Source organism: Ochotona princeps, chromosome 2, assembly GCF_030435755.1.
Source record: "Ochotona princeps isolate mOchPri1 chromosome 2, mOchPri1.hap1, whole genome shotgun sequence".
NCBI lineage: Eukaryota > Metazoa > Chordata > Mammalia > Lagomorpha > Ochotonidae > Ochotona > Ochotona princeps.
In genome coordinates this window covers 129,785,696-129,929,382 of record NC_080833.1, presented here as the reverse complement: position 1 = coordinate 129,929,382, position 143,687 = coordinate 129,785,696, and the positions used below count along the sequence as shown (strand labels likewise).

The following is a 143,687-nucleotide window of genomic DNA, read 5'->3' as shown; positions in this document are numbered from 1 at the left end:
AAAAAGACAGTGATCTTTCCATTGACTCACTCCCCAATGGACAAGATGACCAGTCCTAGACTAAGATGAGTCCTGGAGCCTGCAGCTTCTTCCAGGTCTTCCAAGTGGCTAATCAGATTCCAGGCACTTGGATGATCTCCCACTGCTTTTCCCAGGAGTTTAACTGAGAGCTGGGTTGGAAGTGGAACAGCTGACTCCATATGGGATGCTGGTGTTGTAGTTGGCAGCTTTACATATTATACCACAATGCTGGCCTTTGCTTTTGCTTTTGTACTGATGGCAACGTTTTTCTTGCCTTTATTTCTCATATGCTGATTCCTGACAAGTGTTTTACATATGGGAAATATTCTTTTGTTACAAATTGTGGATGAACTCTGATGGTGTATGAGGTATTTGTAGGGTAGAAGGCTTGGAGTCTAACATTTCCTTCCTGTGCACTTCTTTCTTTTGTGATTTTCTAGGACATGATTTGACTCTCTTTTCTTCATATGGTGTTAGTTAATATACCTGTGTGATCACCTTGCCAAGTAGCAGCCACCACTGGCTGGGCACTGATAAGGCAAATAAAATCATAAAGTCAAGTGTCATTGTGGGATTCGGAATGGGAAAGTGTCATTGAAATTTTAAGAACTTTCATTTGGAACAATTACTAGAAAGCTGTATAGAATATAAATATGTATTATATCATTTTTCCATATATAGGTGTAGACAAATTTGCTCTGATTGAAAGCTGTTTGCCTTCTACTGATGTTAGTGTTAACAGCAAGAAGTGTTCCAATGGAAGTCCTTACCTGGAGTCCTATGCAGCTCATTGTAGAAATAGAGAAATACTTTATACCACTCCATTCTTTCTCAGTAGCATATATTTTAGTAACAATATCATATTTTTCTATGATATTTTGTAATTTGAACAATAGTAACGATAGTTGTCGAAAAATAAGTTACCACTTGACAGTCACTTCATTGTTGTTATTATGTAATTTTCATTGGAAAATCAAATTTACAGAGAGCAGAGACAGAACGAAACCTCTTATATCACCTGGCTCACACTACAAGTAGCCCCAACAGCTAGAAGTTAGCCAATCTGTATCAGGAGCAACAAATTTCTTCTAAGTCTCCCAAGTGAGTGCTGGGTCCCAAAGTAATTTGCCATCCTTCTCTGCTTTCCCAGGACACAAGCAGGTGCTGGAATAAAAATATAGCAGTCAGGATATGAATCAGCACCCATATGGGATCCTAACACATGCAAGTTGAGGACTTTTAGCCACTATGCTATGGTGCCATGTTCAGCAACATTTGTAAATAAGTAGTAGTTGTTTTTATTAACCTAATGATATCTTGAGTTTCATCACTGCCAGTTATTGAATTGTTGATACTGCTTCCAGGAAACTTTCCTGGCACTTGTGAAGCACCACTCTTGCCCATAGAAACCTATTTCCTTTGTTTCTCTTGGCATTGTGTCTGCTTCCTGCTTTGACATTACTTAGCATAGTAAGAATCACTAAGGAAACTGGGAACAAGCAAGAAAATCTCATCACTCCCTCTGCCCACCTTCTCTTCTTGCAGGTATAGCCCTGCAGCCCCCTTCATGCTTCCAAGGCTGGAGAACACACACACACCTTCAGTAAGTTGTTTGTTTACTTCTCACCTTGTTTTACATTTCATTTTAGGAACTTTATGATGGTTTTTAAACTAAAATAACTACGTTATTGGTATTGTCAGAGCTGATTGAAACTTTCCCTTGAGGTTTTTAATAGCATAGCCAAGACATGATTACTATTACGTGATTCGTATGGAAACTAAGAATTTGCCAAGTTTGAACTTGTGTTTATTGATCATCATATATTGTTAAAGACTGACATGCAGAAAGAAAAGAAAAGGAGAGAGACAGAGACAGATATGTCTGCTATCTGCTGATTGATTCTCCCAGTGGTCACAGTGGTCAGGGCTGGATCATGTTACAGAAGAAACAGGAGGTCCATCTGAGTGTCCCAGATGAGTCTCCCACCCAAGTGCTTGAGTCATCTGCCACTGCCTCCAATTCATATGGACTTAGAACCGGATTGGAAATGACATAGATGGTAGCTTAGGCTGCTATGCCACAATGCCATGTCCTACTGAAGGGTGGCTTTGCTATTGCAAGGGCTTAGTTTTTTGGGCTTTTGTTTTTTTTGAAAGATTAATTAATTTGAAAGCTAGGTGTACTAAGAAAGAGGGAGAGAGAAAGAGGGAGAGAGAGAGAAGGAGAGAGAGAGAGAGAGATGAAGAGACATCTCTCATGTGCTGGTTTGCTTCTCAAATAACCAGATTGAGCAGAGATGAGCAAGTCTGAAGCCATGAACCAGGAATATTGTCCAGGTCTGCAAGTTGATTACAGGAACCAAGTGCTTGAGCCATCCTCCACTTCATTTACAGGCCTGTTGTCAGGGAGTTTGGTCAGAAGTGGAGCATCCAGGATATGAACGAATGTCCATGTGGCATGCCAGTGTCCTTATTTGCTAAACCATAAGGTTGGGTCCCTGTTGCATTCTCTTCGATTTTTATTTCAAATGCAAGGTTTCAGGAAAAGGAGAGAGAGAGAGCTTTTCCATATGTAATTTTATTCTCCACTTGGCAGCAATGGCAAGAGCTAAACCTTTCCAAATCAGGAGCCTTTTTTAGATCTGCCACAAGGGTGCAGGTGCCCAAGGCCTTGAGCCATCCTTAATGCTCTCCCAGGGTAAAAGCAGGAGACTGAATTGAAAGTGGAACACACAGGACATGGACTGTACCCATAAGGGAAGCTCAGCCCATCAGGCCACAGTTCAATCCACAGATACTGACAGCTTTCAAAGGAAGCAGGGACAGACCATGAAAACACTGACATGCTCCCTGCGTCTTCCAGGGGATACTCTGTACTGGGCTGCAGTTTGTGAAATGGTTAACACCACAGGCAATCCTTGAGTACCATTTGTAATACTAGTTTCATCAGTTTCCACTTAACTCAAACCTAATTTCCATTTCTCTTTGTGAGCATTTTTGAATAAAGGACACTGCAATGAACATGAAATGTTGTCACATTGTGGTTGCCATTTCCATTCACCTAATGATGAATCATGCTGAGAAATATCGCTTTAATTCCTTGTCCATTTTGGAATCTGTTTTTATTGCATTTGAGTCCTGTGGGTTTTCCTGCCAACTGGCCCCAAAACCACTGAAGGGGTGAAGCATCAGTGTTCTCCAGCTGCAAGAACCAGTGGGGACAGTTTGAAGGCATGTTCATTTATTGTAAAGCAAGCACAGCTTTTATGGACAAGGAAAGGAGAAGGCCGAAGGACAATCTGTGGAAGTGGACCTCTGAACCAGTTCATCAGATGCCCAAGGATCCCAGAACTCATACGAGAGTGCTAGCAGGAAGTAAACTTGTTGTATAGGCCTGTGGCTGCCTTGCTGGCCAAGCATGGCTGGGAATGAGCAGCACCTCCCTGTGCCTCCTTTATCATTAGTTTGTAGCTGATCTTATCCCCTTCTGCAGTTGATTGGTTTGATTGTTAGAATCTGTTCCTGGAAACCATGTTTACGCCTTTGCTGCTAAGGTGATTATTTTATTTTCCTGTTGGCTATCCTTAGAGGGGCTTTCTTTGGTTGCCTAGGTAATCTGTTATGTTGAGTTCAATAAATTGTGCATTGCTTCTCTTGCCTTGCATCCCCTGTGTCCCGATCTTTCTCAGTGTGGTTGTCATACCTCTTGTCCTTGTCTCCTCAGAGGGATCATCCACACAGTCCCTGACAGGCCTCCCACCCAACAATGACACTGTAATTGAGTAGAAGTCATGTTTATCCCTTTAGACCCTCCAGTCATGTCACAGGTCACCTTCTGCACACATGGGTGGAAGCCTTGCCTCAGGCCATGGGCAGATAGGCTGTTAGTCATGTCCACCAGGCAGTATTTAATTTGACAATCATACTTACATTGTAGTATAAAAGTATTACTTAATTTGCAACTGATACATAAATGAAATTAAGTTGAGATTGTCCTGTAACTCTACTAGCCAGTGACATTTAGCATGTTTTTCAATGTGACAATTCTGTTTAATGTTGGGAAAGCAATTACTGAAAGCAGCCCACTCTGAATGTGCTATAATGTGTGAATTGGAGTGAAATCTTTGTAAGTACAAATCAGCTCATAACTACATTCTTAAGTTACAATTTGATAAACTTACTTTCTAATTGATTTTGATTGGAAAGTCAGATTTACACAGAGAAGGAGAGATGGAAAGATCTTTCATCTACTGGTTCACTTCTCACGTGTGCACAGTGGCCAGAGCAGCCAGAGTTGAATTTCAGTTATGGCAGGAGCCTGGAATGTCTTCCAGGTTTTCCAGGCAGCTGCTGGGTTCCAAGGCATGAAGCCCCCCTCTACTGCTTTCCCAGGAATCTGGGAGGGAAGTGAGCAGCCAGGATACAAACCAGTGCCCATAAGTAATCCTGGTGAATGTAAGGCAAAGACTTTAGCTACTGCTCTACTGTGCCAGGCCATAAATTCATTCATTTATTTATTTATTTAGAATTGTATTTTGAATATTTGATTTTCATGATACACTTTGGTATTGACTGGGATTCCCACCCCGACAGTTTTTTCTCTGTATGTTATGATAATATAGTCCTTCATAAAGAGTCATGATTCCATCAGTGTGTTATTTAAGTGTGCCCCATCTTTGCTCCTACAGACAATGTCCATCCAGCATCCCATTTTCTATACATTTCTGACATCTTCATTGGGATTGCATCTCTGATTTGGCTGCAGATGCATATGGCATTGTATGCCCTCATCTGGATATGGTAGTTTCTACTACTCCATCACTGTATATTCCCATCAATGGGAAGCCATGAAATAAGGTCAACAACCAACATGAACTGGAACAACAACAAAATTACAGCACTGTCAAACAACGTGCCACTGAGTAACCAATGCATGGGGGACAACAAGAAAACCTAAGACTCTTTGGTGAAGTGATGCCACTCTGTAATCCATGAGCCAGTAATGGTTTGACAAGAGAAAGGAAAGCATTTAGAAGAAATGAAACTGAAATCAAAACACATGAGATGAGCATATGGTTTTTATTTTCATAGTGTTTATGTGATGTATCACATTTATTGATTTGCAAATGTTGACCCATCCCTGCCTGCCTAAGGTGATTTCCACCTGGGCCGGGTGAATGATCTGCCTGATGTACTGTTGGATCCTGTTGGCTAGCATTTTCTTGAGAATCTTTGCATCTATGTTCACCAAGGATAGTGATTTTATGTTGTTTCTCTATCTGGCTTTGGTATTAAGGTGATACTAGCTTCATAGAAAGAGTTTGGAAGGATTGCCTCTCTTTCTGTAGTTTGAAAAAGCTTGTGTAGGATTGGAGTAAGTTCCTCTTGAGATGTTCGGTAGAATTGAGCAGTAAAGCCATTTGGCCCAGGACTTTTCTTGGTTGGGAGGGCTTTAATCACACGTTCAATATCACTGCTTGTTATTGGTCTATTTAGATTGTTAATTGCTTCCTGATGCACTTTTGGTGGATTGTACGTGTCCAAATAACTCTCCATCTCTTCTAACTCTTCTGATTTTTTGTTGCTTGCAATAGTTCCTAATAATTCTCCCTGTGTCCCAGGTGTGTGTGGTCACATTTTCTTTCTCACCTCTGATGCTATTGATGGGTATCTTCTCCCTTGCGTTTTTAATTATTTGGGCTGGTGCAGAGTCTAGTTTGTTTTCACAGAGAACCAGTTCCTTGATTCATTGATATTATGTGCAGTTGTCTGTTTGTATTTGTTTATTTCCTCCCTTATTTTGATTGTTTCTTTTTTTGGTCTAATCTTGCGATTGCTTTTGTTGTTGCTTTTCTGTTTCTTCAACTGCAAGCTTAGTTCATTTACTTGGTGGTTTTCTAGTTTCTTAACATAAGCACTAATTGACATGAACTTTCCTTTTAAATAAGGCTTGAATGTGTCCCATACATTTTGATATGTTGTATCATCCCCTTCATTTATTTGCAACAATTTTTAATTTCCCCCTTGATTTCTTCTCTAATCCATTACTCATTTAGTAACATGTTATTCAGTCTCCATGTGTTTGTAAGTCTTTGTTGGTGTTTTGACTTCTTGGTCGCTAGCTTCACTCCACGATGATCTGAGAAGATGCATGGTATGGTTTCTATTTTAGCTTTCAATTACTAATGCTTGTTTTGTGGCCTATTTATAACATGGCCAATTCTGGAGATGGTTCCATGTACTGATGAAAAAAAGTGCATTCTCTGTTTTTAGAATGAAATTATGAAGTAATTCCATTTTCTCTAGAGTTTGGGTTAGTTTCGTGTTTCTTTGTCATTTTCTTTGATCTGTTGGTTGATGTTAATGGTTTATTGTGGTCCCTTGCAATGATTGTATTGGAATCTGTTTCTGCCTGTAGACCTGTTAATATTTGTTTCACATAGCTAGATGCTTTGGCATTTGGCATAGATACATTAATTTTGGTGATCTCTTTTTGCTGAATGGATTCTTGAGTCATTTTGTGGTGTCATTCTTCATCTCTGTAAATGCTTTCACATCAATGTCTATATTATCTGATATAAGAATGGCTACACCTACACATTTTTCCTTACCATTCACTTGGAATATCTTTTTCTATCCTTTCACTTTCAGTTTCTTCTGATCTTTGCTGATGAGATGTGTTTCTTGTAAGCAGGAGATAGCAGGGTTTTATTTTTTGATCCAGTCCTCTAATCTGTGGTGTTTGAGGAGTTTAATCCGTTTACGTTCAGTGTTGTGGATAGGTGGCAGTTTGGTCCTGTCATTTTAGCAATGGGTTGTTCTTTGCTTTAGGTTCAGTAAGACTTTTAGTGGGATGTTCTACATGTTTGCTTTGGTTTTTGTAGTTGCTATTTGCTTTTTCTTTCATGAGAACATCTTAAAGTATCATTTATTCGTCAGGTTTATAAGAGGCAAATCTTGGAGTTTTTTCTTTCTTACAGAGAAATTTTATTTCGTTTTGAAAGACAAAGAAGATCTTTGCAGGATAAATTATTCTGGGCCAACAGTTTTCAATTTTGATATGTCACTGCATTCTCTTCTGGCCTGTAGTGTTTCCTCTAAGAGGACAGCTGTGACTTTTATTGGGCTTCCTCTGTATGTCAGTCAAGTTTTTTTCACATGTGCATTTAAGGATTTTTCCTTTTGTTCAATGAAGAAAGCTTGATTGTCATGTTTTGTGTTGAATTTTGCTTTTGACCAATTCTGTGGGGAGTTCTGTGGCCCTCCTGTATATAGTTTTGTAATTCTGTCTCCAGATTGGAGAAGTTACGTGTATCATTTTATTGAATACACTTTTCATTTCAGCTTCTGTTTCTGTACCTTCTGAAACTCCCATCATTCTTATGTTGGGCCTTTTAATTGTATCTTTTAATCTTGGATACTTTATAGCTTGCCCCAGCTCTGCTTCTAGCTTTTCTTTCTTTATTTGTTTGTTTCTTTATGGTAACAGGAAATATCTTACAATTCTGAAATTCTTTCTTCTGCTTCATTCATAGTATTTTTGGGACTCTCCACTGTACTTTTAATAGGCTGCACAGTATTCTTAATTTCGGATATATCATCTTAGATTTGATTAATTGCTGCTATTTGCTGTGTAACATGTTGCTTAAGCTCCTTGAGCTCTTGTTGGTGCTAAAAATTTTTGTTCAGAAGCTTTGAAATGGGTTTTCTGAATTCTGTGTCTCCATTTTGTCAGTATCTTCCTCCGTTAACTCTGAGGGTGGTTGAGGATTTGTTTCTGCCCTGGATTGTCTTCAGTACCATTCTTAGGGCCTCTGTCTCTTCTTTTACTTATTGTCATTGCCATTCTGGTTCACAGATTCTTCTTCTTAGTGCAGATTTCTAAGATGTATAACCTATAGGTCTACAAGTTGATTTTTATGTTCAATCAATGCCATGGATTACGAAATTGCCACTTGTCCTGAATGACTGTTTTTTTTGGCAGTTCTGATAGTGTGTATGCATGGTGGCCATTAATAATTTCACGTGGAATTCTTCTTGGTGGTGATAGAACACGAAAACAGTGCTGTTTTGTTAGAAAAGCCATGGAGAGAGTTAGACTACTCTGCGTAGTGGAGAAAGATAGTGTGGTTCAGCCTCTGCTTAATGTTGCCTGGGTTGTTGTGTTTCCAGGCCTGTCTTCCCCTGGAACCAATGGGTGTTGCAGTCCAGCCTGATGCTGCCCAGCACAGGCTCGGCCATCACTCTTGCTTCACTCACGTCAGTCCCTGTTGCTGGCATGATGACAGGGAGCATTCTGATTGGCTGCATCTCTAAGACCTCACAGGACTGTGTGGCCCTATAAGCTGTCCAATCAGCAGCTGCCTGGTCATAGCACCCCAGAATCCTGTAGGCTCAGCATTCTAGAAGAGCCATGGTGACAGGCAGTCTCCTCTGCGGGGTGGAGAAAGATGGTGAGTGGCTCAAGATCTGCTTTCTTTGTTCCTTCTCACCACAGGTCCTAGCAGAGAGGACGTGTAGACTCCATGGAAGCCAGCAGAGCATGAGTGTATGTGGTTGGGTTTCCCTTGAGTGTGAGTTTGGAAATCCGCTGAAAATGTAGTGAAGCCTAGGGCCTTTTCAACACTGGTACTATGAAAGCATTTCCATTTTCCGTCAATGAGAATCCTTGTGTCTTTTCAAGGAGCCAATCTAATCCTAGTTCTCCATGAGAGGTAGTGTGTGGAAAAGCATTTGGATTGTAGAAGAGCCAAGTCAAGCTGATTTCCACAGGCAGACATTACATGACATTTACTGACATGGCTCTCAGTGAATTTTCCCTAGTGCAGTCCAGTATCATGTAACTGGTTCAGCATAGTGTAAAAGAGATCACTTCGGGGAGATGGTTGGGATCAATACCATGGTTGGCTACAGGGTTGGAATCAGGGTTATAATGCTATCTAGGCATCTGGTTGCCGTGATGTCAAAGCCTAGATTTCAGGTTAGGGCGAGGTTGAGTGTTAAGGTTCAATTGAGGCTTCTGATTTGGGTTACTAGTAGGAATAGAATTAGGATTATGCTGAGGTGGAATTAAGGTGAGGGCTAGCTGTCTAATGCTAAAGGTCAAGTCTAGTAGTGAGGTTACTGTTAGGTTTTGAGATTTGAGTTCTGGTTATCCCAATAGTTAGGGTTAGGGTTAGGATTAGGGTTAAGGTTCAACTTACAAATAAGATTAGCTCCAGACTTAGGTTTTGTATGTGGCATGAAGTAGGATTTGTGTGAGGATTAGTATTAGGTAAAGAATAGTGTTTGGATTCATGCCAGATAGAGAGTTTGAGGTCCATTTCCGGTTCAGGCTTGGTGTGAGTTAGTGCTAGTTTTAGGGTTATTGTTAGGACTGTGGAAAGCACCGTGTGGAATCAGAATACAGTTAGGGTTCCACTTGAGGTTAGGATGAAAGCTGTGGCTACATTGAGGATGAAGAGGTTGTTTTGTGTGAATTTGAGTATTATGGTGAGGTTCTATTCAGTGTCCGAATGATTGTGCTTAGAGCTAGAGTTCATGTTAGGGTATGGGCTAATGCTAGTGCTACAGTTCTTCTAGAATTAAGGTGAGGTCCAAATCTAGTGTTAGGTCCAAATCTTGTGGTGAAGGTTTTGGCTACAGTTGGATTTAGTTAGGTTTAGTGTACTAATGAGGGTGATGATTCAAATTAGCATTGCGGTTTAAGTTTAGAAATGTTGGTGGGATTGGGTTCAGTGTTAGGGCTAGGTTTAGTATGACAGTGACGGCTCCAGGTGTGTCAGGGTTGGAGTTGGTGTTGGGCCTAGGGATTTGGTTGTGTTTAGGGCTAGGATCACTTTTAGGACTGGGGCTAGCGCAAGAGCTAAAGCTAGTATCAGCATGAGGGTTAGGATGATGGCAAGGGTTGGAGATCATCCTGTCTGGCTTTGGGTGTGCTCTAGGTTGTAATTAGTATTTGTGCTAGGCTTTGAAATAGGGGTTGGGTAAGTGCTGTATATCTTACTTTCCAATAAAACGTCATAATTCTTAAAAACAAAAGAGTTATGGCTACTGTAGCTTGAATTTATGACTAGGGTCAACGTCAGGTTTAGGATTAGGCTTATAGCCTGTGTGCTGATTACAGCTATGAAAAGTCAAGAGACTGAGTCAGCGTTACAGCCAGAGTTAGTCTCAACTCTTCCTGTAAAAGTAACCCTAATTCTAATCTTACACCTAGCGCTACTCTCATCGACCTCTGCTTTGACTTAACCCTGTCCCAAATACTAACCTTAATCCTTGTCCATCTCTACTACTGCTCACCCTAACCATAGTCCTATGCCAATCATAATCCCAAGATTTTTAAAACAATCTAACTGAAATATGAACGTTCAGGCTCAACATAATGCCAAGCAGAGTCATAGCTCCAAGTGTCACACCAGACCCAAACACAACACTAAAGATTCCCTTCATCCTGAACCAGCCGAGTTCCTGAAACAAATCTTCCCTGAGGCCAGCCCTTTCTGTAACTCTAAGCCAAGCCCTCGACTTTACCTGATCATACCCCTAGACCAAATGATGACCCGATTTCTACTACTACTACTAAGTGCATCCCTAGCTCAAACACAAATCAAACTCCTAAAGCTAACCAAAACTCCTTTTGGCTTTGTTTAATTCTATTTTTGACAATCTTGATATTGTTCATTAGAGTGAAAAGGTCCAAGGGCTACAGGACAGTGGGTAAGGCTATTATTTCCACATTCTCTTCTTTGACTGTATGTGGGGGTAAATGGGGAGGGAGATAAAGGGAGAAGTCGCACCCAGTCTCCCCTTGGCAATCATTTAACCCTGCTCTTTCTCAGATACTTAAAAGTTTTTATTTATAGACTTGTGGATGTCCCAGTGCCGTGGCCTAAGAGATTAAGTCCTCACTGTGGGCACACCGGTACCCTATATGTTCACCAGTTCTAATCCTAGCAGCTCTACTTCCCATCCTACTCCCTGCTTGTAGCCTGGGAAATCATTCAAGGACTGAGCAAAACCTTAGGACCCTGCATCTGTTTGGGAGTCCTGGAGGAAGTTCCTCGCTCCTGGCTTCAGATTGCCGCAGCACTGGCTATTGCAGTCACTTAGGGAATGACTCATTGAATGTAAGATCTTCGTCTCTGCCTCTCCTCATCTCTATATATGTGACTTTGCCATGAAAAAAAATCTTAAAAAAAAAAAAGAAAAGACTAGTGGAAAAATTCAAAGTCACCTAGTATATGTAGTAAATAGTAAGGACGTTAAAATGAAGCAGGCCTGGAATTGATTATGTAGGCTAATGGACTTCTTCCTTGCTGAAACTCACACAGCTGGAATGTGTTTGTAATCCAACAAATAAATCCACTTGGGATGCCCACATCTCATTGAAGTGCCTCCTCATGTTGCAGGTTTCTGCATTTCCCACCCTGTTTCCTGCTAATGTGCATCCTTGGAGAGTGTAAATGATGACTCCTGTACATTTATCCCTGTCAGCCCTGTGATGGACCCAAATGGAGTTCTGAGCTTCTGGCTTTGACTTGGCTGTTACAGGAATTTGGAGAGTGAACCAATAGGTGGAAGAATCCTCTCTTTCTGTCCTGAAATATAATGAAAGTAAGTCAATCTTTTTAATTTTTAAAAAATAAATGCTCCAAGTGTAAGACTTCAAAAATATTTTTTTGTGAGACTCCCAGGTTAGTGAAAGGAGTTTTATTTAACTTCTAGTTGAGAGCCACATCCTGCCATGGACAAGAAGCACATTGAACAAAATAAGTGTGGAGTTTTTATAGAAAGTATCTGGAAAAATCAAAATCTACATGACATTGGGCAAAGACATGATTAGGGGCTTTTGGTGACACAAAGCAGAAAGCAGATACTAGAAATTTACAATGCATAGGCTTGAAATCCTGATCCTACTTCAATGTGGACAGTAGTAAAACAGCATGCCTTAAAGGAAGCAGGACCTTTTTCTCATAACAGGGTGCATATGTCTCTTTGGAGATTCCAGATTTCTAGGAGTCCAGTCACCTTTACAATTAACACTTTCATCCAAGAAATAGAAGTCTCTATGTTCTCATTCCATATTGGGTTTGGTAGTTTTATTTTTTTTATATTGTTGAAAATCTTCACATAGTTAATTACAATATAAAGGTTCAGGGCCTTAGGGAAGTGGGTAAGACTTTTATGTCCATATTGTTTCCTTCATGTATCTGAGGCAAAGGGGGATATTGAGGGAGAAGCCCCACCCAGTTTCCCACATGCCCAAAGTCCCGGATGTGGCGCCTGCTCTGAGATACTTGCTCTCAAGTGGTTTCAATAGTTCTCCAGTTATGGATCACTGCCAATCTCACCACCCCCAGCTCGATGAGGTCTTTGAAGAATCCACTGATTGTCATCCGATGCTTACTAGAACATACAAGAATCTGATCTGGGAATACCTCAGAGTTTCTTTGGAGATCTCCCCAATCAAACTGCTGGACTCAGAACTCTAGCCAAGAAAAGACTGAGGACAGAACAAATCAATCAACAACCTCAGCTACATGTTGGGCAGCGAAATACTGGGCAAATGAAGACTCTATTTTGCACTGTGACAATCAGTGGTAGTTTTATTTTCAGAAGTATTTAGCTATTGTAGTCAGACACAGATTGAGGACATAATAAGCTAGTTTTCATCTAAATATATTCTAATATGATGCAATATATACACACACATATGCATACGTATGCACATATTAAGGATCTATTTTTTCTCTTTCTTTAAAGATTTATTTTTATTACAAAGTCAGATATACAGAGAGGAGAAAAGACAGAGGGGACGATCTTCTATCTGATTATTTACTCCCCAAGTGAGCTGCCACGGGCCGCTGCGCTGATCCGAAGTCAGGAACCAGGAACCTCTTCCAGAACTCCCATGTGGGTGCAGGGTCCCAATGCATTGGGCCATCCTTGACTGCTTTCCCAGACCACAAGCAGGGAGCTGGATGGGAAGTGGAGCTGCTGGGACTAGAACCAGCGCCCATATGGGATGCTGGTGCCTTCAAGGCGAGGACTTTAGCCGCTAGGCCATGTTGCCGGGCCCAATTGTTTGAGCTCTTGTATGTGCTTCTCGTTGTTGATCAGAAGCTTTAAAATGATTTTTCTCAATTCTGTGTCTCCCCTATTTTCTCAATGTCTTCCTCAGTTAACTCGGAGGTTGGCATAGGGTTTTGCTCCTTTGCAGGGAGTTCAGTAATATTTATTGTGCCTTTGTCTCTTCTTTTGCTCTTGGACACTGTACTTCTAGTTATCAGATTCTTCTGCTTGGGACAGGTTTCTAAGCTGTATCACCCAAAGTCTACAGTTCGATTTTACTTGTTTCTGTTGGAACATAGCTCTTTGCTTATAGCCAATTGTGCCACTCCCTCCAGCTGGTTCCAGGTCTGGGTTCCTATCTTAGATTACCACCATGATCTCTGTAACCCCAGCTCCTGGCTCCCCACTCTCCACCGCCTGTGATATCGTGCTGAGGCTGCACCGTTATCTGTACAATCTACTCCCACTTTCAGTTGGAGCAGGTCCCAGGATTAGGGAGACACCAGGTATCCTATACAGGTAGGTTGTTGGTGGCGCTGATCTTGCCAGACCTGTTGGATATTAGGTCTGGGTGCCACATGGACTTATTTGGACCCATATGATGCCATAGACGGTATTATTTTCCTGTGGGACCAGGGCAGTCTACTGAACTCGATGTGTTCTCGTGAGCTCAGCACATGCGCAGCTCATTGTTGTCCTTGCAGTTAAAGCGTTTGCCACAGTGTGCAAAATGGTACCTGACATGCCCCTACTAGAGTTCTTGATCTGCTGGCCATCAAGTCTGAGGGCTACCCAGACGTGTTTTAGGTGGAACCTGTGGAATGCTGCGTTGCTGCAATTATCTGAGTCAAAAAAGAGTTCACTCCCAGCTCAGTTTATGCTCAGTCCTTCCCCTTTGCCTCCTTAGGCAAAATGGTGCCCAGTTCAGCTCTAGGAGGCTGACTGGGCTGGAAAATCCACCCTGTTCTCGCACTGCCCATCTGGGATCTGCTGCTCTGTCTCTGCTCCTGCTCAAATCAAACAGACCAGCAAGATGGACAGTTCTTAGTATGGGCTCACCTCCCTAGCTCCGAGTCAAAGTTCTTTCCCACCTGGTTGTTGGTGGAGTTCCAGCTGCTGGTGGAGTTCAGATCACAGTTTACTGAATGTGGCTGGAGTATCAGTCACTGCAACACCACACCGTTGTGTCTGCTGCTTTCCTGTGTCTAGGTACCAACCTGCTGCTGTGCTGTCCTCTCCTATTTCCTGGAATGTGTCCTCTCTGCTTCACCCTGATGAAGTGTTTCTCCATCCGTTTAAACATGTCCTTACCCAATTCTGCCATCTTGATTCTCTCCCTGACCCAGCTTTCTGCGAGTGGCCTGGGAAAGCAGCAGAGGATGGCTCAAGGACTTGGCCCCTGTTGCCCACATTGAAAATGTAGAAGAAGCTCCTTGCTTGAGCCTGGTCCAACTGCAGCCATTTCTGGCATTTGTGAAGTGAACTGGACGGTGGAAGATCTCTCCATCGCTGCCTCTCAGTAATGTCCTCCTGACTGGCTCACCCACCACTGTAGTTGGTGACCTCCCCAGGCTGGGCCCTGGGCCGGCCAGGACTGCCATCTTCATGGAACATCCGGGCTGACTGGCACAGCCTGTTCACCTTTCAGTTGCTACCTCTTTGCATCTTCACATCACTTTAATTTTCAACGTTTTTTAATTTTTTAATTTTTTTATTGGAAAGTTAGCTTTAAAGAGAGGAGGAGTTCCATCTGATGATTCACTCCCGAGTGGCCACAATGGCCAGACCTGAGACAATCTGAAGCCAGGAGCTAGGCGCTTCTCCCGGGTCTCCCGTGCAGGTGCAGGGTCCCAAGGCTTTGGGCCATCCTCAACTGCTTTCCCAGGCCACAGGCAGGGAGCTGGATGGGAAGCAGGTTGGCTGGGGCATGAACCAGTGCCCATATGGGATCCCAGTGTGTGCAAGGTGAGGACTTCAGCCGCTAGGCTACTGTGCCGGGCCCTCACATCTCTCTTCATTATTTTTTTGCGTCTATTTGGAAGGTGGACTGACAGAGGGAGGAGAATACCTTCTGTGTTCAGATTCACTCCCACATGCCAGAGCTGACCCAAGACAGGGAGCTCTTCCATCTGCTGGTTAAACCCCACAAATGGCTGCAGCTGCTACAGCTGAGCTGCTCCTAAGCCAGAAGCCAGGCGTTTCTTCCAGGTCTCCCACGTGTGTGCAGGGGCCAAGCACTTGGGCCATTCTCCACCACCTTCCCAGGCCAGCAGCATGGAGATGGGTCTGCAGTGGGGCAGCCAGGACTCCCACCAGTGTCCATATGGGATGCCCATGTGTAGGCAGAGGGTTAGCTTGTTGCATTACTGACCCCTGCACCTTCCTTTTGAAAGAAGCAACCAAAATGCCCAGCAATAGAAGACTGGATAAGGAAGCTATGGTTCATCTACTCTATGGAATACTACTCAGCTATTAAAAAATATGAAATGCAGTTTTTTGTGTACAAATGGGCCCGACTGGAATCCATCATGCTAAGAAAAATGAGCCAATCCCAAAATGTTAAATACCACGTTTGCCTTAATTTGAGATGAAAAGATGACAACCTGAAAGATAGTATCTGTATATTGTAATATTATTGCAATCTCTAACAACCTGTATCCAATACAATAAGATAATGCGATATAATCTATAAACCAACAATTAATGTCAGAATACTTAAGATCTACATCGAAAAACTGTAAAACCTACTATACCCTCAATATGCTATGTTAATCCGTAATGGGGGGGAGTGCAGGGAAGCCTTTCAGGACCATAAAAAGAGTGAGGAAAAAGTACAATATAGCCTATCATGATCAAATCTGGTAATTCATAGACAACAGATTCAAAGCGGCACTAAACAATAGTAAAACTACTATACCATTGCATGAGGGGGGAATCGGGTGTGATCCTGACAACCTCTTTTCAGGAAGTCATGTGCGTGGAGCAGGGGGGCACTCCAGGGTGGAGCAGGTGGCAAGGAGAAAGCCTGGATCCCAACCATGAAGACTCCCAGACCTTCACCACAAACTATTAATACGAGCAACAAAGACTATATCTCAACTGCCAAGGAGGCCACAGGGAATTGGATGCCCTCGGAGGCCGAGTACTCTGAGGTCACCCACCCCCAACCGGAGCTTCCAAAGGGGATGGAAGAAGTCCAAACACTACCGTGCAGAAACCAACGTCATCGGAAAGACAACCAGAAGCCCTGAGCGGTCTGCAGAAACAGAAGAACAATAAACGTCCTTCGGGACCAGGGAGGAGAGCTTTCTCTGGTCCGAGCCTGGCTCCACCTCTGGACCCCCACCCTCCCTTGCAATGAATATCAAGATCGCTCCGAAAACCCCTCATAGCAAACAAACAATCATACAAACTAAAAAAACCTAAAATAAATAGACAAACAACAAAAAGTAGAGCTTGGAATCTGACAGGAAAGAGCTGGCATGTATTTGCTCATGCCTCGCTGGGTGGGACACGAAGATTAGTCACTCTTCACCGTGGTGTTGGGAACTTTCCTGCACACCCCCTCCAAAAAAAAAAAATGTTCTGCACCTTAATTGTTGACAAATGTCTTGTTAGAGTTACAAGCCAGTCTAGATTATCCTAAAATCTGCCAAGATCAGTAAAATTATACTTCAACACAACAAATGGCTAAATACTAAAATGAAATAGACACAAGACAGCTGAATGGTATCTTATAGCCATTTTAAGGTATATAGCAGCGGTCCTGTATACAAATTAAAATTGAAATGTCAATCAGCAAATCATAGGTTGTGGTTAAGAACTTGTTTTTTGTTTTTTTTTAACATACTGGTTATGCAAAACCATGTCAATTCCATAATGTTACAAATTGCTGTTAATGTTATATTGGGACTCTTAATTGACTGGGATGATAGTCTACCAGCTCTAACTTTGGACCAGAAATGGTCTCCCCAAGAAACTGTTCAACCCATCTGGACAATAAGTAGCTGGACTCTATGTTTGGTATATGTTTGCAAGGAAAGAATCTTGATTGAATTTGAACTGTAATACTGCACCAAGGTGGAGGAATCCACCAGGGAGGAGGGGCGTGGGGAGGGGTGGAGGGATTCCCAGAGCCTATGAAACTGTCACATAATGCATAATAATTAATAAAAAAAAGAAAAGAAAAGTGTGCTTTTGTAGGTAGCACATTGTTACATCTTGCCTTTTTTCCCCCTAAGTCAGTCTGGCAGTTCTGCTTGTTGATTCAGCTTTTTCGGCCACTCATTTGCACTGTGCTGAGGGAGAGGTTGGGCTCCAGTGTGCTGCTTCCGATTTGTCCCTGTGGGGTTGTCAGTGGGAACCTGGCTGTGGGATGTGGTGGCTGTGGGGTTGCTGGTGTGCTGCTGCAGTGTGTCCCAGCTCAGCAGGAGCTGCTTTCCTGAATCCCACTTGTTTCTTTGATTTCCACGTGCAGAGTGCACAGAGCAGTCCACGGTTCTGTTTTAATTTTTTCTTTTTAATACAAAGTCAGATATACAGAGAGGAGAGACAGAGAGGAAGATCGTCCATCTGATGATTCACTCCCCAAGTGAGCCCAACAGCTGGTGCTGTGCCAATCCGAAGCCAAGAACCTGGAACCTCCTCCGGACCTCCCACGTGGGTGCAGGGTCCCAAAGCGTTGGGCCGTCCTCAACTGCTCTCCCAGGCCATAAGCAGGGAGCTGGATGGGAAGTGGAGTTGCCAGGATTAGAATCGGCGCCTTATGGGATCCCGGGACGTTCAAGGCAAGGACTTTATCCACTATACCATGCCACTGGGCCCCCACGGTTCTATTTTAAATGACCACTTGTGTGATTTTTTTATGCTGGAGTAAATTCCTGTTGTTGGCCGAAATCCCAGACATGTGCTGGTTCAAGTCCCAGCTGTTCCACATTTGATCCAGCTCCCTGCTTATTGTCTGGGAGAGCAGCAGAACACGGCCCAGGTCTGGCCATTGTGGCCATTCAGGGAGAGAATCAACAGGTGATTCTCTATATCTATCTCTGTATCTAGTTGTGTGTCTTCTCTGTAACTCTGCCTTTCCACTTTTATTTGAAAAATTCTAGAAAAATGAGGTGACAGGGGCAGTCCAGCAGCTGGTGGGCTGGCTGTGTGCACTGTGGCCCCTGGCCATGAAGAGCACAAGGGTGGAGGTCAAGGAGTCTGGTGGGGGATCATGGTGGGTGTTTGTCACCCTTGGGTCCTGTGGGCTGGGCTGGCTCTGGCTGTCGTGTGTGGCACAGGACAGAGCCCCGAGGCAGAGCGGGCACCAGGGTACTCTGCGCACATGTCCCACTTGGCGTCTCACTGCTGTTGCTTTTTTTTTTTTTAAGATTTATTTGTTTTATTACTGTCAGATATACAGAGAGGAGGAAAGAGAGGAACATCTTCCGTCCGATGAATCACTCCCCAAGTGAGCCACAACTGGCTGGTGCCCGCCCATCTGAAGCTGGGAACCAGGAACCTCTTCTGGGTCACCCACACAGGCGCAGGGTCCCAAAGCTAGGGACGTCCTCTACTGCTTTCCCAGGCCACAAGCAGAGAGCTGGATGGGAAGTGGGGCTGCTGGGATTAGAACCGGCGTCCATATGGGATCCAGGCGCACTCAAGGCTAGGACATTAGCTGCTAGGCCATGCCGCCAGGACCGAGCTCTGTTTTTTTCATAAATGTTTATTTTATTTTTATTGAAAATTCAGAGAAGAGGACAGCTAGAGAGGAAGCTCAACTCTCCATTAACTCACAGTTTTGTGCTCCCCAGGTCTGTTCTGGCCGAAGTGGAAGACGGCATGCTGGGGTCACGTAGGTGACGTCCTCACGTTGGCGCCGGGGTCACACCTACGCAGGGGTCACGCAGGCATCTGGGTCACTCTCGTGGACCAGTCAGCACCAGGACTTCAAGCCGAGCAGTCGCACGGAAGCAGAGGTGAGTTGAGGCTGTGGTCGTCAGTGTGAGGGCCCGGGCTCAGGTGGAGGACTCCCGGCCGGGGTGTGGGGGGGTCACTGGCCTGCTTCAGTTTGAGGTCCCGGGCTGGGGTGGAGGGTCACCAGGCCAGGATGGGGGGTCATTGGCCTGCGATAGTCACTGCTGAGGGCCTGGGCTGGGGTGGAGGCTCCTGGCCGGGGAGGAGGGCCCTGGATGGGAGGAGGAAGGTCCAAGGCTATAAAAGGTGCCCCAAAACCCTACCCTTCCAGCAGGCAGGGTGACTGCCCAAGTGGCCCCTTACCCATGAAAATGTTTTGAAGAGATGAAACTAACAACAAAAACATTAAAATCCATGAGATATAGTTTTGTTGGTGAAGTGTGTCTCCTGTAGGCAACAAATAGATGGGATTTGTTTTTGTATATGCTTTTTTTTTTCTGTGTGTGTTGAGCATCATGTGACTGGTGCAGTGCTGCTGAGCCTCAGAGCCCAACCCCAATGCTACTGAGGACCCTGCAACAAGGTGACAAGGTCTTCAGGGTTCTCCCTCCAGTCTCCCTCTCACTGTGGCTTAATATCTGAGAGCCTGCCACTTAGCTGTTTGTGTGAAAGCTTTTTTTTTAAAAGATTTATTTATTTTTATTAGAAAGTCAGATATATAGACAGGAGGAAAGACAGAGAGGAGATCTTCCATCTAATGATTCACTCCCCAAGTGAGCGCAACGGGCTGGTGCTGTGTCAATCCAAAGCCCGGAACCAGGAACCTCTTCTGGGTGTCCCACATGGGTGCAGGTTCCCAAAGCTTTGGGCCATCCTCAACTGCTTTCCCAGGCCACAAGCAGGGAGCTGGATGGGAAGAGGAGCTGCTGGGATTAGAACCGGCACCCATATGGGATCCCGGTGCATTCAAGGCGAGGACTTTAGCCACTAGGCCACGCTGCCGCGCCCGGGTTTTGTTTTTTAATCCAGTCTACTGTTCTGTGATGTATGATTGAGCTTCAGGACTAATGTGCATGGGTGATAATTTGATCCTGTCATTTTAGGAATGGGTTGTTCATTGATTTAGTCTTGTGTTACCGTTTTACTGGGATGTTCTTCACATTTGCGTTTGGTTTTACTGGGTGCTATTCCTCTTCTCTGTCAAGAGAACATCTTTAAATATCCTTTAAAGGGCAGGTTTGCAAGAGGCATATTCTTTTTTTTTCTGTTTCTCCAAAACTTTATTTTAATTTAAATTACAGGGCCAGCCAGATATTCTCAGAAATTCACTTTAACTCAGGAGAATGGAAGTGCGTTCATGGCATTGCTCACAACTGTATACACCTCCACACACTTTCTCAAAGGGTTAAAATCATCTTAGGTAACTGCCATATTGAAAATGAAATCTGCATAACACAAAGAAGCCACTTTCAGTTTCTTAGTTTTGGTATATGAGTATCTTAAATGATCCTACCATCAAATGCAGCTGTTCAACTTGGATGCTTCCACGTTTTGATAGAGCATGGCTGCCCTGCTGCCTCTGCAGGGAAGGCCTGGCGCTGACACAGCCACCAGCATGGAAGCTGCTGTGCCTCCTGAGGTTCTAACAGCTGGTTTGGTAAGGACCCTCCCGCCATCAGCCAGGGGGCACAGCACAGCCCATGCCAGCCTCAGCACCCTGGCAGAGCCACGGTGTGTCTTCCTAATAAACATCCCAGGTTCTCCTGACCAAGATTACTTTGGGAAAACCAATGCTAGTGAAGAATGCTGTTTGAGTGAGTGAATTAAATATGCTGATACTTTGGGAGCTGTTTTCCTACCTGGTGTTTTTAGAGGAGACGTAAAACCTACTCAAACTTTGATTGGGAGGCCCCTTTTACTGGCTGATCAATCGTCAATTAGTGAGAGGCGAGCAAAGAGTAATTATATAAATTTCTTAATCAGCTACAGCCATGCTGAGTTCAACCTGGTGAACTCGGACTGGTAAGTTGTTAGTTGTGATCTCTGTAGCACTAAGATGAACAGACTCCATTGGGACAACTTTATAGATCAGAGTCTAGGAGACATTGCTCTGCCATGGTCACAGTAAGAAAAATGGTGCAAAATCAGTTACTTTATAAATACTGATCATTTGCAGCATTAAGGAACAGGACTTAAAAAAACAACTTTCCCCCTAGGACACCTATAGCTAGAACTCTTCTTTTCCTAAGAGAGGCCAAAGCTACACTTAGTAAGTTTTCCAACCACTGCCCTGGGCCACTCGCTTGAGGAGAGCAGGTGCCCGCTGGAGGCCTGGCCACTTGAGGCGTCAGCACCAACAGAGGCCTGGTCTCGGAGATCCAGCCAGGCCACGGCTCCTGTAGACGAACGAGGCCAGCAGGACGCAGGTCAGGAACTGACCCAGTGCCCAGCCCGGAGCTCGGCCTCTTGATGGCACCCCATTATGGCACTAGATACAAAGGATTGGTTTATTAATTTTTTCTTTTTAATGCTGTGATATTTAAATGTTACATCAGCGTTTTCATGTGATCTGAAATGTTTCAATTACATATGCGCATTCTTTTTTTTTTGCAAAAACTCAATATTAAGGGCCCGACGGCGTGGCCTAGCAGCTAAAGTCCTCGCCTTGAAAGCCCCGTGATCCCATATGGGCGCCGGTTCTAATCCCAGCAGCTCCACTTCCCATCCAGCTCCCTGCTTGTGGCCTGGGAAAGCAGTTGAGGATGGCCCAATGCGTTGGGACACTGCACCTGTGTGGGAGACCCAGAAGAGGTTCCTGGTTCGTGGCTTCGGATTGGCGCGTACCGGCCAGTTGCGGCTCACTTGTGGAGTGAAACATCGGATGGAAGATCTTCCTCTCTGTCTCTCCTCCTCTCTGTATATCCAGTTTTCCAATAATAATAATAAAATCTTTAAAAAAAAAACAAAACAAAAAACTCAGTATTAGGTAATAGTTACATACTACTACAATAACATTCCTGTGCTGTACAAATTAAACCATTTAAAAGAAATGACCATTCTAAGAAGTATATACAAAAGAAACCTGTGAGCGGTGAGGAACTGAAATGCAAGGTGTCATTGCTAGCTCTACTGTTTTAAAATCCCTTCAAAAAGTAAAATCAACAGGTACCCTTCAGCATAGTCAGGTTCACAAGTCTCAAGGAAATCAAGCGCTGGGACCCCTAGAAAGCTGGATGAAGCCTATGAACACTCCGGCAGGGCCTTGTGGGCTGTCCGCCCCACTCACAGCTCGCGCTCCTCCCCAAAGCCCCCCTGACATGGAGGGAAGCCCTGTGGTCTTCCTGCGGTGTCCCACTTTACTGTGGAAGAATTTGATTTCATTTTCAAAGACAAAAGAAAGCTTTGCTGGATATGTTATTGTAAGCTAACAGTTTTTTGCTTTTAGAAGCTGGAATATGTCGCTCCATTCTCTTCTTGCCTGTAGAGGTTCCTGTGAGAGGTCTCCTGTGAGTTTGTCATTCCTTTACATGTCAATTGATTTTTTTAACATGAACTTAAATTCAAGGATCTTTTACTACTGTTTGATTGAACAGAGCTTGATTATCATGTGTCATGGTGAAGATTGTGTTTGGCCCACACTGTTGGGAGTTCTGTGACCCTCCTGGATGTTGTTTCCTGATTCTTTCACTAGATTGGGGAAATTTTTGCTTATTATTTCATTGAATACACCATTAATCCCAGGTTTTCTTTCTGCATCTTCTGGGAATCGTATAATTCTTACATTAGGTCTGTTAGTAGTGTCTTTCAATTCTTGAATACATGTTTTGACCTGATCCAGTTCTGCTTCCAGCTTTTGTTTGTTTCCCCCAGTGACAGGAAATATCTTGCAATTGTGAGATTATTTCTTCTGCTTGCTTCATTCTGTTTTGGAGACTCTCCACTGTACTTTTAATTTGCTGCACTATATTCTTCATTTCTACTGTATCAGCTTTTATTTGATTGATTTCCAGTGTGACATATGCATTAAATTCCTTGAATGCATGCTTTGCGTGCTTCTTGTTGTTGAGAAGCAGCTTTATAACAAGTGTTTCAAATTCTGTATCCCCCATTTTCTGAATGTCTTCCTTAATTAACTTTGACATAGGCAAAGGCTTTTGCTCCTTTGGAGGGGAGTCTTCAGCAATATTCAATGTGCCTTTGTTTGCTCTTGGTCATTGTACTTCTGGCTAGCAGAGTCTTCTCCTTGGTGCAGGTTTCCAAGGTGTGTCATCAAAGGTCTACAGTTTAATTTTACTTACTGCAGTTGGTACATGGCTCTTTGCATGCAGCCAATTGTGCCACTCCCTCCATTGAGTTCCACATCTGGGTTCTTATGTTAGATTTCCCCCATGGTCTCTGAAGCCCCTGCTCCTGGCTCAGCAGTCTCTACCTGTTTTGATATTGTGCTGAGCCTGCACCAGTCTATACAGCCTTTCTCCTACGTTCGGTTGGAGCAGGTCCCAGGATTAGGGAGACACCAGGTGTCCTTCATAGCTAGTTGTTGGTGATGCTGATCTTGCTGGAACCTATTGTGCATTAATTCTGAGCACCAGACAACCTATTTTGACCCATGCAATGTCATACTTGGTGTTATTTTCCTGTAGAACTAGTGCAATACATTGAGCTCTGTGAGTTCTGGTGAGCTCAGGACAAGTGCAGTTCACTGTTACCCCTGCAGTCCTAAAACTTTTGCTGCACTGTACAAAATGGTGCCTGACTTACCACTACTTCAGTTCTTGATTGGCTGGCTGTCATTATAGGATGCTATGTTGTTGCAGTTTACTGAGTCAGAAATATGTTCACTCCCAGCTCAGCATATGCTCAGCCTTTTCCCTAATCTTTGTCTTCTTATGTAAAATGGTACCCAATTTGGCTCTAGGGAGCTGACTTGACTGTGAAGTTCACCCTGTCCCAATAGTGCCCTTCTAGGACCTGCTGCTCTGTCTCTGCTCCTGGTGAAATCAAACAGACCAGCAGGATGGGCAGTTCTTTGTCTGGGTTCACCTCCGGAGCTCTCAGTGAAAATCGTTTCCCCCTGGTTGCTGGTGGAGATCCGGCTGCTGGTCGAGTTCAGGTCACCGTTAGCTGAATGCCGCTGGATTATCAGTCACTGCAGCACCACACTATTGTGTCTGCTGCTTTCCTGTGTCTGTCAGTCTCCAGATACCCTTCTGCTGTTGTTCTGTCCTCTGGAATGTTTTTTTCTCTGCTTCATCCTGATCAAGTGCTTCTCTGTCCATTTAAACATGTCCTAACCCTATTTCGACATCTTGATTCTCCCTTTTCCCATTTATTGACTGGTTTGCTTGATTTGTTCCTATGGTTGTTCTGGAGTTCTTTGAATGCATATAATTTTTTAATGTAGTATTTGAAAATGAGTTATTGTTGGGCCCGGTGGTGTAGCCTAGTGGCTTATGTCCTCGCCTTGAATGCACCGGGATCCCATATAGGCTCTGGTTCAATCCCAGCAGCTCCACTTCCCATCCAGCTCCCTGCTTGTGGCCTGGGAAAGCAGTTGAGGATGGCCCAAACCTTTGGGACCCTGCCACCCACGTGGGAGATCTGGGAGAGGTTCCAGGTTCACGACTTCTGATCAGCGCAGCACCTACCATTGCACTCACTTGAGGTGTGAATCATCGGACGGGAAGATCTTCCTCTCTGTCTCTCCTTCTCTCTGTATATCTGACTTTGTAATAAAATAAATAAATCTTTTTTAAAAAAGAAAAAGTAAAGGACAATAAACTATTGTTTGCATTACTAGGAAAGTAATAAGCCCTGCAGATTATAATAACATATTTTAATATGCAGAATCTATGTTTATCTTTTTTAAAAAGGCCTAAAGAAGAAATTGTGATAAATCTTTAAGTGTATTAATCCTCTTGCAAGTGATCTGGACTTATCCTGCTTTTCCAAAGAAAACTTCAGTAGAGTTTCTGACATGTGATGAAAAAGTAGGCTTGCTACAAATTAAGTTGATTTTGACCCTTACTGTGTCATCTTGTCTGAGCAGCGGGGAGCGTAGACTTGTCACTGTGAGGCTGATGGTCCATGCTTCTTTCTAGGCCTTTGCTTGCTTCCTGGATGAAGATCATTGACTGTTGTCACATCAGTGATTGGGAGTGTGTGCTGGAAGACGTGACTCCAGACCTAGAGTACCTCAGCCTGCTGGACAGCGTAGCATGTTCCAGTGATCTGGTCAGCTTGGAGGATGATGAGGAAGACTGCAAGAGCTACAGGTGAGTGTGTGGAGGGAGAAGGGAGAAGTGTCAGTCAAACATCAGTGGACTTCCCGTGGTGGTGTTAAAGTATCACCTTCTGGTAGCCTTCAGTCATTGTCTTCCTTCTTGAGTTCCCAAGAATGAAGGGATGAAAGATGTGATGAAAGATTATGTGATGGCCTAGATCAATGTATCAGTGTTTTATTGATTTTAGAAAGGGCTTTGCAATTATTTTAGGTATTGAAGTCATAGAGATCCTTTCACAACTCATTGTCTCTGCTGGCTGCTTTGCAGCATGGAAGTGACCATAAATAATTTATGCTTAATTGACCATTACAAATTTCTCATAAGGCTTTATTTACAAAGTAAGCAGTGGCTAGATTTGACCCATGGGCTGTAGTTCATTGACCTCTGCTCTGTATTCTTAGATCTTTCTGAGGTCTACCTCATAGTACTTGGAGAGAGACCATTTCCATCCAAAGTTTAGGGAGCCAACATACAAATCCTACACATGCTAAGCAACACTAAGATGTGCCTTGCTGTGCACCAGCCATGTGCTCAGCTAGGCTGTGGGTAGAAAGAAATGCTTGCTTTCCTTTGATTCGTAGACCATTTTCTTTGGAAAGCCTGATGTAAATGCTCTTGCTCTTGGTGACTCTACTTCATTTTGTATATTTCACTAAGCTAATTTTATTTTCCTTCTTCATTTTGAATACCATATTTTAATTTACCTTTTGCATTTGTGGCATTTCTGTCTCTTACGATAGAGGCTTTCCATAATATTCCAGACAATCAATGTGGCCAGAAGGGAGCAGTTGAGAACAGAAGGAAGGAAGCACTAGGCTGGTAGGTCTTTCAGGATAGAGACTTGGATGGGTTTGGGAAAGAGGATCATGGTTTGAATGGGACTTGTTCTACTTATTTTACTGAAATTAATGAAAATGTAGGCTGACCTAGAAAATACACTTAGGAGCATTAATTTGTTAAGAGATTTGTTTTTATTGCAAAGTCAGATATACAGAGAGGAGGAGAGATCTTCTATCTTCCATCCCATGAATCTTCAGGGTGTCCCAGGTGGGTGGGTGTAGGGTCCCAAGGCTTTGGGCCATCCTCAACTGCTTTCCTGAGTCAGAATCAGGGAGCTGGATGAGAAGCAGGGTCATTGGGATTAGAAATAGCACCCATATGAAATTCGCGTATGTTCAAGGAAGGGCTTTAGTTGCTAGGCCACTGCACTGGGCCCCCGGAATATTAATTTTGTATGAAAGCAAAGTTTTAAGAAATACTGATAATTCTATTTAACATTATAGTCTTCTGTTGAATATTGTATACTATATATGCTTCTTTGTAAGGCTGTAGAAGAAATTCATTTATATTTCTCTATTAGAAAGAAGTTTGTGCTTTTGACCTCATGTTTTAGATATTCTGAATAATTTGATAAGTATTTATATAATACTGATCATATATTTAAATAATTTATTTTAATTGGAAAGTTAGATACACAGAGAGGGGAAGATCTTCCATCCGAAGTTTCACTCCCCAAGTGACTTCAATGGTTGGAATTGAGTCCATGCAAAGCCAGGAACCAAGACCTTCTTCCAGGTCTCCCACATGAGTGCAGAGTCTCAAGGCCATCCTTCACTGATTTCTGAGGCCACAATCAGGGAGCTGGATGGGAAACAAAGTGGCTGGGGCAGAAATCAGAATCCACATGGTATCCTGGCATGTAAAAGGGAAAACATTAGCTGCTATGCTACTGTACTGGGCCCCTGATCATATTTTTACAAATCTGGACCAACAATGTGACATTGTTAAATCATTGTCTGTGACACTGACATCATGTTCAGGCACCAGTTTTTGTCTTGGATGCTCTATTTCAATTCAGCTCCCCGCTTATGTGCCTGAGGTAGCAGTGGAAGGTGACCTGAGTGTTTGGGCTTCTGTAGCCCATTTGGAAGATCTGGATAAAGCTGCTGGTGCCTGCCTTCATCCTGACCCAGCCCTGGAAGGTGTGTTCATTTGGGAGTTGAACTAGCCCATGGAAGATTTCCCCTCTCTGTCTCTGCCACTGCCCTGCAATTCCTTCAAATATACACAAAAGCATAAACTAGTACAGGGCGATAAATATTTTCATTTTGGGTTTGATAGAACTGATTTGTATGTGACTTCTGTTAGAGAAAATATCTGTCTATAACTGTATATTTGATAGTACAGTGAGTGCTGTTAGAGGAAAAGAGATATATGCATATAAATACTTCCTACTCCCAGTTTTGCCAGTCATTTTCCTGAGAAGTTTTAATACTCTTGGAGTCACATTTTGCTTAGTAGCTGGCATTTGTTGAGCACTTACTGTGTAGCATGCACTGTTGTGAAAACTCTACACATATTAGCTCATTAATATTCACTCTTTGGTGGGAGTACAATGAATTATTTTCCCATTTTTCAACTGAGGATCCAGGATTCAGAGTCCAACCCAGATGGTGGGGGTCAGGGCAGGTGCACTCCCAGAGCTTTCCTTCTTGACGCACTTTTCCAGTTTTTCAATATTCTTTTCTTTTGATGAAGGATTTATTTTGCTTGCTTGAAGTATGGAGTTACATAAAGAGAGAAAGGGAGATGTAGAGAGAGCAGTCATCCCTCCTCTGCTTCACTTCCTCCAATGGCTCAGTCTGGTCATGCCAGAACCAGGAGCTGGAAGCTTCATCATGTGGATGCATGGACCCCAGGCACTGGTCCGCCCTCTGTTGCTTTCCAAGGTGTATTATCAAGGAGCTGGATTGGACATGGGACCACTGGGACTTGAACTGTAGTAATCCATGTGAGATGCTGAGATTTCTGGTGGTGGTTTAACCTGTTACCCATAACGCCAGTCCAGGATTCTGAATCTTAGATTGACCTGGTGTGGGATGACAGTTGAGGTGTAATTTGGGTGTTTACTATGGTTGGTTGGGGTGATGCTATATGACTACTGGCATATGGGTGTCCAGGACCTTGCCAATCCCCCCAGGGACACAGACCATCAAATGAATAGTTGATTGTGTGGTTGTTGGTGGGGCGTGGAAAGTAGTGACCTGAGAGGAGAAGCTGCTTTTTCAGCCATCCACTCACTAATTTAGGATCCGTGTCCATTTGCAGCTTGCTGTCTTGCATGTTTGTCTTGTCATGACACAGACGAGGCCCCTGTTTTTGGGAACCTCACAGCCCAGAAAGCAAAGAGATACCATGCTCCACAATGGGTGGGAGTGTTGGGAAAAACAGCAGTAAGTGTGCATGTGGCTCCAGGTTGCAATGCCCAGCTCTGTCCACACTTGTAGGGGTCTGTGCATTCCAGCGTGAGGATTTCCTGCTTGTAGATTGAGTTGTAGAGAGCTCTTGTCCAGGTGCTTTTCTGGAGGCTGGGATTTATGATTATTCTGGCACCTGGCTTAAACTGAGCTGCATCAGCTGAGGACACTTATGCCACGTTTTGTGTCAGTGTGATGTTTTTTTCTTTCTGTATGTTGAGAATTAGAGTAAGCAGAACTGCCTGACACTCAGATTGACTTGAATGAGAAAATACACATACATATGTATGCATGCTTAAGCAGTGTTAGGCTTGCCTCTGGTAACTCCTGAAAGTCCCCAGTGTAAGGGTTTCTTCTGTAGCTTAATACTCATTTCAGTGGCATTGGCAACACATGGATTAACCTAAAATTTCTGGATTTTCTGTTAATGAAGTTTAGAAATTTACACGAAGTACCAAAAACATTATTTCTATGTACATTTCACTTGGTTCCCATTTTTGAAAAGATTTATTTATTTTTATGGCAGTCATTCATATATATATATATATTTATGTGTGTATACATATACATATGCATATACATATATGAGGAGAGACAGAGAAGAAGATGTTCCATGCAATGAATTGCTCCCTGAGTGACTGCAATGGCTGGAGATGAGCAGATCCAAAGCCAGTAGTCAGGAGCTTCTTCGAGGTCTCCCACCTGGGTGTAGGGTCCCAAGGCTATGGGCCATCCTCAGCTGCTTTCCATTTTTTTAAAAGATTTATTTATTTTATTACAGCCAGATATACACAGAGGAGGAGAGACAGAGAGGAAGATGTTCCGTCCGATGATTCACTCCCCAAGTGATCTGGAACGGGCCGATGCTGCGCCAGTCTGAAGCCGGGAACCTGGAACCTCTTCCAGGTCTCCCACACGGGTGCAGGGTCCCAATGCATTGGCCATCCTCAACTGCTTTTCCAGGCCAGAAGCAGGGAGCTGGAGGGGAAGTGGAGCTACTGGGATTAGAACCGGCGCCCCAATGGGATCCTGGTGACTTCAAGGCAAGGACTTTAGCCGCTAGGCCATGCTGCCGGGCCCAATTCTTTGAACTCTTGTATGTGCTTCTCATTGTTGATCAGAAGCTTTAAAATGATTTTTCTCAATTCTATGTCTGCCCTATTTCTCGATGTCTTCCTCAGTTAACTCGGAGGTTGGCATAGGGTTTTGCTCCTTTCCAGGGAGTTCAGTAATATTTATGGTGCCTTTGCTCTTCCTTTGCTCTTGGACACTGTACTTCTTTTCTTTTTTTTTTCTTTTCTTTCTTTTTTATTTTAAATTCATTAATTACATTGTATTATGTGACACAGCTTCATAGGTACTTGGATTCTCCCCACCCCTCCCCAAACCCTCCCACCATGGTGGATTCCTCCACCTTGTTGCATAACCACAGCTCAAGTTCAGTTGAGATTCCCTCATTGCAAGCATATACCAAACATAGAGTCCAGCATCTTATTGTCCCGTCAAGTTCAACGGCTTCTTAGGTATACCCTCTCTGGTCTGAAGACAGAGTCAGCAGACTATCATCCCAGTCAATGGAAAGCTCCAACATACCATCAGCGAAAATTTACATCATTATGGAATTAATTGACATAGTAATGAGTAACCAATATGGTAAAAGTAAATGCGAGTTCTTAACCACCTTCTGTGACCACCTCATTGACATTTCAATTTTAGTTTATACACAACATATAACAAACCTAACATAACATGTTATACATAACATCGTGTCATCTTATATTAAGGCAAACATGTGGTATTTAACCTTTTGGGATTGGCTCATTTCCCTTAGCATTATGGTTTCCAGTTTGGCCCATTTGGCCACAAAGAACTGCATTTTGTTTTTTTTAAATAGCTGAGTAGTATTCCATGGAGTAGATGAACCATAGCTTTCTTATCCAATCCTCTTTTGATGGGCATTTTGGTTGCTTCCATGTTTTTGCCATTACTGATTGTGCTGCTATGAACATAGGAGTGCATGTTGGTTTCTCATAAAACAAGTGTTCTGGATATATTCCTAGGAGTGCTATTGCCGGATCATACGGTATGTTGAATTTGAGTTATTTGAATGTTCTCCATACTGATTTCCCTAGAGGCTGTACCAGCCTGCAGCCCCACCAGCAGTGGAGTAGGGATCCCTTTTCCCCGCAACCTCACCAACAAGTGTTGTTGGTGCTTTTATTCATGTGGGCCAGTCTTACTGGCATTAGGTGGTACCTCATTGATGTTTTAGTTTGGATTTCCCTTATTGCCAGGGAACTTGAGCATTTTTTCATATGTTTACTTGCCATTTGGGTTTGCTCCTTTGTGAAGTGTCTGCCCATTTCCCGTGCCCATTTCTTGAGTGGCTTGTTTGTTTTGGTGTTTTGGCTGTTTCGTAGTTCTTTGTATATTCTAGAGATTAGCCCTCTATCACCTACGTAGTGCGCAAAGATCTTCTCCCATTCTGTGGGCTGCTTTTTTACTTTATTGATTGTTTCCTTTGCTGTACAGAAGCTTCTTAGTTTGATGAGGTCCCAATTGTTTATTCTGGTCTTGATTTCTATTGCTTTTGAAGTCCTTTTTAGGAAGTAGGGACCTACCCCTAGATCTTGCAGAGTATTTCCAACATTTTCTTTCAGAAGTTTGAAGGTTTCTGGATGTAGGTTTAGATCTTTTATCCATTTACATTTGATCTTAGTGTATGGTGAGAGATGTGGATCTATCTTTTTGTTTCTGCCGGCTATCAACCAGTTGTCCCAACAGCATTTATTGAACAGACCTTCCCATTTGCCTGGGTTGTCGTTTTTCTTTTTGTCAAAGATTATTTGGCTGTATTTGTGTGGGTTCCCATCTGGTGTTTCTATTCCGCTCCATTGATATTCCTCTCTATCTTTGTGCCAGTACCACGCTGTTTTGATAACCACTGCCCTATAGTATGTCCAGAGGTCTGGAACTATGATTCCCCCTGCTAACTTCCTGTTCTTCAGGATGGTTCTAGCTATCCGTGGTTTTTTGTGCTTCCAGATGAACCATTGGATCATTGTTTCCACTTCCATGAAGAATGTTTTGGGCAATTTGATTGGGATTGCATTGAATGTATATGTTGCTTTTGGCAGTATAGACATTTTAATGATATTGATTTTACCTATCCAGGAGCATGGGATGTTACTCCATCTTTTGAGGTCTTGTTCAATTTTTTTTTAAGCAGTTTGTAGTTTTCTTCAAATAGGTCTCCTACATTTTTGGTTATATTTATTCCCAGATATTTCATACTTTTCCCAGGTATTTTGGACGGTATCTTGCTGGTTAAGTCTTTTCCCATCTTTGGGCTATTTGCATACACTATTGCTGTTGATTTTCGTTCATTAATTTTGTATCCTGCCACTCTTCCAAACTCTCGTATAAGATCTAGCAGTCTCTGTATTGAGTCTCTTGGCTCTTCTACATAAAGAATCATATCATCTGCATATAGTGAGAGCTTGACTTCTTCGATACCCATTTGGATTCCTTTGATTTCTTTTTCTTGTCTTATGGCCTCAGCGAGTACCTCTAGGACTATGTTGAATAGTAGTGGGAAGTGGACATCCCTGTCTTGTTCCAGATCTCAGTGGGAAGGGTTGCAGTTTTTCTCCATTCAGTATGATGCTGGCATTGTGCTTTTCATATATGGCTTTAATTATGTTGTGGATTTTTCCATCTATGCCTACCTTGGTTAGGGTTTTTAGCAGGAAATTGTGCTGGATTTTGTCGAAAGCTTTTTCTGCATCTATTGATACTATCATGTGGTTCTTATTTGCAATTTTTGTATGTGTTGTATCACATTTATGGATTTCCGGATGTTGAACCATCCATGCATTCCAGGGATGAATCCTACTTGATCTGGATGAATGATCTGTCGGATGATTTTTTGAATTCTATTGGCTAGGATTTTGTTGAGAATCTTAGCATCAATGTTCATCAGAGAAATAGGTCTGTAGTTTTCCTTCTCAGTTGGGTCTCTGTCGGGTTTTGGGATTAAGGTGATGTTGGCTTCATAGAATGAGTTTGGAAGAGTTGCCTCTTTTTCTATTGTATTGAAGAGTTTGTAGAGGATTGGGGTCAGTTCTGTTCAGAATGTTATGTAGAATTCTGTAGTGAAGCCATCTGGGCCTGGGCTTTTCTTTGTTGGGAGATCTTTAATCACTGATTCAATCTCTGCTTCAGTTATGGGTTTGTTCAGGTCGTCTGTTGCCTCTGGGCTAAGTTTTGGCAAGCTGTATAAGTCTAAGAACTTTTCCATTTCTTGGTGGTCTTCTGATTTGTTGGAGTACAGTGCTTTGTAGTAATTTCTGATTATGTTCTTAATGGTTGCAATGTCTGTTGTTATGTTGCCTTTTTCATCTTTGATGCTGTTAATTCTTGCTTTCTCTTGTTTTTTCTTTGTCAGTCGGGCCAGTGGGGTGTCTATTTTGTTTATCTTCTCAAAGAACCAGCTTTTTGATTCATTGATTTTGTATATAGTGTTTTTTGTTTTTTATCTGATTAATTTCCTCCCTTGTTTTGATTATTTCTTGATTCTTATTGTGTGGGGGGCTCTTCTGTTGCTGTTTTTCCAAATCCTGGAGGTGTGTGCTTAGTTCCTGTATTTGACGCCTCTCTTGGGCCTTGACATGAGCTCCAATTGCGATGAATTTACCCCGCAGCACTGCTTTGGCCGTGTTCCATAAGATTTGGAATGTTGTGTCAGAGTTTTCATTGGTTTCCATAAATTTTTTTATCTCATCTTTAATTTCTTCTCTGATCCTTTGTTCGTTTAATAGCATATTGTTCAGCCTCCAAGAGATTCTGTATTTCCTGGGGCATTTTGAATTGCTGATTTCCAATTTCATTCCATGGTGGTCTGAGAGGGTACATTGTATGATTCCTATCTTTTTGAAGTTATTTAGGTTTGCTTTGTGTCCTATCATGTGGTCAATCCTGGAGAAGGTGCCATGTACTGCTGAAAAAAATGTATAATCTGTGGCCTTGGGGTAAAAAGTTCTATAGATGTCTACCAAGTCCAGTTGTTCTATTGTTTGTATGAGCTCTGTTGTTTCTTTGTTGAGTTTTTGTTTTGTTGATCTGTCTATTGTTGTTAGCGGGGTATTAAGGTCACCCACTATTGTTGTGTGCATATCAGTGTCTCCTCTTAAGTCCGTAAGTAATTGCTTCACGTAGCTAGGCGCGTTGGAATTTGGTGCATATATATTCACAATGGTGATTACTTCCTGATGTATCAGTCCCTTCACCAATAAATAGCGACCTTCCCTGTCTTTTTTGATGTCTGTCAGCTTGAAGTCTATATCATCTGAAATTAGAATAGCTACCCCAACCTTTTTTCTCGTCCATTGGCATGAAATATCTTTTTCCATCCCTTTACTTTCAGTTTCTTAGAGGCTTTTCTGGTTAGATGTGTCTCTTGTAGGCAACAGATTTTTGGGTTCTGTTTCAGGATCCAGTCTGTTAATCTGTGTCTTTTGATTGGTGAGTTTACGCCATTTGTGTTTAGAGATAATATTGAGAGAAATTGATTTTGGGCTGCCATGAGTATGTGTAAGTGTGCAAGTGTGTATTTGCTACTATTAGAATCTCTGCCTGGTTGACTATCCTCTTATGGATTTTAGTGGGGAGGTCTTCCCATTTGCCATCTTTGATTTTGGTTTTCATTTTTTCTCTCTGGGTTTAGCACCTTCCTGAGGAGGTTGTCTAGAGCTGGTTTCGTGCTGGTGTATTCTTCTAGTTTCTCTTTGCTGTTGAAATATTTAATTTCATTCTCAAATACAAATGAGAGTTTTGCCAGGTACATTATTCTCGGTTGGCAGTTGTTTTGTTTCAGGATTTGAAAGGTTTTACCCCACTCTCTTCTTGCCTAGAGTGTTTCTTCTGAGAGATCTGCTGTGATTCTGATTTGCCTTCCTCTGAAAGTAATCTTGTCCTTTTTTCTTACTTGTCTTAGAATTGTTTCCTTGTATTCGCTTGAAGGCAGTTTGAGCACCACATGTCTGGGTGAGGATCTCTTTGGGTCGAATCTATTGGGGGTTCTTTGACCTTCCTGGAGTTGTGCTGGATTTATATTTCCGGTATTCTGGAAACTCTCCTGTATTATTTCATTGAACACCCATTGCAAGCCTATCTCCTTTTCCACTCCCTCTGGAAGGCCTATTATTCTAATATTTGATTTTTTGAGGTTGTCTTTCATTTCCTGTATGGACCTATTGGCTTTCTCCAGATTTGTCTCCAACTGTTTGATGAACTGCTGCCTTTCATTCTGAATGTCTTCCAATTCTGATATTCTGTCCTCTGCTGTGTTCATTCTGTTGGTTACGCTTTCAATTTTGTGTTCTATATTGAGGATTCCCTTTTTGACTTGATTATTTCTGCAATGACATGGTTTTCGAATACCTTGGACTCTTCCCAGCGCTTCTCGCTGTCTCTGATGAATCTCATCACTAGTTTCTTAAATTCCTTCTCTGGTAATTCCTCTATGTCATCATCTTGCATCTCAGGTGTTGAGATTAGTTTTTGGTTGTTTTGGGGGGAAATGCTTGATCTTTCTTCTGAGTCATTACCTTTTCTGATACTTCTCATTGTGTTGTTGTTTCTTGCCATTTTGGGATTTTAGCCTCTGACTTGCTTGTCCGGAGCCGTTGCCCTCGGTGCTGTAGCTTATAGGAAGTGTGACCCAGCAACTGCTGTATGGAGTGTTGGCCTAAGTATACTTCTTCTTACTCTATTGGGGACAGCAGATGATGGTGAGGTGGGTGTTGATTGGCTTTGTTTGTGCCTGGGTTTATAGCTCTGTCACTTGTCTCCATTGTAGCTATTTGGTTGGGTGTGTGCCAATGTGGATAGCGTGTAAGTGATATAGTTTGTATCCTTGGGCTTCTTCTCTTTGCTCTGGGTAGATGTAGAGCTTGCAGTTCCACACCCAACTATAACATCAAAGATGTATTCCCCTGTTGGGAAACCCCCTGCTGTGGCCCTGCTTGTCTGTGTTTCTTCCTGGTTCAGGAGATCTGTTGGGTGGTGCCACTGATTCTGGGGCTCTAGCTAAGCATAGCAGGGGGTTCCAGCTGCTTGTTGTTCGGAGTTTGTGGACCACAGCCCCAAGCTGGGTCAGGAGGCTCTATGTCCCAGCCCTAGTGCCAGGTCTTCCCCCTGCAGCTCCCACTCAAAGTCGTTGCCCCACTGGAAGACACACTGATCCACACCTCTCTCTGGGTTAGTTGACTCTGCTGAGCTGTGTTTTGCCTCTTAGGCTCAGGCGCTCTGCGCCACCTCAGGCCACAGGTCTACAGAGCCTTGTCCCACCTCTTGGGCTTGGGGAGGGAGCCGTGTGTAGCTGGGGCCCCTGCGCCACCTCAGGCCACAGGTCTGCAGAGCCTCATCTTGCCTCTTGGGCTTAGGGCCTATGTGCCACCTCAGGCCACAGGTCCACAGAGTCTCGTCTTGCCTCTTGGGCTCGGGGTCTCTGTGCCACCTCAGGCCACAGGTCCTCAGAGACTCGTCTTGCCTCTTAGGCTCAGGGTCTCTGCACCACCTCAAGCCACAGGTCTACAGAGCCGGGCCCCGCCTCTTGGGCTTGGGGCGGGAGCCACGTGTAGCTGGGGCCCCTGCGCCACCTCAGGCCACAGGTCTACAAAGCCGCGTCCCACCTCGGGCACGGGGCGGGAGCCGTGTGTAGCTGGGGCCCCTGCACCACCTCAGGACACAGGTCCGCAGAGACTGGTCTTGCCTCTTGGGCTCGGGGTCTCTGCGCCACCTCAGGCCACAGGTCTATAGAGCCGCGTCCCACCTCTTGGGCTAGGGGCGGGAGCCGTGTGTAGCTGGGGCCCCTGGACCACCTCAGGCCACAGGTCCGCAGACACTGGTCTTGCCTCTTGAGCTCGGGGTCTCTGCGTCACCTCAGGCCACAGGTCTATAGAGCTGCGTCCCACCTCTTGGGCTTAGCGCGGGAGCCACGTGTAGCTGGGGCCCCTGGACCACCTCAGGACACAGGTCCGCAGAGTCTCGTCTTGCCTCTTGGGCTCAAGGCGGGGCCTGGGGCCATGGCCACATGTAGTAGGGGCCTCTGCACCACCTCAGGCCACAGGTCTACAGAGCTGGTCCCACCTCCTGGGCTCGGGGCGGGAGCCACGTGTAGCTGGGGCTCCTGCGACACCTCAGGCCACAGGTCCACTGGGAGAACTTGCCCTGTGGTTCTGCAGAACCGGCTTTGCTTCGGGGTCTCCTGCTGAGCTGAGTACAGCAGGGGATCTGCTCAAGTTCACAGTCCTGCCCTGCCTCCTTTACAAGGCTGTTCTTTCTCCTTTTTTTTTTTTTTTTTTTTTTTTTTACACTTTCTCAAAGGTGTTCTGCCATTAGGAGCAGAGCCGTGGGAGTCATGTAGCCGTGCTCCCACCAGCCTGCACCTCTGTCCAGGGAGGCTGTGCCGAGTGTTGCCCCGCTCCTAGTGCTCAGGCTGAACCCAGCAACAGTTTCCACTGGAGTCTCTTGCAGTTAGTCTCTTGCAGTTGAATTGGGGATTACTGTAACCAGGACCCAGAGCGCAGCTCCAGTCTCCTCTGCACTCTCTCAAAGCTGCTGACCTGCTGGGAGGCAAGTTTCTGGGCAACCCCCCCTGCTAATCTTCGTGGGATCATGCCCCCTTTGTTCAATCCAGCAGCCTCCTTTAGGGTCTCTTGCACTCCAGTGGTCTGTGCCCCTGTGGGTGTGGATGCCTGTCCTTCCAACCGCCTTTGTCCTCCCAGGAATGGATGAGATTCCGCTGCCTTCCCCCTGGCTGGGATCGCGACTCACCAAAATTTTCCCGGCGTGCTGTCTCTTCTTTTTTTCTTTTTATGGTTGTCTCTCCACGCTGCGTAGATCTTCTAACTTCAGCGAACTCCAGTGACCTTCCTACACCTATCCCCACAATTCTGTGTCTCATGGTTTGTTTCTCTGCTGGTTCGGTTCCCCTCTGTCCCCACACTGCCCTACACCAGCTCTCTATGGATGGCCATCTTCCCTGGACGCTGTACTTCTAGTTATCAGATTCTTCTGCTTGGGACAGGTTTCTAAGCTATGTCACCCAAAGTCTACAGTTCGATTTTACTTGTTTCTGTTGGTACACAGCTCTTTGCTTATAGCCAATTGTGCCACTCCCTCCAGCTGGTTCCTATCTGGGTTCCTATCTTAGATTTCCACCATGGTCTCTGTAGCCCCATCTCCTGGCTCCCCACTCTCCACCTCCTGTGATATCGTGCTGAGGCTTCACCGTTATCTGTACAATCTTCTCCCACTTTCAGTTGGAGCAGGTCCCAGGATTAGGGAGACACCAGGTATCCTATACAGCTAGGTTGTTGGTGGCGCTGATCTTGCCAGACCTGTTGGATATTAGGACTGGGTGCCACACGGACTTATTTGGACCCGTACGATGCCATAGACGGTATTATTTTCCTGTGGGACCAGGGCAGTCTACTGAACTCGGCGTGATCTCGTGAGCTCAGCACATGTGCAGTTCATTGTTGTCCCTGCAGTCCTAAAGCGTTTGCCACAGTGTGCAAAATGGTGCCTGACATGCCCCTACTAGAGTTCTTGATCTGCTGGCCATCAAGTCTGAGGGCTACCCAGACGTGTTTTAGGTGGAACCTGTGGAATGCTGCGTTGCTGCAATTATCTGAGTCAAAAAAGAGTTCACTCCCAGCTCAGTTTATGCTCAGTCCTTCCCCTTTGCCTCCTTAGGCAAAATGGTGCCCAGTTCAGCTCTAGGAGGCTGACTGTGCTGCAAAATCCACCCTGTTCTCGAACTTCCCGTCTGGGATCTGCTGCCCTGTCTCTGCTCCTGCTCAAATCAAACAGACCAGCAAGATGGACAGTTCTTAGTATGGGCTCACCTCCCAAGCTCCGAGTCAAAGTCCCTTCCCACCTGGTTGCTGGTGGAGTTCCAGCTGCTGGTGGAGTTCAGATCACGGTTTGCTGAATGCGGCTGGAGTATCAGTCACTGCAACACCACACCGTTGTGTCTGCTGCTTTCCTGTGTCTCACAGTCTCTAGGTACCCCCCTGCTGCTGTTCTGTCCTCTCCTATTTCCTGGAATGTGTCCTCTCTGCTTCATCCTGATGAATTGTTTCTCCGTCCATTTAAACATGTCCTTACCCAATTCTGCCATCTTGATTCTCTCCCTGACCCAGCTTTCTGCGAGGGGCCTGGGAAAGCAGCAGAGGATGGCTCAAGGACTTGGCCCCTGTTGCCCACATGGAAAATCCAGAAGAAGCTCCTGGCTTGAGCCTGGTCCAACTGCAGCCATTTCTGGCATTTGTGGAGTGAACTGGATGGTGGAAGATCTCTCCATCGCTGCCTCTCAATAATGTCCTCCTGACTGGCTCACCCACCACTGTAGTTGGTGACCTCCCCAGGCTGGGCCCTGGGCCGGCCAGGACTGCCATCTTCATGGAACATCTGGGCTGACTGGCACAGCCTGTTCACCTTTCACTTGCTACCTCTTTGCATCTTCACATCACTTTAATTTTTAACATTTATTTAATTTTTTTTTATTTTTTATTGGAAAGTTAGCTTTAAAGAGAGGAGGAGTTCCATCCGATGATTCACTCCCAAAGTGGCCACAATGGCCAGACCTGAGACAATCTGAAGCCAGGAGCTAGGCGCTTCTTCCGGGTCTCCTGTGCAGGTGCAGGGTCCCAAGGCTTTGGGCCATCCTCGACTGCTTTCCCAGGCCACAGGCAGGGAGCTGGATGGGAAGCAGGTTGGCTGGGGCATGAACCAGTGCCCATATGGGATCCCAGTGTGTGCAAGGTGAGGACTTCAGCCGCTAGGCCACTGTGCCGGGCCCTCACATCTCTCTTCATTATTTCTTTGCGTCTATTTGGAAGGTGGACTGACAGAGGGAGGAGAATACCTTCTGTGTTCAGATTCACTCCCACATGCCAGAGCTGACCCAAGACAGGGAGCTCTTCCATCTGCTGGTTAAACCCCACAAATGGCTGCAGCTGCTACAGCTGAGCTGCTCCTAAGCCAGAAGCCAGGCGTTTCTTCCAGGTCTCCCACGTGTGTGCAGGGGCCAAGCACTTGGGCCATTCTCCACCACCTTCCCAGGCCAGCAGCATGGAGATGGGTCTGCAGTGGGGCAGCCAGGACTCCCACCAGTGTCCATATGGGATGCCCGTGTGTAGGCAGAGGGTTAGCTTGTTGCATTACTGACCCGTGCACCTTCCTTTTGGAAAGTGTGCTTTTGTAGGTAGCACATTGTTACATCTTGCCTGTTTTCCCCCTAAGTCAGTCTGGCAGTTCTGCTTGTTAATTGAGCTTTTTCGGCCATTCACTTGCACTGTGCTGAGGGAGAGGTTGGGCTCCAGTGTGCTGCTTCCAGTTTGTCCCTGTGGGGTTGTCAGTGGGAACCTGGCTGTGGGATGTGGTGGCTGTGGGGTTGCTGGTGTGCTGCTGCAGTGTGTCCCAGCTCAGCAGGAGCTGCTTTCCTGGGTCCCACTTGTTTCTTTGATTTCCATGCGCAGAGTGCACAGAGCAGTCCACGGTTCTGTTTTATTTTTTTTTTTAATACAAAGTCAGATATACAGAGAGGAGAGACAGAGAGGAAGATCGTCCGTCCAATGATTCACTCCCAAGTAAGCACAACAGCCGGTGCTGCGCCGATCCAAAGCCAAGAACCTGGAACCTCCTCCGGACCTCCCACGTGGGTGTAGGTTTCCAAAGCATTGGGCCATCCACAACTGCTTTTCCAGGCCATAAGCAGGGAGCGGATGGGAAGTGGAGCTGCCGGGATTAGAATCGGCGCCCATATGGGATCCCGGGGCTTTCAAGGCGAGGACTTTATTCACTAGGCCATGCCACTGGGCCACCACGGTTCTGTTTTAAATGACCACTTGTGTGATTTCTTTTGCTGGAGTAAATTCCTGTTGTTGGCCGGAATCCCAGACATGTGCTGGTTCAAGTCCCAGCTGTTCCAGATTTGATCCAGCTCCCTGCTTATGGTCTGGGAGAGCAGCAGAACACGGCCCAGCTCTGGCCGTTGTGGCCATTCAGGGAGAGAATCAACAGGTGATTCTCTATATCTATCTCTGTATCTAGTTGTGTGTCTTCCCTGTGACTCTGCCTTTCCACTTTTATTTGAAAAAAACTAGAAAAATGAGGTGACAGGGGCAGTCCAGCAGCTGGTGGGCTGGCTGTGTGCACTGTGGCCCCTGGCCGTGAAGAGTACAATGGTGGAGGTCAAGGAGTCTGGTGGGGGATCATGGTGGGTGTTTGTTGCCCATGGGCTGTGGGGGCTGGGCTGGGCTGGCTCTGGCTGTCGTGTGTGGCACAGGACAGAGCCCCGAGGCAGAGCGGGCACCAGGGTACTCTGCGCACATGTCCCACTTGGTGTCTCACTGCTGTTGCTTTTTTTTTTTAAGATTTATTTATTTTATTACTGTCAGATATACAGAGAGGAGGAGAGACATCTTCCTGTCCGATGATTCACTCCCCAAGTGAGCTGCAATGGCTGGTGCTGCGCTGATCCAAAGCCGGGAACCTGGAACCTCTTCCAGGTCTCCAACATGGATGCAGGGTCCCAAAGCTTTGGGTTGTCCTCAACTGCTTTCCCAGGCCACAAGCAGGGAGCTGGATTGGGAAGAGGAGCTGCTGGGATTAGAACCGGCGCCCATGTGGGATCCCGGTGCGTTCAAGGCGAGGACTTCAGCTGTTAGGCCATGCCACCAGCCAGGGTTTGTTTTTTAATCCAGTCTACTATTCTGTGATATATGATTGAGCTTCAGGATTAATGCGTATGGGTGGTAATTTGATCCTGTCATTTTAGGAATGGGTTGTTCATTGATTTAGTCTTGTGTTATCATTTTACTGGGATGTTCTTCACATTTGTGTTTGGTTTTACTGGGTGCTATTCCCCTTCTCTGTCAAGAGAACATCTTTAAATATCGTTTATAGGTCAGGTTTGCAAGAGGTATATTCTTTTAACTTTACTGTGGAAGAATTTGATTTCATTTTCTTTTCTTTTTTTTTTTAAAGATTTTATTATTATTGGAAAGCTGGATATACAGAGAGGAGGAGAGACAGAGAGGAAGATCTTCCATCCGATGTTTCACTCCCCAAGTGAGCCGCACTGGGCCGGTGCACGCCAATCCAATGCCGGGAACCAGGAATCTCTTCCAGGTCTCCCACGTGGGTGCAGGGTCCCAAAGCATTGGGCTATCCTCGACTGCTTTCCCAGGCCACAAGCAGGAAGCTGGATGGGAAGGAGAGCCTCCGGGACTAGAATCGGCGCCCACATGGGATCCCGGGGTGTTCAAGGCGAGGACTTTAGCTGCTAGGCCATGAGGCTGGGCCCTGATTTCATTTTCAAAGACATTCTTGCATGTAGAGTTTCCTGTGAGAGGTCTCCTCTGAGTTTGTCATTCCTTTATATGTCAAATTTTTTTAATGTGAACTTAAATTCAAGAATCTTTTACTACTAATTGATTTGAGAGAGCTTGATTATCATGTGTTCTGGTGAAGATTATGTTTGCCCTACCCTGTTGGGAGTTCTGTGACCCTCCTGGATGTTGTTTCCTGATTCTTTCACTAGATTGGGGAAATTTTTGCTTATTATTTCATTGAATACACCATGAATCCCAGCTTTTCTTTCTGCATCTTCTGGTAATCCTATAATTCTTACATTAGGTCTGTTAGTAGTGTCTTTCAATTCTTGAATACATGTTTTGATCTGATCCAGTTCTGCTTGCAGCTTTTGTTTGTTTCCCCAAGTAACAGGAAATATCTTGCAATTGTGAGATTATTTCTTCTGCTTGCTTCATTTTATTTTGGAGACTCTCCACTACACTTTTAATTTGCTTCTCTATATTCTTCATTTCTAATGTATCAGCTTTTATTTGATTGATTTCCAGTGTGACATATTCCTTAAATTCCTTGAATGCCTGCTTTGCGTGCTTCTTTTTGTTGAGAAGCAGCTTTATAACAAGTGTTTCAAATTCTGTATCCCTAATTTTCTGGTTGTCTTCCTTAATTAACTTTGAGATTGGCAAAGCCTTTTGATCCTTTGGAGGGGAGTCTTCAGCAATATTCAATGTACCTTTGTTTGCTCTTGGTCATTGTACTTCTGTTTAGCAGAGTCTTCTCCTTGGTGCAGGTTTCCAACGTGTGTCATGAAAGGTCTACAGTTTAATTTTACTTATTGCAGTTGGCACATGGCTCTTTGCATGCAGCCAATTGTGCCACTCCCTCCACTGAGTTCCACATCTGGGTTTTTGCGTTAGATTTACCCCATGGTCTCTGTAGCCCCAGCTGGTGCTCACCAGTCTCCACTAGCTATAATATTGTGCTGAGGCTGCACCATTGTCTCTACAGCCTTTCTCCCACTTCCGGTTGAAGCATGTCCCAGGATTAGGGAGATACCAGGTGTCCTATATAGCTAGTTGTTGGTGATGCTGATCTTGCTGGAACCTTTTGGGCATTAATTCTGAGTGCCAGACAACCTATTTTTTTAAGATTTATTTATTTTTATTGCAAAATCAGATATACAGAGATGAGGAGAGATACAGAGAGGAAGATCTTCCATCCGATGATTCACTCCCCAAGTGTGCCGCAATGGGCCGGTGCACGCAGGTCTGAAGCCAGGAACCAGGAACCTCTTCCAGGTCTCCCACGCGGGCGCAGGGTCCCAAAGATTTGGGCCATCCTTGACTGCTTTCCCAGGCCACAAGCAGGGAACTGGATGGGACGTAGAGCTTCTGGGATTAGAACCGGCATCCATATGGTATCCCGGGACGTTCAAGGCGAGGACGTTAGGTGCTCGGATGTCATACTTGGTGTTATTTTCCCGTGGAATTAGTGCAATACATTGAGCTCAATGAGTTCTAGTGAGCTCAGGACAAGTGCAGTTCACTGTTATCCCCTGCAGTCCTAAAACTTTTGCTGCACTGTACAAAATGGTGCCTGACTTACCACTACTTCAGTTGTTGGTCGGCTGGCTGTCATGTCTGAGGCCTACCCGGAACTGTCTTTGGTGGAACCTATAGGATGCTATGTTGCTACAGTTTACTGAGTCAGAAATATGTTCACTCCCAGCTCAGCATATGCTCAGCCCTTTCCCTAATCTTTGCCTTCTTATGTAAAATGGTGCCCAATTCGGTGCTAGGGAGCTGACTTGGCTGTGAAGTTCACCTCGTTCCCGCAATGCCCTTCTAGTACCTGCTGGTCTGTCTCTGCTCCTGGTGAAATCAAACAGACCAGAAGGATGGGCAGTTCTTTGTCTGGGTTCACCTCCGGAGCTCTCAGTGAAAATCCTTTTCCACCTGGTTGCTGGTGGAGTTCCGGCTGCTGGTCGAGTTCAGGTCACCATTAGCTGAATGCCGCTGGATTATCAGTCACTACAGAACCACACCATTGTGTCTGCTGCTTTCCTGTGTCTGTCAGTTTCCAGGTACCCTTCTGCTGTTGTTCTGTCCTCTGGAATGTTTTTTTCTCTGCTTCATCCTGATCAAGTGCTTCTCCATCCATTTAAACATGTCCCTACCCCGTTTCGACATCTTGATTCTCCCTTTGCCCATTTCTTGACTGGTTTGCTTGATTTGTTCTTATGGTTGTTCTGGAGTTCTTTGAATGCATATTTTTTTTTAATGTGGCATTTGAAAATAAGCTATTTTTGGGCCCGGTGGTGTGGCCTAGTGGCTAAAGTCTTCACCTTGAATGCACCGGGATCCCATTTGGGCACTGGTTCTAATTCCAGCAGCCCCACTTCCCATCCAGCTCCCTGCTTGTGGCCTGGGAAAGCAGTCAAGGACAACCCAAAGCTTTGGGACCCTGCACCCACGTGAGAGACCCGGAAGAGGTTCCAGGTTCCTGGTTTGGATCAGCATAGCACCTACCATTGTGCTCACTTGGGGTGTGAATCATCAGACGGGAAGATCTTCCTCTCTGTCTCTCCTCCTCTCTGTATATCTGACTTTGTAATTAAATAAATAAATCTTTTTTAAAAAAAGAAAAAGACAGTAAGCTATTGTTTGCATTACTAGGAAAGTAATAAGCCCTGCAGATTATAATAACATATCTTAATATGCAGAATCTATGTTTATCTTTTTTAAAAATGCCTAAAGAAATTGTTATAAATCTTTAAGTGTATTAATCCTCTTGCAAGTGATCTGGACTGATTCCTGCTTTTCCAGAGAAAACTTCAGTAGGGTGTCTGACATGTGATGAAAAAGTAGGCTTGCTACAAATTAAGTTGATTTTGACCCTTACTGTGTCATCTTGTCTGAGCAGCCTAGACTTGTCACTGTGAGGCTGATGGTCCATGCTTCTTTCTAGGCCTTTGCTTGCTTCCTGGATGAAGATCATTGACTGTTGTCACATCAGTGATTGGGAGTGTGTGCTGGAAGACGTGACTCCAGACCTAGAGTATCTCAGCCTGCTGGGCAGCGTAGCATGTTCCAGTGATCTGGTCAGCTTGGAGAATGATGAGGAAGACTGCAAGAGCTACAGGTGAGTGTGTGGAGGGAGAAGTGTTGGTTAAGCATCAGTGGACTTCCCATGGTGGTGTTAAAGTATCACCTTCTGGTAGCCTTCAGTCATTGTCTTCCTTCTTGAGTTCCCAAGAGTGAAGGGATGAAAGATGTAATGAAAGATTATGTGATGGCCTAGATCAATTTATCAGGGTTCTATTTATTTTAGAAAGGGCTATGTAATTATTTTAGGTATTGAAGTCATAGAGATCCTTTCACAACTCATTGTCTCTGCTGGCTGCTTTGTAGCATGGAAGTGACCATAAATAATTTATGCTTAATTGAGCATTGCAAATTTCTCATAAGGCTTTATTTACAAAGTAAGCAGTGGCTAGATTTGACCCATGGGCTGTACTTCATTGACCTCTTCTCTGGATTTTTAGATCTGTCTGAGGTCTACCTCATAGTCACTTGGAGAGAGACCATTTCCATCCAAAGTTTAGGGAGCCAGCTAACATACAAATCCCACACTCGCTTAGCACCCCTAAGATGTGCCTTGCCGTGCACCAGCCATGTGCTCAGCTAGGCTGTGGGTAGAAAGAAATGCTTGCTTTCCTTTGATTTGTAGACGATTTTCTTTGGAATGCCTGATGTAAATGCACTTGCTGTTGGTGACTCTACTTCATTTTGTATATTTCACTAAGCTAATTTTATTTTCCTTCTTCATTTTGCATACCATATTTTAATTGCACCTTTAGCATATGTGCCATTTCTGTCCCTTATGATAGAGGCTTTCCTTAACATTCCAGCCAACCAATGTGGTCAGAAGGGAGCAAGTGACAACAGAAGGAAGGAAACACTAGGCTGGTAGGTCTTTCAGGATAGAGACTTGAATCGGTTTTAGAAAGAGGATCATGGTTTGAATGGGACTTGTTCTACTTATTTTACTGAAATTCATGAAAATGTAGGCTGACCTAGAAAATACACTTAGGAGCATTAATTTGTTAAGAGATTTGTTTTTATTGCAAAGTCAGATGTACAGAGAGGAGGAGAGACAGGAAGATCTTCCATCCCATGAATCTTCTGGGTCTCCCAGGTGGGTGGTTGCAGGGTTCCAAGGCTTTGGGCCATCCTCAACTGCTTTCCTGAGTCAGAATCAGGGAGCTGAATGAGAAGCAGGGTCATTGGGATTAGAAATAACACCCGTATGGAATCCGAGTATGTTCAAGGAAGGGCTTTAGCTGCTAGGCCACTGCACTGGGCCCCCAGAATATTAATTTTGTATGAAAGCAAAGCTTTAAGAAATATTGATAATTCTATTTAACATTATAATCTGCTGTTGAATATTGTATACTATATATGCTTCTTTGTAAGGCTGTAGAAGAAATTCATTTATATTTCTCTATTAGAAAGAAGTTTGTGCTTTTGACCTCATGTTTTAGATATTCTGAATAATTTGATAAGTATTTTACATCTGATCATATATTTACAAATAATTTATTTTAATTGGAAAGTGAGATACACAGAGAGGAAGATCTTCCATCGAATGATCCCCTCCCCAGTGACTTCAATGGTTGGAATTGAGTCCATGCAAAGTCAGGAACCAAGACCTTCTTCCAGGTCTCCCACATGAGTGCAGAGTCTCAAGGCCATCCTTCACTGATTTCTGAGGCCACAATCAGGGAGCTGGATGGGAAACAAAGTGGCTGGAACACAAATCAGAATCCACATTGGATCCTGGCCTGTGAAATGAAAGACAAATAGCTGCTATGCTACTGTACTGGGCCCCTGATCATATTTTTACAAATCTGGACCAACAATGTGACATTGTTAAATCATTGTCTGTGACACTGACATCATGTTCAAGCACCAGTTTTTGTCTTGGATGCTCTATTTCAATTCAGCTCCCCGCTTATGTGCCTGAGGTAGCAGTGGAAGGTGACCTGAGTGTTTGGGCTTCTGTTGCCCATTCGGAAGATCTGGATGAAGCTGCTGGTGCCTGCCTTCATCCTGACCCAGCCCTGGAAGTTGTGTTCATTTGGGAATTGAACTGCCCATGGAAGATTTCCCTCTCTGTCTCTGCCACTGCCCTGCAATTCCTTCAAATATACACAAAAATATAAAATAGTACAGGCCCTTGTTTACAATAAAAAAAGTTCACTAAGTGATTGTCCATCATGGTGATAAATATTTTCATTTTGGGTTTGATTGAACTGATTTGTATGTGACTTCTGTAAGAGAAAATATCTGTCTATAAGTGTATATTTGATAGTACAGTGAGTGCTGTTAGAGGAAAAGAGATATATGCATATAAATACTTCCTACTCCCAGTTTTGCCAGTCATTTTCCTGAGAAGTTTTAATACTCTTGGAGTCACATTTTGCTTAGTAGCTGGCATTTGTTGAGCACTTACTGTGTAGCATACACTGTTGTGAGAACTGTACACATACTAGCTCATTAATATTCTCTCTTTCGTGGGAGTACAATGAATTATTTTCCCATTTTTCAACTGAGGATCCAGGATTCAGAGTCCAACCCAGATGGTGGGGGTCAGGGCAGGTGCACTCCCGGAGCTTTCCTTCTTGACGCACTTTTCCAGTTTTTAAATATTCTTTTCTTTTGATGAAGGATTTATTTTGTTTGTTTGAAATATGGAGTTACATAAAGAGAGAAATGGAGATGTAGAGAGAGCAGTCATCTCTCCTCTGCTTCACTTCCTCCAATGGCTCAGTCTGGTCAGGCCAGAACCAGGAGCTGGGAGCTTCATCATGTGGATGCATGGACCCCAGGCACTGGGCTGCCCTCTGTTGCTTTCCAAGGTGTATTATCAAGGAGCTGGATTGGACATGGGACCACTGGGACTTGAACTGTAGTAATCCATGTGAGATGCTGAGATTTCTGGTGGTGGTTTAACCTGTTACCCATGCCAGCCCAAGATTCTGAATCTTAGATTGACCTGGTGTGGGATGACAGTTGAGGTGCAATTTGGGTGTTTACTATGGTTGGTTGGGTTGATGCTATATGACTACTGGCATATGGGTGTCCAAGACCTTGCCAATCCCCACAGGGACACAGACCAGCACATGACTAGTTGATTGTGTGGTTGTTGGTGGGGCGTGGGAAAGTAGTGACCTGAGAGGAGAAGCTGCTTTTTCAGCCATCCACTCACTAATTTAGGATCCGTGTCCATTTGCAGCTTGCTGTCTTGCATGTTTGTCTTGTCATGACACAGACAAGGCCCTGTTTTTGGGAACCTCACAGCCCAGAAAGCAAAGAGATACCATGCTCCACAATGGGTGGGAGTGTTGGGAAAAACAGCAGTAAGTGTGCATGTGGCTCCAGGTTGCAATGCCCAGCTCTGTCCACACTTGTAGGGGTCTGTGCGTTCCAGCATGAGGACTTCCTGCATGTAGATTGAGTTGTAGAGAGCTGTTGTCCAGGTGCTTTTCTGGAGGCTGGGATTTATGATTATTCTGGCACCTGGCTTAAACTGAGCTGCATCAGCTGATTAAACTTATGCCACATTTTGTGTCAGCGTGATGTTTTTTTCTTTCTGTTTGTTGAGAATTAGAGTAAGCAGAACTGCCTGACACTCAGATTGGCTTGAATGAGAAAATACACATACATATGTGTGCATAATTGAACAGTGTTAGGCTTGCCTCTGGTAACTTTTGTAAGTCCCCAGTGTAAGGGCTTCTTCTGTAGCTTAATCCTTATTTCAGTGGCATTGGCAACACATGGATTAACCTAAAAATTTCTGGATTTTCTGTTAATGAAGTTTAGAAATTTACACAAAGTACTGAAAACATTATTTCTATGTACATTTCACTTGGTTCCCATTTTTGAAAAGATTTATTTATTTTTATGGCAGTCATTCATGTGTGTATATATATATGTGTGTGTATGTATACATATACATATACATATACGAGGAGAGACAGAGAGGAAGATGTTCCATGCAATGAATTGCTCCCTGAGTGACTGCAGTGGCTGGAGATGAGCAGATCTGAAGCCAGTAGTCAGGAGCTTATTCCAGGTCTCCCGCGTGGATGTAGTTTCCCAAGGCTATGGGCCATCCTCAACTGCTTTCCATTGTTTTAAAAAGATTTATTCATTTTATTACAGCCAGATATACACAGAGGAGGAGAGACAGAGAGGAAGATCTTCCGTCCAATGATTCATTCCCCAAGTGAGCTGCAATGGGCCAGTGTACGCCAATCCAAAGCCGGGAACCTGTAACCACTTCCGGGTCTCCCATGCAGGTGCAGTGACCCAATAAATTGGGCCGTCCTCAACTGCTTTCCCAGGCCAGAAGCAGGGAGCTGGATGGGAAGTGGAGCTGCCGGGATTAGAACCGGTGCCCATATGGGATCCCGGTGCATTCAAGGTGAAGACTTTTGCCACAAGGCCACGCCGCCGGGCTCCCTCAACTGCTTTCCCATGCCACAAGCTTGGAGCTGGATGGGAAGAGGGGCTGACTGGATGAGAACCAATGCACAAACTGGATCCTGTTTCATTCAAGGTGAGGACTTTAGCTGCTATGCTACTCCTCCAGGTCCAATTCCCATTTTTAAGAGAAAGTCTTCATTATTGTTTTATAGCACTGATATCTTGAAGGATGTCAGAAGATTTCTATTTAATGTGACATTACTTTATTTTGATATTTCCTTTGCTTATACATTATTCATACACGTTAGTGACATTTTGTGCCTGCTTGGAAAATGAATACTGATGTCTGTTTAAACCATCCTTGACACTTGCTAACTTGTTATTCAAGCATTTTCTCTTTGATTCAATAATTTGTCAAACTTGGGCTGACATTCTCCTTATTCTGTGGTTGAGACAGAATGAAATCTCCTCTTTTGAAAATATGTATTAATTTGAGGGGAGTATTTTAGATAAAATTGCTTTTTAAATTACTTGTGTTGTTCATGGTAAAGATGGAGACAGGGATCAAGATATGGTGCTGATGAAGGCAGAACTTTGACATGTACGTGGCAAGTGAGAACCTTGACGTAATATATGTGGTAAGTGATTAAAGGGGGGCCATTACCTTAGTTTCAAAGTCCTCTTGGAATAATTAAAGGACATGTGAAATCTTGACATGAAGATGGCTTCTACTGTGTCATGCTTGGTGTCAGGAGATGGTGGAGTTGTGGTGTGTGTCTGCCTGTGTAGAGATAGCTCTGATTGTGTGCACCTGCTGTGGCTGTGTGCAGCTTCAACTTAGATGAGGGATAGGCAGGTAACCTTGTCCCAGTGTCAGCCAAGAGACATCCAGACTCCAGGTGATTGATTGTGTGTTTGCAGGTAGTTAAGTAGGTACTTTTTTACTTATTCTAAAAATTTTAAATTTTTGTAAAGATTTGTTTTATTTTTATTGCACAATCAGATATACAGAGAGGAGGAGAGAAAGAGAGGAAGATCTTTCATCCGATGATTCACTCCCTAAGTTACCTCAGTGGCCAGTGCAGTGCCGATCCAAAGCCAGATGCCAGGAAATTCCTCCAGGTCTCCCATGCGGGTGCAGGAACCCAAAGCGTTGGGCCATCCTTGACTGCTTTCCCAGGCCACAAGCAGGGAGCTGGATGGGAAGTGGAGCTGCTGGGATTAGAACCGGCACCCATATGGAATCCCGGCATGTTCAAGGCAAGGACTTTAGCCACTAGGCCACCACACCGGGCTCTAAATTTTATTTTTAATGATAGAATTTCATAGGCTCATGGATTTCCCTTTTTACCCTCAGGATTGTCCTTCCCTTTCACTGTTTCTCCCCATGTTGTTAGCATAGTATATTCCTTCAGCAACAGGTGCAACCCTGTAATCCTGCTGTTTAAGTGTATCGTGATATTGTAGCTGTTGACAGTGGTCCAAGGTCAGCATCCTATTGTCAAGCTGTATTTAACAGTTTTGTTAGGAGTTATTTTATTTGAAAGTAGGGATGCATACTGCAATATATCTTCTCTGCTTGTTATGTTAGTCTCCCATATATAATTTCTCTGTTTGAATGTGTGTATACTGATTTTGTATTTTGCATGAAAGTTGCCTTATATCAGAGAGAACATAGGATTTTTGGGGGGAAGTAGGGGAGTGAGTTGTGTCATTGAGCATATGATCTCTAGCTGTGACCCTTTTGTTGCAAAAGGTAGAATTTCATTCCTTTCCACGGTTGAGTAGTATTCCATAGAGTAACTTTAACACAGGATTTTTTTGTTTTCCTCTTTTAATGGGCATGTTTTTGCTATTGTAAATTGTGTTACTATAGTACAAACAGGATTACAGGTCACATTCTCATATGCAGATTTCATTTCCTTGAATATATTCCCAGGAGTGGGATAGCTGAGTCGTAGGTAGATGATTTTCAGTTGTCTTAGCAGTCTCCATGCTGATGTCCATAGTGGTTGCACTAGCCTACACTCACACTAACAGTGAAGTAGGACGGGTTGTGTGAGCGGTGCGGGTATAGAGGGGAAATGGGGGGACAAGAGAGGAGGGAGGAAGAAGGGTGAGAGAGGGAGATGGGGAAGGAGAGACAAGGGGAGACGGGGTGTGGAAAGGTAAGGACCCTGGGCAAGGAATGGGATATTTGCACATATGTGTGTGTGAATGTAGGTGTTATATATATACGTATATAGTATAAAGGAATATATTTACGTAATTGTGTGTATGTGAATCTAGGTGCTTATATATTAAAAAGGTATGTATGTAATTGTGAATGTGAATGTAGCCGTGTATGAGTTTATATAGGTGTATATTTTGTGTATTCATGTGTTGAGATAACAGAGAAGGAACGTAGGTGTGAGAGGGGCACAGGAAAAGAGGGAGACTTAGGGGCCCAGGGAGAGGAGGGAGGAGGTAGTGGGAGAGAGAGAGGTGGGGAAGAGAGAGTCAAGGGGAAATGGGATCGGGAAAGGGAACTAGGGCAAGAAATTGGGGTGTGTATATGTGTTTAAGTATATATACGTGTGCTTATAAAGGTGTGTGTGTAATTATATATATGTATGTTTATGAGTGTAAGTGTATATGTCTTTATGTAAGTATATATGTATGTATGAATGAATGTGTTTAGGTATTTGTATATGATTATACTTATGCCTGTATTTACATATATATTTAAATGTATTTGGTTAAGAATGAAATAGAAATTTACATAGGTATATGTGTTTATGTGTAGCTGTTTATGCGATCAACAAATGGTTACGTGTGTGCACACATGCATTCATGTAGGTATATTCATTATGTGTATGTATTGTGGGTTTATTATATATGTACACATGTAGTTAGGCATTGTGTGTTTGCATGAGTATGAATGAATACAGGTGTGTATTTGTTTACTTAGTTATATATTTATGTATGATGTGTTTATGTATTGAAACACAACAGAGTGGGGCAGAGGGGGTATGTAAGTTCTTCCACCCACTGGCTCTCTCCCTGTAAGTGGCTTCCATAGGCCACACTGGGCCCCACCAAAGCCAGGGTGCCAAATCTCCATGTGGGTCTTCCCCGTGGGTGGCAGGGACCCAAGCATTTGGACCATCTCATGCTTCTATGGCTTCCAAATGTGGGGGTGGCTGACAGGAACTGGGTGCTGGGATGTGGCAGCATGCAGCAGCATCTAGTGTGCCACCACACCCATGGTAGGGGTTGCCTGTGCCAGGCACTGAAACTCGAAAATAAAGCCAGAAGCTTGGCCCCTGATACATATTGCAGAACCCTTCCTGCACAGTCCCTGGGCATGCCATGAGGAGCCACCCTCAGTGTTGCTGGCCACCCTGGGAAAAACCCATTGCAGCCAGCACCAGGCCTCTCAGGTGAGGCTGTTACCTGTGACAGTCGGGTGAGCTCCTTGGGTTTCTGGGATTTTCCAGGGAAGTCTCCTCTACTGCTCATTCTGGAAATCTTGACTGCACACACTCTCATTTCTGACAGAGTATTCTTTTTTCAGGAGGCTTGGATACAGAGCTGCTGGATATTCTTGTATACTCTTGTGTCCCGGGGTAGGTGGAGGCCTGAGGTGGGGCCAAAGGTTGTGTGGGGACAAAAATCAGGAAGGTGTTATGAGTGTCAGGGGGAGGCAAGGGGAGGAGGGAGAAGGGAAAAGGGAGGAACAGAAAGAGGTGGGTAAGAAGGAAGAAATGAGGGTGGGGAGAAACGGCGGTATAAGAGGAGAGAGAGTGTGGGAGGGGTGGGTGGAGAGGAAGGATGAGACAGAGAGAGGGCAGGACTTTCCTTGACAGTGTTTGCTCTCATTGATCCAGAGGTGCCCTTGGAGCCTTCGGTGAGAAGAGGTGGTCAGCTCCTCTCTTCTAAGTGTACTGAGGTACACTCGGGGACAGGAACAGGCAGCCATAACTCTGAATTAATACACATGTAATCTGGTGACTTTTTAGGCTCAGCACACGTGGCATAAATATTAAGATGGCAGAAAAAGCAGAAACCTAGAGAAACCCAAGATGCATCTTATGCCCTGTTCCAGTCACTGCTTCGGTAGTATGACATCTCATAGTAAGTCATGTTTTTCTTTCTTACTTTCTTGCTCTTTAAGATTTAATTGGAAGGAAAGATGAAACTGTCACATAACGCAAAATAATCAATAAAAGAAAGATTTAATTGAAAGGAAAGCTTAGAGAAAGTGGAGTGTGGTAAAGAGTGTGCCTGCATTCACTGGTGGACACCATTCAAATGGCCACCATGGCTTAATGTGGGCTTTGCTGAAGCCAGGGCTCAGGGCCTTCATTTGGTACTTCTGTATGGGTACAGATCCCCAAGCACGTGAGCCATCTTCTGCTGACTGAAGATTGGATCGGAAGTAGAGCAGCCAGGAATCCAACTGGGTTCATATGTGGTTGAATACCTTGCCAGTATTAAAATGGATCAAACAGTGTAACGAGGAGGATGGTTTGGATGAGGTGGAATGAATGCATCTTGTTTCAGTGCACTTGATTCAAGCCTGGCTACTCCTCCCTGTCTGATTTTCAGTGTTTATTTATTTCTCTTGGAAAGTCAGAGGCACAGACAGCAGGAGAAACAGAGATGATCTGTCGGCTTAGTCACTCCCCAAGTGGCCATCATAGTTAGTGCTGAGCCAGGGGCTTATTCTGGATCTCCCATGCGAGTGCAGGGCCCCGTTGCTTTGTGTTGTCCTCGACTGCCTTTCAGGCCACAAGCAGGGAGCTGAATGGAAAGTGGGGCCACCACGACATGAACCAGTGCCCATATGGAATCAGGGGCGTGTGTAAGGTGAGGACTTTAACACTAGGCTTCAGCACAGGTCTCTGCTCCACCCTTTTAATCCAGCTTCCTGCTAAAGCATCGAGAAGCAGCTGGTGGTGGCATAAGTACTTGAGTGTCTCACATCCACATGTGACACGAAAGGGGCATTGTTGGACCCAGAGTCAGTCTGACACAGCCACAGCTGTTAAAAGCATTCCAAAAATGTGCACAATGCATCTGTTTTTCCATCATTCTTCCTTTCAAGTGCATAGGCACATTTGAACAAAAGAGTGTAACACTTTTTTTCATATACAAGGTGAGCAAGGGGTTCAAAGAGAAAAGCCACCCTGTGGTTTGATTACAGAGTTGTATTAGTTTGTTTTATGTGTTTATTTATTTATTTAATACTTAATTATCTACCTATTTTAAAGATGTATTTATTTTTGTTTGAACGACAGATATACAGAGAGAAGCAGATACAGGAAGATCTTCTGCCTTCTAGTTTACTCCTCAAGTGGCCTCAACACCTGGAGCACAGCCGGAGCTCAGCCAATCTGAAGCCAGTATCTGGGAGTGTCTTCCTGGTCTCCCACGTGGGTGCAGGGTGCCAAGGTATTGGGCTGTCCTCCACTGCTTTCCCAGGCCACAAGAATGGACCTGGATGGGAAGTGGAACAGCTAAGATTAGAACTGGTGCTTATATGGGTCTCTGTGGGTGCCAGGATGTTACCTGTTAGGCTCCCATGCCAGTTCCAGGTTTTGAGTATTTAAATAATCCTTGGGGTGGATGTTGTAAGATAACATGTTACATTGCTGCATGCAGTGCCAGCATTCCATATAAGGACCAGTTATGCTCTGATGTTCCCTTTCTGAGCTAGCTTCCTGCTACTGTGCTTAGAAGATAACATAAAATGTCCCAGTTCCTTGAATGCCTGCAGCCCTGAGGAGGATCTGAATGGAATGTCAGGCTCCTGGTTTTGGCTGGACCTTGCTAATTATTGTGGCCGTAGGGGAGTAAACAAGTGGAGGGAAGATCTCTGTCTGTCTGTTTTTAACTCTTGTACTGTGATTCTCACATTTAAGCAAATAATAAATTCTTTTGAAAGAATTAAAAATGGCCTGCTATGGTAGCATAGTGGCTAAAGTCTTGACCTTGCGTGAGCCAGGATCCTATATGTTTGCTGGTTCATTTGTCCTGGGTATTCCACTTTTGATCCTGCTCCCTGCCTGTGACTTGGGAAAGCAGTAGAAGACAGCCCAAAGTCTTAGGACCCTGTGTCTGCATGCAAGACCCTGAAGAAGCTCTTGCCTTCTGGCTTCTGGCTTCAGATCATTTCAGTTCAGACTCTTGAGGTCAATTGGGTAGTGAACCAGTGGGTGAAAGATCCTTCCCTCTGTCTCCTTATCTCTGTAAATCTGAATTGCCAATAAGTAAATAAATATTTAAAAAAACTACAGTTATCAATTTTAAAACAGTAATTGTATAGAGATGGCTCACTGTTAGTTTGAGAGGATGATTCTGAGTTTAAACAAATTATAGTGAATTTTGATCGGCATGTACTTGAATGCTAACATGAGGCACAGTGCAGTATTTGAGTACATATATAGCATACGCTGAGTAAACCAGGTGCCCAGGTTTTGTTTCAACAGCACAGGGTTCCTCCATTCCTATTTCCTGCATAAACTTATCATATTGTGAACTGTAGTCACCACACGCTGGGATGGAACCCTGGATCTTGTACCTTCTGTCTCACTTTCTTTGCTACCTGTTCCACCTTCTTCCTGTCCCCAGGCCTCACTCTTCCCAACCTGGAATAATCACCATTCTAAGTCTTATCATAACCGGTTTCATCTATCTTGCAACAAATACAATATTTTATTCTTTCTAATGGCTGAATGCATTCATTAGGTTTCACTCTTAAGAAAATCAGGGGAAACAACATGTAAAGCAAAAAGAATTGTATCTTCATTCCTATTTCTGTGCCTTTGATTTTCTTCCTTTTGTTTACCTTTATTTTTATCAGGTATACTGGTGTAGGATATGTTTAGTTTGATTTCTGGGATATGAAAGGTTATTTCAGAAGAAGCATTAAGAAATAAATCTACAGAAGACCAATTGTGCTACAATGGAGATTGAATTTTTACTGAGCCATTCCATTGTGTTTTTCAATTGAACACAGTGTCAGATGTAGGATAAGATCTGCCAACTGCTGATTCAGTCTAGTTTTGAAATCTAACTATTGTTAGGCCTAGGATAAGTTTGGAATTGTTTTCTCCCTTTCCAATTTTTACAATCATTCTACAATCATTGGTGTTTGGTAAAATTTAGTAGTGAAGAAACCTGAAGGTTTATTTTATCTATGTGAGAATAGGATGCCCCAGCGCTTGAGTCCCTGTATTGATGTCAGGGAACTGAAGAAGCCACTGGCTCCTGGCTTCCACCTGGTCCTTCTTTTGCCATTGTGGTCACTTGGAGAGGAATAAGCAGATGGAAGATCTCTCTAACTCTCCCTCTTTCTCTATAACTCTGCCTTCCATATAGATAAAATAAATCTTCACTGACAAAAAAAATGGCAATGGATCACTAGGGACGACTAACGCAGAGTGTAAACGTACTAGTAATGGTTAATTTCTGGATACGTACTCGCCCATCAAACTAAATCAGGAAGACATTAAAATCTCATCAGGAGGGCCTGGCTTGGTAGCTCAGTGGCTAAAGTTTAAAGAAAAGAAAAAAAAAGTTCTTGTGAAGATTCTCAAAATGGTGCCAGAGAGACAGCAAATGAAGACATATTTGAGGAAAAATGAAGGTTTGATCACGGCAGGGAGACTCCGTGTTATTTGAACCTAGAACTGGTTCCTCCCTCCCCCATCATGACCAGGTCAAGTGGAAACTGTGTTCTCAGGCAATTGCAGCTGAGAACACAGACCTCCACCTCCTGCTGAGTGCCAGCAGAAGAAGGCATCACCACTTTTCCTGTCCTCAGTTACGTGTTGTCATAATCATGCTCTGCTGAGTGGTGTGAGAAGAGTGGGCCCAGGGCCTGCAAGGGTTATGGGACTTTTATTGAGCATGAGGACACCTGGATCCCATCTTCACCATATACTGTGTGCACTGTGGATGAATCTATATAGAAGCAGCACATTTGTAATGACTTTGGACTGGAAGTATTAAAATATCAGAGAAATCCAGAGAGGACGCTTTTCTTTCCTTTTTTTTTTTTTGTTTAAATAAACCTTCTTTGAATTTTATTTTTATTTGAAAGACAGCTTTACAGAGAAACAAGTAGAGACAGAGAGGGATCTTCCATCTGGTGGTTCACTCCCTAAGTGTCCTCATTAGCTGAATGTGGGCTGGTCCTAGTTAGGAGCTTGGGGTTTCTCCCAGCCCTCTGACATGAGTAGAGGGACCCAAGGACTTAGACCATTGTTTGTTGCTTTCCTAGCTGTGAGTGGGGAGCTGGATTGTAAGTGTAGCAGCCAAGCCCAAAGCAGCACCATAGGAGATGCCAGAACTGCAGGTGGATGCCTAGCCACAGAATGCTGGTGGCATCTTTTTGTATGGTTTTTAGTGTCAAGGAGAGGGAGCGTGGAGACAGAGTACTCTCAGAAGCTGGTTCACCACCCAAATTCTTGTACCCTGGAAGAACCTAAAGTCTCCTGGAATGGTTGCTCTAGCCGAGACCGAGGTTGAACCTAACGGGCCACATGTGCCTGTCTGTCCCCTATCCCCCATGACTCCACAGGTCCTTCGCAAGTGGAGATCTGAGCCACCGTGATCATGTCCAGAACTTTCTGAAGATAAGAAGCAGGTGAGCTATGTCACAGAGGTGATGTTCATACAGACAAGTGGCTTTGTCCCCTGCCAGTCCAGCCCCCTGGGGGAGATCTCAACGAGACATTGAGGCAGCAGCCCTTCCCTCTGTGCTGGACAAGGACAAGAAGAACGGACTGAGCAGAGAGGTGGCCTCGTATGCTCAGATAGCGACAAACCATCAGGTCCAATGTCTGTGGATTCAGCACGGAGTCCTCCATCCGAGTGCCCAGCCCCCAACAGCACTTGATGAAGGTGATCCGAGAGCAGAAGACTGTAACAACCACAATGAAGACGCATACACCTTTGAGAAGCAGATGAAAGTGGTGAGCAATTCCAAGGGAGCGGCTAACAGGGGTACCCAGCTCTTAGAGCGACTGGGGAGCTTGAGGGGTAAAAGAAGGTGCCTCCCCTCTCTACTCTGGAACCTTTGGTATCAGGGTGGTGGCTGGCAAAGTGGCCACGTGCCCTAGTTCAGCTGTGGGGCATCATGAGACACAAGCTCCTTGGCTGGGCATTTGACTTCACTGAGTCATGCCACTCTGCATGGGACAGCAGCTGAGGGATTCAGGGGCCTTCCTGTGGGGCAAGCAACCCCTGCCTGGGCCCAAAGCTCAACTCCCAAGGTCTCTGCCCCTTGGAGGTCCCCCCCTCGAACTCCCACCATGAAAATAGGCATGTGCAGAAGGGGCTCAGCACTCTGTAGCAGGCTTTGTGCAGCTCAGCTCCTGGTGCGGACTTGAAGGTTGCAAGCGAACACCTTGGCTCAAACCCCCAAGCAAAGGCCCTTCTGAGACTGCCTTCAGCCCCCTCACTGCCATGTCCCTCTCCCCAGCCCATCTGAGGAAACTAAAAGGTTCCACAAGCCCAGGCCCTCCATGGGGGTAGACAAGATTGGAGGCCGAGCTGCAGGCTGAAAGCTCTCTGCTTCCAGATGCCTGCTCTGGGGCTGACAAGCCCTGCTGTCACAGGGTCCTACTCCCTGATAAAGCCCCATTCCTGGTCTTTCTCCCTGGGCTGTGGCCCTCCTACAACACCCCTCCCAAGCAGAGATGTGTGGGGACGGTCCTGAAGCACCCCCACCCAATCCCTGGGTGGAGGCCGACGGTCACCCTGGTCACTTCATGGTAAGAACCCAGGGCCAGGCCCCTCTACTAGGGTCCAGTGTCCATGGGAGGGAAGGGCTTTGCTTCTGATGCTGGGCCACGGACCTGACTTGGGGCCAGCTCCCAGCCCTTTCTACTGACAGTGGCCTTGTGGGCTTCACCTCCATGTCCACCAGGGCACCCCTGCATCCAGAGCCCAAGGGCTCAAGGCCCTCGTCATGGGCGCCATCCTTTTTGGGGTGGGGGGCAGAGGTGTTCTGTTCAGGGGAAGCCACAGAGTCCACTGAGGTGAGATGGCCAAGAGGCCACAGTCGATTGGACTGTGGGAGCACTGAAGGTTAGCAGGACCCTCTGGGGCTAGCACGGGGTCACACAAGCCCAGGGGTCATGAACTGGGTCCGTTACGCAGGTGAGCAATGTGAGCTGTGCCCCTCCAGGGCCTGGGCAATGAGAAGGAAAGGGTCTCCCTTCTAGGCCTCCTGAGGCTCCAGAGGCTCCAGGGGCAGGAGGGAGCAGAGGCCAGGAGGCTCAGGGGTCAGGCAAGGCTGGGTGGGGCTGAGCCTGGGGCAAGTCATCCCAGGGACCCTAGTAGGCCTGGCCAGTTTCCACTGCCAGCAGTCTCAGCACGGCCGAGTGCTCCCCCAGCTTCATGAGGCGCTGTGTGGACAGGCTCACGTTTTTGGTCAGGTAGTCAACAGCAGCTGGGGAGAGAGACAGAAACTCAGATATGGAGGTTCTCTTTGAAAATTGTTCCATCCGCCTCCTCCCTACCTCCTTCCTTCTGTTCACCCACCCAACCCATCCATTTACCCATCCATCCATCCATCTACCCATCCTTTATCCATCATCCATCCACCTACCAGTCTATCCATTCAGCCATAAATCCATCTACCCACACATACATCCTTCCTTCAATCCAGCCAGCCAGCCACCCACCCACCTCTTCATGAAACTCTTTCACTCTTGTCCAATCATTCAGCAAAGCTTTACCTAACACTTATTTGCTCAGCTCTCTCATGGGCCCTGTGGGAAAGTACGAGAGGATATTCCCATTGTTGAAAAGGGAATTAAAATTGCTCTTCCAAACAGTCCTTGACATTGCCCTGCTATGGAGGCCATCTGGCAAGTCCTGCTGAGGACAGCTAGTAACGAGGCAAGCTCCTTCTGCCTTCTAATGAACTGAGTGCTCCATACAGAAGGAAGAGCAGGCTGACGGACACACAGCGAATTGAGGCCCAGTTCTGGCCACCCAGACAGGGTTGTGTGTGCATATCTGTGTAAGTGGAGTGGGATCAAGATTATCTATGTAGTCATGATGAACATCACACAAGAGCAGCACCTGCTCAAGCACATGCGCATACATGCAGGAGTCCTGTGCCCTCTTCTGAGTAGACAGACGGGGGAAGATCTGTCATGCACTGACACTGCATACAGGTGAGTGCCGCCTGAGCCAGGGACAAGCACCTGTACACGTGTATGTGCATGTGTCTGACACTGGTCCAGGTGCACATGCTTTCTGTCTTGGCTGTCCTGATTGGGCCTGTTGAGGCTGCAGCATCAATCAGTCCTGACCAGAGGCCTTTCCTGGCTCCTGGCCAAGGCCTCCTGACACACACGGCTGTAGACTCCAAAGCCAGGATCTGTCACTGTGGCCAAGCCAACACTCCAGGAGGCAGAGATGGGCAGAAACACCACCATGCCAGGAATCCTGAGGCCAGGTTCCATACCTGCCCTATCACCTGTCCAGAGAAGACCACGCTTTACATGCTGCCCCAACATAGCAGGCTCCTGCCAAGAGCAGATGGGTGGCACCCCTGGGTGGTAAGCACAGCCTAAGGATGAAGTCAAGAAAGGCAAGTGGGCAATGCCGGTTCCTGGCCCACAGAGAGGCCTTGTAGTCTGTATGATCCAGGCCTGCCACTGTTGAGTTTGCAATCTGGAGCACACAGTGTTACCCCTCCAAACCTCAGGGTTCTGGTCTGTAAAATGGGGCTACTCATAGTACTGAGGCTGCAGAGCTCCTTGGAGCTCCACAAGCCTGTGCCTGTGACCACGCTTTGTCTGGCTCATGGATAAAGAGTTTAAAGGCAGGCACAGGGACCCTAGAAGTGGGCTTGGTGGGAAAATTTGACCTCCAGTAGGTGCGAAAAGTACGCAAGGTGGCAAATGCAGACTTGCCATCCCAGCTCCTTCCTGATTGCGTGGTTTTGGGCAGAAGCTTTTGCCCTTTAAGTCTGTCTCCTTCATTTCTAAAATGGGAGAAACTAATCTGGCTTCCCCCAGAGCTGCTGTGAGGAGTCTTATTGTGAGAAAATACTTTTTAAGATGGCCGTCACAGAGCCCAGTGCAGTGGCTCAACTGGCTAATCGTCCCCCTTCAAGAGCTGATGTCTCATACGGGGGCCAGTTCGTGTCTCAGCTGCTCTACTTCCCATTCAGCTCCCTGCTTGTGGCCTGGGAAAGCACTAGAGCATAGCCCAAGTCCTTATCATCCTGCACCCAAATGGGGGACCCAGAAGAAACTCCTAGCTCCTGGTTTTGGATTGGCTCAGTTCCAGGTATTTTGCAGCCATTTGGGTGAGCGAACCAGAACACAGATAATCTGCCTCTCCTTCTCTATAAATCTGCCTTTCCAATAAAAATAAATAAATCTGTAAATAATAATAACAACAATAATAGAGATGGCCATCACAGAGGTTCAGTTGCCCTGATGCTGCCATGATGTGCCAATGTCCTGGGGTTGCTCTGGAATGTCTGAGCTTTCCAGGCTCCTGAGCAGGGGAGGAGAGGGAAGGGAAGCCCTAGCTAAGGCCCAGGAGCCACCGTCCTCCCTCTGCAGCCACCAGATCTCCAGCTGACACCGCAGAGATAGCTGCAGCTGGCCTTGTCTTGCCTGAGGCCTGTCCTTTATCCTGGAGCGAGGGCATGATGCATTCCCATCTCTGCCACCTACAGACAGACCCACCTGGGCACCAGAGTCCACCTGCCCAGAGGCCTCCCTCTTGGAGCGAGGAACCAGAATGGGAAGAGCAGGTGCTAGCGTTTACAGAGTTCCTAAGTCCTTCTGGCTCTTCTTTCCCTTAATATACACGGCAGTCCTTGAGGCCAGAAGCACTGACAGGCCCATTTCCTGGAAGCTGCCCTGTGTCTGACACTCTACTGATAGCTGCTACCCAGACCTGCAGCCTGCATGGAACAGCACCTGGATTATGCATGACACCGAGGCTGCACAAAGGTCTCTGTACCTCAACTCTCAATGGGGGCCATTTACTCTCCAGGCAAGGTCGGAGATCCTATCCTCATCACGAGAGGCTGTTGTGTGCCTCCTCCCTAAGTCCTCCACGGGCTGTGCTTGCGGGTGGGGTTGAAAGGACCGGTTTTGGGGAAAATGTGCATGAGGGATGAGCACTCGCTGAGTGCCAGGCTGAGCCAATCCCATTTGACTCTTCCAACAGCCATGGGCTTCAGGCCTGAGGGTGCTCACTGCGCACGAATGGAAACTGAGACCCCGAAGAAAGCCAGTCCAGAATCCCGCCCAGCACTGCTGCAAGGAGGGGCTGTATGGATGCTGCTTGCGCCTCGCATCACTCGGTGTGTCCCCTCTCGTGCCTCTCCCAGACACCTGCCATGGCCCAGTGCACAGTAGGAGCTTGTCTTCACCCTGTCCAGGTACCTAAGAAAACACCAGGAAGCCTACCTTGGCTGGTGACCCTGCCAACGCCAAGGTCACACGATGGTCACAGGGCTTACCTCTCCCCACCTTGGAAAGGACGAGGTGGTTGAGGGTCTGCAAGGGACAAGGCTGTGACATCTCTTATCATAACCACCACCAGTGGCCATCCCTGTCCCTGTGTCCCTGCATGTCCCCTTCTCTGCTCGCACCCGTGTCCGGGTTCTAAACATCTCAAATTAGATTACGCAGGAGGTGGCAGGAGATATGGCGGTGATGCCAAGCAGTAAACAAACCTCGGCCGTCAGCGCCTCGTCAGTCCGCGGCCCCTGAGGGGGACTCTTCTAGACACAAACTCTTATTAGACTTGGCAGATCTATTAACATTCTCTTCACACTTCTGCGTCCCATCAGTCCCATCATTAGCACAGCCCCGGCCTCTGGGAACACCAGGACCATACTAATCTGCCGGGTGCCCCGTCCCTGGCCCCCCACCCCTCCCAGGAGCAGGCAGTGACAGATGGTCAGACAATGGCCAGGGCAGGAAAAGAAGGAGTGAAGTAGTTCTAGGGAACCAGAGGGGCCCAGAAAAAAGGGGAGGACCCTTTGGCCAGAGCCTGGCCCATGTATTTGCTCGGTCTGTGGCCCCGTGTGGACCTGGGCTGCAGGTGTGGCTGTGAACTCATTGATTTGTGCTGTTGTGTGTCCTCAGGCACGTGACCGCTCTGTGGGTCCCCTACATCCTCTGCCGTGCAATGGCAGCAGCCACAAACACTGCCAGGCCAAGCTCAGAGTGGGTGTCCAGGAGGCAGGTGTCCTTGCTTCCACACCCATATGTTTTGTGTGTTTGAATCTTACACATCTGTACGTACACACACACACACACACACACGGGTGAGGGCTTACCTGCATCCAGCTGCAGGTAAAGCGATGAGCACAGACCCACATGTGGGCAAGTACAGGTGTCTCAGTAAGGGTCTCACACAGTCTGTTTTGGCTGCAATATCAAGTGAGGGTGGCTCTAAGCCCACCACCCCTGGCTGTGGGGCTTTGGGAAAGCTGCCTAACTCTCCCACACTCTAGTTTTGGCATCTGCCCAGAGTTTTTGAGAATCACAGTGATGAAGGCCATGTCTTTTGGCCAGTGCTCCTGGGGCTAAACTGGAGTCCAGGACAGCTGTAAGCAGGTGAGAGGGGGAGCCTGCATCTCTTTGGGAAGGGTTAGAGGAAGTAGCCCAAGTGCAGCTCGGAGCTCTCTCTGGAGGAGCTGGGGGGCAGGGGTGGAGCTGGAGGAGAGTGAGAGGAAGAAGAGGGCTGGAGGAAGGTACAGGAGGGGAGGGGAGCTGAGGCCCAGGAACTTGTGCCCTACTCCTCCAGCTAATGGGAACAAACACTCCTTTCTCGCCTCCTGGGCCCCTTCCCTGTTTGATCCCCTCCCCTGCCGGCCTTTGCTGACTTTGGGGTTAATTTTATTTCCGAATTGGGCAGGGCTCCTGGTGTGACTAACGCCTGCCCCAGGCCTGCTGCCGCTGGAACCGCTCTCAGTCTTGATCAAGAGCATGTGTGTCCCGCTGCAGTCTGGACACATGGGCGGGGTCAGGGGGTCGCCCGGGGCCCTAGGACACACTCTCATGCGCCCTGCTTTCAGACAAGCATGCAGACCTGTGCTCCCCCCTCCAACCCTCACACCCCTGCTGCTCGGGCTGTACCCCTGAATCACTGCCCACAGTGCACCTGACCATCCACACACACATACACATTGCAGTCACTGCCAGCAATGTGCATGCCTAAACACACATTTACACACATGTACATACACTTGTTATACACAGCTACACATGCACACCTATGCCAAATACATGCATCCACGCATCCACAAACATACACCTGAAAACATTTTAACATACTCCACTGCCACAAGTGTGCACACATACATTCATATAAAATCCCGTACAGACAACCTAGGTGAGCTATGTTCATGTATCAATAGTCTATATGCATATTTCTACACAGGACTGCCACATCCCCCACACAAATGCTCACCTCTCTGCAAAGATGTTTGCCAACACACGCATGCTAGTTGCTCAGACACACCACATGCACATGGTGTGCGCAGACACAAGTCACCATACATTCATAACAGACACCACTCTGCACACGAGCAAGCATGCCCAGGCACAGGGAGGGTCCACACACACACGCAGCTGGGCAGTGCAGGCCCACACAGCTGGCTCTCATTTAGCCATGGAGGCCAAGGTCATGTGAGGAAGAGATGGAGAGGGGTACAGGAAGCAGAGGTCGGAGAGGTCAGGCCAGGGCTGCGGCTGGAGGAGAGGATCCCCCAGGCTTGGAGGCCTCTTCCCACTCCCCGTGTGCCCTTCAGATTAGTTTGACACCAGCAGGTGAGGCCTCATGTGGAGGTGGGGCAGGAGGGTGCCCTCTGGCTCTTGCTCCCCCATTGCAGGCCTGCCTTGCTGCCCTTCCTCCAGCCTTTGGTCTAAGGGGCTGTGGGCCTGGCCTCCAGGCTGGTGCCAAGCGGACAGCAGCTGGAATGAGCGAGTGAGGCCACTGCAGGGTCTGGGGAGATCGCAGGCTCAGGCAGTTAAGCACAGAGCTCAGTACTCAGAACCACCCAGCAAAGCTGAACTGGCGAACACCACCAACCAAACTCTGAATGTTTGTTTAGGTTGTTCTAATTTGAATTTTAAAGCTGCTCTTCAATTTAGCCATTTCGTGGTTGGGAAACTCAGAATTCTATTTTGGAAAAACTTGGGTGTGTCAATGTTGAAATTCAGAGTCTGAATTCCAATGGGCTGTAAGTGTAAAACACACACTGCTTGTCAAACACATTCATTCATTCATTCCATCCACCCAGCCAGCACAAAGAGCAGTGGGTGAAGTAACTCATTCATGATTTCATATTGAAGTGATCACTTTCTGGATATATGGGATTAAATATGACATGTTAGTAAAAGTAATACCACTTGTTTCTTTTTTTTTTTTTTTTTTTTTTTTTTTTTTTTTTTTTTTTGAAAAATATAAAATTTTAATAAAGGCTACATCTCTTAATTACAATAATTATTGTACCAAGTAATTCTCCTTAAATGAACTCTTTATAATGCATAATTTACAGTATAAGTAGAACAAAATGCCATGACAAAAGTCATTGAGTACAAGGCTTGTAATAAAAAGGCATAAAATATATTTATACATAAGCCCCTTTTAAAAACCAAGGGAAAGCTGGAGCCCTACAATATAGGGCGACACACGGAGCGGGCCCCGTGCAAGTACAGGTACTGTACTGGTTCAAAGTCAAGCACTAGAGATAGTGGATCGATATCTTTTGCCGTACACTATATACACACACACGTATAAGTACAAGGACCGATGGCAAACAGAATGTACACATAACTTAACACAAAAATCCAAACATCAAAGTGAGGGTGTCTGCAGGAAGGTGCCGCTGGGTCTCCCCCACAGCCGCTCATTTCTTGGGGTGGGAGGGAGTGTAGTTTCCTGGATAGCTGTTGTCCAAAGACTCATTTAAAAGAAGAAGAAGAAAGAAAAGTCCGTGGGAAGAAAAAGCAATTCGATCAAAGCGCAAGCTTGAACCACAAGGAGGTGACGCCGGGACCGCCTCAGTGACCACGCCCTGTGCCAGCAGAGGGGCTCGAAGACACGATGCCTTGGTCACAGGACGACACTGGGGAAACCCCCACCTACACAGACACTCAGTGAGGGCCCCCACTACACGCGCTGGATCAGGCCAGCCAGCGAATGGCCATGACACTGCCGACGGTCAACCCTGGAGACTGCAATGATGACATAGCAGCAGCATGAAGAGACGGACTGCGTTCTGCGGGTCAGCGGCGGGTACCCTTTTCTGACAGTCTGTCTTCACTGGGAGAAACGCAGGCCACGCCTCTTTACTGAAGAAATCGCCAACATCCTTTGAGAGCTCAGCTCCCAAGTTTCGACGGAACAAATAGGACCTTCTCTCTCCCCTTCCACGAGTAAAGCAGCATATCCATAAACGGGGGCAGGGGAAGCAACCGCTCAATAAATATCAGAAAGGACTTCTGTCCGGGTAAGCTGTACACAGTTTCTCTTAGTTTATGGATTTCAGATCCCTAGGGAGTCATATATTATGTATGGCAGTCTCTCTAATGGTCAGCATCTTCCACAGCCAAGAGTGGTCATGGTTTTAATAAATAGTTCAGGCTTTTCTTCTCTCAAGACCCAGTTCGTGAATCCTCACCACCAGCCTGCCTCGCCCTCCTGAAGGCCCCCATGGCCAAGGCCTTCCTAGGCTCTGTCTTCCTCGTGGGCTGTGTTTTCCTTCCAAGTTGTTCTAGGGCCGCCGCTCACGTGGCCAGCAGCTCGCGGGAGCTGGGGCTGCAGGGCTCGCCAGAGCCGAGCGCAGCCCACGGGCTCAGTCGATCCTCTCCACCTTGCCCAGGATCCTGCCTTCGTACATGGGGAGCACCGTCTCATCATCCCAGACCTCCTCGAAAACTGCTCCGCAGGCAAACTCGTCACTCGCTTTTTTGAAGTAATACCTATAATTTCCCTTTTTGCTGAGCTGCTCTTTGAAGTGGCCTAATGTCAAGCTCTGCGCCTTCAGCATCCTCCGGTACGGAATCTCTTCTCCACAGAAAAAGTAAGTGACGACCAACTCACTGGCCTGGAGGGCGTGGACGCCTGCCGGCTTCTTTGGCTCTTTGTGACGCTGCTTTGGGGGCTTCGACACCTCAGCCAGTCTACGGCAGGCCTCTTCCAGCTGTGCCAGAGTATTGGGTGGAGTCAGGGGCGGCATTGCAGGGTCTTGGGTGAAGGGGTGGGCACGGGGGGTGGTGCGGGGATGCCCACCGCTCCCCCACAGATGGTGCCGGCTGATTCGTTCACCTGGGGACCCTCGGGCAGACTCCAAGGGAGAAGCCTTTTTTGTGCTTTGGGCACTATGAGGCTTGGGCTTGTTCTGGCGTTCACTCTCCAGCATCCACTGCCACACATCCTGCGACCTGTCTCCTTCCTCGCCAGGAAGCTGCAGGGTCCCAGCTCCACCGGGGGCCCCTCCTTCCCTGGCCGGCAGGGCCAGGCCGGGCTCCGTGCCTTTCCCGCTTCGTCTGGGCAAGGTACTGCCTCTGCTGCCACCAAACTGTTCCCCGGGCATGGGCTCTGGAGCCTTGGGGTGGCCCCTGCCCTTGGGGTAGCAGTAATACTCGGGGCTCCCGGGGCAGAGGCAGCGCACTCTCTGTGTGGCCTCGGCCTCAATCTCCTCCTTGGTCTTGGGGCCGCTGTGGTGGTGGATGTAGTGGTGGTGGACGTGGTTTGTGGTTTGCTTGGTCACGAAGCCCTTGCCGCCGGGCAGTGGACAGGCCAGGGTTGCGGTGGTGGTGGCAGCAGTTGGGGGCAGCTTGCCTCCTGGCGGGAGCAGGGGGTGGTATGGCTGGTGATGGTGATGGTGGTGGTGATCAGGGGAGCGGGAGCGTGGGCTCGAGCGGCCCACGCCGGGAGACTGGCAGCCGGGGGTCTTAAGAACCCTGGACAGGTGGTCGTCCAGGATTGTCTGGGGGTCCTCCTCGTAGCTGCCAGAGGGCAGCAGGGACAGGGCGTGCTGGGCTGGCACGCCTTCCCGCGAGCTCAGTGCTAGCTCGGACGCCTCCTTCTCTTCATCCTCGCGGATCTGCTGCAGCCGCTCCTCCAGGCTGTGGCGGCTCTCCAGCTCCAACTTCAGCTTCTCCAGCCTCGAGATGAGCTCGGCTGCGAAGGCGGCGGGTTCCACGGGGGTCATCTCCTTGGGCAGGCGGTGGGTTCTCGGGAAATGAGGTAGAGACACTTGGCCATTGGCCTTTACACTGCGATGCATCTCTCTCTGGAGCTGTTTCTTACTTCCCATGCGATAAGGAGGGATCCCATCTACACTGCTGTCCGTCATGGACATGGAGTCGTCGGTCAGAGCGTCACTCGAGATCTCGCTGTCATTGGCACTGGTGGCTGGTGCAAAGACGTAACCAGAGCCTACGTGATAGGGATTAGCAGGATCGCTCCTCTTGAAGGACCTGTATCCGCTCTCAGCCGTCTCCGTGGACCTCACGCTGGCTGTAGCCCTCAGAGTTTTGCTGGACAAGCTGACCACGGTGGGGGGCAGTTTGCACTTGAAGTCGGCACAAGTCCACTCCTCCTCTTCATTCAGGGTGGGCAGGTAGCCGCACAGGACCTTGAGGCTGCCCAGGCCCCCGTGGCTCAGGCAGGCGGGGTTCTCCCCGCCACTCCTCACGTACTCCAGGTAGATGTCCGAAGTCAGGAAGACCTGGTAGGCGTTGCCCTCCATCACTGACTGGATCTCCGTCTGTGCCTGGTCGAACATGACGGAGTCGATCTGCTGCTTCTTGATGCCATCTCGGATGTAGGTCTTGGTGGCGGGCCTCAGCTGCTTGGACACAATGCTGTTGTTCTCGATGTACCTCTTGTAGATGGCTTTGGCCACCCGCAGGGTTTTGGTATCCTTGAGGTCCATCTGCCTGAACCCATTGCAGGCAAACCAGAAGTCCAAGGTATCCACACATTTCTCCCTCTCCAGGAAAGTCCGGAAGAGGTACGCGCCGTCCTGATCGCCCAACAAGCAGTGCAAGGACTTGGTCCACCTGGTCAGGGGGGAGTCGGGGGACGCCCGCCCCTCGGGCTCTCCCAGCCCGTCTTCATTCCGCCTGGTATTAGAAGACACAGGCATGGGCTTGGTGACGCGGCCCTTGCCTGCCCCAAGCTGGCACGGCGGGGTCTCCCCTTCTTCTCCAGGCACAGGGGGCCGCGGGGCATCCTCCCGGAAGCTGCTGCTGGGGTCCGGGAGGCGGCTCACCAGCACAGCACCACTCATGGTGAGGGCGCGCTGCTCACCACGAGTTGGGGATTCTTTCTGCTTCTTCCAGTTCTTCTCAGCAATTGGCAGTGTAGTGTCTGTCTGCCTCTCTCTCTCTCTCTCTCTCTCTCTCTCTCTCTCAAGTCAGCAGGGGCTCATCTGAGTCTCCTCTCTCCCGGAACCGCGAATTCTCCGAAACCGGATCAGAGGCCGCCTCACGCTCTTACCGCCTGTGCCTTGAATCCCAAACTCTACCGTTCTCGAGCCCATCTTTTTCTCCCCAAAAGAAAAAAAGTCCTGTCTGACCAATAAACAGGCCGCTCTCCCTGGCACAGCAAGGATCAAACTCAGGAGGGTAGGGGCGGGCCAAAGGACCAGGCGCGCGACCCCGGCAGGGTGCCGGGGGCCTCAGGACGGGGGCTCAGGTCACAGGGCTGGGCAACGCAGCCCGCGGAGTGGCGGCGCTACGGATAGCCCGCTAACCCTGGCGCAGGGGAGTTGGGGGCGGCCCCGTTACCTGGAAGACGAAGGCCGCTGAGGCCGGGTTCTCATCTCTTCCAAGTCCCACCGGTCTGGGTCCCCGACCCCATCCAACTCAACGCCTCCAGAGCTCCGGCTCCAGACCAGAACACAGAACACGGGGCCCAGAGCCCCCCAGGACGCGCGAGCGGCGCCCGGAACCCGGGGCGAGGGGTCGGTCCCCGGCGCCGAAAAACCACGGAAAGCGGCAGCCTGGTCCCAGAAATGGCGACGCGCGGAGTCTCCAACCTCTCCGCTAAAGGCGCCGGAATGGCCAGGGGCGCAGGGCCCGGGATCGGAGGACGATCCGGGGGGCGCGGGCAGCAGGGCTTGGGCCGGTCCTGCGCGTAGACTGCCACTTGTTTCTTCTTACATTTTGACATGTGGTCACAGGAAAATGCGAAGTGATGTTTCCACGGGAATCCAAAGGAAAAGGAAAGGGACCTGGCTGAGAAAAGGGACCTGGATGCTCAGCTCAGTGTCATCTTGGGCTAAGTCTGTCTCCTATCTGGATTTGAACTTCCCCATCTGCAAAACAGGCGCCCACACCCTAACACCAGACTGCTCTCTCTAGAAGTAAGCAGGAGTCCTTGGAATGAGGGAGGGGAGTGGTACACTCGGGGCCGTTGGCACTCACTCTGGCCATACTGGCCGTACTGGCAGCCAGCCACGGGGTCCACACTGTAGCCGGTCGTGCTGTAGGTGGGTGGGCCATAGGACTGGGAGGTGGGCAGGCTGTCTCCAGGCTTGATGGAGTCGGCACGCTGGCTGCAGCTGGCCGAGATGGAGGTGGCCGAGTACAGACCGCTGTGCAGCGGGGAGAGGGAGAAGTCGGCCTGCGGCTGGGGGGCCACGGCGCCAGGGTTGCTGAGGATGCTCATGACCTGCAGGGGACATAGGGTCAGTGTCGCAAGGACGAGCCTGTGGACAGGGTCAGGCAGCCCTGAAGCAGGACTGGGCCTGCTTCTTCCCTCCAGGTCCCTGCAGTATGGGGAGGCCTCAGTTTATCTGTTCTGTAAATCCTACGCAAGAGGCAGTCACTGGTCTTCAGCATTTCTCCTGCCCAAGTCCTGACCCGTGGGGCACCCCCTCCACTGGTTGCCCTCAGGTGCCAGACCCAATTTACTCCCTTATTCCCCAGGAACTGGCCCAAAGGTGCATCCTGAATGAACGAACAAATGCATTGCCTGCATGCATGACCTGCATAAGTAATGGTACCTTTGCCCTCAGTTTGGGAGCTCTCCTAAGTCAGAGAACTGTGCCTCCTCCACCAGACTGGGGTGTCACCCTCCTCCAACACACATATTAGAGTAGGATTCTGGATCTTCCTGGCTCTACCCCTTTCCTGTACTAGGCTAGCCCTGCTCTCAGCGTCTCCAGATGTGCAGCTTCCAACAAGCACCAACACAAAGCCAAGGTTGTCCACCCACCTCCCACTATGCTATCAGTCCTGATGTCAGTGGCCATCAGACGTAGCCACAGCCAACAGGACCATGCCATCAGTAGTGGCGATCTGGCTGCCAGGCCAAGGCTCGTCTTGAGCAATTCATCTTGAAAACCAGGCGCTGGGACAGGGAGGCATTCACTTCCTCATTTAACAAGCACGCACACAGGGTGACCATGTCCTCAGCCTCAGACCCAGAGTCCCAGGGACTTCAGGAAGAAGCAAGCACACTGTCTGCCCTCAGTGGAGGAGCTGAGCAGATCCACATCTGGTAGGTGAGACCCAGGGTTGCTCTCTGTCCATCCTGTGGGTTCAGAAAAAGCACCTGCAGGTGGCAGCAGCCGGTGAGCTATGCGGGAGGGGTGTGGGGAAGACAGCTGGCCATGGCCATCCAGCAATGACGCTTCCACTGCCCAGAGTTCCCTGTCCACGTTCTCCAGAGGCCTGGCCTGGTCGACATGGATTCTCTGGGGAAAGCTCTTCCACTTCCTCTCTGTGGATATTCCTAGTATCATGGGGACCTGAACCCCACATATGCTGGCGAGGTCTTCAACGTGGCGAGGTGGCAGTTTGGTGAGGGGACAGCCATGTGTGAAGTTCAGATGGCACTGGGCTCTTTCTACCATCTGCATTGGAGGTCCTCAGCCCAGGAGGCTGCTGGGGGCCGGTAGGAGGGGCGGTATGAACAGGAAGGGGAAGGGAGGATCCCAGAGGCATCTCAGTGATCTAATATCACCCTGGGGCTTAGGAGACAGGTTCCCAGGCTAGACCTTCCTTCCTACCTAAAGTGATAAATCAACACTCAAGCAACACTTCATCTCCCATAAACTCAGACCCCACCATCCACTCATCGGAGACCTGGGCCCTGAGAGCCTGGGGAGAACACAGGGGTCCCATTTCCTAGCCCTCAGGATCACGGGGCAAGGGACTCGAGCCCTTGCTCCATTTTTCCCACCTGCTCATTGCCAAAACGTCAAACTTACAAGCGAGAAAGGGAGAGGAATAAGGGAGAGGATGCAGGAGTTAGCTCTGAGACAGGCTGCAACCAGTGCCCAGACCAGCACCCAGTCTGAAAGACAAGGACCATTATGGAACTGACATCCAACCTGACCCCATCCCCCAGGACTTACCCAGGGCTCTTCAGAACCTTCCACGAGGATTTGATGTAGTCTGCCCTTGGCCTCCTACCCCAACCTCTGGCCTCCTACCTCCAGCTCCACCTCCCTCCTCTGCACTGCATCTGAGCTGCACCAAGCCACATGCTGCCTCCTGCACTCTCATGCATACTCATTCAACAAACACTGCACGGAGGGTCACTTGCACCAGGCCAAGGACAGGGCCGGACCTTGAGTTCTCTAATGGCAGCGTGGAGCTGGGTTTCAGCCACAGCTGCAGCCTCACGACCTGTGCTGTGTCTGCCAGGGACAGTGAGCTTAAGAAAGCTCTGCCACCTTCACGCATATTCATGAAACAGGTGTTTGTGAGCAGGTTTGATGCACCATTGAACTGGTCACAGAGGATACAGCAATGAGCGAGCCCAATTGCACATCCTCCTAGAGCAGGAAGCTCTACAAATAAATGGCCATTTCTGATCCTGAAAAATACTAGGGAGGAAAAGTAAGGGGATGTGGAATGGGGTGTTGGAGGGGGAGTTGGGCAAGGGAGAGGAGACGTTCAGCAGGACTACAAAGAACCAGCCACAAGTTTCCAGGCAGGCCAATCAGCAAGTGCAAAGGCCCTGAGAGGGGAAGCAGAAGGTCAAGGTTCAGACCAAAATCCTGGGTGCTGCAGGCCTCCCACAGTCCTCTGTTCAAGCTCTGGAGACCTTGGTCCTGGCCACCACAGGCCAGTTCCTGAAGAGCTCAGGTCCAGGGAGCACCTCCTAGAATGGGATTTGTTCCATGGGCTTTGTCCTGGAACACCCAATCAGCTCCACATCTGGGTCGGCATGAATGAAGATGTGTGACCTAGGCCATGAGGTGTTCAAGTCCCTGGAGGCCTGAGGACACAGCAGCTGGCTTTCTCCCCACCCTCCGGTCTCCAGCCAGAGTGCCACCAGCAACCGGGACAGCCACCACCAGAGACTGAGGCACAGGCTCATCTGGCATCACACAGGTGTGATGAGGTCGCCCAGGCGTCCTAGAGCCCCACCCCACCCCACCCCACCCCACCCCACCACAGGCTGCCAAAGGCCGGCCCAGCCCCGCAGGCCCCAGCTAGGCACCCACATTCAGCCCTTCTCGGGGTCTCTCTGCCTGCAGATGCAGGAAGCTTTTGGCCACGGGAAGGGGCCCAGTTGAGGTCTGGGGCCCGCAAACTTTTGAACTTGAGGAAGTCCTGGTCTGTTGTGGTCAGCCACCCCCCTCAAGAATGCTCCGGCCTCTCCCCAAGTGGGTCTGCTGTGTTCCCTGTGACCTTGCTCTCACTAATGTATTACTTCTTGCTACGTTACGGTTACTAGCTCAAAATCAATACCGACCTCCACATCTGTAAGGTTTTATCTGAAGGCAAATCTCAGGCCTGTCTGTCAAGCTGACTGACAGCCATCCCTTCCTCTCCTTTCCTCCACCCACCCCCTCACCCAGCCCCCAACCCCTTCCTCCCGCTCTGCCCCAAATCAGTCCCAGCCTCAACCAGACTAAATCATTGAGGAGCGTGGGCCCCACCCTCCCTTCTGCCCGCAGCTGGGGAGAGGCTAGCAGGTTTCAGGGGTGGAGCCCCCTTGCACAGCCCCTGCTTGCCTGCGCACTTCCCTACTTTAAAAGAAGGGGATCGAGAAATGTAATTAATTTCCTCTGTTCCTGAGCTGGCCCTGAAGTCCTGGGACCCAGGCGGCTGAGCTGCGGGATCTGCACCCTCTGTGATAACTGAGCGCAGCTCTGGGAGCACGGCAGCAATTAGAAGAGGCGATCACCATCACCGGGGCTCCGTGGCAGGGGCCAGGTGGGCGGGGGTCGCAGCGGGGTGCAGAGTGGGATGGGGAGCGGGGGTGCAGGGGCTGGAGGCCACGAGGTCAGGATGGCGGGACCTCTCTGGGAACAGGGCCTGAAATAATGAGATCAGGGATGTCAGGATCAGCTGCAGGTCGGGCTCCCATCCCGACACTGCCTAGCATTGGGGGGAGTGGAGAAGGGTTTACTCTGAGGTTCAAAGAGACACAGCAGAGGACACTGGGCCATGCAGTACAGATGGGGAGTGGGGATGTCTCGTGTTGGCATCTGTGTTCTGCCATTGACCAGCTGGGACCCTGAACAATTACTGGAATCCCTGTGCCTCAGTTTTCTCATCTGCATGATGGGAATGATTCTCGCTGTAGCCACCTATAACCTTACTATAAGGGCTAAATGAGCAGATGCGCATAGAATGTTAACACAGTGTCGGTGCCACATTTGTTCCCGATCAATGCCACGTCTCCCCTCCCCTGCCCACCCGATTTAGAGGGATGGAGGAGGGGGAGAGGCGAAGGGGCTCAAGGTCCTGGCCTGGTCCCTGGTAAACAAGCTCTGGGGTCTCCTTCAGTCAGGGACCATCTCTCTCTTCCTCTTTCCCCAGGGGGAGATGGCACCCAATGGGTGCTTCTGAACGAAGAACTACCCGGAACATAAGCCCACATTGCTCCCAACTTGCTCCCCTACTCTACAAAGGGAGCCACCAGGAATGCAGATCCTGCTGGTAAGTCTAGGACCTCTCCCAGCCCAAGGGCCAAGAACATCCCCGCTCCATGCCACGTGGGCACAGAGCAGCCTGAGCCAAGTGCAACACATGCACCATGCCTCCTACCAGGTGAGCAGGTAGTGTTGTCTTGATACCCCCATCGAGGGTCCCTATCACCCTTATATCTGCACCCCAACTATGCTTGAAACTCACTATGCACACACCTACACACAGAGACAGTCACAAACATGTAAGCATACCTGATACACATGTGAAATTGGGGAGACAACTTGTGGGAACAGTCAGACACTGAGTTAGTGACAAAAGACTGAGGGCAGTATAAGCCCACAATGCCCTCCTGCCCTAGGCCCCAGCTGGGGGTCCAAGGATGCTCTTGCCTGCAGGTGGCAGGTATAGCTTATCCATTCCCTTGATCTTTGGGAGAGGGGCAGTCTCCAAGCATGGGAGTCAGCCAAGGTGGCCTGGGTCACCACCCAGCCCCTATAGGCCTGGGGCCTAGAGTCCACCTGGGTGCCCAGGACCCCACCCTGAGTGATTCTTACTGCATCATTACAAAGAGCTAGGACCCGTCTGCTGTCTGCGTTGGTCCTGGTTCTCGGCATCCACTTGCCAGAGCTGACTTAAGAACCCCAGGGGGGAAAAAGACTCCCCAGAGATTCCAACTGCAGACAATTTTCAAAATCTCTGTTTTCAAATCGTCACTGTTGTCATGCTCACACCATGAGTATGCACACCTGTAAGAGCCATGACAGGCACAGAGACACGTACACGAGCTGGCAGGAGCACACAGCAAAGACAGCACCTGCCGAGCTGCAGAGCACCCCTCTCCATCCCCATGTGCCACCAGGACCCACGCCTCCACACGCAGGCACAGACATGACAGCCTCACAGTGCCATAACTTACCTGCCTACCTAGTCTACCCTCCTGCAGCCCCAATACACTCTCCACACCCTCCTTTACACACACACACACACACACACACAAGTCCCACTGCCTATCCCAGCTCCATGCTGAGATTAGTGCAAGTGGAGAAATCTCACAGCCAGGCAGTGGCCACCACCACTCCCTGCCTCTCAATTCTCCACTAAGAGGATCTGGGCCCCCTCCCCTCTGCCTTCCCCCTGCGGACAGCAGTAATGGGCTTCGGGTGCTGACTGGGAGCTTCCAAACAAGATGGTACCTTATAGCCATTTTAAGGTATATAGCAGCCGGTCCTGTATATAAACTAAAATTGAAATGTCAATGAGCCAATCATAGGTTGTGGTTAGGACTTGTTTTTTTTTTTTTTTTTTAATTTATTTTTAACGTACTGGTTACTCAAAGCCATGTCAATTCCATAATATTGCAAATTGCTGTTGATGTTATATTGGGACTCTTAATTGACTGGGATGATATTCTACCAGCTCTAACTTCGGACCAGAAATGGTCTCCCCAAGAAACTGTTCAACCCATCTGGACAATAAGTAGCTGGACTCTGTGCTTGGTATATGTTTGCAAGGAAAGAATCTTGATTGAATTTGAACTGTAATACTGCATCAAGGTGGAGGAATCCACCAGGGGGGAGGGGAGGGGGAAGGGTGGGGGGATTCCCAGAGCCTATGAAACTGTCACATAATGCACAATAATTAATAAAAAAAAAGATTTCCTGCAGGGCTCCAGTCCCCAGCCCCTCACCTGCCAGCTCCGCTCACCCCCAACCCTCCCCACAACCCTCCACCCCTACACTGCTTGCACCAGTCCATCTGGCCAGCAAGCTCCAACTCCCTTCCTTTTTTACCACTCCCGCCAAACCAGCTCCAGCCTGGCTGCTGCTGTCCCCTGATAGTTGACAGCCCGCGGCCCTAGGCCTCACCACCACTCCAGGAACCAGTCACCCCGGTATTTGAATGAGGGAACTGAGGTTTAGGGGTTCATCCAGAGTCACCCCTGCATCCAGTAGTGGTCTTCATTTACCACGGACAGTTCATTCAGTAACTCACTGTGTGTGTGTGCATTAACTCTTCACATGTGTAAGGAACATGGTGTGTGTATGCATGGGCACGTGGGAGTGCTATATGGGTATCTGTGGAGGGGAGTTCTGCGCATGCCTAGGAAGGGTTAGGCACACCACTGCTGAGCACTGCCTAGGTGTGGGTGATCTGTGTGTGCATGTGTCAGTCTGCGGATGACTGAATGTGTGTAGGGGACTAAGCACAGCACACACATGGGGCACACATGTCCCATACATGTTCTCCCAGGTGGCACTCTGCAGGGATGGGTCCAGGCCCTCAGCTCAGGTCCCCAACCACCATCTCCAACCAGCATAGGGTTCCCCATCTTCCTCTCAGGAGGAGACTCCAGGGGCAAGCTCTGTGTGGGTGAAGGGGCAAGGATGGACCATGTGTGGGTGTGCACCAGAGGTCTGGGTGTGAGCCTCCTGGTGGGTGGAGGGAAAGACCTGGCTGAGCTGAGTGCAGACACATCCCATCCCTGCACTTGCAGCTGGTCCAGGAGAACGGCGCAGCCCAGCCTCTGGCTCATACAGATTGGGCCTGATGCTGCGCCACTGCCTGCCAAGACAAACTTGTGTGCGCGAGCACACACACACACACACACCACCCCAGGAAGTGCCTGGGGGCAGATCCTCACTTTATACCCCATGCCTGACAACTAGCAGGTGCCTGGCAAACATTCTAAGTGAGCAGATTCATGAACGTGTGAAAAAAATGAATGAATGAGTGAGCAAATACATAGATGAGTGAATCTATCTGAATAGCGGCACACAGGGCCTTGCCTGCTCATAAACCCTCCCCAATTCTGCAACCCAATGGACTTCAAGGAGCCCCCCACCCTTGGGGCCTCCGTGCCTTTAGGTTAAAGGCTGTCTGCAGGTGGGGAAGGCGGGTGGACAGAATGCTTCCAATGTTTGGTCTCCAAGACATCAATCTTTGAATATCCAGAAACATCTAGAAACATCTGAGCTCCCCCACCCCCCGGGGGAGATTCTGATGTTGGCTCCAGCCTTAAGACGACCATGCCAGGATGGATCCAAGGATTCCGGGCCCCTGACGGGTGCTGGAGCTGGTGGGACGCAGGGGGAATTCAGAGCCCATCTCTGATGGTGCGATAAACGCCGGCCAGGGATTAGAGCGACTAGAGCAGTGGCGGGGCTGGGGAAGGCAGGGGCCAATCGCCGGGAAAGATATGACTATTTAAAGATAATGATTGCATAAATTTAATTAGCACACTTTCAAGCGGCAAATGGCCATTTTGTAATTAATGTATCTTGCCTTACTAAGCATGAAAGAGCCCGTCTCCCGCGCCTTCTCCCTCTGCCCCTCCTATGCAGTCCTAATGAAAGACAGAGAGCAAGTGACAAAAACAGTTTGTCAGCGGCTCCAGGTGTCAGGGGCCTAATTGGCTGAGCCTCGGGAAGGAAGGGGAGGGGGACTTCCTGACTCTGGCCCCAGCCCAGGTTGGAAGGAAGGAGGACTGGGAGGCCAGGGCTCACAGCCCCCCTACCCGGGGTGGGGTGGGGGTGGGGGGTCTCTGCTGGTAATTGTCTGAGATGGGGATGCAGATTACCCATGGCAGGAGCTGAGTGGTGGCAGCGAGGCCTCATTAGTACCTGGGCACATAAGCCGGCACTGATCACAATGCGTTAGGGCCTCCTGGCCGTGATGCCCAGACGCTGCCTGCCCACTCTGCACAATCAGCCAGTGACATGAACAAATGCCGGCCCGGGCCTTGGTTTCTGCAGGCATGAAATGGCCCCTGGCACCTGGGATGCTTGCATGGAGTGAGAATCACAGCCTGCTGTGTGCAGGCAGCACCAACACCATGTCTGAAGGGCACGGTTCAAGGACACACGTGCCCGTATTTCTGAAACTGGACTGCTCTGGGCCTCCGTACCTGGTGCTGACCGGGTGACAGGAAGCTGGGCAAAAACTTCAACCCACACCTTCTGACAAAAACTCAAGAAAGTACCAGCACCAAACTGGCTTGGAGTCAAAGAATATGGTTATGATGAAAAATGTTCCATTGCACAGCTTGGGAAGCTGAGGCTTTAGGAAGCTGCAGAATGTGCTCTATCTGCAGCAGCACTAAGTGATGGGGCTGAGACTCAGAGGCGTCCATCCAAACCTGTCTCCCTGAGTGTGGGGCCGGCTCAGGTGCTGCCCACCCTGTACAGGAGGCCTAAGCAGCTTGACTGGCTCCACCCAAGCACCTCAGCGACCAGGTGCCATGCTGTGCCTCCTAGAGAGGAGACCAGGGAATGGAGCGGACAGGCTTTGAACTGTACTCCCACTCCTTGAGCCACAGCCATGCTGGGATCACCCCTAGGGTTGGCACTGTGGATCCCAACTTTCTGACAATGGTCCTCCACCATCAGCATCAGTTGCCTCACTGCCCTCTGCCAGCCTCAACCACAGGACCCTGCGCCCCTGCCCAGTCTGCTCCATGGCAGGCAGAGCAGACAGGCCTTGAGCCAGCCTGGGCTGGAGGAGCAGGGCCCAGCCAGCCCGCTCCCAGACCAAATTCAATTTCGCACTTTAATGACTTTGCAGAAGAGCCCAGGAGCTTTCTGATGCCACTCCTTACCGACTGGGTGCTTCCCCGGCCGGGCCGCCGAGCGTGCAGCGGCCTGATCCGGGAGAGCCCTGGGCCCTGTCGAGAGTGGCAGGGGTGCTGAGTGAGTGAAAAATGTCAGAGCAAATTGCTCTTGACAGCGTTAATATCTGCACCTCATAGCAATAATTACATGTAAATAAATAGCAAAATCACACTCAGCTGGAGGCAGCTTGGGGAGGACAGGCACGGCTAAGGACCAGCTGGGGACCCGGGCAGCTCTGTTCCATTTTTCTCTCTCCTGCTCGGGGTCTCTACTCCACTGCTCCCCTCCCCTCCAGGTTCCCACTGCAGCACAGGGCAGGGACCTCAAGATCCTTAGTGCTCCTAGTTTAAAAAGAAGGGAAAGGAAACTATGTGGTTCCTCCCCCCAGTTATGCCAATCTGGACCAAGCATCCTCCCAGCCCTCCCCTCCCCTCCTTCCCTGTGCACCTTGCTCCACCTTGGGTTCTGCAGAGCAAAGCTTCTGAAAGCCATGTGTCTACCCTCATCTCTTCCCGGGCACCCTGTGGCTCCTTCCAGCCTTGCTTTCCAAATAGCAACTCTCCTTGAGACCCAAGTCTTCAGCCTGCTGTTTCCATCGCTGCTTCACCTTCTCATCTCACAGACTCAGGATGCCCTGGTTGTCTCAGCTTTCCTCTGCATTCTTAGCAACCAGTTTGGGGCCTGCAAAGTTGCAGATTAAACAAGGCACAAATTCATCCTATTATGATTGGCCAGCAGAGATGGCTCCACCATGGCAAGGAATGCAAGATCTATACGCACCTCGAAGGAAATGCAGGAGCCAGTGTTCATCCCACCTCTAGGCTCAACGATTACCAGGGGGGCTTTGAAGAAGTTTTGAGAAGCGTTAAGGTGCACCTGCCGGCCATGCCTTAGAGAGCATCCCATCGAAGGTGACAGATGGAGATGTCGTTTCTCACCTCTCACTGCCTTGTATGGGGGTCTATGAAATCAGTGAGTTATGTTCAATCAGACCATGAATTCCCCAAAGTGAAAAGGCGCCCCAGTGGGGTGGGGGATAGGGGGAGAAAGGCAACAAAAAGGAAGGAAAAGAGGGAAGGGATAAAGCAGAGGCAGCTGGGTGAGGGAGGTGATACCATCAAAAGGACCTGTGTACTGCAGCCAGGCTTGACTCAGGGTCCCAGTCCCATCCTGGAGGACCCAAGGGCTCAGCCCCAGGGGTTGGGGAGGCTGTTGCCCATGGGCTGCCCTGAGGGTGGGTTCCTCCAGCTCTTTGAAATCCCGTGAACCCCCTCAGCAGCTGCCCTGCCTGCCTGGCCCACACGGGGCAGAGAACACGGGTGCCATTCTTTGCAAAACAAATATCTTCTCTGGAACAGCCCCTGCGTTCCACACCTTCTTGTTTAGCTCACTGACTAATCCACTTATCGAGGATACAGCGCCTGTGAATTCCCCACTTGATAAAGGCAGCGACAAAATTAACAAAACCTTTCCCATGGCGCCAACGCACCAAACAAACAAGAGGCTGAGGACGCCACGTGGAGATGCTGTTGTGTTTCCATCCTCCCGTGCCCAGGAAAGATGCGGGAGGAGACAGCGGCTTTCTGCTGGGGCTGGCGCCGGCAACAGCAAAGAACGCAGTGCTGACAGTTTACCTGTCCCTGTCCCATACACACAGCCCCAGCCTCACTGGAGGGTCCTAGAGCCGGCCACGCTTCCAGATGCAAGCTGTCTGCAGTCCCCTACCCGTGTTTCTTCAAGGCCAGCTCCATGCCCGCTGCTGTTCCAAGCCATGCAGCCCATGAAAACATGGCAAGTGGGTACTGCTGTCCGCTGCATCTCATAGAGGAACACCCAGAGAGCATTTAATACTCTCCAATTCCATGTGACAGATCTAACTCCAACCATGGTCTCAGGCGTCCAGCCAGGCCCCTCAGCTTGATTGTGCTCTGGTCTCACTGCAGAACCCAAGTTCGAACCCAAGGCATGTCTTCAGCAATGCCCTCATCACAGCTCTAGGGGCTCCCGGGACACCCCTGAAGCCTCCCTGCTCTGCCCCAGAACACCCAAGACTGGGCTGTCACCATCACAGGGTCACCAACACCATGATAGGGCCGGAAGGCAGGAGCTGCCAGGATGCTCAGTCTCAGCCTCCAACCCTGCTTTGAAACAGCTCTGCTCTCAGCTTCCAGTGGCCAGAGGAGGGGGTCTACAGGGGAAAAGACAGGCCAGGAGGGGATCCTGCACCCCTGTGCTGCCCTGCCACCACCCACTCACACGGCAGCCCTGGCTCCAGGAGGAAGGATGGGTCCCAGGAGTGGGAGGGCAGGGAACTGGGGACATTAATCACAGGGTACACCTGTCAGAGTGGCATCCAGGACTAAACAGAAACACTTGGCTAAAGGACAGGACTTCTCACCCCAGGCTCTGGGACCAACCACCAACACACTGGGGGGCAGGGCAGTGGAGGTTCAACCCCTGCGCCTGGGGAAAGGGCCCTACCAGAGACACAAGGACTCCGGGGAAAAGAGGCTGGAGGGGATGTGGAGAGAAGGGGGCCTGCCAGATGACTGGGGCCACGCAGCCAGGACCCCCACAGAGCTGGAATCTTTCAATCTGGGTCCTCTGGCTGCAGAGACAGGGCTGGCCTCCCTGTGTGGGGCCTCACATTCCCTCGCTGCACCTGCCCAGCAGCTCAGGGGTCTCCCTCTCCAGCCTACACTCCTGGGAGCCTCTGCCCACCCTCCTCGCCGACTGTATCTCTCCTTATTATCATCCTGTTCCTGTTTCTGTCCTTGGTCCCTTCTGATTTCCTGTTCCCTGATTTCTCTGTTCTTCAGCCCAGGGCAGGGCTGAGCCTCGATGTCAGGGCACTGGACCCCTATCTCACCCATCTGCTCATCAGCATTGGAAAGAGCCTGGCTGGGGAGCCCCTGGCCAGGTTCCCTGGCTCCCCTGCCTCCTGGTCTCTGGGACCCCTTCCTGTCTCCATCTCCTGCTGTCTAACCCCCCCCCGCCCGAGTCACAGCAACGAACTCATGGGGACATGTGGGAGGGGGCAGATAGACAGGGCATGAGAGCTGCACCTCAGTTGGTGCTTTCAAAATGGAGCACACACACACAGAAACACACACACAGGGGGATCTCCGGAAAGATTAGAGCTGACCCGCAACGCCAGGGTCTAGCCTGAAAGGGGGCAAGGGCCCGAGATCCTGGCTGCTACCCCTGGCTGCTCACCCTGAGTGCTATTTCTCTGAGCCTGCAGAAGGTCTCCAAGTGGGGGTGAAACAGTGAGTAGGAGCAACGATGCTGCCTTCACCAACCACAGGGTTCCCAGCTGATGGCAGTGGACACAGGCCTGCTATCTGGGGTCAGAGAAGAGAATGTCCCCTTTCCACCCACCAAGAGAAAAAGCTGCTTCACCCCAGAGTCCAAGAGAGGGTCTGGACTCAGGGTCAGCACACCAGGGACTCAGGAAGGGTTGCCAGGGACAGGGGGTGGGGGGATGATCTCCAACCAAGATGGAGAGGGAGCTCCTGAGGGAATGGGAGTGCTCAGGCGTTTCTGCTCCAGGCTACATGTCTCACTTTCAGCCTGGACACGTCCTCTTTGTGACATGGGTCACAAAGAGTCAGGGTCGTCATGGGACTGTCATCTTCTGATGCCGCAGGTCAGACAGCCAGGGTCTGGTGAGAGGTTCGCATTTATCAGGCTTAGGGCCAGCTCCACCCGGCAGTCCCCAGGGCGCCACACTTCAAGTCCGCACATTCTCTGCTGGCCCCACAGTGGCATTCAGTGGCACAGGGGGACAGGAACAAGAGCAGAGCCAGGAGCGACTCCCCCCTGGGGTCACATACACTCCTCCCCAGTCCCTATCCTTCTGTGCTGGCTGCCTGACTCATGCTGTTTGAACCTACTCCCGGGGCTCCATGCACACACAGCAGGGGCTGAGGCGAGAAAATGGTGTCCATCCGCTCTTTATGCAGCCAGGCCATTGCCACAGCCATCCCTCCCTCAGCAAGGTCTTGCTGCCCACCCCCTCCATCTTCAGAGCTGCGGAAGCGTGGGACACGAAGCAGGCATCATTTCTGCAGGAATATCTGGCTTCGCAACTGCTGGGGAGGTCCCTGGTCACCAAAAACAGATCTTGCCCAGTTTAGAGCTTGCTTTCTAAAGAACAGGTCTGGTGCCAGTGGGGTACACCAGGATCCCAGGGCATCAAAAAGCTGAGGCGGGAAAGGGGGCAGTCCAGATGGCCTCCAGCTTTCCCCTGGGGTGGACGGGGGGCGGGGGTGACCAGCTCAGAACTGGCTAACACAGTGCTTCTACCACACCAGGCTTTGAAGCACACACACCCCTCATCAGGGTGCAGCCTGGGAACTGAGGCCAATAGGCATTCTGGATAATTCTGACGCAAGGTTTGGGAAGTGCGAGCTCTGACTGTCCTGCCCTGTGAAGAATGCACGCTCCTGGAACCTGGATGGGGCGACCAGCAGTGTGCTTCCAGCAGCCTCCGGCCTGGTGCCACCACCAGAGGCATTCCCTGACTGTCAGGGTTGTCCCTTTTGTGCCAGTTGTGGCTGTGGACAGCCCTGCCTCATCATGGGCTGCACTGTGCCCATGCTAGTCTCCCCAACACACCCACTGACTCTCTCTGTCCCCAACAGCACACCCAGAGCTCAGAGGTTGAGTTGAACTTCCTTTTGGGATCACTTTGCATACACAGGTCTGCCAGCCACCCAGTGTCACACTAAACCCCAGCTTATCAAGGATGGAGGGGTCAGGGGGAAAGCCGCCAGGAACCCCACCCAACCATGGTGACCAGGGACTGGGGGCCACACACCCTTCCAGGAGATAGCCTCTCCTCTGCATAAATCGCCCAACTCAGGGTACATAGCCATGGTCAAACATACTGCAAGGTTCTTGAGACCAAGGGCCAGGTAGAGAACACCTGGTGCCCTCAGTGTACCTGCCCAGGGAACAGAATGGATGCTGGGAGGTACCAAGACATGCCCACAGTGGCGAGATAGCCCTTCTAGGCGCCAGGCTAGATCCACAGGCACCTGGCCCTTGCCTTGTGTACAGGGAGAACCAGATCTGAGAAGTTGAGACCTGACAGCCCCCGGGGGGGGGGGGCGAAGCGGGAGAGAGGGGGAGAACAGGGGATGTGGCTGCCTAGGCTTGAGGGTCTTGGAAGAAGGAACCAGAAGCTGAGAGGGCAGGGTGGGGTGAGAAGGTTCAGGGCCCGAGGGGTATATGGAAAGCACGGGGAGTGGATATGAGCCCCTGCGCTAGCAAGGCAGCCACGGAGCTCATGCAAACCCGGCTGTGGCCCAGCCTGGCGCGGGGACGCCAAGCCTGGGCCGCGGGGAATCAAGCGGCCACCAAGCCAAGGGCATCCTTATCTCGGGGACACAGTTGTTGGGAATCACTTTAACTGAGTGGTTTTGTCTCCCTGCATTTTCCACTGTCAGGAGGCCTCGGGCCATGGATCAAAGGCGCGGCAGTGGCAGCAGCAGCGGAGCGCGTGGAGGGGGACCACGAAGCCTCCCCCACACTCCCTGCCAGGCCCCAGCCCTGGCCCCAGCCCGGTGCCCGCAGCAGCCTAGCAACACACACAGGGCCAAGTGGGAGAGCTGGGCGCCTAGGAGGGAAAAGGGGAAAGGAGAAGAAGGAGGAGGAAACAGAAGGGCTTGCAGAGAGCAGGCAGGAAGTGAGGATAAGACTGAGAGTAGGGAACTGGGGTGGGGGGTTGTATAGGAGTGAAGGTGTAGGAGAAGGTGGGTCCAGGGGAAGAGCGAGAGGAAGAGAAACAAGAAGGAAGGGGCAGGGTACAAAACAGACCCATCAGTGAGCCCCAGGGAAAGTTTTGGCAAGAATGAAATGGACGCTGGCACTAAGGCCTGCCCCCAGGAAAGGTCCCCAACCATGCCCCGAGGGAGACCAGCCCAGATCTCCCAGGGGACTCATCTCAGCAGCTGCTAATGGCCTGGGCAGAGCCCCCCCCCCCCCGGGGGTGACTCACACACCTGTGCCTGCTGACAGAGGAGTAGGGGCACATCTGGGAGAGGACCCTGAGGGAGAAGCACCACCACGGGGATTCAGGTGGAGCAGGACTAGAACCTGGAGAGGGAAACAGGAAGGGGCGCTACAGATGCTCAAGGTTGCAGGCCAGACACCAGGCTGAGGGGAATGGGGCTGGAGGACGCTGCCTCAGGAGGCCCCGGCCCTGGTCCTGCACCACCTCACCATGGCCTTGGGCCCATCCCAGTCCCTGCCTGAGCCTCATGGCATCGCTGTCTGCAAGGAGCTGCCTCCCTTGGTGCCTGGGCTGCTCCACGTGCTTGTATGTGTGTGCACACACTCTGCATCCAAACAAACACACCCACTGCCCGGTCCAGCTCTGTGTGCTAGCAGCTGCCATCAGCTTGGCTTTATGCGGCGGGGTGGGGCATTGGAAGGTGCCTGAGGCAGGGGAACTCTTGTTTGGAGTCACACAGGCAGGGAGGGACCGTGTTAGAAACCACTCCCACCACCACCCACTCCATGACCTTGCACCCCAGCTTCTTACAAGTCATGCATATGGTCAAACTTAAAGGTCAAGTTCCTGGCCCTTAGAAATTTCTCCAGCACTGGGAAGTGGAGCTCACACCAGCTGACAGTATGGTCTCCTGAGCCAGACAAGCCGGGCTCAAGTCTAGGCCCTACAGCCTGTCAGCCACTGACCCGGGATGGATTATGTAAACTAGCCAGTGCCTCTGCCCTCACCCCTCATGGAGAGACGGAAATAATTCCTCCCCAACGAATGTTTGGAGAATGAGGAAACTAATCCAGGCAGCGTCCTGGGCTCAAGGAGACTGAACCTCGTTATTATTATCATTACTTAGTGGTATTTGACAGGTACTTTTGATAGAAAACATGACCAAATATACAGGGGAAAGCTTAGCTAACTCACCATGAGGGGGGAGGGAGAGGGGTCGAGGAAATGGACCCAAGTAGGACTGGGTTCAAGACAATGGCCAGTGGGGAGGAAGTACCCCAGGCCAAGGGAGTAGCAGGTGCAGAGGGCTGCTGGAGACAGAGCCTGCAACTCATCCATGATGTTCCTACTTGGGGTCTTGCCTGGCCTCCTACGTCCACTTTCTTGGCCATCCCAGCAGCCTCCCCTCCCCCTGCCCAATCAGGGACCCCAGGGATGGGCCCGTGTAGCTCCGAGTCTGCCCACAGTATTAATTGCTAATCTCCCCCATTTGCTTTCCCTCTATCTGCAGGGCCTGTTTCGTTTGGAGCCCTCGTGCTAATCAGAAAGAACAAATCTGAGATTTGAATTCTTTCCCAGGGAGGCAGGCAGCTTTGCCACCATTAAGCCCCAGGCCTGCCAGGGAGGGGCCCCCAGGAGGCAGGGGATGGGGTGCAGCAGGACAAGAGCCTGAGAGGCCTGGGCCCTGCCCACGCAGCCGAGAGGCTGGGGCTCCTGTGTTGGCACAGGCCCCACAGACTGTGAGCAACTGGGACCAGTGGCGCTCTGCTCCCAGGCCATCTCTGTACTGCACAGATGGGAGACTGAACCCCCACACAGGCAGGCAGCTACTGAGATGGCACAGAGCAGGGACAGGCAGCGCCCCAGGGAGCTCAGGTCTCCTGGTTTCCCACTCCAGGGACTAGCCCTGACCTCCAGGTTCAGAAACACAGTGAAACCCAGCAAGGTTTCAATGACCCATCTTTTGTTCGGGGCTCGGAGAAGCAGGGGGTGGGGAATGGGCACAGGGTTAAGCTCCTGCTGTATGCCAGGCCTCGTCCTGGGCATTCCTCAGCCTCATCTATTTCTCACAGCACTGCGTGCAAGGTCAATACAACAGGTCCCCACTGATGATGAAGAAACAGGTCCACAAGCTTGCGTCGCTTGCTTGTGATCACACAGCTGTAAGTGACTGAGGAGAATTAGAGCCCTGGACCACAAGATTGTCCTGCTGTGATGCCTCTCTACCAGCGACTGCTGTGGCATCCATAGCATCCCTGGCTTCTGACTCCCCTTCAGGACCCCTCCTCCAGGAAGTCCTCCCTGGCCACACCTCTGCTCCTCCACACACCCTCTGCACTTCCTTCAACTCTTCATAGTAGTTTCTACAACAGATCTTTTGGTGAGGCGATGTCTGTTTCGCCAAAATACACTTTGCAAGAGCTCAAACAATCATGCATGTTTTCCAGCTGCCCTGTGTGCTGTGTTCCTAAGAGAATTTAAAGGGGCTCCCACATGCTGACAGTCAAGTGCAAACTGAACAACCCATAGATGGCGTGAATCCTCTCGGGACAAAACACAGCTGGGATTCAACAGAGCTGCCAGGTACCCTGGAGCTTATTGACAGCTGCTGCTGGCCTACTATGTGCCAGATCCTGAGTTACATGTCACCAGGATCAGTCATCACACGCCGAGAGTGGTTAAGACTTGGAAACCTCCAGACTTGTCCCATGCCATGCCAAGCAGGCTCTTCTCCCTGCCTGTGTAACTGGGCCTTCACTCTGCCCAGGCAAAGGGACAGATCAGAGATGAGTTCCTGCAACACCTTACCCAGGTGTGCGGTGAATGGATGCAGAGGTCCTGGTGGTCCAGAGGCAGACACTAACAAGACCCCCATCTCCTGCTCAGGCACTGGGAGGGGGTCTCAGACCTCCACTCCCCCCCCCCGGCCCTATAAGGAAGTAGGAAAGGCCAGCCTTGCCCTCCTCTTTCTCCTGCAGTGACCAAAGGCACCCAATATCACCCCCACATCCCGATGTGGGCAGGGCCTGGAAAGTTCCCGCTCCCAGCCCAGCCATGCTGCCCAGGAAGAGCTGTTTCTCTCTGCACTGCCCCCAGGAAATGGGGGTGAGGAAGCCAGATACATAAACAGGGCTCGGCTTTCACAGGGGCTGGGCCTCTCCCGCAGGCTGCAGCTGGAGCCTTGAGGGACACCGGCATTTGGTTCTGCTTGCTGGGGACCACCGGGGGAAATAGCTCAGCCTTTCCCACCGAGGGAGGTGAAGCGTGGACAAAGGCGGTGCGGCCCAGGACAGGGCAGCATCTTGGCAGGCCCTGTCCTGGGCGGGCTCGAGGATGCCCAGGGCCCAGGATGAAAGCCACCTCCCGGAGTCACCACTGCCAAGGGCAGCTCAGCTGTGGTCTGGGGCTGCCTGGCCAGGAGCAAAAGGACAGGGATTTGGAGACCAGAGTGAACCAGGCAGGCGCATCCTCTGATGTGCACCATGTTCAGGGCTGGAGTGGGGGAGGAAGGCGGGCTCTGCAGCTGGACTCTTCCAGGGCAGAGTGAAAGTGGGTGGGGAAGGCAGACACAGAGAACAGCCGCCTAGCCGTGGCTCCAAGGAAACTCAGTCACGCAGACCTGGCCTCTTCCACCAATGTGCCCTGACCTCACCCCACCCTCACCCCACCAGCCATGGTGAGAATGGATAGCGTGGGTGTATGGGGCGTGCACTTAGTGAGCTTCCTCCTGACCCTGGGAAAAAGTCACTCAGAGCCATGGCCTTCAAGCCTGAGTCATGTCCACCTCGTCCAGCCCAAGGGTGGGGACAGTGAGGAGATCCTCCTCCTACGCTTCCACCTGCACCAAGACATCTCCTCTTCCTCTACCTGCGGGCAGCAGAGGCCTGCATGGCCCCAGGACAGGAGACCAACTGGGACATTTCCCAGCAGCGCAAAGAGGGCCACAGAGAGGAGAAGAGAAGTGAGTCAGAGTTAGGGGCCAGGGCCAAGATGGAGGAGGGCATAGAAAGAATGTACATTCATTATGCACCAGCTGCATCCCAAGCACTTGACTCAGACATTCCCTAGGTACTCGTAGCTCCTCCTGAGAAGGAGGGAGTACCACCCTCATTTTCAGACAAGGGAAAGGAAGCCCAGAGAGGCTAAGCAAGTGTCCAGGGTCACACAGCAAAGCAGTCAACATGGCCGAACCAGAATCCGGACTTCATGCTGCTGGCTGGTAGGTGTCTCACAGGTTCTCTTGCTCCAGGCTCACTTCCAGAGCAAAGCCTGAGAGTCAGGCCTCTGGATGAAGGAAGGGCTTAAAGGAGACCCCAAGAAGGCAGCAGGAAGCAAGCAGACAGCCAAGGAAAGTCACCCAGGGAGGGAGGAACAAGTAAGACCGGGCACGGCGCAGGGGAGCGTGGGTCAGGGTGAAAGCCCTGTGTTCCTACAACCTGCTAAGCCGGAGAAATGAATTCTGATCCTTCCACAACCCAGTCTTGGAGGATGTGTGCACAAGGGGTCTCGTTTCAGGGGGCAGGAAATCCCCTGCGCCTCCTCCCGACACCCCGGTAATGCCAGGATGTCCCCAATCTGCTTTGAGGAATGCAGAGATTAAGAATAATAAAAAAATTGCAATAAAATATGTGTGAAGGCGGGGTAATTGTGGACAAACGCAGCATTCAAATTCATTTTTCAGCTCTTTTACACACCATTTCAATCTTATTTTCTGCTTGTTAATGAGATCTTGTTGCCTGGGCTAGGCAAAAACCTTCCAATATCACAACGTAATTGCACATAATTTTCTCTCCTACCAATGATTTGCATCAGTTTTTTAAAAATTCTGGGCTATTTAACACCCCATGATCCCCCTCCCCATCTTCCCGCCTACAAATCTCTCACTCCCTCCTCCTTCCTCGTCCCTGGTCCAGCAATACTCATTTTAAATGCTTATTACGGAAGCAGTGTCATCCCTTAATGGGGCGGGAACAAAGGAGAAGAGAGGAGAGGAGGAGGCACATAGGGACTCCGTGGTGCCCAGCATGTGAGGGCATCACTTAGGGCCCCTCTTACCCTGCCGCGGGTTCAGAGACCGTGTGGCTCCCAGCTGGTGGCGTCCCATCCCTGCCACTCATGAACTCTGTGGCCTTCAGCAAGTCCCACAGCCTCACTGGGCTTCCCCAGGTGCAGAACTATTGTGGGCCTGAATGCCTGCTACAAGCAGGTGCTGATGTAAGATCCTGCACCCATGGGTGTGCTGAAACTGCCCCTGGAAACTCTCCAAGACAGGACAGTATCTCTGCCATCAGACACATCTGACACATCCTGGACTCATCTGCCATCGCCCCACCCCACTCAGAGAGTGTCCTGCTTGCCATTCCTGGACAGGGATTGGTATGCAGCAGTCAGTCTGCTGGGACCGTGATACTCAAAATATCCATGTCACATAGGGCATCCTTTGTCCTCAGCTGCCCTGAGTTGCCTTGCAGGAATCATTTGCCAAGCAAGCAGTAAGCCTCAACCAAAAGCAGAGGCGAGCATACGGGGCAGGGGTCTGGAACAGGCCAGGTGCCAACACGGGCAAGCCGCCTTGCCTTGCTCTCTGCAGGGGAAACCAGTGCATGGACAGGGCTTCTCCACGGATGCAGCACTGGGTCCCTGGTCTCAGAAGGCTGCAGTGTGGGGGCTGTGAGGATTACGGGGGGAACGACCGAGCTCTACCCTGTGACTCAATCATGTCCCTGGTCTCTCCCCGAAAGTGATGGAATGGGCTCCTCCCTCCACTGAGGTGAAAGGTCAGATCTGTGACAGGACTGGGCCTCATTTGTGACCCTGTATGCAGATAGATGACCAACTACAAAATGCTCAGAACCAGGTCTGGACACCACAGGACTCCCCCTTGTTGACGTCGGCGTTCAGCACACTGGGTAGACTGCTTTGTGACCGTGTTGATTGTCTATCCTGTGAGTGCCACTAGCAAGGGAGGTTTTGTCTGATGTCCATGGACTTCATGCCAAGCACCTGGGACACAGCCTGGCACAAGGTACTCAGGGCACAGGCTCAGAGCTAAGGGACTACATGCTTTTCCGACAAGTCTTGTTGGGCAGTCTCTCCATGGACCCCAGAGGCTGAGCGGTCTCTATTCCCCACGCTGGTTTGAGACAAGGACCTGAGGCCACCCTTGGGAGGGGCATGCTTCCCCAGGTGCATCTGTAAGCCGCTGTTGGGTCTTGCCAGGTGCTCTGAGAGCCCCAGCTTCATACCCCCAGCTGCAGCCCCTCTTGGCTTTTACAAGAACAAAATCTCCCTCAGGTTTCAAGGTCCAAGCTCTCCTGTGAGAGTGTGGGCCACTTGGAATCCTGGGAAAGGGACGTACCCCAAGTGCAAAGGCCATCCTCTTCCTGTCAGTCATTCGCAGAGGCTCAGGGAGACCCTGCTGTCGGGAAGAGAGGATGTGGAGAGGCAAGGCAGTTGCTCACCTCCAGCTTCCCTTGCCCCAGTCACACCTGTGGTGGCAAACCTTCAGGGTCCCCAGTTCATCATGTGCTGCCAGCCCCTGGTCCCCGATGGGGAAGGGGGAAGTATCTGGGGTTAGGGAGATGCTGGGCATGGCAATGCATGAAAGTCAGTCCCAAGGATTCCCAGACACAGCAAACCAAACACAACACCCCACTCCAAAGCCTTCAAACCCCAAGATCAGGGTGCCTTCTCCCACCTCAATCCACCTGCTCACACCCATGCGTGTTTTTCCCTCCTCTTCCCCCTTTAATCCCATTCCTAAACCCCATTCAGGAAGCCTGAGACCTCTAATCTAATATTTCCTCTGCCCAGGGATTAAAAATCTTGTTTTGGGGAATAAACTGCAGACCACAAGGGGACAGGCTGGGAGCAAGGCATCCGCATCCTGGATGGCTCGCTCCGGCCTGGCCAGTGTGGACCAGCGCCTGGTCCATTGAGGGAGACAGCTGCCCAAAGGGACTCGGCTCTGTGAGGCTGTCACTAGCACTTGCTCCATACCACAAAGCCAGGCCCGGACTGTGTCCCCTCAAAAGTCAGCTTGTCTGATTCTTGGACACATGAGACGGAAGCCATAACCTTAAACCCAAAGCAACCCAGTCAGTCGGTGCCCTTGAGAAAACGTTCTGGCCTGTGGGACCCTAGTAAGAGTGGGGGTGACCTGGCAAGGCCAGCCAGTGGCATGAGGCTGTCACAGGGATCCCAGGGGGCATTGCCATCAGGTGCCCCCTCCTTGCCCAAGCTAAGGGCTTCTAAGGCTCTCCCTCTGGTGTGGGGGGGCTGAGTCACATTCCAATGAGTCACCTTCCAGGGACAAGAGACCGAAGCACAGAGTAGAAGGAATGTGCTCTAGGTCTTCCCACCAGGGACAGAGATGCAGTAAGCCCTCTGCTACATGGGCTCACCCTGGCAGTGAAGAGCTGGCCCAAGAAAGTACCAGAAAGTACCAGAAGGCAGTGAGCAACTCAGCCAATCACACAACATTTTGCAACAGCATTGGCACTTTTTTCTTCTAAGGATCAGCCTGTAACTATTTCAGATTTTGTGCACAAAAGGTCTCTTTGGGAACCAAGCTTGGTGTGACAGCACCAAAGCACCCCTTGTGAATAGACCTAGCTGTGCACCAATAGAACTTTATCAACAAAGCAGGCCACTGGGTAGATGTGGCCCACAGGGTGTAGCTTGTGGCTCCCACTGGACTTTCTTATACCTAGGCAGTGAGTTTCCTAGATTAACTATGTTGTGCAGCAGGACGAGAGAGCTTTTACTTGACTTTGAGTTCATTCAATGATGCAAACACTCCTGGTTAAGAGGTGTTTAGCAGGCAACAAGCCGAGGCCCTGCACAGCGGAGCTGGGATTGCACCCACCCCAAAGGGCTCACCTCTTACAACAAGGCCTGCAGTACAGAGCAGGTGGCATGGCAGGTAGCACACTCCCAACTGCACACATATGGAGTTGGCAGATGAGGCAACCTCACAATTGATTTCTCACCCTCCCCCAACACTGGATATTACAGACCCTGCTGGCGTCACATGAATGAGATCATCATCTCCTCAAATCCATTCCTGGGTCTGCTCCCCAAATGTACCAGACAGACCCCCCAAGCCCCAGAACCACCCTACTGAATCCTGCAGGCAGGTCCTGAGGCTTCAAGAAACACCAGGAGGCAGTAAGCAACTCAGCCAATCACATCCAGGGAACAGACTTGCGAAGATCCAATCAGAGTGAATCCCAGCTGATTCCCTTTGGGACTGGGCTCCACCAACAGACCCGGGCCCTGCCTTCACCATGGATCGGTCCCCTCTGGAAATGCAGCAGATGGGGCACAGAAAGGACTCGGCTAGAGGACGAATCTTTAAACATAGTTGGCGTCAGACAGGAAATGATGTGTGGCAGCCACCACCCATCTGAAAATGCCTGGTGTGTACAGACCTTACAGTCGGAGGTGGGCGCTAGCCAGCTTTCTAAATGGGGTGCCATCATGCCAAGTGCAAGTTTCCAATATAATCTCTCTCTATCTCTCTCTCTGCATGGTGAGAAATACTGATACACAAGCTTCCACTTGGCAGCTTGAGGAAGACAAACTCAAGGCAAAGGATCATGGGTGCAAAAAACTGAAGACGAAGGGGGCATCCCCACATCCCACCCAAACCTCTCCCAGGTATCAAGAGCCAGGAGCCAGCATCACAGCTCAGCATGTTAAACCTTTGTTTGGGACATCAGCATCACATTTCAGAGTACAGGTTCAAGTCGGTCTCTCCACTTCTGATCCAGGGAGGCAACAGAAGATGGCCCATGTGCTACTCACATAGGAGACCCTGAGAAGTCCCTGGCTGCTGGTTTTGGCCTTTGCCCAGCCCTAACTGTTGTATCATTTGGGAAGTGAACCAGCAGGTGGAAAACCTATTTCTCCCTCTCCTGTCACTCTGCCTTTCAAATATATAAAGACATCTTTTTAAAAAGGTACCAAGAATCAATGGTTCCACAGGGACCAGAGAATTCTGACAGGCACCTGTGTGTAATAGGGCTGGCCAGGCTGGCAACGGTGTCTGGCAAGGTGACCCAGGGTAGAAGGGCAGCCACCTAGCTGGGGATACAGGCCGTTGCTGACTGGATTCATGTGGTTGGAGGTCGCCGCCGGGTTCATGAAGCTGTCAGAGTAGCTGGAGAAGCTGTGGCGGGCTCCATATGCTGAGCTGGTGTCAGCAGCTGAAGCAGCTGCAGCCAACCCACCCTGGTGCATGGTGGATGGTGGGAGGGGCTGGGGCCGGTGCACTGTGCTGCCCCCGTCTGTGGAGACACCCAAGAGAAATCTTGAGCATGGGGCTTCCTACATGGGCCGGCACAGGCAAGCCACAAGCCTTCTCTGCCAGGCATGTGGGATGGGAGCGGCCCACTGGCAACCGGGAACTAGGGACTGCCTGGTCCTGCCTGGCAGCCACACCGTCACTGTGTACCCGCTCATTGCCTCAATGCTTAGCACCCAGTAGCTCATCCAGAAGCCACACCTGGAACAGACAGGACCAGAGTTTGCACAGCTGTTTCTGTTCCTAGCAGTTCTGCTTCATTAGAGCAGCAAAACTTGCAGAACATTATTAAAGCCTTTTTGTAAACTTTTATTGGGCACCAATTAGAGACCAATTTAATCTAAAATAATTATTCCATATCCTCTCACCACACACACACACACACACACACACACACACACCACTCTCTCATTTAAAAATCATCAGGAGGGCATAGCTATGCAGTGGGCTAAGTCAGTGTTTACACCAAGGGCATTTCATAGGGTGGTGATGATTTAAATCCCAGCTGCTCCGCTTCCAGCCCAGCTCCCTGCTAAGTTGCTTAGGAAAGCAGCAAAGGATGATCCAAGTACGTGAGCCCCTGCCACTCACAGGCAAGATCCGGCTAAAAGTCCCTGGGTCCTGGCTTCAGCCTGGCCCCGCACCGACTCTTGCGTGACTTGGGGAGTAAACTAGCAGATCTGTTTGTCTCTTCTATTCAAATCCACAAATGCATTTATTTACACCAAAAGGTGTGACTCCATGCAGCGCCAGTGATCTTGAAGGACATTCTGATGGCCTCCTTGCATCCTTGGGCTGCTCTCCACCCTCTGACCAGCTGCTGCGATCTTCAATACTCACAGCATAGTCCATGGACCCACAGCCTGGCAGAGTGCTGAATCCTGAGCCCGCCCCCCGAGCTCCATCCTCAAACGCACACCAGCAATATTTCTTTTTTTTCCATTTATTTATTCATTAATTACATTGTATTACATGACACAATTTCATAGGTACTGGGATTCTTCCCTCTTCACCTCAAACCCTTCCCCATGGTGAGTTCCTTCACCTTGATGCATAACCACAGTTCAAGTTCCGTTGAGATTCCCTAACTAAAAGCTCACACCATACAGAGTCCAGAATCCCACTGTCCAGTCAAGTTCAATGGCCTCTTAGGGAGGCCCTCTCAGGTTTGAAGGCAGAGCCATCAGAGTGTCACCCCGATCAGTTAGAAGCTCCAACATATCATCCGCAACAATCCAGGTACGATGAGACTGGTGCAGAGTCCACTGATTGACATAGTCCATCTTAGAGTTTCCCCTTGTCCAGTTTTTCGCCGCAAACATATAGCTGAGGTGATTGATTGATCTACTCCATCTTCTATCTTCTCTTGGTTAATGTTTTGACTCCTCTATTTTGTTCAAGTGAATCCCCAAAGAAACTTTGAGGTGTTCCCAGTCCAGGCTCCTACATGTACTAGTAAGCACAGTGCCCGCCACAGTCCATCACTCCAATCAGCTGGTGGTTGTAACCCCTGGGTTGGTTCTATTCTCAGCCCCGACCTCCACTGGAACCAATGAGTATTGCAGCCCTTCCCGGCTCTGCCCATCACACACTCGTCCCTCACCTAAACCAGTGGGAGGTGTGCTGGTTGGGTGCTGCATTCCCTATTGGCACAGGCCATTTCACCTTGGCATTTTGTGTTTTGTACTGTTTTTATCGCAACCGAACCTGGCCAGACCCCCACACAGTTCCAGCACTCGGATTTGCCAGTGGATGACGTGAACTGACTCAGCCTGGTCTGCCCCCAACCCGAGCCAGATGTATGCCAGTGGGTCACTTCCCAAAGCCTCTTCTGGGTTGTTTACCTCCATGCTTCCAGCGTTTATTTCTAGGGTCAGTGTCCTGTCAGAGGAACTGTTCAGATTCCTCCATCAGACCCCTTCCTGGTGTCAGGCTTCACGCATACCAGCAGGTCCTTTGGCCAGCACTGTTCTTCAACCCATTCTGGTTCCTGCTGTTGAGAGTTTCAGCCCAGCAACGGCTCGTCCATACCCACATATAGCTCATATATGGCTCAGTTGGGATTGAAACCTAGCCGAGTCCGTCCCACATCTACCCTGGTCCACCAGAGCACCAAACTGTTGCGGTCTAACCTGGCATGGTGCATCAAGTCCGAATCCATGTTTGTGCCAAGGGATTACAACTATGACCCAACTCAGCCCCTTTCCAGTTCCTGCGCCCCTTAGTGGTAATCTCCACCCAGCCAAGGCCTCCCCCAAGCTCCACAACCAGGCCTGTTCCCAGCCAGTATTAAGTATGCCAGAGGTTGCTCTGGGTCAGCCCAGCGGGCCCCATAGACTGTCATGCCTCCTGCATAGACTCCACCAGCCCTTCTAAACCATCCAGTGAGGTCAGAGTTTGCACAGGGATTGGTCCACACATACCTGACACATTCTAGCCCCAAGTATGGTTCTCAAATGCCAGACAATGTCATAGTCTTGCCTTCTTTGACCCCTCTGCTGATCCATCCTTCTATCAGGTAATGGGGTATCCTGCTGGACAAGCCAGGAATTTTGCTTTTGAAGGGACTGGTGTTGGTAATCTGCACTATAAAGTGACTACAGGTTCTTCAGAGGAAGATTTACTGCCATTGAGTATCTTAAGGACTAATACACATTCTCAGAGAACTGTGGGTTCAGCATGGAGTGACTCATGTAGCATATCAAAGAAATCAAATTCCAGAATTTCCTGGCCGGGCGGCCAGCAGGAGCAGCCTGGAGCCAAATGGCGCACTGGTCGCCCGTAAGCCACTCACCCCATGTACATACGTACGTGGTGGTAAGCCTGGCTGTGCTAGGCTGGACTGGTGGCGGGGCACCCGAGCACCCCGGGCAGCATGGCTGCCCGAGGGTTGAGACGCTCAGGCCTCCGCCCGGATCCTCCTAGCTCCTCCCCCACTCCAACCGCATGGCGCGCTGAGGAGGTCCAGATCACTTCTCCACCAGCAATATTTCAATACAATTCCCAGAGAGACCCTGAGCATTCTACAGTGTGGGAAGTTGGGGACAGACAGGTGCATGGAGGCTGCCTACTGGTCCCAGGGGAGGGGCTGTGGTCTGTGGGCAGAGCCGTGAAGTTCAAGGGTAAGGTTGCATCTTTTTGTCTGTCCACTTGAAAGCAGAGAAACAGTCATGGGCTTGGGAGGGGCAGTGCACTCACCCTGGGAGATGCTGGAGGTGGGATAGGTGGAGTCTGGCAGCTGGTAGGGTGGCAGCGTGGGCATGCCGGTGGGTGGGAAGCCTCCTGGCAGAAGCTGGTTGAAAGCAGCCAGTTGGTTGGCACCTGCCTGCTTACGCCAATGGGCACGGCGGTTGCTGAACCAGACCTGGGGGGTTGGGTTGGGTTGAGATCAGACAGGACCGGACCCTCAGCCTGGCTCCCAGTGGAAAGCTGGAACCCAGCAGGATGAGTGCGCCAGGCCCCGCCTCCTCCCCTGCCACAGCCTTGTGCAGCACAGGCACTTGCTCTAGTGGACGCCATTCCCTTTGTCTTCACCCAGTGAGGAGTTCTTCCTATTAGTCCCACTCTAGAGGCGAAGAACCTGAGACCCAGAGAGAGCAGGGGCTTGGCCCTGGACAGGGCAAATCGCTGGTCCAGTGACATCTGTGGGCCTCGGTGTCCAGAGCTCTTCCCATAGCGTGGCTGACCACACCCCAAAGTATCATTACCCCACCTCCTCCAGGAAGCCCCCGGCGAGAAAAGCAAGTGGCACACCCAGAACTCACCTGCCTTGCAACTCAAGACGCACAGGTGGAGCCCAGGACCCAGCCTACAGGAAACACACACCCAGGGATTATGAAGCAGCAGCAGGAAAGCAACCCAACCTCTCTGAATCTCTCTCCTCCCTGCATGGGCAACCATGCACCTGTCGGTCCATCTCCACCCTCGGAAATTCCTCTTCCTGAGTCCTATTGTACAGATGGAGAAACCAAGGCCAACCGAGACTAAAGAGCCTGCCCATAGCCACATAGCTGGTCTGGGACAGACAGCTGAGGTTCAAGCCTGAACCTGGCAGGCCTTTCTCCTGCCCTTCACCCAGATGTGCAGGCCTCCTGGGTCAGGGCTTCGGGGGCTCAGCTGAAATGAATCCCCTGCTTGGTTCCCAAATCTGTGCGCCTCACTTAGAACCAGGCACATCACCTGCCTTCTCCCAGGAGGGTTCCTATTTTGTGTTTCCTCCCATGAGCACTTGGGCCATCTTCCGCTGCTTTCCAAGACTAGCACAGAGCTGGATCAAAAACAGAGCAGCCAGGACTCCAACAGGTGTCCACATGGGATACTACAAGGGGTAGCTTAGTGCACAGTGCTGCAGCGCAGGCCCCCGCCTGTTTTTCCCAGATGTCTTTCTTTGTAAGGATGGCCTGCCAGTGCAGGGGTCTTCAAAAGACTTGTAGCAAAACATTTGCCTGTTATGAAAACCCCGTGCACAGACTTCTAAATGCACCAAAATAAACACCTTTTTAAATGTATTTATCCAAGGACTTTTGTATATTTATTGTGGAATGCACTGATTTTGTTAAATGTAACAATACAGATAACACTGGGATGTGGAACTGATGCTGTGGTACAGCAAGCTACTGCCTAGAACACCAGCATCCTGTATGGGTGCTGGTTCTAGTCCTGGCTGCTCCATTTCCAAGCTGGCTGGCTCCCTGCTCATGCGCCTAGGAAAGCAGCAGAGGATGGCCCAAGTGCTTGAGCCCCCGCACTCACATGGCAGACCTGCAAGAAGCTCCTGGTTTCTGGCTTCAACTGGCTCAGCCACGGTCATTTTGGCCACTTGGGAAGTGAACCAGCAGATGGATGACTGTGTGTACGTGTGCTTGTAGCACCATCTTTCAAATAAACAAATCTTAAGTTTGTGCCCATCAGGTATTCTTGTCCGTGGCCCCTCTTTGCTCTTTGCAAAGAAGCAGCCTTCCTCCTCCTTCTCATCTTCTCTTCCCTTTCTTCTTCTTGGCCTCTCTCCTTCTCATCTCAGAATCTTGCTGGCATTTTATGCTAAGAAAGACACTGAGAACAGCACTGAGTGGCTCTCAGCTGCTGGGCTGTCCTCTGTCCGAGCACAGTGCACACAGCTGCTGGAGAAGTGCCGTGAGCTCAGCAGTGTCATGCAAGAGACCATGAGGAGGGGATTCCAACAGCACCTCTCAGAATCCAGGAGGACTTCCTGAAGGAGGAGGTCTGCCCTTGGCTGCCAGTTCTCCCATCTCTTCTTCCACATCCTATTTCTCCATCGCTTCCCTCTTTCACCAAATACAACATGTCAGTGGAGAGCAGGGACGTTGGAGCTAACTTCCTGGGTTTCAATCCAGCCTCTAACTCCTCCTACCCTAAGATACGCTTTTGGCACCTCTTGCAAGCAGCCCATTTACAGATGGGGAAGCCGAGGCCCCCGGAGAGGCACACAGGCCCTAGAATCCTGCTAGAATCCCTGGTCAAGCAGGAATTAGTGGAAAGCCAGGGCTGGGTTTCCAAGTGGGATCCCAATCCTAACACTCAACTCAGACACAGGGCTCAGCAGGCACCGACTGCTTACGAAGTTGGGGATGTCCCCTGGTCCTCTGACATAGCACAGAAGAGCAGAGAGATGTGGGTCTTGTCCCAATATGACCACATCAGACCATGTCTCCAGGAAGCTACTTTCCTTGGCGCCTCTCAGCTCTTTCTCCCCACCAAGGCACAGTAAGAGTGGCTGAAGAGTGGCGGGCTGGGCGCAAGCTCCCTGGGACTGGCTCAAGACTGTCTCACCAGCGAGTTCCCTGGCACTTGCCAAGTGGGAGCTCTATCCAGAGACGATAAAGAAGTTAACAGCAGGTTCCGAGTCGGGGCTGAACTGGCATCCAAGCTGCAGCCCAGCTGCCCAGCTCCGGGTGCTGAGTGACGAATGGGGAGACCCCAGGACCCCTCAGACCTGCAGCAGCGGTTTCTGGAAGATACTCAACAGGCTCAGAACCACGGCACTCACGGCCGAGGAATCCATTCCCCTCCAAGGAAGACACACACAAGGCTGGGATCATCCTCCAGCCCCTGGGAAAATGGGGGGCTTTAAAAAGGGAAAAGGGACGTTGCCATGGCATTATGAGCTAAGCCTCTGCTTGCAGTGCCAGAATTCCACATGGGCACTGCCTGTTTCAGCACTTCAGATCCAGCCCCCTGATTATAGCCCGGGGAAGCAGTAGAGGATGGCTCAAGTCTTTGGACCCCCACACTCATGTGGAAGACCTGAAAGAGGCTTCTGGCTCCTGGCTTCCCTACTGCTCAACTCTAGCCATGGCAGCCATTTGGGGAGTGAACCAGCGGACAATCTTTCTCTCCCTTTCTATGTAACTGACCTTCAAATTAAAAAAAAAATCTAAAAAAAGGTGGAGGAAGGGTCTGTGAGGGAATCACAGGCCCATGAACTGCCCAGCAGGCTGCAAGGGGAGGGGAGTGGAGCTGGAGGGAAGCAGGGGCAGGCAGCAGGCCTGGGACATGTCCACCTGCTTCCACGTCTGTTGGAATGCCCGCTCCTCGATGGCAGCAGTGGTGGCATGTTGTGCCCAGTGCCCCCGGCAAGCTTCTGGCACACCGTGAGACCCCAATGAATGGGCACCCAAGGAACAGGCCCAGAGCCACCAAGAGCAGGCTGGGTTTCCATAGTAACAGCCCAGGGACCAGTCCCTCCGTGGGCCAGAATCCCCTGACCTTCTCTGTGTGTGTGTTTGCATTTAAGCATTTCCTCCTCACAAGAGTGGTAGACACTGCTGTGATCCTCGCCACTCTGAAGATGAAGACAGGCAGAGAGGGCTAGCGGTGAGGCTGGAGTTCACACCGAGGTGCCTGGCCAACTCCGCATCATCCACTCACCCCCCCACCTCCCAGGAGCCGCCAGCAGGCACATGCTGACACACAGGACTGCCAAATCCCAGAACTAAAGACCCAGGCATGCTGGGGTGGGGAGTACACCTCCCAGGTTCCTGCTCCATCTGTCACCTGCAGCAGGAACCTACTTTCCAGGCCCCTGGGCCATTGAAACTGCCCTGACTTGAACACTCCTGTGACTGGGAACTCGCCACCTCACGGGCACCCCTGACAGCCAGCAAGGAAGGATGTTGTACACTTATGGGGTCTTGGTGGCCACCTAGTTACAGACAGGACGCTAAGTCTCAGAAAAGGAAGCTGATTGGGTTCCCATGACATGCTGATCAGAGGCAGGGACCTGCAGGCTCTCTCTTGAACTCTCCATCAGGTGTGTCTCTGGCTTTTGTCTTTGACCAGCCTTTGTTCATTCCTTGACTTCTCTCTTGAGAAAGCTCTGTGGTTCAGCGAGCAGCCCCTGCCCTGGCCTGAGGTGGGTGGGGAGAAAGAGTATGTGGCTCTGAGAGCAGATGCAGGGGTGGAGGTGGGGACAGGGGATGGGGTCCTCTACAGTGCAGAGGGTCAGCCTTGGCCCTCAGCGTGGCTGCTCTTCCATTCCCAGAACCCCTCCCTGCCGGGACCTCTAGTGACACCTGCTTCTGGGCCCCCGGGGCCAATAAAAGCAGCGGCCTGACAGCAGGACACTTTACAAGGAGCGGCCAGGCTTCAAGGTGGTGGGAAGCCAGCTGCAGCTGCCAGACACAGGAATGAGACAGAGCCCAGCAATGAGCCCAGAACAGCTGCACGGGGACCAGGGGAGGATGGGGGCACAGGCAGGCTAGGATATCACCCTGGGATGGGGAGATTTTGGCTGCTAACGCCTGTCTTCCCCTCCTGCTCCCCCTCCTGCCCTCTACACCTGACTTGGGTTCTCCCTCAAAGGTGGCCAAGGGCCTCCAGGCTGGGAGTGGGGGAAGGGAAGTGAGAATGGGGGGGTCGGCTCCTAGAGGGCTCACTGTCCCTTTCTTCCCAGGGCTTCTGGGTTCTGAGTCAATGCTGGCCTTTTGGAGATGACCACATGCAGCTCTGCCCACCTGTAGCCCAGGGACATTCCTGAGCTGTCCTGGCCATGTGGTCTGAGGCTCTGACAGGCTATTGGTGCAAAGCCCGAGTGCTAACAGGCGGCATCCATCAGGTGCCCAGGGAACACGATTTCCCTGGCATGGCAGCTCCCCCAGAGAGCAGCATGGGGTGGTGCCTCTCTGCCTTACTGCCATGTCCACCAAGAAGATGAACCAAGAGTAGGTTCCCCGAGAGTCATTCATCACATGCCATTGGCTCTCCCTCCACCCTCCCCAGCCTCAGCCCCTTCCACTGGCTGGGCTACCCCCATCCCTCCTACCCGCACAGACGTAGTACCCAGAGCACAACCAGGCACTTCCAGGAATCTGAGGGCTCAGCCCAGGGGGAGGGGAGAAGCCCAGATTGGGGGAGAGGGGCGTCCCTGCCCCCAGAAAGCTCTGCTCTCCCCACCTATGCCCCTCCCATAGCCCTGCTGGTGCGGAGCCACACACAAGGCAGGGGTATGTCCAGGTCTTGAGTCTGCCCCCGCTTTTCTGACTCCTCAAACTCCCAGGATGTACCTTCCTGGGAGGCTTGCATACTTCTGGTGATGGGAACCTCATTACCTACCTAAGGAAGCCCAGGCAATCAGAACACTTCCCCTCATCTCATCAGAAGCTGGAGACGAGACTCACACCCTTCCTAGACCCCTTTTCCCTCTGCCTTCCCTTCCCTGCCGCTCTCCTCGGACTGTCCACCTTTGCAGTTGGCCAACATTTGCCATCTGGGAACTCTTCATCAGGCACTGACATTGCCTGTCCGTGTGGCCCCTGACCACCTGTAGCAAGCATTCCCTCCAGGGGTCGCACCCTGAACTCACCTACCCTGTCCTGGGAAATGCACCTGCAGCAGGAAACACCCCCACTCCGGCACCACTCACCTGGACGCGTGCCTCAGTCAGCTTGGTCCTCTGCGCCAGCTCCTCACGGGTGTAGATGTCCGGGTAGTGGGTCCGCTCGAAGGCCTTCTCTAGCTCCTCCAGCTGCTCGGCCGTGAACGTGGTCCGGCTCCGACACTGCTTCCGCTTCAGCGGGAGGTCGGTTCCGACTCCACATCTGAGCCCTCGTCCAGCCGGTTCCCTACAGCCAGGGAGAGGGAGGGAGAGAGGGCAGGGGGCCTTGTGAGGGGCACAGTGGTACCCACTTCTGGGCCCTTCCTGGGCTGAGGAAGACATATGTTCACTCTGGTGCTGCTTCCCAGCCTGGAGGCCAAAAACAAACCGCCACCCCTGGCAGCAGGGGGCTGCTCTGTGTGGCCAAGCATTTCGGTTGCTCCCTTCAACATGCAAGGATGCTGCATGATTCTGACACAGGCCGGGCACTTTCATAGAGAAGCAAGCGCGATTCTGTCAGAATTCATAGAATCGTGTTCTCCCAGATAGAGTACCATTGTGTTTTAACTCAAGCCTGAATTTGACAACAAATTATTTAAGAAAAAACCGGAAAGATGGATCCCTCCTTTGGGCAACCAACACACGCCTTTTTGTGGGACCTCCATCCCTCCTCCCAGGGTAACAGGCCAACCTCCACGGCGGCAAGGCTCATGTCTTCCTATGACACACGCTTGTACAGCAGTTTTCTCCCATGATGCTCATCTAAGTCACAGTCCTTGCATTTTGGGGGAAATATTTCACAAGCCGAGGAAAGCAAGGAGGAAACACAGATGTGTGCCCGCAGCTGGCCCTCTGGAAGCTGAGCTGCCAGGCCTGGCTCTGCGCTCTGTCGCAGATGACTCCAGAGAGGTCACGCCCCTCCTTGGGACTTTGTTTCCCCACTCGTGCTGTGAAGCATTTGGGTTTGCATTTCCACAGTCCAGGGTCCATGAGTGGCTGGAGGAGACCTCCCCCAGATGACCACGGTCAGGGCCCTGGCCACCACACCCCAGCTGTACACACAAAGACCAGGAGGCTGCCGCCAGCTCACTGCCCTACCCTAGGAGGGGACTGTCGGGATAGGAGCAAGCCCCAGCCCAAGGGACAGGCTGTGGAGGCTACAGCCCAGCCTGAGCCAGATGTTCGATAGGTAACACCCCTGGGTGCTGAGCTGCCTTCCCCTGCCATCCCGTGCCTCCAGCACGACTCCTACCCCACAGACAGTGTCTGTAATGAGTTCCTCAGGCAGAGCTCTCAGGCTGCACCTTCAGCATCCCCCAAAGGAACTGGGGGAGCAGTGGGAGGGGTTGGCAGGAGAGGGAAGAGGACCATCAAGGGACAGAAGCGCGAGCAGACCACAGAACGCACTGCTTTCCCTGACTTCTGCCTTAATCCCCTCTCCTCTCTTTCCTTTTGGATCTTTGGAATTCCCAGAAGCCCTTAGATTTTGCTTTTCATTTATTTATTCATCTATTCACACCTTCATCCATGGAGCCCCTGCTATGGGTCTGTGGGGCAGGCTGTGCTCAGAGCCTCAAAGGTAAAGTGTATACTTGGTAGAGGGGAACACTGAGTCACACACCCCAAGGATCTCTGTTAGCATCCCCCTATGCTCTCCTGACCCACCAAGTCACCAACCCAGTCAAGTTCCTTCCAACTTCAGCACTGCATACATAAATAGGCCTCAGCCCCTCCCCTAGGGAAAGCTCTTTGCTGATCCTGCCCCCACCCCCCATCCACTCACAGCAGAAATGAATGGAGCCTCTTATATGTGGAGTGAAGGGAAGCAGGGACAAAGCAACACAAGGTCTGTAGAAGGGCATGATGGGTCACTGCTGAGTCCACAATCCCAACCAGCAGTTTGGGAGGTCAGGCACCTGGAATGGCATCTAATCTCGTCCAACATCCCCCTGCCCCAGGTCCCTTTTCCTCTGTCCTGATAGCTTACCCACTGGGAAGCCACTTGTGCAATGTACTGGCCACTGCCAGGCTATGCTCATGTGATGTTGTGCCATGCCACTAGGAACCGACGATAAGAGAACCCTCACCATTGCCTGTCTCTTCTCTGAAGGCAGGGATCTGGGGTCAGATCTGACTCTTCCTCTGTCCGTTCCCAGCCAGGACTGCCAGCTGCCTGCCCCCTCCCGCCCTCACCAGTCTCTGTGAGCGAATCGCGTGGGCACATGTGGCATCCCGGGGCCCCTCACCAGCATGTCTGGGACTGCAAGTGACCTCTAACTCATCCTATAGCTTCATTTCCTCGCAATTATTGCTAGCCTCGATCACCTGATGAGAACAGAGACCGTGAGCCTGTGGGGCCTCAAAAAAAGAAGTGGGCTATGGTGGGCAGGACCAGAGGCCAGCACAGCAGATGGGGACAGGCCCCAGGCTGGGTCCCTTCGCTGGCAATCCTGGAATTCAGACAGTAGCTGAGTGGGGTGGGGAGCAAATCCACCAGCAGAGGCAGGCTGCAAAGCTGTGAGGTCAGCCAGGGAAGGGAGCCATAGTCTGAAGGAGGACACATAACTATCTTGGGGTCTAGTGTTCTAAGTCCTCTGTTCAGCTCTACTCCAGTGCTGTCCAGCTTTCTACATTCGGCGGGGGGGGGGGGGGGGGGAGTGGAACATGTGGTGCTGGTCCCGTGAGTCCAGCACTTAAATTTACACTGCAATTGAAGAGCTGAGATAATCATATTCAAGTACACAGAGTCGCAGGGCTGACAGGGTGGTGAAAAGGATTAAGCTGCAGCCTGTGACACTAGCATCCCACAGCAGAGCCAAATACTAACCATAATTCTTGCCCATCCATACTACTAGCCCTAACCATAATCCTAGCCAAGTCCTATTTGCAGAATTTTAATACAATCTAACTGAAATGTGAGCATTAAACTAAACATAATGCCAACCATAGTCATAGACCCAACTGTAACACCAGATTTAAAGGCAACACTAAAGATTCCCTTAATCATGAACCTCGACGTATTCCTGAAACAAACCTTCCCATAAAGACAACCCTGTCTGTAACTCTAAGCCGAGCTCTATGCTTCAGCTAACAATACCCCTAGACCAAATAATGACCCTACTAAGAGCATCCCCAGTTCAAACACAAATCAAACTCCTAACGTTAATCCTAAGTTTTGGGATAATCATAGCCATCTCCACATGTGTTAGCATAACCATAACTATCACCGTAGTTTTACCTCTAGTCCTAATTCTTGCTGAAAACCAGGTGCAGGCAATTTCAGAGTTCAGGGTTTGGGGGCAAGTGCCACTCCTCACAGTGTGGCAGCTGTGGGGGGTGCCCCTGCCGGGTCGGACCCAATGCTGGGGGCTCATGCCAAAGACACTGCCGCAAGGCAGTGAACGAGTCCTCGGCCTCCCCCAGGACCCAAGACAGCTCTTTCCTCAGGGTAAGTGTGCCATGAGGGAACTTGGGAACTGGGTTAAAATTCCTAGCTCCACCCAGCTGCTAATATCTTGTGGCTGGGTGAGTCTGGGAGGGGTTTGGGCCTTGGGATTTGGGGGCAAGTGCCTCTCCTCACAGTGTGGCGGCTGTGGGGGGTGTCCCTGCTGGGTCGGACCCAATGCTGGGGGCTCACGCCAAAGACACTGCCGCAAGGCAGTGAACGAGTCCTCGGCCTCCCCCAGGGCGACCAGTGCACCATGTGGTGCCAGGCTCTGCCTGCTGGCCGCCCGGCCAGGGAGCTCTGGGGTATTGGTTGTCTGAATCCCTGCTTAGGTAGCTACTTGAGTCAAGGACACTAAGTCACACTGTCTAAGGCAGAGGCCAGGACAAGTGAGGGACTGAGACAAGCTGAGTCACAGCAACCACTGGCAGGCGCATGATCTATGGCTAGGAACAGGCTCAGTTGGGGAGGTAAGGGGACACCTTAACCGGGTTGAGGTTCCCACCAAGGGGCATGTGTGCTGGAATGGGGGCTGCATTCTATTTAGGAAACAGTTGCAATCTCCCAAGGCACTAGTATGGACTAGGATTGGATGCACCAGGCCAGGCCAGACCCCAACATCATTTGGTGTCCTGGAGAACCAGGGTGGATGTGGGACTGATTAGGCTGGGTCTTAACCCCATACTGAGCCATGTGTGAGCTGTACGTGGGTATGGACGAGCCATGGCTGGGCTGAAACATCCAACAACAAGAACCAGAACAGGGTGAAAGCCAGCCAGGAAAAGCCACTGTTCCTGCTAGGACATGAGGTGAACTGAATAGGGCTGGCTCAAGGACCCCCTGGTATGAGCAAAATCTGGCATTGGGAGAGGTTCTGATGGAGGAGCCTGGGCAACTCCTCTGGCAGGACACAGTCCCTGCAGGCAAGCGCAAGAAGCATGATAGGAAACAGCCCAGAATAGGCCATGGAAAGTTTCCCACTGGCATACATTTGGCATGGGTCAGGAGCAGACCAGGCTGAATCAGTTCATGTCATACACTGGTAAATCCGAACACCAGAACAGAGTGTTGGTTGAGCCGGGACTGGTCGCGACAAAGCCAGTGCACACTATGGAACACTAGGGTGAGGTTGCCTGTACTGGATTTGACTGCAGCACCCAACCAGCACACATGAGATCCAGGAAGGGAGGGGCAGAGCCAGCGGGGGGATTAAGGGGCTGGTCCCCTCACCAGACAGCTACTCCCACTGGAGAGCTTGGGCTGGGATGGGCACAGACCAGACTAAGCAAGGCTGCAACACCTGTGCGCTACACGTGGACTAGATCAGGGAAAAGCCAGGCTAAGTGGAGGATTCCTGCTGGTGCAAGCATAAATTAGAGTGGGTGAGGGATATTTGGGCTTAACCGCAGCATCAACTGGCAGAAGCTGGCACTGGGGACTAATTCTGTCAAGTCAAATCATAGAACCACCTAAAGAGTGCATAAACCAGGACTGAGAGAGACCTGGGAGGGAAATAGTGGGTTCCCCCCTCTTGGGTCACTACTCCCATGGGAGGGCATGAAAACTTAGACTGGGGGCTGGGGTGGCTAGACAAAGAGGCACTCAACAACATCCATGAGGACTGGAGAGTTGAGTTGGTTAGCTGGAACTAAGCTTTAATACCCACTGACAAGTACAAGAGCCAAATAGGATGTGGGACAGACTGGACTAGTCTGCTATACATACTGGCAAACCAGGGTAGGGGGCGGGCCTGGTGGGGGTTATTGTGGGTCGCCCCGACTAGGCTGTAGCTCTCACTGGTTGATGCAAGGGCCGAGTGTGTGCTGGGCAGAACCAGACTGGACTGCAACACCAATTGGTTCCAGTGGAAATCAGGACTGAAAACAGAACCAACCCAGCAATTGAAACCACCAGCTGATCGTGGTGATGGACTGTGCTGGGCCCTCTGCTTGCTAGAGCATACAAGAATCTGGTCTGGGAATACCTCAAAGTTTCTTTGGAGATCTCCCCAATCGAACTGCTGGACTCAGAACCCTAGCCAAGAAAAGACAGAGGACAGAGCAAGTCAATCAACCACCTCAGCTATATGTTGGCAGCGAAATACTGGGCAAATGAAGACTCTATGATGGACTGTGTCAATCAGTGGACGACTTCAATGAGTGAAACTGGCAGCGATTCATAACTGGAGAACTATTAAAACCATCTGAGCAAGGATCTCAGAGCATGCCCCACATCCGGGACTTGGGGTGGGTGGGAAACTGGGTGGGGCTTCTCCGTCAATATCCCCCTTTACCTCAGATGCATGATGGAAACAATATGGACATAATAGTATTACCCACTTCCCTATACCCCCTGAACCTTTTTTTTTTTTACCGTAATTAACTATGTAAAGATTGTCAACAAAAATACAATAAAATATATATATATAAAACAAAAAAAAATTTCAGAGTTCAGGAAGGGTGCATGATTGGCAAAAAAGAAGACAAGGAGAGACACAGACCACTACAGTGTGATGGTCATAATAGGCAACTCAGAGTAGTTGCCTTCTTTATTTTATAGGAAGCATCACAAGGTTTTACATGACATCCAGTTGTTTTAATACCACACTTTGATTAAAGAATGATTAGCAAAATAATTCTTTAAAAATTATCATTTTGCTTTATGCATATATTCTCAGCAAGCCATTGCTCATCAAAACCTGCAGTCACCTGGCTGAAGCCAGGAACTCCACGGTTGACAGCACATGTGGTTACAGAGTGACAGGTGATTAACATTTATGTAAAGCCAATTTTCTCTAAACTTATACTAATATTAGCTAAAAATCAAGAATACAAAATTTGAAAGGAAGTTTATAAAATAAAGTAATTTATGAGAACATATATCATAGATTCTTATTAAATGTTAATTTAGTCATAAACTGGTTAATTTTCACCTTCATCTAGCACTGATGCAATTGTTATATTTTCTTTTTTTCTTTATCATTGCTGTTCTTTTGTTAAAGGTCAGTGAAAGGGTGAGGTCAGCTCAGCCTTTGAATGAACAGAGGGTCTTTACAGGAAACCTCTTTTTATCTTGTTAAACTATTTTCTTTTCTTAAATATAAGTGCCAATTTAGGGTATATATTTAAAACCATTTTCCACTATGAAATCCCAACATTAGCCTCTCTTTAGATGATGTTTTATATACATTTTGCTTACATGGTGGAAAGTCACAATGTGTCATTCCATGTAATATAGCAGTTTGAGGCTGAGCAGTAAATAAAATCTTTGTACCTCCAGGATTGCCATCTGAATCTAGGATATTATAAAGATATTTCCTCAGGAGAACATTACACATCCTAGGGGAACTTCCAGGACACATATGAGAACATGCTAAGAGGATTGGGAAGAATATAGGCTCAAATGCACCACTGTATGCTTTTAGCTGTGTGTCAAGACCATTTTACCATCACTTGATTAATAAAATCAGTTTCAGAGGTTATACCACATAAAGATATGACATCACATTTGTAGAAAAATAACAACACCATCAAGAAAATTTCATGAAATATCAGAGAGCTGATCAAGTGTCCATACAATGGGTTGAGGCAGCAATGAGGTGATTAGAGAGACATTCTGCCAGGCCTTGCCATGCAACCAGAGACTCCTCACAGCCTTGTTAACTGTGGAGCCATACTTCTTACACCTTTGTGTCATCTGCCCCGACTGCATGTTTCTAGAATTCTTCCAGTGTTGAAGACAAAGTTCTATGAAGCCATGGGATTAAGACCCAATTTGATATGCATTTGCAGCACAGCTTTCACTCCTGTTCCACACACATCTTATCTGAATGCCATGCATCCCAGTAACAATCTTTTCTCAAGTTTTCAAGCTGGTACATGGAATCTATTCAACAACCACATTGTTTCTGAAGTTATTTCCAAGAGTAGAATTCTTCTGAAACTAGAATAGGAATGTTGCACCTTCTGGTATGCAATGTTCACCCATACCTTTCTCTCCACAATTGTAATACGCAGTCATCTTACAAATGTGAGCAAGGACAGACTCTGATTTTTATTGAAACTTTTCTTGAAAGGAATTGTATGCTAAGAAAAGTAGTTTGTACCACATTTCATAGACCATGAAACATTTGTTTTTCTGGGAACTCAACACATTGATCACAACTGATTTGTTCAAGGAGCATTTCACTACCCATACTACTTTGTTTTTTCTAAGATTTAGTTTATTTTCATTTCAAAGTCAGAAACAGAGAGAGTAGGAGAGACAGAGAGGAAGATCACCTGCCCAGTGATTCACTCCCCAAGTGACTGCAATGGCTGGAGCTGAGCCAATCCAAAGCCAAGACCCAGGAACCTATTCAGGGTCTTTCTCACAGGTGAAGGGCACCAAGGCTTTGGGCTGTCCTTGACTGCTTTCCCAGGTCATAAGCAGGGAGCTTGGATGGAATGCGGGGTTGCCAGGATTAGAACGTATTCCTATATGTGTTCTCAACAATTCAAGGTGAGAACCTTAGCTACTAGACCACAATGCTGGACCTCATGCCACATTCATCATTCTCATGCAACAGTTGAAATACATGTTGTCACTGATGCTAGTTCAATGAACCAATTTAGTCTTTCCATTTGATAGTGACTGTCACAATCTTTTTCTTCTGTGAGATCAGCAAGTGTTGCCTGTTACCAGAACTCAATCTATATGTTACACCAAAGCAAACACAAGGAGAATGAGTTCTGGAGTAAGCAGAACTCCTCTGTTGTAGACAAGATTATATGAAGTCATGGCATCCAAGTCAAATTTGATATGCATTGACAATATGTTTACATTCTCTTAGAACACAAAAATCATATGAATGCTATGCATCTGAGGAAATAGCCCTGTCCCAAATATTCAAACTCAGCATAGAAAAGGATGCTATGCCCTCTGGAATGTTGTTTCCACCAACATTGGTTTTTACATGTGCATAATATGCCATCAGCTCTTAAGACACAGTGCTATTAAAAAGATGAATTTATCTACGAAACAGAGTGTTTAACTAGTTCGGTAGAACTTCCTCCTTGGTTTCACTGTGAATATGAAACAGAAAACTTTCTCACAAAGTTTTCCTAAGAGTTGCTTGCCTGCCATGGGCCAGGTACCTTGGCTAAACAGGCTATTCATCCACCTTTCCAGTGGCAGAATCCATGTAGGCACTTGTTCATGTCCCAGCTGCTCCATGTGTGATCTGAGTCCATGCTTATGGCCTAGAAAAGCAGTGGTCAATGGCCGAAGTTTGTTTTCTTTCTTTCTTTCTTTCTTTCTTTCTTTCTTTCTTTCTTTCTTTCTTTCTTTCTTTCTTCCTTCCTTCCTTCCTTCCTTCCTTCCTTCCTTCCTTCCTTCCTTCCTTCCTTTTTTTCTTTCTTTCTTTCTTTTTTACATTTCTGAAATGGGTTAATCCTTTAAGACTTAATGATTTTTATTTTAAAGTCAGATATACAAAGAGGAAGAGAGAGAGAGAGGAAAATCTTCTAAGCACTGATTTGCTCCCCAGGTGGCCACAATGGCCAGAGATGAGCTGATCCAAAGCCAAAAGGCCAGAGTTTTCTAGGTCTCCCATGAGGGTGGAGGCTCCCAAGTCTTTGGATGGCCCAAGTATTCTATACCCTGCAGCTACACAGGAGACCCAAGTAAGCACTGCTTCAGTTCAGTTCAGCTCATTGTGGCCTCTCTTTCTCTCTGTAAAGATGCCTTTTCAAATCAAAATAATTTTTTGTTACAAAAATTGTTGCCTGCCAAAGAATTGTCCTGAAATTTATTGAATGCTGTGTTTTCTTTGTGTTGATATTCTATCAAGACAAAGGTTTAAAACACTATTCTCTGTGTATTCACAAGGAAGGTTTCATTGCTGTCATTATGTAACTCTTTTAAAGGATGACCACAGGTCCTTGGGACTCTGCAGCCACATGTTAAACCTGGAATAGTTCCTGGCTCCTGACTTTCAATGGCTCTGCCCCAGATATTAAGGCCATTTAGAGAGTGACTGAAGAATGGAAAATGTTTTGCTGTGTGTCTCAGGCCTTTTTTTAAAAAATATTTACTTATTTATTTATTTATTTATTTATTTATTTATTTATTTATTTAAAAGGCAGATATAGAGAGAGGAGAAGAAACAGAGAGGAAGATCTTGTGTACAATGATTCACTCACGAAGCAGCTACAACAGCTAGAGCCAAACCAAAACCAGGAGCTGGGAGAATCTTCTGGGTCTCCTACATGGGTGCAAAATACACATACTTACTTACATAGGAAATATAAACTACATTGAAGCAGAATTTGAAAAACCAAATCAACCAATGAACAAAATTCACAAGGAAAACTTCAGGCCCAGACTTGTACAATACTCCAGAACTCAAGAAAGAAAAGCACTGCTTCATTTCCAAGATGTTCACAAAGGAGGATAAAAAAACAAAAAGAAACCTGTTTGACTTTCTTGTCTGAGTTCAGCATTACTTAGATGACACAGTAGTGTCAGGACTTGAACTAACAAAGTTAAAAAAGCTTTATGAAAAAGTCCACCAATATTTTAAGCAAATATTTTAAGCAAACTATGGAAGCAGATGAAATCAGTAAACAATTAGGATATTCAAAGAAGATGATAAGTGGTTAACATTCCAAATTAATTCAGTAAGTAATTCATATGGAAGGCAAAATTTTAAGAAATATTTATTTATTTTTATTGTAAAGGAGGATATACAAAGAGGAGGAGAAACAGAGAATAAGATCTTCCATCTGATGGTTCTCTCCCAAAGTGAGCGTAAGGACTGGAGGTAAACCAATCTGAAGCCAGAAGCCAGGAGCTCTTCAGGGTCTCCCACATGGGTACAGGGTCCCAAGGATTTGGGCCGCTCTCAACTGCTGTCCCAGGCCACAAGTAGGGAGCTGGATGGGAAGCAGGGAGCTGGTATTAGAACCGGCACTCACAGGTGATTCTGGGTTTTCAAGGTGAGGACCTCAACCATTATGCTGTCACGCCGGGCCCAGGAATGCAAAATTTTAAAAAGTCCATTAGTATCAAATGTTAAAAAAAGTTGCTTAAATAAAATTCAGCTCCTAGTGATAAAAAGAACCTGCTAGCAGAATGACAGAAAATGGCAATTTTACTACTATAACTGAGGCTACAATGCATGTATAATGACTAGCACTGCTAATATATAACACTGAGAGTCTTTCCCTTGAGTCAACCTAGACAAGGTTTCTTCTTCTTCTCATTTTGTCTGTTAAACATTGTTCTGGATATGTGATTGGGAAATTAAACACAGAAACAAAATTGTATGCATAGTGGCCAAGTTCTAAGCAGCAGAACTAACAATCTGTACCAATGACCCTAAAATTTGTAGAGATAATCCAAGAGATTCAAAAACCAAGGAGAACCTGAGAAGAGAATCAAGCAAGGTTTCTATATACTAATCAGACACAGATATGGAACAACATCGAAATACAAAATACAGACCACAAAATAAACATCGGTAAGAGAAATGACATTGAAAAGATTTATTTTCAAATATCTTTCCGCTTTAGAATTTGAAAAGTCAAATGAGGGGCCCGGCGGTGGGGCCTAGCGGCTAAAATCCTCGCTTTGAACGCCCCGGGATCCCATATGGGCGCCGGTTCTAATTCCGGCATCCCCACTTCCCATCCAGCTCCCTGCTTGTGAACTGGGAAAGCAGTCGAGGACGACCCAAGTGAGAGAGATCTGGAAGAGGTTCCTGGTTCCCAGCATCGGATTGGCACAGCATCGTCCCGTTGCGGCTCACATGGGGAGTGAAACATCGGATGGAAGATCTTCCTCTCTGTCTCTCCTCCTCTCTGTATATCCGGCTTTCCAATAATAATAAAATCTTTGAAAAAATAAAAAAAGAAAAAAGAAAAGTCAAATGGGGCCCCATGCGATAGCGTCGTGGTTAAAGTTCCAGCCTTGAACTCACTGGGATCCCATATATATGATGGTTCTGATCCCATCCAGCTCCCTGCCTGTGGCAGGGGAATGCAGTCCAGGAGGGCCCAAACCTTTGGCACCCACATGGGTGGTCCGGAGGACACTCCTCTCTCCTGGGTTTGGATTGGCTCAGCTCCAGCGTTTCAGGCACTTGGGGAGTGAAACATGCCATGGAAGATCTTCCTCTCTGACTCTCCTCCTCTCTGCATATCTGCCATTCTAATAAAAATTAAAAATGGGCCCGGCCGTGTGGACTAGTGACTAAAGTCCTCACCTTGAACGCCCCGGGATCCCATATGAACGCCCGTTCTAATCCCGGCAGCTCCACTTCCCATCCAGCTCTCTGCTTGTGACCTGGGAAAGCAGTCGAGGACGGCCCAATACTTTGGGATCCTGTACCCGCATGGGAGACCCAGAAGAGGTTCCAGGTTCCCAGCTTCAGATTGGCATGCACCGGCCTTTGTGGCTTACTTGGGGAGTGAATCATTGGATGGAAGATCTTCCTCTCTTTCTCTCCTCCTCTCTGTATATCTGATTTTGTAATAAAATAATAAAATATATCTTCAAAAAAATATTTAAAGAAAAACATTCAATGAACCAACGTCAAAAAACCAACACAAAAAAGAAAAGTCCCAAAACATAGTGAACATTCAGTAAATTGTAACAAATTGTTGGGGTTGTCACCCATTTTTTGGGATTCTAGACTTGAACAGGATCTTGAACTGCAGAGGGAGGAGAGAAGCCAGCAGGTGGACTTACCTTAGAGGTGATAGCAATCCCTGCTCTTCTAAAGCTGAGCTGCAAAAGAGGAGGTTGAGATGAAGCCCCACCCCTTTGCCACCCTCCCACTGAAAAAGCAGGTGTCCGCCCTTAAACCCAGGGCCGTTCTCATTGCCTGCGCTTGTTCTGACGGTTGTGCAAGCGACCCAATCACGCGCAACCTTGAAAGCCCAGAGAAGAAGGTGGGCTGATGTTTTGAGGTTCCACCATTCCTGCTTGGCTGGTTCTGCTTCTGAGAGAGGCCCAGGGAGCTGAGCCAGTGCTGCCCTGGGAACTCCCTGCCCCACAGGAGCCCTCTGGAGGACACCAGACTCCTCAGGAGCTGGGAAGTGGTGAGTGTGTGCGCACATCTCCTTAGGCCCCAGGGCAGGAGGGGACAGGAGGAGGACCTTGTTGTCCCACTCGGCAGCCCTGACCTTGAACCTTAGGACTCCCATCTTTCCAAATTGTGCAGTGAGGAGGGGAGAGTGCCCAGGGACAGGTTATCCTTCATGTTGGTCTGATTTTCTGTCTGTCTCTCTCTCGGAATTTGAGATTTCTGTTTTCCTTTGGTCTAATTCAAAGCTGATATTTAAGGATCGGTGCAGAAATGATTGAATTCTTGGTTGTCTCAGCCTTCCCTAGCTAGGAAGGAAATCCGTTGCAAAGGCTTGAATAAATGCCAGGAGAATGTGCTTGGGGTACCAGAAATTTCATTTTACTTCAATAAAATTGTCAGTCATAGGAGTCTTTGTACCCACAGAGAATTTTGGTGAAGGAGCAATTCTGGTGGCCAGAGCACTTAACAATTTGTGAGAGTATTTGGTTTAATGAAAAGTTATTTTTGCACTCAGTATATGTCACAAGGACCTTAAGATGATAGGGATTTACTGGGACAAAGGAGTAGCCCTGATTCTATATAACATGCCCACCCAGAACCAAGATAAGCTAATGTTAAAGAGATAGGTCTGGGTGGGGTTCCCACATAACTTCTTGAAGGGGATAAAAGATCAGAGAGACCTAACACCTGCTCTCTACTGACATTAACCTGCACCTGTGTGTATAGTTTGTGCCTTGACTCTGAGGCCTCTATTGCCAGTAGAAGAAGAAAGAATTGAGTTGTTAAGGATTTCGTTGTTGGTGTTAAATTTGTATATAGCAGCATAGCACATCCGGTGTTAGAAGTGCTAAGAGAAAATCACAGTGGCCCCAAGCATCACTGGGTTTGGGTGTGCTGTTTCAAACGGGAACTAAGAAGCTTGAGGTGACACTGCAGGCTGTGAGGGGTTCTCATGCCACACTGTCACATTGCTGGCTGCTTAGGATTACCTCAATCAGTGCAGTGAGCCTTCTGGTCACTGTGTCCTCAGTGAGAGTGATCCACAGGGCCTGGGAACCTGAGTAAGCTGCTGAGTGTGGATCTCCCTGTGAAGTGTAAGCAGGCTGCTTCCCAGAGCTCATTGTCTGTCATGTCCTAGTGCTTTGCTTCACAGTTTGCCCACTTGTATAGGATTGCTGCACCCTTATTTGGATGTTACGTCTTTGTTCTGTTGCATGGAGCCTGAGTTTATTCAGTGGTCTCAGAAATAATAGGAAATTCTTGACAACTTTATTTTCTGCCAAGTTTCAGTAAAACTGTAAGCTCTTTAACTGAATGCATTTGTCAGTTCAGGTCTTGGTCTCTTTTACCTCTGTTCCCAAAAGTGACTAAGTCCTGGTTTTGTCTAGTGTTTGAGTTTTTTTTTTAAGATTTATTTCATTTGTATTGGAACATCAGATATACAGAGAGGAGTAGAGATGGAGAGGAAGATCTTGCGTTCAGTGATATACTCTCCAAGCTGTAGCAAAGGCCAGAGCTGAGCAATTGAGCAGGATCCTTGAGCCTTTCCCAGGTCTGGCATGCAAATGCAGTATCCCAAGACTTTGGGGTATCCCTGACTGCTATCCCAGGCCACAAGAAGGGAGCTGGATGAGAAGTTGGGCCATTGGATTAGAACGAGTGCCCATATGGCATCATGGTATGTGCAATGCATGTGCTTTAGTCATCAGGCTACCATTCCAGGCACAGGTTTGCTGTTTTTGATTACCTAAAATTTGTTTCTTTGGCAATGTGGTAGCACAGCAAATCAAGGTGCTGCCTGCATATTGGTAGCATGTCAAGATCTAGCTGCTTCAGTTACAATTCTACTCCTCACTAATACATCTGGGAAAGTAGCCTAAATAGCTCAGAGTGCTAAGGTCCCAGGTTCCTGTTGGGACATCAAGAATAAGCTCTAATTCCCTTGCTTTAGCCTGGCCCAACAAGTGCTGTCATATAGGAAGGGAATCAGTAAATGGATGATATCTTGTTCTCTCTCTGCCTTTCCAATAAATAAATATACTTTATAAGTATATATTTTGGGGGCCGTAAGGAGTGGCCAGTGGCTAAAGTCCTTGCCTTGAATGCGACTGGATCTGATATGGGCACTGGTTCTGTTCCTGGCAGATCCACTTCCCATCCAGCTGCCTTATTCTGGCTTGCGAACGTGGTCGAGGACAGCCCAAGGCCTTGGGAATCTACACCTTTGTGGGAGACCTGGGAGAATTTCCTGCATGCTGGCTTCGGATTGGCATAGCACTGGCCATTGCGCTCAATTGGGGAGTGAATGATCGGATGAAAGATCTTTCTCTCTGTCTCTGCTCTTAGTATATCTGACTTTCCAATAAAAAGAAAATAAATCTTTCCAGGTCTTCCAAGTGGTTAATCAGGTCCCAGGCACTTGGATGATTTCCCACTTCTTTTCCCTGGAGATTGACAGAGATCTGGGTTGGAAGTTGAACGGCTGATTCCATAAGGGATGCTGGTGTTACAGTTGGCAGCTTTACATATTATACCACAATGCTGGCCTTTGCTTTCGTCTTTTTTTTTCCCTGATGGCAGTATATTTCTTGCCTTTACTTCTCATATGCTGATTCCTGGCAAGTGTTTTACATATGTGGAAATTTTCTTTTGTTACAAATTGTGGATGAATTCTGATGCTGTATGAGGTATTGGTAAGGCATAAAGATTGGAGTTTAACATTTCCTTGCTCTGCACTTTGTTCTTTTGTGATTCTCTAGGACTTGGTTTGACTCCTTTCTTCATGTGCATGTTAACTAGTATGCCTGTGTGATCACCTTGCCAAGTAATCACCACCATTGGCTGGGCATTGACACTGCAGCATTAACTTGTCCTGGTTCCTGCCAGTTGGTGTATACCTTCCCTTTCTGTTCTGTGAGATTTTCCTTCCCATAAAGTGCTCCTCTATTTAGGATCAGTGGGAAGAAGTATGTGATCCTCTAAATTATGTGTGTATGTAAGAAGCTGCACATTCTCAGTTGTTATTTTCAAATTATTTCTTGTTCTCATCATTTTTTCTAAAAAAAAAAAAATTATTCTCTTCTTGCCTGTAGAGTTCTCTGAGAGGTGTCCTGTGAGTTTACTTGGCATTCCTTTATATGTCAATTGATTTTTTTACATGTACATTAAAGAATATTTCATTAAATACACACACACACACACACACACAAACACACACACACACACACAGAACTTCTTTTTCTTGATTTCCCATCCAAAATCTCACACCTCAAGTGACTCCAGTGCCAGAGCTGTGGTGAGCTCAAATCAGGAGCCTGGAGCCTCTTTTGGGTCTCCCACACGGGTGCCATTTCCCGAGGCTTTAGGCTGTCCTTTCTGCTTTCCCAGGCCACATGCAGGAAGTTGGATGGGAAGTGGAGCTGCCAGGACAAGAAGCAGCACCCATATGGGATGCTTGTACATGCAAGGCAAAGACTTTAGCTGCTAGATTAGGGTGCTGCGCGCCCAGTAGAAACACTTTTCAAACTATGCTGCTGTCATAGTTATGGATATCCTATGGGTTAAGGCAAATAAAATCATAAAGTCAAGTTCCATTGTGGGATTAGGAGCGGGAAAGTGTCATTGGAATTTTAAGAACTTTAATTTGGAACAATTACTAGAAAGCTGTATAGAATATAAATATATATTATATCATTTTTCCTTATATAGGTGTAGACAAATTTGCTTTAATTGAAAGGTGTTTTTCTTCTACTGATGTGTTAACAGTAAGAAGTGTTCCAGTGGAAGTCCTTACCTGGAGTCCTATGCAGCTCATTGTAGAAACAGAGAAATACTTTATACCACCCCATTCTTTCTCAGTAGCATATATTTTAGCAACAATATATTTTTGTATGATATTTTGTAATTTGAACAATAGTAACGATAGTTGTAGAAAAATAAGTTAGCACTTGGCAGTCACATCATTGTTTATTATTATTATGTAATTTTTATTGGAAAATCAAATTAACAGAGAGGAGAGACAGAATGAAAGCTCTTCTATCACCTGGCTCACACTCCAAGGAGCCCCAACAGCTAGAAGTCAGCCAGTCCATGGCAGGAGCAAAGAATTTCTTCTACGTCTCCCATATGGGTGCAGGGTCCCGAATCATTTTGCCATTCTTGACTTTTTTCACAGGACACAAGCAGGGTGCTGGAATAAAAATGTAGCAGTCGAGATATGAATCAGCACCCATATGGTCTCCTGACACATGCAAGTTGAGGACTTTTAGCCACTATGCTACGGCACCATGTTCAGCAATTTTAAATATGTAGTAGTTGTTTTCATTAACCTAATGATATCTTGAGTTTCATCACTGCACGTTATTGTATTGTTGATACTGCTTCCAGGAAGCTTTCCTGGCACTTGTGAAGCACTACTCTTGCTCATGGAAGCTGATGGCTTTTGTTCCTCCAGGCATTGTGTCTGCTTCCTGCCTTGACATTACTTAACATAGTAGGAAGCACCGAGGAAACTGGGAACAAGCAAGAAAAACTCATCACTCCCTCTGCCCACCTTCTCTTGCAGGTGTAGCCCTGCAGCCCACTTCATGCTTCCAAGGCTAGAGAACACACACACACCTTCAGTAAGTTGTTTTACTTCTCATCTTGTTTAACATTTCATTTTAGGAACTTTATGATGATTTTTAAACTAAAATGATAAGGCAAGTATAAGAGAAAGAAGACAAAATTGTCTTAACTATGATATTGAAGCTGTCAAAGTTGATTGAAACTTTCTGTTGAGGTTTTTAATTGCATAGCCAAGACATGATTACTATTACATGATTTCAATGGAAACTAAGAATTTGCCAAGTTGGAAGTGGTGTTTATTGTCATCCTATTTATGTATTTTTTAAGACTGACAAGCAGAAAGAGAAGGAGAGAGACAGAGACAGACATGTCTGCTATCTGCTGATTGATTCTCCCAGTGGTCACAGTGGTCAGGGCTGGACCATGTCACTGATGAAGCAGGAGGTTCATCTGAGTGTCTCAAATGAGTCTCCCACCCAAGTGCTTGAGTCATCTGCCACTGTTTCCAATTCACATTGGCTTAGAACTGGATTGGAAGTGACGTAGATGGTAGTTTAGACCGTTATGACACAATGCCATGCCCTAATGAAGGGTGGTTTTGCTATTGCAAGGGCTTAGTTTTTTGGGCTTTTTTTTGAAAGATTAATTATAAAGCGAGCTGTACTAAGAAAGAGAGAGAGAGGAAGAGAAAGAGAGAGAGAGAAATGAAGCGAGATCTCTCATGTGCTGGTTTGCTTCTCAAATAACCAGAATGAGCAGAGATGAGCAAGTCTGAAGCCATGAGCCAGGAGTATTGTCCAGGTCTGCATCTTGATTGCAAGAACCCAAGTGCTTGAGCCATTCTCCACTTGCTTTCCAAGCCTGTTGTCATGGAGTTGGGTCAGAAGTGGAGCATCCAGGATATGAACCAATGTCCATGTGGGATGCCAGTATCTTTATTTGCTAAATCACAGGGCTGTGTTCCTGTTGCATTCTCTTTGATTTTTATTTCAAATGCAAGGTTTCAGAAAAAGGAGAGAGAGAAAGCTCTTCCATGTGTAACATTATTCTGCACTTGGCAGCAATGGCAAGAGCTAAGCCAATCCAAAGCTAGGAACCTTTTTTGGATCTGCCACAAGGGTGCAGGTGCCCAAAGCCTTGAGCCATCCTTAATGCTCTCCCAGGGCAAAAGCAGGAAACAGGATTGAAAGTGGAACACACAGGACATGAACTGTACCCATAAGGGAAGCTCAGCGCATCAGGCCACAGTTCAGTGCACAGATACTGACAGCTTTCAAAGGAAGCAGGGGCAGACCATGGAAACACTGACATGTTCTCTGCATCTTCCAGGGGATACCCTGTACTGGGCTGCAGTTTGTGAGATGGTTAACACCATAGGCAGTCCTTGAGCACCATTTGTAATACCAGTTTCATCATTTTCCACTTAGATCAATACCTAATTTCCATTTCTCTTTGTGAATATGTTTGAATGAACGACATTGCAGTGCATATGAAGTGGTGGCCATTGTAGTTGCCATTTTCATTCACCTAATGATGAATCATGCTGAGAAATATCTGTTTAATTCTTTGTCCATTTTGGAATCTGTTTTTATTGCATTTGAGTCCTGTGCGTGTTAACTAGTATGCCTGTGTGATCAACTTGCCAAGTAGTTGCCTCCACTGGCTGGGCATGACACTGCAGCATTAACTTGTCCTGGTTACTGCCAGTTGGTGTGTACCTTCCCTTGCTGTTCTCTGAGATTTTCCTTCCATAATGTGCTGCTCTATTTAGCATCAGTGGGAAGAAGCATGTGGTCGTCTAAATTGTGTGTGTAAAGAGCTGTACATTCTCAGTTGTTATTTTTAAGTTATTTCTCGTTCTCTTCATTTTAAAAAATTGTATTCTTGTAACCTATATAAAAAGTCACAGAGATACAGTGATTTACCATCTGATGGCTAACTCCTTCAATTCCTGCAAGATTGTGACAAGGCCTGGCTAAACCAGGAGCCAGGAATTAAATCTGTGTCCATGACAGCAGTTGCAAAGACTTGCATACTTGAGAAATTCCCTGCTGGCTTCCACGGTGTGCATTAGCATCAAGATGGCATTTGGTGCTTAGCTTTAACAGAAACACCGGAAGTCCATTGTAGGGTGAGGGTCTCCTAGCTGTTTCTCCACCACACTAGAGATGTCCATATCTCCTCGTTTTACCTGAGCATGTTATAGGATGGCATTTTCTCTCTTTTATTAAGGTATGAAGAATATGTGTCTCCTATATTTTTGTTTGTATAGTTTTCCTAGAGTGTGTCATGTACTTTCTCAAATCTTAACCCAATTTTAAATAGCACTCTGCTATTTCTTGAGAGTTAAGGTATGTTATATTTCCCAAATTATTTTACGTTTTCTGTGTGTAATTACTGTCATTCCTTTTACTTATTAAAAACTGTAACAATTTTGTTCAATGGTAGTATCATTTTGAATGAAGATTTATACATTAAATGGCAAAGAAATGGTAAGAGTGAATATTTGTACCATCGCTGAGTGTTAAACACGTTTTTCCATTGACCCACCATCCAAAATCACATTGTACTTTTTCATTACTTTATTATTTGTTTAAGAGGATGTGAGAGAAATCAGAATTCTAATTTGCTGGTTTATTTATGAGATGCCCACAGCTGCAAAGTATAAATTAGGGCTAAGCTTGGAGCTGAGAACTAAAGGCAGGATTTTTCCTGTGGGTAGCAGAACCCCAGTGCCTTAAGCCATCACCGCAGCTTCCAAAGAACATTGCAGATTTGGGAGTGCAAGGACTCTCATCAGTCCTCCAATAGGATAAACCAACCTGATACATCAAAATGAGCCTGGAACTTCAGTACCATGTCATGTGCTTGACACTAAGAATCCAGTTAGTGTGTTTCAAGCATGCGAAAAGTGCCCTTTGCCAGGGATCATCATTCCAATATGAAAATTGAGTAGATAGGAAAAGTGCAAATAGGTAGTTGATGAGTAGTGTGTATGAAGTGATAAACTGCTGTGCTTCCTATCTCCACCCCTCTAAAAGTGAAATCCATCTGTAGGTTTAACCCAAGCTATGCAGCAACTGGGGGTTGGGTCTTTTTTCAGGTCTTATATTGCACACCAGAGCAAATGTTACCAGGAAAACTCAGTGCTTCTTTCCTCAACATACTATAGAAACAGCAACAGGAAATCAGTTTTCAATAGTTTTATTGCTAAGTGACCAGATAAACTTGGATGCAGGGCAGAGAAAGCTCCTCCAAGAAGAGATGTTAGAATTCAGCAGGCTTTTGAAAGGAGAAAAGAAAGACACCATAGCACATTTGAAATCTTTTCCTCCCCCATGATGCCTGATGAAATGCCTCTTGAGATAAAGCATACCTCTAATTTCCCAGAGACCAAACTCCAGAGTGGGGAAACTCTCAGTCAGCATGATAAGATGCACACTTGTCAGCAGCCTTTTGAACACAATTGGAAAGTAAAAACTTTCAACAGGAAGAAGATATTCCTTGTGTGTGAGAAACTTTATACCAACATCCCAAGTAGTAAGCAACCTGTCAAAGTGGGAGAATCTGTTTAGGTTTAAAAGCAAATGTTCCATAACAATCCTGACTTTGTCAAACATCAACAAATAGTCAGGAGAGAAATCTCCTGAGCATTTCCAGAGTGAGAAATCACTTATTTATAAAACAGATGTCAAAGTCGATCAGATAACCCAAACAGCTAGAATCCACTATATATATGGTTACTGTAAAAAGCCTTTTAACTGTAAATCTTGCAGTATAACCAGAGAACTGACACTAGATCAAATTTCTATGTGTAAAATGTCAATGAGCTAATCATAGGTTGTGGTTAAGAACTTGCTTTTTCTTTTTTTTTTCTTTTAAACATACTGGTTACTCACAACCATGTCAATTCCATAATATTGCAAATTGCTGTTAATGTTATATTGCGACTCTTAATTGACTGGGATGATATTCTACCAGCTCTAACTTCGGACCAGAAATGGTCTCCCCAAGAAACTGTTCAACCCATCTGGACAACAAGTAGCTGGACTCTGTGCTTGGTGTACGTTTGCAAGGAAGGAATCTTGATTGAATTTGGACTGTGGTGCTGCATCAGGGTGAGGGAGTCCCCCAGGGGGGAGGGGCGTGGGGAGTGGGGGATTCCCAGGGCCTATGAAACTGTCACATAATGCAAAATAATTAATAATAAAAAAATTTCTATGTGTGGATTGACTATAAAGAAAACATTGACCAGAAGTCAGAACTCATGGGAGATCAGATCCTTGACACTGCAGAGAAGCCATATGAATATAATGAGCATGGAAAAGCCTTTCACCAGCAATTATCTCTCATTAGGTATCAGAGAATTCACATGGAATGGGGGAATCCTTATGAATGCAAGGAGTATGGAAAACATTTAAGCAGAAGTCATCCCCAATCAGACATCAGATAAACCACACTGCCATAAAACCTTATGAATATAGTGTGTGTGGAAAAGCATATAAAGTGAACTCATTTCTAATCATACACCAAAGAGTTCACACAGGGGAAAAACCTTATGAATGTAGTGAGTGTGGAAAAGCATTTATGCAGAAGTCATACGTAATTCTACATCAGAGAATCCACACAGGGTAGAAACCTTATGAATGATGTAGTGAGTGAGGAAAAGCGTTTAAGCAGAAGTCAAAACTCATTACACATCAGAGAATCCACACAGGGGTAAAACCTTATGAATGTAGTGAGTGTGGAAAAGCTTTTTCTAAGAAGTCAAAACTCATTACACATCAGAAAATCCACACAGGGGTAAAACCTTATGAATGTAGTGAGTGTGGAAAAGCATTCAAGCAGAAATCATCGCTAATCACACATCAGATAATCCACACCGACATAAAACCTTATGAATGTAGTGTGTGTGTGGAAAAGCATTTAAACTGAACTCATCTCTGATGATACATTAGAGAGTCCACACAGGGGGAAAACCTTATGAATGTAGTGAGTGTGGAAAAACTTTTTCTCAGAAGTCACATCTCATTAATCAGAGAATCCACACAAGAAGAAAAACCTTATGAATTTAGTGAGTGTGGAAAAGTTTTTTTCTCAGAAGTCACATCTCATTTAACATCAGAGAACTCACACAAGGGACAAGTCTTATGAATTTAGTGAGTGTGGAAAAGCATTTAAACTGAACTCATCTCTAATCATACATCAGAGAGTCCACACAGGGGAAATAACTTATGAATGCAGTGAGTGCTGAAAAGGTTTTTCTCAGAAACCATGCTTCATTACACATCAGAGAATCCACACAGGATAAGAACATTATGAATGTCCTGTTGGGAAAAATGCTTTTGCAGGCAATCAGATTTCATTACACATCAGAATTCACATGGGAAAAACATTACAAGTATAGGTAATGTGCAGAATCCCTTTGAAAAACGTTAATTTTCATTACTCAAGCATGTAAATACATGTTAGCTACCATAAACCTGCTGGCATGCCATATCAGCTTACAGCATGAAAGAAACAAGCTTTCGCAACATTGCAACAGAAAGTACTACAAGTAAAATGGACGAGGAATAACATTAGAAGTCTCAGCAACTCTTAAAAAAGTAAATATGATGAATGTCAGTGTATTTCAGAACACAGGCCATGTGTTGCGAAAATAAGATGCAATTTGTATGTAATCTGCTTTGTTGTGAGGGGTAAAGTGTGAATGAGTACTGCTTTCAGATTTTCATGAGGATAATAAATGTTCAATGCATAACACTTGTTTAGAATGCCATCTTTATTGTTTACACATTGTATGTAATAGGAGTTTTCTAGAATTTCAAAATTCCAGATTCTGTTTCAGACTAAAATTGAAAGCACACACATCAGCTGATGCATGTGGCAATTCTAATGCTAACGACTCAGCTATGAATAATGAATCTTGATCAGAGTGAAGAATTTCTGAGACATCTGGCCAAATGTGGATCTTGTTTGGCCACAGTCACTCCTTGAATTGTCTAGTGTGGGAGATCACCCCTGGATCTCTGTCCACTATGTCCCTGTGGGAATGTATAGGCACATGGCACACCATGTCCCTGGGGGAAACTTTAACAATAATCTTGCTGCTGTTTTCCTACCTTTTTCAAATGTAAGGTTAGCTCATTTACTTGGTACTTTGTTTTCATTTTTTATTATATTTTTGGCAATCTTTACATAGTTAGGGTAAAAAGGTTCAAGGACTATAGAAAAGTGGGTAAGACTATTATTTCCACATTATTTCTTTCATGTATCTGAGGGAAAGGGGGATATTGAGGGAGAAGTCCCATCTAATTTCCAATCCACCCCAAGTCCCGGATGTGGGGCATGTCAGGAGATACTTGCTCAAGTGGTTTTGATAGTTCATCACTTATGAATTGCTGCCAATCGCCACTCCGAGCATGATGAAGTCGTTGAAGACTCCACTGATTGACATATTCCAACATAGAGTCTCCTTTTGCCCAGTATTTCACTGCCAACATATAAAGGAGGTGGTTGATTGACTTGTTCTGTCTTCTGACAAAACAATCAGGATAAAGCAGAGAAGACACATTCCAGGAAATAGGAGAGGATAAAACAACAGCAGAGGTTTACGTGGAGACTGACAGACACAGGAAAGCTGTGAATACAATGGTGTGGTGGTTAAGTGACTGATAATCCAGCAGCATACAAGTAATGGGGACCTGACTCTACCAGCAGCTGGAACTCCACTAGCACCAGGTGGAAAGGGACTTTCACTGGGAGCTTGGGAGGTGATCCCAGATAAGGAAATGTCCATCCTACAGGTCTGTTTGATTTGACCAGGAGCAGAGACAGAGCAGTAGATCCCAGGTGGGCAGTGCAAGAACAGGGTGGATTTCACAGCCCAGTCTGCCCACTAGAGCCATATCCAGCACAATTTTGTGTAAGGAGGCAAGGGCTATGGGGCAGGACTGTCCATGCACTGAGCTAGGAGTGAACTCATTTTTGACTCAGTGAACTGCAGCAAAGTGGCATTCTATAGGTTCCACCAAAGACAGTTCTGGGTAGCCTTCAGACCTAAGGGCCAGCAGATCAAGAACTCTAATAGTGGCATGTCACATGCCATTTTGTTAGTGTGGCAAAAGCTTTAGGACTGCATGGGACAACAGTAAACTGTGCATGTGCTGAGCTTGCAAGGAGTCACTGAGTTTAGTGGTTTGCACTGGTCCCACAGGAAAATAATACTGGCTGTGACATCGTATGGGTCAAAATAGGTCCATGTGGTACCCATACCTCATGTCTAACAGGTTCCAGCAGAATCAGCACCAACAACCTAATTATATAGGACACCTGGTGTCTCCCTAATTCCGGGACCTGCTCCAACCAGAAGTGGGAGAAAGTTTGCAGAGACCACAGTACAGCACAGGAGGTGGATACTGGTGAAACAGGAGCTGGGGATACAGAGTTTGTTGTGGAAATCTAACATAAGAAGCCAGGCCTGGAACTTGATGGAGCAGTGTGCCAAGTACAATAAGTAAAATTGAACTATAGACCTGTGCATGACATAGTTTGGAAACCTGCCCCATGGAAAAGAATCTGATAACTAGAAGTACAATGATCAAGAGCAAAAGAATACAGAAAGGTAAAATGAATGTTATTGAAGACTCCCCTGCAAATGAGCAAAACCTGATGCCAACCTCATAGTTAACTGAGGAAGTCACTGAGACAATGGGGGACTCAGAATTCAGAAAATAGCAGCAATAAAGCAAATTAAGACTGATAAAATTAAGAACAGTAGAGCAAATTAAAAGTACAGTGGAGAGTCTCAAATACAATGAAGCAAGCAGAAGAAAGAATCTCAGAATTGGAAGATATTTCCTGTCACCAGGGAAAAGCAAACGAAAAAGCTGGAAGCAAAGCTTGATCAGGCCAAAAAAAGTATTCAAGAATTGAAAAACACTATTAAGAGGCCTAATATAGGAGTTATAGGAGTACCAGAAGGTGCAGAAAGAGAAACTGATTTTACAGATATATTTAATGAAATAATAAGGGAAAATTTTCCTAATCTAGAGAAAGACTGGGAAAACAAGATCCAGGAATGGCAAGGAAGGGTAAGGAAAAGATGCTTAAATGTGCATGTAAAAATTCAACAGGCATATAAAGGGATGCCAATTAAACTCACAGGAGATCTCTCACAGGAAACTCTACAGCAAGAAGAGAATGGAGTGACATATTCCAGATTCAGAAAGAGAAAAATTGTCATCCCAGGATAAAATATCCAGCAAAGCTTTATTTTGTCTTTGAAAATGAAATATAATTCTCCCACAGTAAAGTTAAAAGAATTTGCCTCTTCCAGACCTGCCCTACAAATCATGTTCTCTTGACAGAGAAGAGGAATAACACTCAATAAAACCAAAGGCAAATGGGAAGAATATCCCAGTAAAATGACAACAGAAGGCTAAATCAGGGAACAACCCATTGCTAAAATGACAACACCAAATTACCACCCATACATATTAACCCTGAAAGGAATTGGCTTAATATCAATCAAATGTCATATATTAGTAGACTGGATTAAAACAAAACGCATTTATTTGTTGTCTAGAAGACACATTTCACCAACAAAAATCAGTGGAAGCCATATCTCCTGGATTTTGATATTTTTATTTTTGTTAGTTTCATCTCCTCAAAACAGTTTTTTGCGATTAAATTATTCAGTGACTCATAGATCATAAGTAGCATCATTATCTTCAAGAAGTTTCTTGATTTTCTTTTTCATTTCTTCAGCGACACATGCATCATTCAATAGGATGTTATTTAACTTCATGATGTGACTTTCTTTTTTTCTCCCTGATGTTGATTTTGTTTTGTGGCTTTTCAATTAAGGGGATGTATAGTAGCTTTATAATGGAGACTGTCATATCTAGTAATATGTTATTTAATTTAATGGCATTGTACTTTTTTTTGCTATTGTTGATTTTGCATTGTGATTTTTTAAGGGGATGTATAGTAACTGTGAGATGTATAGTAACTGTATAGATGGAGACTAACATCCAGATGTGAAGATACAATGTAGTATGCATCTCTACTTCCAAAGATGGACTGTTTACTATAAAAATGAAGCTGTTTCTATATCTTGACAATAGGATGCTGGACTCTCTGCCATTGTCCATGCCCGCAATGATGGACATATGACTGTGTATGAAAAACTATATTTCAGTAGTGATACAGAGGAACTAGGTCAGGGGGTGAATTGAGTAGAGGATAAGGGAAATGCCAGGAGCCTCTGTAACTGTATCATAAAATGATAATAATAAATAAATGCAAGATTTGAAAAAGAATGAGGAAAGAGGAAGGCAGGTTAGAGAAACAGGTAGAAAGAAAGGTAGAATAGGATCTACCACTATGCTCATAAATCTGTTCCATGATGTATGTGAAATTTGCTTGCTTTATACAAATTTTAAAAACATATGTTGAATGAAAAGCAACCACAAAAAAAGAAATTATGTGATAATCAACTCCAAGAAGTTAATCGCGATTCACATTCTGTTTTCCATTCACATGCAATGAGCAAGCCCCCAGACATGGCTTTCAGCCCAGGTGCTAAGTTGTCTTGGCCTGCCTGCATGTAGGATGAAACACAGTTGTGAGTTCTTGTTGTGCGATGTGACCTGTGCTTGATTAGAGGCTTGAGAGAGATAGACATGCCTACTTAGACAGTTACAATGTCATTGTTGTGTGGGAATACTGTTGGTACCACCCTTCTGCCTTCCCCCTTTTCTACTCTATATAAGCTTGTAAGTTAGTCCCAATAAATGGACATCCCTCTCCAGTTTGTTTTTGGTGGCTCTTCAGCCAAATAATACCATCACCTCACCCCTCAGTGGTCTTAGGGCCTACTGGTCAGAAACCCCCTGACACTATGATATATATATCCCAGAGACATTAAAATTGTCCACATCATGCTCTTGGAGTTTATGTGCCAACTGCCACAACTACTTCTCAGAGTCGAACAGATTTTGTGCATTATGGCTTCCCACAGTCAGTTTCTTGCCATTGGCTGATCTACACTTCTAAATGCCAGCCTGTGTCTGAAGTCTGAACTGTAAGAGTGAGTGAACACCAGGACCAGCACTACTGTAGTGTAGTAGGTAACATGTCTGAAGTGTTGGCATTTCCAGATGGACACCACTGGTTTACATCCTAGCAGATCCTCTTCTGGTCTTGCTAATGGCTTCTGGCTTCACATCAGCTCAGCTACTGCCATTAAGCCATTTGGCATGTGAACCAGTGGATGGTAATTATCTCCCTGCTTCTGTTTCTCTACTCATTATAACTCTGCACTTCAAATAAAATATATTTTAAGTGCATACCATGACTTGTGTTGAGGTAAATCAAATATTTTATGTGGAACCTACTGACATGTATCTCAGTGACTTCCACTTATTATTTAGAGTCCAGGCCTTATCAAGCCCCAAAATGAGGAGCACTGAGTGCAGGAGAGGCAACTTTCTCTGCTGAATGTGCCATGTAATCAGTGCCTTACTGAAAGTGCAGAATAAAATTTGTACACTGCTAAATGCTTCCCACCAGCATTTTCATGTGAACCTCCAGCTGTGAACCCTCTGTTGTTGCTGATCCGCTCCTGGCTCAGGTCCTCCCTAGGAACACTCCTCATTCTACCTTGCAGTTAGATTTATTTAATGTTTTAATTGCTCTTTTCAAACATCCCGAGAATCTGACAGCCTCCTAGCATCCTTTGATTCTTGATTGCATCATAGGGAGGTGGAATAGGGCAGAAGGATGGGATTAATAGGGATTGAGATAAAACAGAGGAGTGAGGTATATATTTTTAAAGTGAAAGAATTATACAGGTGTCTCTCAACAGGCACATCAGCAGCTTGCTTTCTCTTGATATGTGCTTTCCTCTTATGTCTTCTTTCCTTGCTCTCCAGGCCATTTTACAAATAAAACTTTGCTGTGTGCAATAATTAATTAATTAATAGAAATAAATGAATTAGAGATCCAGTGTGGCTGCACCAGACTGGGCCAGACCTCAGCACTCACTGCTGTTCGTGAGGACCAGGCTAGGTGTAGGACAGGCTAGACTAGGTCTTTGAAGCTGCCTGGCTGGGTATGAGCTGTGTCTGTGTGTTGACCAGGCTAGACTGGGCTGTATCATCCAACAATAACAGATTGGAATGAAAGTTGATCAGAAAAGGCCATTGTTCCTGCTAGATCAGAAGGTGGACTGAGTAGGGCTGGCCCGTGGACCCACTGGTGTGCACGAGGTCTGGCATTGGTAGTGGTTCTGATGGATGAGCCTGGGAATCTCCTCTGTCCATGCAGGTGAACTACAATAGCCCAGACTAGTCCAGGCAATGGTACCCAGCAGTATACATTTCACGCAGACTGGGGGTGAACAAGGCAGGTCAGGTTCACACCACTGGCTGCCAAATCCAGGCACCAGAATGGAGTGTGGGTTGGACCAGGTCCAGTTGCCATACACACCAGTACATATTATAGCTTGGCCTGAGTGCCAGCTGGGCTGGGCTGGGATTTAGCCACCAACAACCTGAGCTGGAATTGGGTGTTGGCTAGGCCGGGCCAGTCTACAGCACCCAATGGCAAAAGCTGAGCTGAGGCAGGCTGTGCCAGAACAGGCAACCAGGCCCAACCAGCATACACAAGACCAAGTGGGGGGAAAAAGTAAAGCTGATAGGGGAAATGTGGAGGGCTCCCCTGCTGGGTAGCCACTCCCACTGCAAAACATGAGCTGAAATGGAGATAGACCAGTCTGGGTAGAGCTACAACACCTGTGGGCATCCTGTGAGCTAGATCAGGGAAAAGTCAGGCTGGGTTGGCTGCTCCTACTGGGTTGTGCAAGCATAAATCAGAGTGGGTGAGGTGATGGCCTGCCTTACCTCAGCTTTTGGTTGGGCTTTGCCTCAGCATCAGCTGGCAGATGCTGGCACATGGGGCTAATTGTGTCAAGCTAAACTGCAGAATCACCTGGAGAGTGCATGGTCCGGGAGTGGGAGTCGTCCTAGTAGGGAAATAGTAGGTAACTCCCTCCTGGGTTACCATTCCCATTGTAAAGCATGAAAACCAGGATTGGAGCAGGTGTGGCTAGCAAAACACCTGCCGGCATGTGTGGATAGTGGGGCTGGTTGAGTTGAACTAGGCTTCGGTGCCCTCTGACATGTTGGAGAGCTGAATGGAACGTGGGACAGACTGGACCAGTCTGTTGTGCATACTGGCAGGCCTGGTGGGGGTTATTAGAAGTCAACCTGACTATGCTGCAGCTCTTACTGGTTTGCATGAGGGCCAAGTGTGTGGGGGGCAGAATCAGGGTGGAAAGCAACCCCCATTTTTTTTTTTAACTAGTACATTAGTACTGGAAATAGAACTGACCCAGACATTTCAACCACTAACATATGCATACCATGATTGGGTCAACAGACTATGCCGGGCAATGTACTGGTAATCACAGGCAAGACTCAGGCCTGGAGTCACCTCAGACAAAATTTCTTTTGGGATCCATCAACTAACCTGCTGATTTTAGAAACCCAACCATGAAGAGAAGTACAGATTCCATGGTCTGACACAGAGTGCAAGTAACAAAGCTGAGCCCCCCACATGCTCAGATGGAAGAACCTGCAGAGGACAGATGGTACCACAACAGAGGATGGAGGACAGAACAAACAGATATCCACCTGAGTTGTGTGTTGGCAGTGAAAATCTGGGCTAATGAAGACTCTAAGGTAGACTGTGTAAGTCAGTGGATTTTGGAGCGATTTCATCATGCTTGGAATGGCAAGATTGGCAGCGTTTCAAGATGGTTGGCTATCAAAACCACTGAGGGCACACCCCATGTTGGGGAACTGTGATGGGTGGGAGACTGGGTGGGGCTTCTCGTTTTATCTTACCTTTTATCCCAGATCCAGAAAAAAAAATAATATGCATAAAATGGTCTTACCCAATTTCTGTCACACTTGACCATTTGTGCCCTAATTGACTATGTAAACATTATCAAAATAAAATAATAAACTTTTAAAAAAAGAGGAGAAGCTATACCCATCCTCCCAACCACCCCCATACCCAGGCATGGAGACTAGCCCTCTTAGCCCACCAACCTAGGGTCCTAATGTGCACACGTTCCAAGGGCTATGCCCAGGTGGTTTTGATACTTCTGAAATGCTGTCAATCTCACCAATTCAGTGAAAAGGGAACACTTTCAATGTTCATTGGCTGATTAGTGAACCTTAGAGTTTCCTTTCTCCCAGATACTTTCTGTCAACATTTGGCTTGGGATAGTTGTCCAATTTGTTCTGTCCTCCTTCCTCTAGGATGGCACAGATGTCCTCTGTAGAACTCAGTGAGCTGTTGTCGTCATCAGTGACACTAAAGTGACGAGGCACAATCTTGCATGTCTGGGAAAACAGGAGCTGCCACCTCAACCAGAACATGAATGAACGAACGAACGAACACACGGACACACACACGAACAAAGGAACAAAGCAACCTTTATTGCCGAAAGTGGGCTGCTTATATACAGTTCTCCACCAATCACTTCTCCCTGTGGGTCCACTTGGCGATACCTGATAGGCCAGTAGCAATGACATAATCACAGTGAGGCCATTAGCCTACCCCCATGACTTTCTGTTTGCCTACTGGCGGGACCAACCCTGCCTCCTAGCCCTCGGCCAGCTGCCATTTTGCGACTGCCTATCATGCACGTGGGGTCAGCTCTGGTGCACTGCTCCCCACAGGTTGTCATATCATTCATAGGATCTAATCCAGCTGTCCACTAATCTGTCTTCCACTGAGGAGGTGCAGTTTCCACGGGTGGGTCAGTTATCTGGCTGTCAGACCTGAGCTAGTTAACCAGTGCACAACTCAACCACCACCCATGGGACTCATGGACCTGGCACCCCAACACAGGTGGACCAAGGACGCGCAGAGGAGGGCCTACGGGAGTGTGCCATGCAACATAGCCTCCACGGGATCCTCCACCCCAGAAGCTCACAGATCCAGCACCCACTGTGAAGGCAGGACAAGGATACAGGCCAGGTGACTTGCTTCCCTCTGCATGCCCCATTCCCTAAGGCTCATGAACCCAGCACCGTTTCCATGTCAAGCCCCTCGCCCATGCAGCTCATAGACCCAGCAACTACCTCTCCTGCCTAATATGGCTTACATCACCTCTTTCACCAGTAGGTGCTGCAGCCTGGCCTTGTCCAGCCTGTTCCCAACTCCAGCTAAGCTGGTGAACACTGCAGCCTAACCAGGCTCAGCCAGCCCCCAGCCATGGTCCTAATGTGAATTGGCTCTTGTTGTGACCCAAATGCAGCCCCAGCCCAGCATCTGGGTCTCAAATCTTCCATTGAACACTAAGACTGTCCAATCCTGGCTCCTTTGTACAATAAGCTAATCCAAGCTTGACACACAAGGCACAGGTAATGTTGTCCCTCAGAAGGAAGTGTACAGAATGTTGGAGTCACCAGGATTCAATTTCTCACATGGAACAGGTTTCTTTCCAGGACCCAAGGATTCTTTTTTTTTTTCCTTTACAATCTTTACATAGGTAATTAGGGTAAGATGGTTCAAGAGCTATAGGAAATTGGGTAAGACTATTATTTCCACTTTGTTTTCTTCATGTATCTGAGATAAAGGGGAATATTGAGGGAGAAACCCCACCCAGTCTCCCACCCATCCCAGGTCCCTGATGTGGGGTGTACTCCAAAGGTCTTGCTCAAGTGGTTTTGATAGTTCAACACTTATGAATTGCTGCCAGTCTCGCCACTCCAAGCACGATGAGGTTGTTGAATTATTCACTGATTGATATAGTCCATCTTAGAGTCCCCGTTTGTCCAGTTTTTCACTACCAACATATGGCTGATGTGGTTGGTTGATTAAGTTGTTCTCTCTTCTATCTTTTCATGGTTAGGGTTCTGAGTCCAGTAGTTTGATTGGGCTGATCCCCAAAGAAACTTTGTCTGAGGTGTTCCCAGTGTAACTTTGATTTCTAAGAAAAATAAGTAAATCTTATAAAAAAAGTATAAAATTGTCCAAACAATACCCATAATTTTAGTGTCTACTTAATAGAATCTGATTTTACTTTACTATGAAGATTTTTTCAAGGATTTATATTTGAAAAAAGAGAGATCTTTCATCCACTGGTTTAGTCTCCAAATGGCTGCAGCAACCAGGGCTGAGACAGGATTAAGTCAGGAGCTCGGCGTTTGTTCTGAGGCTTGCACATGGGTGTAGTGGCTGAGCGTTTGAACCATCTTCCACTGCTTTCCCGGTGGCACCGGGAAAGAAACTGGTGCCCATATGGGGTACTGGTGCTGCAGGCAGCAGCCTCACATATTGCATCAAAACTCCGGCTTTTCTTTTTTAAATACTGAAGCACAGTTTAATTATGAGAACTGCACACCTGCCATCCCAGGCGAGGGCTTAGTGAAGCAGGGAGAGCCCTAGCTGCGTTCAGTTTGCAGTCCTTAGGGGTTTAGGTATGAATCCCCTGGCGTCCTCCTGCCTCTCAGGTCTGGAATGTCTTTGCGAGGTAGAAGGGTTCCTGGGAGTGGGATAGTCACATTCCCTCCAGGAATCCCCTACAGTCCTCTTGATGGTGCAGGGCAAGTGAGATTCCTCTGAGCTGCTGGAAGACTGGGAACCACCCAGCCGGGTTGTTGAACTTGCTATATAAATGTAAAGCTGTTTCTGACTCATATTTTATTGTCATTTAGATAGATTCTGAGATTCACAAAACCTCTTAACTAGTGTATTTTTGCTTACTTCAGAATGTTTACCAAAACATCTAGTTTCACTTTGAAATCAAGTCAGTTTTAGACTGTATGCAACTTAGGTTACTGATTGAAGCTCTGAAACAAAATACTTCAGATAATCTTCAAAAAAAGGTAATTTTGAAGTCTTTTAACATGTGTGCAATATGTGTATTTTAATGTTTTAAAATAAATTGCTGCTATGTGTGATGCCTGACACCAGGAAGGGGTCTGATGGAGGAATCTTTACAGTTCCTCTGATGGGACACTGACCCTACAAATAAACGCTGGAAGCATGGAGGTAAACAACCCAGAAGAGGCTTTGGAAAGTGACCTACTGGCATACATTTGGCTCAGGTTGGGGGCAGACCAGGCTGAGTCAGTTCACGTCATCCACTGGCAAATTCGAGTGCTGGAACTGTGTGGGGGTCTGGCCAGGTTCGGTTGCGATAAAAACAATACAAAACACAAAATTCCAAGGTGAAATGGCCTGTGCCAATAGGGAATGCAGCACCCAACCAGCACACCTCCCACTGGTTTAGGTGAGGGACAAGTGTGTGATGGGCAGAGCCGGGAAGGGCTGCAATACTCATTGGTTCCAATGGAGGTCGGGGCTGAGAATAGAACCAACCCAGGGGTTACAACCACCAGCTGATTGGAGTGATGGACTGTGGCGGGCACTCTGCTTACTAGTACATGTAGGAGCCTGGACTGGGAACACCTCAAAGTTTCTTTGGGGATTCACTTGAACAAAATGGAGGAATCAAAACATTAACCAAGAAAAGATGGAAGATGGAGTAGATCAATCAACCATCTCAGCTATATGTTGGCAGTGAAATACTGGACAAGGGGAAACTCTATGATGGACTGTGTCAATCAGTGGACTCTGCACCAGTCTCATCGTGCCTGGATTGTTGCTGATGATATGTTGGAGCTTCTAATTGATCGAGGTGACGCTCTGCTGGCTCTGCCTTCAAACCTGAGAGGGCCTCCCTAAGAGGCCGTTGAACTTGATTGAACAGTGGGATGCTGGACTCTATGTATGGTGTGTACTTGTAATGAGGGAATCCCAACAGAACTTGAGCTGTGGTTATGCATCAAGGTGAAGGAACCCACCATCGGGGGAGGGTTTGGGGTGAAGGGGGGAGAATCCCAGTACCTATGAAATTGTGTCATGTAATACAATGTAAACAGTGAATAAATGAAAAAAAAAGATAAATAAATAAATAAATAAATAAATAAATAAATAAATAAATAAATTGCTGCAAGAATTGTTATCTACTTTGCAAACCGGTTTATGTAAGGTACATGCAAACGTGTGTATATATATATTTAACGTTTAATTGTGCATGTAGCTCACTGTGGACTAGTTCATGAAATCTGTATTTACCAGATATTTTAAGAGATGAATTTGGATATTTGCCTTGCCAGGGTAGCTGGTTTTGAGACACTGTATCACCATTAAATATGCTTTTGATTAATGTATGTCTGAAAAAATTCGTGAGACCTTCAGAAGCCACAGTATTTTTTGTTGGTGTATAAGGAGTTATATATGTTCATTTTTGTCAATGCTGTATGGCTCTCACACCTCTTTAAATGAGTGGAAGACAGCACTGATTTTGTGTCTTGTTAGCGTGTGGCCCCTGAAGCTGTGTGGGCTGGTGCTTGCTCACATGGGAAATGAGAAGTGCATCTCAGCAGCCTTCATTCTAATTTCACTATTTCCTAGTTTGTGGTCACTGAATTAATTACCTTAGACTATGAAAGATTGACTTGGCATATGTCAGTTAATGTGAGAAGACAGAACTGGTTGAGAGAATGATCCAGCATAACTAGTTAGACAAATTTCTTCTATTTTTGCTCAGTGCATTTGCTGAAGAAAACTCTACAGAAATGTAAAAAGAAGGGGTGGATGGAGCAGATCTCTGGAAAAGGATTCAGTGGCACCTTCCAGCTCTGTTTTCCCTGTTACCCCAGGTAAGCACTTTTAATAGGAAGCATTGGCCATGGTGGATTTAAAGTCTGATTTTAGGTTATAGGATTGGTTTAATTTATTTTACCCTTATTGCTGTTACACACAACTGGAAATGTATGAAAATGAAGGCAATATTGTTTTGAAGCAGAAGGTCTCCATATAAGGACAGGAGAGGGGACAGGTAACTGGACAGTGCGTTAAGCTGCTGCTTGGGATGCCCACATCACATCTGAGTTTCTGATTCAAGTCATGGCTTCTCTACTTCTGATCCAACTTTGTGCTAATGCAGTCCTGAGCAGTAGCAGATGAACATTACACAAGTGCTTGAAACCCTGCCACCCCGTGGTAGAACCAGATGGAGTTCCGTCTTGTTGCTTTGACCTGGCCCGCTCCTGCCGTTGAGAGCATTGGGGGAATGAACCAGCAGACAGAAGGTCTCTGTTTAACACATACAAGCACATACACGCATGTGTATACACATTCTTTATCCTGCCCTGTCTCCCTCTAAATGAATTTGAAACAAAGACTAAATTGGAGTTTTTGCTGTCCTATCGAGTTTACTAGCCAGTTGTTTTTCAAATGAAGCACTCAATTGTTGAGATTCTTGGACAGTCATTTTGATACTCATATCTTTAAGTGATAATGACAGTAAGATATTGGAAAATTACATGTATGCTTCAGGGCCTGTACTTTGGCGTGTTATGCTAGGCTTTCACCTGAGATGCCAGCACCAGTGTAAGTCCCAGATGCTGCACTTCCCATCCAGCTCCCTGCTAATGGGAGAGCAGCATAGGATGGCCCAATTCCTTGGGCCCCTGCACCCATGTGGGTGGCCCAAAAGAAGCTCCAAGGTGCTGGCTTTGGGCTAGGTCATCTCTGGCTATTGAGGCCATTTGAAGAGGGTACCAACAATGGGAGATCTCTCTCCCCCTGCTGCGTCCTTTGTGTATCTTTGCCTGCGTGATGGTTCATTGAATAAATCTTCATCTTGCAAGTGTCAATCCCATGTGAATGTCAGTTCATATATCAGCTACTCCACTTCCCATCCAGCCCCCTGCTTGTGGCCTGGGTATGCAGTCGAGGATGGCCCAATGCATTGGGACCCTGCATCCGTGTGGGAGACCTGGAAGAGGTTCCTGGTTCCTGGCTTCAGATCGGCGCGCACCAGTCTGTTGTGGCTCACTTGGGGAATGAATTATCGGACGGAAGATCTTCCTCTCTGTCTCTCCTCTCTGTATATCTGACTTTGTAATAAAAATAAATCTTAAAAAAAAAAAAAAACAGAAGTTCTTGTCAAATTGCTCTTGAGTATTTTTGTGTATGAGGGACTCTTCAAAAAGTTCATGCCAAACTAATTGGGAAAAAAAATACCTTGTGAATTTCAGATTGTAAGAGATAAAGACTTTGAGGTCTTTACCCAGAATTGTGAAGGCAAAAACTGTATGCTGAAGTGTCGACTGTTACCTGGCTTATATACCTTCCATGGTTATATGCTCAGTGTCTCACAGTGTTGGACATGTCAGGAATTTGTAATTGGTTACTAATTAAATGGTAAATTACATGAAATGGTAGGAAGAGGACAATGAAGGATAGTCTGCAACTTGTCAGGATTTGTCCTAAGTTTTAATGTGTGTTCAAAATAGGTGAAATTGGGGCCAGTGTTGTGCACACAACCACCACTTGTGCTGCCAGCATCCCATGGGAGATGGAGTGGCTAGTTTGAGCCCCGTTTTTCCTGCTTGCAGATGCTTGTGGAAGATTGCATTTGATGACCCAAGTGTTTTGGCTCCTTCTACCCAGATAGGAGACCAGGATGGAGTTCCTGGCTTCTGGTGGCTTCAGTCTGGCCCAGTCCTGGCTGGTGCCGGTATCTGGGGAGTCAATCAATTATTGAAAGAGGTCTCTGCCTCTCCCTGTGACTCTGTCACTCTCCCTTTTATTTACTTTTTAATTTATTCATTTATGTATATCATTTTATGACACAGTTTCATAGGCTCTGGGATTCACCCAGACCCTCCCCCCACGTTGAATTCCTCCACATTGTTACAGTTCATAACCAGTCATGTACCATGTGGAGTGTCACTCTCCCTTTTAAATAAATAAACAGATCTCTTTTTGGTGAAAAAAAAAGTTGTTTATCGTTTGTAACATGGCATTTGTAACCTAACATGCTGTTTCAGAGGTAGCTGGGGTGGAGTGGGCTGTGTCCTGGGTGGGGCAGGTGAAGCCTACATTCTCCGCTGTGTGGACTGTTGGCTGTAATAGATTTTTGTTTTTTTCAGCCCGGGGGTTCTGTTTCCAAAGAAAGAGCCAGAGGATTCTGAGGATGAGGATGAAGATGACAATGAGTCATCAGAGCATGACTCTGAGGATGAGCAGCCGCCACCTAAGAGAAGGTGTGGGTGTGTGGAAACCCTGCATGGGGTGGGGAGGAGTATGGGGGCTGCAAAATGTTCATGGGAAATGAGAAGTTTATTTGGATGCCAAAAAACATTGAAATCCATGTGTACATTTTTCATGATCTATATGAACTTTCTGAAGTGCCACTGTGGAAAGGATTCAGATAGAAAGGTGTTTTTTTTTTTTTTTTAAGATTTTATTATTATTGGAAAGCCGGATATACAGAGAGGAGGAGAGACAGAGAGGAAGATCTTCCGTCTGATGTTTCACTCCCCAAGTGAGCTGCAACGGACCGGTGCGCACCGATCCGATGCTGGAAACCAGGAACCTCTTCCGGGTCTCCCACATGGGTGCAGGGTCCCAATGCATTGGGCCATCCTCGACTGCTTTCCCAGGCCACAAGCAGGGAGCTGGATGGGAAGTGGAGCTGCTAGGATTAGAACCGGCGCCCATATGGGGTCCTGGCGCGTTCAAGGCGAGGACTTTAGCTGCTAGGCCGCGCCGCCAGGCCCAAGATAGAAAAGTGTTTTAAGAGCTCAAAATTCTCAGGTTCTTTGTGTGACATTGAAATTTATCTTCTCTGAAAATGCAGAGGCTCTGAGTATAATGAAACTCTCACTGTGTAATAAACCTTTCGGTTAAGCCTCTCTAGGTGTATACATTTGTGTATATACAAAATATGTTTGAATGTATATATTTATACTTTGTTGAAAGAAAAATAATCTGAAAATTAAATTTTGCATAGATTTCCATGAATTGGACTGAATTTTTAAACAGTTTTGCTGAAGTCACTAGGAAGTATTTAAGTCACATTGCCATCATAGTTGCTGTCTACTGTGTTGTGTTTCTTCAGAGCACCTGGCTGTCTTGGCAAACTGAATTTCTGCTTTAAGTCATTACCTTTGCTTTTTTGTTCCTGCAGGTTGCAGAAGAAAACCCCAGCCAAGTCCCCAGGGAAGGCTGCAGCCATGAAACAAAGGGGGTCCAAGCCTGCACCTGAAGTTCCAGCTGCTGTACGGGGGTAAGTGAGGCCTCTGCCCAAGAAAGCCCCTCCAAAGGCCAAGACGCCAGCCAAGAAAGCCAGGCCTTCCCCCCACCCCAGTCACTAAGAAACCCGCTGGTGGCTCTTCAAAGAAGCCTGCAGCCAGAGCAAGAAAGGAAGTGAAACTGCCTACTAAAGGCAAATCTACTGTGAAGAAATCTTTCAGAATAAAAAAGTAAATTTTATAGGAAATAAGGGTATCATGATGGAATTCAAAATCTTATTTTCTAAGGTCAGTGTGCATTTGTTTTAGTTTTGGTGTTTTTAAAACTACATTTTTCCCCTCCTCTCTGAGCATTATAGGGAGGGGACTATACATAACACACGAAGGCATTAGCTAGCTTGAGGTGCTGTTCTCAGTGCCTGCTCTTGGAGTCATTTTAATTCCTGCAATAATCCTGGACTTTATTCAACCATGTAACCTATATTTGCCCTTTGTTGCTCCCCTTCCCCAGACTTTTTTTATGGGCAGCTTGGCGCTCCCCCCTCTCCCCGCCCCACCTTCTAGTTTTATGTAAACAGTTGCAAAAGTTTTTATATTTGTAGAACGCATCAAGAACAGATGCCAGCCGGTGCTAGAAGTAAAAACAGTATAGCACTGACAGGACTGTTGACCCTCCTGCTGAGAAGGCTGGGTTATAGCCATAGTGATCTTATTTATACAAACCACTCCACTCATCCTTCCTCTCCGGCCGTAAATACAGAGACATGTTAGCTTTGGAAGTAAGCCAGAAGCGAAGTGATCTCATTTAATTTGAGGACTGGCGGCTCCTGGGGGCCACTCTTGACACTGATTTTCTAGGTGGTTTTCACAGAGCCGAGTGTTGTATTCCCTGAACAGCAGCACACAGTTTCTGTACCACTTGGTTTTTGACTGAAGGGGAAGTATAAGGCTGTATTGAATCTGTGATTTCTAGTGTCACTTGGTTACCAAAAATCAAAACATAGAAATCTTGATCAAATGTTTAAATATATATTTTAATATTTGGAGCATGAATTGTCATTTCCTGTTTGCCTTTTTTATAAGGGAGCGTTGGAGAGTTCCCTCAATGCTAATATAGAAATGTTAAATGGGAAAGCAAACAATTTGATAAAATAAACTAGATTGGAGATTCATCTCTGGGTTTTTTCCCCTGTCTTCTTTCCATGGCACTTTCGATATTAAGCAAGTGGCTTCTTTTTTGAGATATTAAAAACAGATAAGTAAATGAGGCCCTACTACCTACCCCTTTCTTACTTGTATTTGTTTCAATATTGTGAGATTGTGTTACGTAGTACTAGCTTTCTACCGGAGAAATTCCAGTGTCTGGTTATCATTTATCCTCCCTGTGGCACTTACTATTTTAATTGTCTTAAACTTTTTGCTGTACATCTTCTGGCCCCTTGAGTGCTACCAGAGACAAAAGGTGTCTGCTTCATTTTCGTTCCACTTTCATCGTCTGCTGGGATCCCTTCTGCAGCCTAAACTGTGGGAAATGGACTGAAGAAGATTGGCTTAAATTCCATTGTCTCTCCTCCTCTCTGTATATCTGACTTTGTAATGAAAATAAACAAATCTTTAAAAAAATAGTTTTATGGGTTTTTAAAAGATTTACTTATTTGAAAAGCTGAGTGACAG

The 143,687-nt window shown here is 47.7% G+C and overlaps 3 protein-coding genes across 4 annotated transcripts; 1 reads left to right on the top strand and 2 right to left on the bottom strand.

Moving 5' to 3' along the window:
- Positions 1 to 59,744: 59,744 nt before the first annotated feature.
- On the bottom strand, positions 59,745 to 104,229 carry LOC131478262 (paired box protein Pax-7-like). Its single transcript, XM_058656725.1, is given in 8 exon segments — positions 59,745 to 59,860; positions 70,842 to 71,088; positions 83,032 to 83,041; positions 94,756 to 94,948; positions 98,164 to 98,329; positions 103,847 to 104,004; positions 104,007 to 104,045; positions 104,187 to 104,229. Coding segments are annotated over 8 exon segments (972 nt in total).
- LOC131479532 (axin-2-like) lies at positions 67,259 to 70,546 on the bottom strand. Its single transcript, XM_058660633.1, has 2 exons — positions 70,203 to 70,546; positions 67,259 to 69,857 (listed from the first exon to the last, which is right to left on the bottom strand). Exon 2 carries the CDS (start codon positions 69,701 to 69,703, stop codon positions 67,259 to 67,261), a length of 2,445 nt encoding a protein of 814 aa, XP_058516616.1. The 5' UTR covers positions 69,704 to 69,857; positions 70,203 to 70,546.
- Positions 104,230 to 138,548: 34,319 nt separating the features above from the next.
- Positions 138,549 to 142,341, top strand: LOC131479534 (heterochromatin protein 1-binding protein 3-like). Of its 2 annotated transcripts, none has more exons than XM_058660635.1 (3): positions 138,549 to 138,629; positions 140,910 to 141,020; positions 141,950 to 142,341. In XM_058660635.1, exons 1-3 carry the CDS (start codon positions 138,565 to 138,567, stop codon positions 142,050 to 142,052), a joined length of 279 nt encoding a protein of 92 aa, XP_058516618.1. In that variant the 5' UTR covers positions 138,549 to 138,564; the 3' UTR covers positions 142,053 to 142,341. The 2 variants fall into 2 exon arrangements, with proteins under 2 accessions (XP_058516618.1, XP_058516617.1); XM_058660634.1 differs by having other exon boundaries at positions 140,910 to 141,023.
- Positions 142,342 to 143,687: the final 1,346 nt, after the last annotated feature.

What these genes read in the sequence shown, in the direction of transcription:
- LOC131479532 (XM_058660633.1), bottom strand. Translation starts at nt 69,703, where the DNA reads ATGAGTGGTGCTGTGCTGGTGAGCCGCCTCCCGGACCCCAGCAGCAGC.
- LOC131479534 (XM_058660634.1), top strand. Translation starts at nt 138,565, where the DNA reads ATGGAGCAGATCTCTGGAAAAGGATTCAGTGGCACCTTCCAGCTCTGT. An exon ending in TGTTTTCCCTGTTACCCCAG is followed by an intron (nt 138,630 to 140,909) that starts GTAAGCACTTTT and finishes TGTTTTTTTCAG; the next exon opens with CCCGGGGGTTCTGTTTCCAA. An exon ending in CAGCCGCCACCTAAGAGAAG is followed by an intron (nt 141,024 to 141,949) that starts GTGTGGGTGTGT and finishes TTGTTCCTGCAG; the next exon opens with GTTGCAGAAGAAAACCCCAG.